We start from the raw sequence: 144,179 nt of genomic DNA on the forward strand, positions 1-144,179 counted from the left end.
GCTGTTATCGTCCACATATACAGAATGGAAAGCATATATACACATATAGAAACAATACATATAAGAACGGAAATCAGAGTACACACATTGAAATAGAGGAATAAACAGAGCAATACTATGATTACTGTGAATACATAGCTATCCACGTCGAAACAACTCAACAAAATAGAACGCGTCCATGAGACCATGACCAGTAGCCCTTGCCTATGGTAGCTCTTGGCTCTGCCTGAACTCATGTAGGCGTTCATCCAAGCGGTCGACACACTCGCGGTACATCTGGAGCGTGATCTCGAGCTCCAAGTTGGCTATTTCATCGGAGATGACCAGCTCGAGGATGTGATGGCCATGTTCCTCTACTGTGCCCAAGTGGACACCTAGGCCAAGGAGGCAGTCGAGCCTACGGACCAGCGCATTGGCATCCAGCGGGCCACGAACAAGGCGAACGGCGCCACCCATGCGAATGGCGTGGCGGGCGCCCGGTGCAAGTACGGCGCGGCCGGCCTCTAGTGCAAGTACGACGCTGAGGGCCTCTGCCCACTCCTGGCGAGGAATGGGGGTATTGACGGGACGTGTACCCAGCTATGACGTCGTGTCGACAGCAGGCAAGCGCCGATGGATCCGCTCTTGCTGTGCGGCGCACCACGCCTCTCGCTCTACAGCACTCAATGTCTCACCGTGCGGCGAGCCACAGCCTATCAGCGCGGACGCGCCTAGCTTGCTCTGTGGCGTGCCATCGATCATGTTGTGCGGCGAGCTGCAGCGGCACTGACATGCCTATCTTGATCCGCGTCGCTCAAGCGCCATGCGCTAAGGGTCTGCTCAACCCTGGCGATGGCGTGCATCACGCGTCATCCATCGCGTTGCCGGGGAGCGCCTCGGCCTCGATGGGCCGTGGCACCTGCTCGTTTGCCTCGTCGAAGAGGTTGATGGCAGAGGCGGCACTTTGGTCGGTTGGCATGCTTGGAAAAGTTGGATGTGCTACAGGCTACTCTTGTCACCTCTGTGTGTCGAGCGCCGCCTAGGTTTATGCGCAATATCGCTGGGTGCTGGGAAACAGGTGAGGAAATGGCGGGAAACGGTGGCGTGTTCATAAAGCGCCATCAATAAATGGAAACTTGGCATAGAAGGAACATCGAGCTAGCACAAGAAGTAGATGATGATCAGATGAACACGGACCACACTAGGGAACCCGTCGGTGATGAATTCATCAATCGCAAACGGTTGAATACTAGTAAGCATTTGCCCACAACACACACGACTTATTCCATCACAAACAGGTCGGATGGATCAACTGTATGCCATGTATCGCATATTGTCAAAAAGTAATGCGGTAGACCTTCTTTAACATGTGTTAAAAACAAAACAAAAAACAAGGACCTGGAGGTTAAATTAACTCATGGGATGGGTCATATCAGTCATTTAATTTGACAGATATGACCCATCCTACCAGTTAATTTAACATCAACACAACTTCCCATCCAGTCACCCATCTGATGGCTGCTCCATCCTGAGCACACTTAACTTGAGAGTTCTCTTACATGAGCTAATGGTGGAACAACTAGTCCTTGCTGATATAGGATGCCTCTTCGCATCCTTATGGCGTATCCGGATGACCACCTGTCCCCCAATGGCCAATAGATGTTGTGTATATAGAGCATATCGCATATGTCTTATTAGAAGCAATCGTCTATGTTACTATCGGTCTACGCACACATTTCTGATTATAGACCTATTTGCCGCGTATCACACACATCTTGATATATTGAACCATTTATGTTCTCTTGTCTCAACGCAAACAGTTCATCCGAGTGAACCGCATGCCGTATATCGCACACACCTTGATCTGGCTGGCCGTTTCTTTTGTGTTGCCTAATTACAAACAGTTCATCCGAGTGAATCGTATGCTCTATATCACACACACCTTCATCTAGCTGCCCGTTTCTTTTGTTCCTCCTCATCGCAAACAGTTAATTGAACTGAACCGTGTGTCCTGCATCGCACACGCAACTAAAATCTAAAGCGTGTTTGATGCATCCTCCATCGCAAACATTTTGCACCTTTTTGATAGTTTTTTAACCACCATTTGCGATTATTGCATCGCACACAGTTTCGTCGAAGGGTCTCTAATCGTAGTGTCGCGTTAGTAGCATCCTACAGTAGTGATATACCAAGACTTGGTGAGAGAGTATGGCATACAAGCGAAACGACATCACACTATTTTTGGCAATAGCAATGTGCCGTCTGATCCCACTAATGATTCCCAAATCCTAAAAATAGCAGTCACCCATAACCAGCAAGTCAACCTAGCACCTAAGATTCCAGTATCTGGACTAGCAGCACAATCTACAAGAGCCAACTATATCAAGAGACATACTACCGAGTACTAACATACCACCAACTTGCTACGAAAGAAAGAATACATCTAAAAAGTCCTACCAAAAGAGAACCACCAAAATCTAGTTCTAGTCAGATTACGCAAGTATTGACATTTCACAAACGGCATCGCTTTGGTGCTTCGCGACTCTAGACAACGCAGGGGAGCTAAGTCCAGGGAACGAACGTGAACATGCGCAATTACGAAGGGAATAGATCCACGGGTTATACCCTGGGTGCCATCGCGGAAGGCCTTGGCGACGCGCTTGGGCGTCCTGCGTAGCCCCTCTCGGTGATCGTCCACGCCGAGCCCCGCCAGCAGTGCGCGCACCATCTTGGCGTGGTAGGGCCCGTAGAGGTACTTGGCGTGGAAGTCATAGAGGAAGAGCGCAGCGCTGCGCCTGATCAAGGAGACGACGTCTAGCTTCCCCTGCGGCAGGCCCAACACCCTGTACCTGAAGCACTCGGGCCTGGTCACGCCTCTCCACATGAACATGTACCTCGCCGACAGTGGCGGGGCGTCATCTTCAGGGGGGTCCGCCGCCGGCTCAGGCCCCGGGCTCTTGCGCGTCGGAGGGGGGAGGCATCCGTTGCCATGGACACGAAGGCGGAGCGGGGAGAGCAGCCTAGGGCTTTGGATCTCCATCTGGATCGGGGAGACAAGGTGGATGGCGGCGCGATGCAGGAGGGAGAGGGGAGGAAAGGATTCGAGGTGGGTGGGAGACGATGGCAGGGTATGTATAGATGGTGGGAAGGGAATGGATGGATGTCCGCCATGTCATCGACCCCGGTCAGAGCTAGTCCCACTAATGCAAATAAAGCATAACCAATTGTTTTTTCATTTTTGTTTTTCATCTACTTTTTTCACATTAGTAGGCACTAAAGTCAAATGCCCAACGTTATGGCAGCATTCATGGCATAATTCGTTCAAATGACATCATATTTTGCACAAGCATATTGGAGTGACAAATAATGTTGCCTAAGGAAATTTTTATTTTCTTTGCACGGAAATTTCATTTTCCATTTTTCGAGTGCCCAAAGTGAGTTTTTTAAGGACCTGCCATATATTTGTTGCAAAATTGGACCAAATAAATTTTCTAAAATATTAGGCCATATTTAATGCGCAATTGACAGAATGGATGGGTGCCAAAAGTTCTAATCCACCTCTCGTGAAAAAGACAACTTTCCGTCAATTTAGGAGGAAGCGGGTCAAGTTTGAACTGCGGATGCCTGATAGTTTGCTCTTTATTTTTTCCAAAAATCATTTTATGTACATAAGTGTATATTTAATCATAGAAATACCAAAAGTTTTGCAAGATTTAACCAGTAGCTAGGAACGGTCCTGCCCGCCGTTTTGACCGCATTTTGAAACGGGTATGAAAAATTCAAGAAAAAAATCAAAAAATCGAAAACATTCGCATTATGTCATTATATGTGACCAAGTTACCAGGAAAAATAATAAACTTGTAATAAGTAATTATTTAAAAAAAGTGTTCTCAGAAATGAGCTATCATGTGTGAAGATTCATGGCTTTCAAGCCAAATGATTAATCTTATGGCCACATTCATGGCATAGTTTGTTCAAATGATCTCATATTGTGCACAAGGGGTGATAGAGGCGAGGGTGTCCCGATCTTTTAATGAGATAATAACTATCGATTTGGTGGAGACGACTTTGATGATCCGACTACAAACGTGCACGACGTTGCGCCTTAGCAATCGCTAAACCAATCTCCTGAGGTTACTGACGATGCCGGAAGCACGGTCAGCCTGACCACGAAGGTCTATTCCTGCAAGCAATCGAAGAACGAGCAAGAATATGATAAAGCAATCTGAATATTGCAAATATATATGAAGTATTGGTAATGGTGGGGATCCGTAAGCGGTCTTGGTCTGGTCGTTGGACACAAACGAAGTACACGAAGTTGCAATGGCTAACTTTTAACTAAACAAATCCCCAGGAAAAAGCTACTAGATGGATCTAATTATATAGGAGCAAGGGGTGGCGGCCAAGGAGGTGGGAGGACGTCCCAAGGCAGCCTAAAACTAACCCTAGGTCGTACAAGGCTCATGGGCCCAAGTGGAGGTGATGCAACACCTTTGGGCTTGTAGTTTGACTCGGATTCTGCTGCAACGTCAGATTGTTTCGTCCGTAACTCAACGCTCCGGACGAATTTGAAGGTGAATTCAATTGGGTTGGAAAGAGCACGAAATCTAGTTTCCAACAAAAAAAGAATCACCCAATTCGGAATCCGTATGAAAAAGTTGTTGGCGTTTTGAGTCAGGTATGTCTATGCAGTCCGAATCTGAATCCAGAACGTGAGAGACTTGGACTCTATCTTCTCTTGGCCCAAAAGTGACGCGAGAGGACTTTTTGAACACAACCTAAACTTCTCCTTTTCCCTTATCTTCATATGTGGATTGTACGAATGTCCCATACACCTGCAATTAGACAAAACACAAAAGTGTGTGAAGTATTTTTGTTCTGGATAACATAAATAGATTATTGGATAGTTTGCATTAGAAATCACCTGACAAATATGCATGTATGCAATATTTTTGGTCCTATCCAAGGTAGTCATGTCCTCATCAAGGGGGCATCTTGGAGTGGCAAACAATGTTGCTTAAGAAAGTTTTCGTTTTCATTGGACGGAAGTTTCATTTTTCGAGTGCCCAAATTGAGTTGTTTTGTAAAGGACCTACCATATATTTGTTGCAAAATTGTACCAAATTAATTTTCCAAAATACTAGGACATATTTAAAGCACAATTGACCAAATGGTTGGGTGTCAAAAGTTTCAATCCACCTCTCATGAAAAAGACAAATTTCCGCCAATTTAGTTAGAAGTGGGTCAAATTTGAACTGCAGCTACCTCATAGTTTTCTCTTTATTTTTTTCAAAAATCATTTCTAGGTACATAAGTATCTATTTAATCATGGAAACATCAAAAGTTTTCCAAGATTCAACCACTAGCAAGGAACGGTCATGCCCGCCGTTTTGACCGCATTTTTAAACAGGCATGAAAAATTCATGGCATAGTTTGTTCAAATGATCTCATATAGTGCACAAGGGTGCATCTTGCAATGACGAACAATGTTTCCTAAGGGAGTTTTTATTTTATTTGGACAAAAAATCAATTTTCCATTTTAGTGCCCAAATTGAGGGGTTTTTTTTTGTGAAGAACCTACGAGAGATTTGTTGTAAAATTGGACCAAATCAAATTTCTAAAATACTAGGCCATATTTAATGTACAATTGACCAAATGGTTGAGTGTAAAAAGTTTTTGATCCACCTCTCGTGAAAAAGACAAATTTCTGCATATTCATTTTCCATTTTTTGAGTTCCCAAAAACGAGTTTTTTTGTGAAGAACCTAAAAAATATTTGTTGTAAAAAAGAATTCTCCATTTTTCAAGAATATTAGATCACATTTTATGAACAAATTTGTGTACACTAGAAACATTTTTTATAGATATTAAACGTTTTTAGTTACATCATTAACATTTTTAATAAATATTTTGATGTCTAATATTTTGAACACATGTTTACATTTTTAAGACACATTGTACATATTGTTTATATATGTTTAACTTTTTTAAAATACATGATTAACATAGTTTCATACATTCCCAACAAAAAGACATCTTTCCATGCATACGTTTTGATGTCTATATTTGTTTTTACACATTGTACATTTTTGTATACATATAAGTCATTGTTGATATTGGTCATAAAAATTTAAATACATGATTAACATTTTTAGAAAATCTTGTTTTGTTATCTACTTTTCCATATATATATATATATATATATATATATTTATATATTGTAAAATTTCCATATACACGTACTAATGACTATTTTTGCATACACATGCATGAAACTTTTTTATACATATCTAATATTATTTATGATTATCATTTTTTATATGCATGAAACTTTTCAAATACACACATTTAGTTTTTTAAAGACATGATTACATTTTTCGAAATGCATATCAACATTAACATTTTTTTGAATTACACGTTTAGTTTTCTAATTGCTAAACCATATAGCAAGATTCACGAAGGAGTTCATTATTTTCCTATTCTTATAATTTTATATTGTTCAATTGGTTTTGAGATTTTTTATAAGGAAAAACCTTTTTAGAGTTATACAATGAAAAACCTATTTTTTGACAATAATGAAAACTTTTTTTCAGATAACTGACCATCCTTACCAAATGGTAATAATGAAAAACTTGTTATTTTCCCATTTTCGTTGGGCTGAATTTTTTTTGAGTAATATGAGGGCATCCCACATTTCTTCCTGGATGGGTCGAGGACTACATGGCACACAGATTGTTTTAAACGAGGTTGCCTCGTTCCACCGAGGCCCAAGCCCACCTTGAGCGACACCTTAAGTACCAATGCATCCACGTTCACAACCTCATGACCATTTATATTGGTCGTAATTAGGTTGAAATAAGGTCGTCGACCATTCTTGTCTGCTTTGTGACCATTTGGTGTAAGGCAATTTCAGGGTTTGAGCCCTTCCAAGCGAAATGGCCATGGATTTGATGTAGGGTAGAACCCTAATCGCCCGATCTTTCACGAAAGGAGCGGATCCCGCGATGAACATGAAGAACACGAGGATGGAAACAAGGGGAAAGACACGAGAGGAACACGAGAAACCAACAAATATGATCACACATGCGCTAGATCCGTGAACACAAAGGAAGATACACGATCCAAAGTCAACAATGGACGATACAAGAGGTAACCAGTCTTCTCCGTGAGGAGGTCGTGATGTTCTTCTCCGCAAGGAGGTCTTGAATCCAAAGGGATCTTCTCCATAGAGGCCGCGGTCTCTCTCGTGGAGTAGATCCGATGTGGATGAGCAATGCTCTATCTCTAAATATGATCTAAACCAATGCTAACCCTCAAATGGAGGAGGTGGAGGAGTATATATAGTCTAGAGCCACGAAGGGGTAAGTGGGAGAGGGATACAAGGCCAAAGGCCCGGCTGCGCACAGGCAGGTACCGGTCGTCCGGTGGCTTAGGAGGGACCGGTCGTCTGCTAGTCGCCGGACGTCCGCTCGGTCTGGTTCGGTTGAGGAGGCACCGGATTTCCGGAGGTGGCCGGTCGTTCGGTCGCCGGTCATCCGGTGGCGTCGGACATCCGCTGGTTTGGCTCGGGTGCGGTGTAGTCGGTCGTCCGGTCATGGCCGGTCGTCCGGTGGGTCTTCAGGCGTCGGATGTCCGGTTCCGACCGTTCGTCCGGTGGCTGGAGCTTCTTCTCTTGGTCCTTGTACTTGGAATCCTCGCTAACTCGTCCGTTGGATGTGGTGGCTCCATGGCTTTCCTCTAAGTACCTGATCATGCATAGCACACACGTTGGAGGTAGTAGCCATGTCTCACATGTGGAAAGTGAAAGTTCGGAGAGGTGCGAGTTCACCTTATGTCCAATGGTATATGTTCGAGGTCTCATCCTATGTACCCTTGGGTCATGGGGAGTGGTCGAAGTGGACATGGGGATGATCGTAGGATGCTCCGCATCATCTCCACCCCCCTTGGGAAAGATCCGACCTCAGATCGTGATCCTCATCACCATGGAAACGGTTGTCGTGGACGGACTTGTAGTTGGACGAAGTGGAAGGCATGGCACAATCCAAGTACTCCACGGTGTCGCCGGAGTGGTATACATGCAAAAAGAGCAAACACAAACGACACTCGGAAATACAATGGTTAGAGCACACAAAATGTCCATCATGTAAGAATGATAGGGCTGGAATTCAAGCTGAGCCGAGCCAGCTCGGCTCGACTCGCTAGAGCTCATTTTGTTAACGAGCTAGCTCGACTCGACTCGTTATTGTAATGAGCTCAAATCCAAGATTGGCTCGACTCGTATAACTCGCGAACTGGCTCGTTTAGCTTGTTAAGCTTGTTAAAGATATGAACATAAAACTCTCAAATATTATAAAAATGATATGTATATATTAAACATATATATCACTAACAATAGTAATTTCCTTGTAACGCATGAGTCTCCTAGGCGGTTGGGCCTTCAACGGCTAGGCCTTGTGTTGTGCGCCTAGGACATAGGGTGCTGAGTGGCTGATCTTTTTCTGTATTGGGAGTGGCTGCTCTTTTGTACCAAGCCTAACGAGTTACACGAGTACTCGTGAGACTGGCTCGTTTAACTTGGTCTATAAACAATCTTAAACTAAAGCTTGGCTCGACTCGTTATTTCTTCGAGTTCGAGTCGATTCGAGCTAAGTCACGAGCTACTCGTTTAGCTCACGAGTTTCGAGCTTTTTTTCCAGCCCTAAAGAATGAGTCCGTGCAGCAAGATTGATCATGACAAGGTGCATGAAGCTTATCCAAAAGAGATGGAATGGTATGCAAAGCATTCATGGGAGCACAATCATGAAAGGGGGATATGAGCAAAATAGCATCAATAGCATGATGCACATGATAAACATGGCAATAGCAACAAGGATCTCCACCAAGCATGCAAATACACATAGGAGTAGCATAATGGTGAATCATGGGTAGATGCAAGCAAGGGTCACAATTGCATGGCAAAGGAATAGCAAGCATATCATGCAAAGTGAACACGTTAAAATGAGCATGAAGCGACAAGCGGTGTATAGCCCATAGCCATGTGAGAGCCAAGTGAGAGCAATGCGCGTAGTCGTTGCGCGAAGAGAGCGGTGGGAAGGATAATTCACAGGATCCCAAGTCATCTTTGCTCTCAAGAGCTCGTTTCGTCAACTCTTGGGATTGAGAGGTTGACGAATATACGTGAGTACCTCCACAAAACAAAGGCAAAAGGAAAATTGTGTGTGTGTGGTAGATGTACACATCATCCATCATGATGCGCACATGCTTGTGTTGGTTAGCAAAAAATATCCAATGCTCAAATAAATGAGATGCATGATATAGAAACATGTCATCCATCATGAGAGGTTTGTTGTTCTGTATAGCATAATGGAGACTCAAATAATGCATCACAAGAAATATGTAGAGCATTGTGAGGAATGGTATGCATATGGTGCACACAAGGGATGTAATCATGCGATACACAATAATTTTCTTGGCATGGCTTACGAGATGAATTGTGTAAATTTTTCAAAGGAAGCATAGAAAAATATCATCGCAAGAGAAACAAAATCCAATGACCATCATCTCGTCATCTATGCCATAAGTGCAAATGGGATTTATGTGAATGGGGCATGCGTAGTCACTATGTTGAGATTGGAATGATGCAATATGGGATATCTCACTCATAGCATATGACAAGGTTAATGGATTGTCAAACATGACATGACCAATAGAATTTTCACATGATATCCTATGTAGCATGGCATCACAACTAGCCAAATCAACATGCTCATCATCATATTCATCATAAATGGGTAAGTCATGACATGAAGAATTCGCACTAGCATGAAGCATGGGAATAGGTGGATCAACATCATTGAAGAAATCATTGGTGAGGTAGTCCACTAGTGGGACAAGAGAAGCACCATCACATATGTTACGTTTGGAGCATCACTCATGTGTGGTAGGTGAGGTGTCGAAGACCAAGTCGTGGTCATATTCATCTTGATGGAACCATGTGGGGGTGCATCATCGTCCATCATGGCCATCGTCGTCTCCATTGGAGGTATGGACTCGTCGAGGATAGGCGTGTCATCATGTAGGAGACCTAGCACCAAAGAAAACACACTCGGAGTAGAGGTTAAGTTGTTACAAAGCATAGTGGCCTCACGTGTCGTGTCAACTACCTCACTCACTAAGTGTTGTGGCTCACTCACTCCCAGTATGATGCTCTCACGCATATGGTTGGTGGAGTCACTCAAATGGCTCTCAACCTCACATAGGATGTGTGGCATGCTCTCAAGTGTGGGGCTAGTGGTGGTCACACTCATCCTCTCATAGGAAATGCACTCAATGTCACATATGGTGGAGTCACTCATATCACTCGTGGTGGGGTGGCTCTCCTCACATGGCAATTGGGGCATCTCGTCACATGTAGGTGTCGGAGAGATGTTGGTGCAAATGTCTCCATGATCCATCATCTCGTGGTTGTAGCCTTGGATGAAGGCCGAAGATGGCACTTCATCACTCTCCTCTAAGACCAAAGATAAGGTCTCATGTGCGGTCTCGTAGCTTGAGTCGGAGTATGAGTCCAATATGGGCGCCGTCGCCATGTTGTTGAAGAGGTTCATTCACGTCGCCGTGGTCGAAGGGGATGGCCCTAGCTTGACCTTCTTGCTTGGGGGGCTTCCTAAGATGGAAGTGTCGCCCTCACTCATAGGTGGTCACCTTGTACTTGATGAAGTCGATGTAGGTGAACTCATGGGAAGTAGGCGAAGATGCCGTACGTCCAAAGGCGAAGATGCCTTGATAGCACTTGGCGAAGATGCTGAAGTGGTTGGTGTAGCCGTAGCTCCGTCTTGGTGGTGCTTGTCTCGCGACCTTCTCTTGTGGTCATGAAGTTTGGACTTGGCGTGAAGTAGGGCTTGTTGGGACTTGTAGGTAGGCGCATCTCGAGCATCTTCATGATGATGTTGTCGTGCTTGAGCTCGATGGCGTTCGTCGTCGTCATGCACATGATGCTTGGAGGTGATTTGCCCTTCATGACGAGGTGGATCACGAATGTGATGGTGGTCGCCATGGAGATGTGGACATGGATGACTTGCGCTTGTGTCACTTGGGCGCTCCGAAGATGATCGATTTGCTCGCCGCCGCCTTGAAGATGACGAAGGGGAAGTAGACTTGATCAAGGCCCGAATCTTCTCCATCCTTGCATCTTGCTCCTCCTTTTGTGCGGAAAGCTCGTTGTCGATGTAGTCCCTTTTCCTCGCTTCGGAGTGGCGAATGTCGATGGAGAGGTTCTCAATGCGCTCTTGCAATCTTGATTGTGTGCCTTGCATTTGTCGTTGTAGATCGAAGATGGACGCTTTGGTGTTGTAGTTGTTCACGCTGTCGTTGTTGTGGAAGACCGGAGATGAAATGCCTTGCCTATCCATCACTCCAAGAGAAAAATGTGAGTGGTAGAAAGAGAAGAACGAATACCAAATGTACCTTGACTGAAGTTGAAAGTGGATCAATTATCACTCCAATGTGGACAAGGAAATAGCGCAATTGGTACCAATTCTTGTCGGTTTCTCACACCTACACAAATAAGGCTTATGGTGGAGCTCGATGAGGATAGTGGCACAAAAATTTGATGCAAAAATGTTAGCAAGAGTCAATAATGTTGAAATAGATTCACAAATTTGCAAGTGAAACAAGTAGACCAATAGTAATGAATGACACATAGATAGATAAATGGGGTCGTGCAACCAAGGATGAGCACAAAATGTGGAATCCACGGAAAACGCTTGTGTTGCACAACTCAAGAGAGATGCTAGCACGATTGCTCATAGGCGGATACGACACTTGTGCACAACCTATAGGAGACAAAAATGCAACGGCTTCTATCCCAAGTATGCTATGTATATGATGTTCCGGTGGTATGATCCAAGATGATCGGATATGAAAATCTTATGCAATGTGGTATGATGCTATGGCACTTGCTTACAAGCTCTTTTGTTTCTCTCTTTTTCTTTCCTTAAAAGCTTATTCTTTTTTTCTATATGGCCACTTTGCGAAATGCGCAAACCAAGATAGCGATTGGGTATATGCGAGAACAAACTTGAGGCACAAGAGATGATATGATGATACCAATATGATATGGTATGTATGCAATGGGAGGTGTAGCTCAATGATCACTAATGTGCACAAGTAACGTTGCCGGCAATAATCAAATGGCTAGTCTCGATAGGCAAGTGATGCAAAATGGGCTAGGGGTTATCAATGCAATGGCAAGTGAATATACAATGGAGAGATACCACGATACCAAGATGATATGGAGGTTACCGTCTGTGTCGATGATGAGTGGCAGTGATCTTGATGGAGATATCAAGATGATGGAGACTCGTCCCTAAGTAGCCGAAACACCTTAGGAAACGGAAAAACCGCGAACTCAAAATCGCCAATGTCAAATGTTAAAATGGTGGTAGCGGGAAAGCGGTGGTGGTATGATGGGTTATGCGAGTAGGCAATGCGGAAGTGGAGGTTATGGTGATGTACTATACATGGTGTCGGAGTTGGAAGCACGGTCCCTAAGTAGCCGAAACACCTTAGGAGACACAACTCACAACACAAACAAAATTGGGTTAATTTGGGGTAGTGGAAGTGTATGGTGGGCAAGGTTATGCGGAAGTGGTGGTGTTGGTTGATATAGAAGCAACCGTCCCTAAGTATCCTAGACACCTTAGGAGACTCGAATCACTCCTCAAGCAACCACTAATGCTACGGGGAACAAAATTGGTTAGATTGCGGAAGTCGGTGGTGGTGTAGCGGATGACGTGGTGTAAGCCCTAGGCAAAGATGCCAAAGTTCCAAAACTTTGATGGAGTCAAATGATTTTGGTGGTATTTTTGTGGGAAGTAGGATGTCAAGAGCTTTTCAACGAGCTAAAGAACGCTAAAATCGGAGTTCGGATGAATTAGTTATGGCCGAAACAAAAATCAGCCGAAGGTGATATCTACAGGTAGCGGACGTCTGGAAAAAACGGTAGTCCGGTCGCCGGACGTCCGGTCGAGTCGGAAATCCGCTGATTCTGCTCGGGTTAGGGGGTTCCGGTCGTCCGGTAAGGTAGGACATCCAGTGGTTCCTGCGGCTCCGGACGTCCGGTAAGGTGACGGTCATCCGGTGTATCGGGGTCAACTCAAGATCCGAGATTCGAGACTCGATTTTGGGCGGAATTTGGGGATTTTTAGGTCAAAATTGATGAGATTTCGTGGATGAAAGATGGGGAAACTTTGGGAGATGCTAGATCCACTTGAAACCAAGCAAATCCATGGATCAAAATCAACAAAACTTTGTCAAACCAACTAATCACAAAAAAATTTGGGGCTATTTTTGGTGGGGATTTTCGAAATTGGGGAAGAACACGACAAAATTAGGCTAGAAAACGAAGAGGGGAGGCTCCAAAATCATGATCAACGTGGCTCATGATACGAATATGATGTAGGGTAGAACCCTAATCGCCCGATCTTTCATGAAAGGAGCAGATCTCGCGATGAATACGAAGAACACGAGGATGGAAACGACGGGAAAGACACGAGAGGAACACGAGAAACCAACAAATATGATCACACATGCACTAGATCTGTGAACACAAAGGAAGATACACGATCTAAATTCAACAATGGACGATACAAGAGGTAACCGGTCTTCTTCGTGAGGAGGTCTTGATGTTCTTGTCTGCAAGGAGGTCTTGAATCCAAAGGGATCTTCTCCGTAGAGGTCGCGGTCTCTCTCATGGAGTAGATCCGATGTGGATGATCAATGCTCTATCTCTAAATATGAGCTAAACCAATGCTAACCCTCAAACGGAGGAGGTGGAGGAGTATATATAGTCTAGAGCCACGAAGGGGTAAGTGGGAGAGGGATACAAGGTCAAAGGAACGGCTGCGCACAGGCAGGTACCGGTCGTCCGGTGGGTACCGGTCGTCCGGTGGCTTAGGAGGGACCGGTCGTCCGCTAGTCGCCGGACGTTCGCTCGATCTGGTTCGGTTGAGGAGGCACCGGATTTCCAGAGGTGGCCGGTCATCCGGCGGCGTCGGACATTCGCTGGTTTGGCTCGGGTGCGGTGTCACAGGTCGACCGATCATGGCTGATCGTCTGGTGGGTCTTCAGGCGTCGGACGCCCGGTCCCGACCGGTCGTCCGGTGGCTGGAGCTTCTTCTCTTGGTCCTTGTACTTGGTGTCCTCGCTAGCTCGTCCGTTGGACGTGGTGCCTCCGTGGCTTTCCTCTAAGTACCTGATCATGCATAGCACACACGTTGGAGGTAGTAGCCATGTCTCACATGTGGAAAGTGAAAGTTCGGATAGGAGCGAGTTCATCTTGTGTCCAATGGTGTATGTTTGATGTCTCATCCTATGTACCCTTGGGTAATGGGGAGTGGTCGAAGTGGACATGGGGATGATCGTAGGATGCTCCGCATCAGGATTTCTGACCAATTCAGTTGGGGTCACTGAGTGAAGGTCACAAGTTGACATATTTCTTGTACTGGCGTGCATGCTATGTGAATCACAAACTTCAACACAAGTATTTCTAAAGTCCACAATTACTCACTAGCATGACTCTAATATCACCATCTTTACATCTCAAAAAAATCATAAGGAATCAAACTTCTCATAATATTCAATGCACTTTATATGAAAGTTTTTATTATATCCCTATTGGATGCCTATCATATTAGGACTAAATTCATAACCAAAGCAAATTTCCACGCTGTTTACAGAGACTCTCAAAATAATATAAGTGAAGCATGAGAGTTCAATAATTTCTACAAAATAAAGCCACCGACGTGCTCTAAAAAGATATAAGTGAAGCACTGCAGCAAAATTGCCTAGCTCAAAAGATATATGTGAAGCTCATAGAGTATTCTAATAAATCATGATTCATGCATGTACCTCTCAAAAGGTGTGTACAGCAAGGATGATTGTGGCAAACTAAAAAGTAAAGACTCGTATCATACAAGATGCTCCAAGCAAAACACATATCATGTGGTGAATAAAAATATAGCCTCAAGTAAATTTACCGATAGACGAACACGAAAGAGGGGATGCCATCCGGGGCATCCCCGAGCTTAGGCTCTTGGTTGTCCTTGAATATCACCTTGGGGTGCCTTGTGCATCCCCAATCTTGGGCTCTTTCCACTCATTATTCCATAGTCCATCAAATCTTTACTCAAAACTTGAAAACTTTACAACACAAAACTCAACTGAAAATCTCATGAGATCCGTTAGTATAAAAAAACAAATCACCACTTTTGGTACTGTTTTGACCTTATTCTTTGTTTATGTTTGTGTAATATCTACTATATTCGAACTTTTTCATGGTTTATACCCCCCGATACTACCCATAGATTCATCAAAATAAGCAAACAACACATAGAAAACAGAATCTGTCAAAAATAGAACAACCTGTAGTAATCTATAAACTTCGAGTACTTCTATAACTCCAAAATTTATGAACAATTAGGACAACTTGGGAAATTTGTAAGACAATCTTGTGCAAAAATAATTAGACCAAAAGTGTGCTTCTGTAAGAAAAATGAATTTTTTTTTCTGGGTGCAAAAGTTTCCATTTTTCAGCAAGATCAAATCAACTATCACCGTAAGCCAGCCCAAAGGTCTTACTTGGCACAAACACTAACTAAAACACAAAAACACAAAAACACTAATGGAAAAGAACCAAAAAAGTAAGAACAAAAATAAAATTGGGTTGCCTCCCAACAAGCGCTATTGTTTAACGCCCTTAGCTAGGCAAAAAAACACATAGATCTAGGTGTTGTCATCTTTGGTATGCAATCCATAAGTAGCCCTCATAATAGATTCATAAGGCAACTTAATTTTTTTTCTAGGAAAGTGTTCCATGCCTTTCCTTAACAGAAATTGAAATCTAATGTTTCCTTCTTTCATATCAATAATTGCACCAGTCTTTCTAAGAAAAGGTCTAGCAAGAATAATAGGACATGAAGGATTACAATCTATTTCAAGAAAAATGAAATCTACGGGCACATAATTCCTATTTGAAATAATAAGAACAACATTAACTCTTCCCGTAGGTTTCTTAATAGTAGAATCCGCAGAGATGCAAATTTAAAGAACAATCATCAAATTCATGAAAACCTAACACATTACATAAAGTTTTTGGAATCATGGAAACGCTAGCACCCAAAACACACAAAGCATGGCACTCATAGTATTTAATCTTAATCTTAATAGTAGGTTCCCACTCATCATAAAGTTTTCTAGGGATAGAAACTTCCAATTCAAGCTTTTCTTCAAAAGATCTCATCATAGCATCAACGATATTATTAGTAAAAGCTTTATTTTGGTTATAAGCATGAGGAGAATTCAACATGGATTGCAACAAGGAAATACAATCTATTAAATAACAATTATCATAATTGAATTCCTTGAAATCCAAAAGAGTGGGTTCATCGCTACTTAAAGTTTTGACCTCTCCAATCCCACTTTTACCAATTTTTGCATCTACATCTATAAACTCCAAATCATTGGGATGCCTTTTAACTAAAGTTGACTCATCTCCAGTCCTATATTTATCAAGATTTATATTAGAAAACAAAGAGTCAATAGGATTCACATCAATCACTTTAAGATCTTCATCATTATTTTCACAAAAACTAGAAGAACACACTTTTACAAACCAATCTCGCTTAGCACGCATCTTAGCGGTTCTTTCTTTGCACTCATCAATGGAAATTCTCATAGATTTTAGAGATTCATTAATATCATGGTTGGGTGCAATAGATCTAATTTTCAAAGAATCAATCTCAAGAGAAATTCTATCAATGTTCCTAGCCAAATCATCAATCTTAAGCAATTTTTCTTCAACCAAAGTATTGAAATTCTTTTGCGAACTCATAATTCTTTAATGCTATTCTCAAGATCAGAGGGAATATTATTATAATTTCCATAAGAATTGTTGTAGGAATTACCATAATTATTAGAGGAATTACTAGGGAACGGCCTAGTATTAAACTTACATCTATATGCGTTATTACCAAAATTGTTCCTACGAACAAAATTCACATCCATAGATTCATTATTATTTTCAATCAAAGTGGACAAAGACATATCATTAGGATTCATAGAAGCACTCTTGATAGCAAACAATTTAATAAGCTCATCCATCTTTCCACTCAAAACATTAATCTCTTCAATCACATGCACTTTTTTACTAGTGGAAGATCTTTCGGTATGCCATTGAGAATAATTAACCATAATATTATATAGGAATTTAGTAGCTTATCCTAAAGTAATTTCCATAAAAGTACCTCCCATGGCGGAATCTAAAAGATTTCCAGAAGCAAAATTCAATCCGGCATAAAAAATTGTATGATCATCCACAAGTTTAAACCATGAGTAGGCCAATTCCGTATCATCACTTTCTTCCTCTCCCAAGATTGTGCAACATGTTCGTGGTCAAGTTGCTTAAAATACATAATATTGTTCCTAAGGGAGATGATCTTAGCGGGAGGAAAATACCTTGAAATAAAAGCATCTTCACACTTATTCCATGAATCAATACTATTCTTAGGCAAAGATGAAAACCAAGTTTTAGCATGATCTCATAGTGAGAATGGAAATAGCTTCAATTTAACAATATCATTATCCACATGTTTCTTCTTTTGCATATCTCACAACTCAACGAAATTATTTAGATGGGATGCGGCATCTTCGCTAGGAAGGCTGGAAAATTGATCTTTCATAACTAGATTCAGCAAAGCAACATTAATTTCATAAGATTTTGCACTAGTGGCAGGAACAATCGGAGTACTAATAAAATCATTATTATTAGTATTGGAAAAGTCACACAATTTGGTATTCTCTTGAGCCATTATGACAAAGTAAGCAATCTAACACACGAGCAAACAAAAAGCAAGCGAAAAGACGCATGGAAGAAGGGCGAATAAAAAGGTAAATCTTTTCGAAAATTGTTTTAGAAGTGTGGGAGAGGAAAACGAGAGGCGAATGGCGAATAATGTAATGCAAGAGATGAGAGTTTATGATGGGTACTTGGTAGGCTTGACGTAGATCTCCCCAGCAACAGCGCCGGAAATTGGCAAGTTGACTGAAGACTATTCTTGACTTAGTGCGAATCTGAAAGTGTGTTATATCGACTAGAGGGGGGGTGAATAGGCGATTTTTATGAAAGTCTTCAAAACGTGGAAGTTATGAAGACAAACGATAGAAATAAACCTAATACCCTGCTGCAGAAGGTAGACTACACTAGGCAAGCCATAGTCAAGTATTCAATAGAGTGAAAGCACAATGACTAATAGCAGCAATGTAGTAAGGATCAGGTAGGAAGATATTGTGAAGCCAGACAGAACACGCAGTCACTCAGTGAAGACAAAAGATAGTGCAAACATACAATGACTTCACAAGGAGTAACAGTAAGTAAAGGGAAGGGAAGATGAAACCAGTGACTCGTTGAAGACAATGATTTGTTGGACCAGTTCCAGTTGCTGTGACAACTGTACGTCTGGTTAGGGCGGTTAGGTATTTAAACCTTAGGACACACAGTCCCGGACACCCAGTCCTGAACATGCAGCTCAGGACACCCACTCCTCACCGTATTCCCCTTGAGCTAAGGTCACACAGACCTCGCCCAATCACTCTGGTAAGTGTTTAAGGTAGACTCCCAAACCTTCACAGACTTCGTTCACCGGCAATCCACAATGTCTCTTGGATGCTCAGAACGCGACGCCTAACCGGCTGGAGGATGCATAGTCCTCAAGTGTAATAAGTCTTCAGATCACACAGACAAGAAGACTTAAGTGATGCCTAATTCTCTTTGGCTCTGGGTGGTTAGGGCTTTATCCTCGCAAGGAATTCTCTCTCAAAGGCTTCGAGGTGGGTTGCTCTCAAACGACAAAAGCCGTACTCTCAATCTGAGCAGCCAACCGTTTATGGTTGTAGGGGGTGTGCTATTTATAGCCACTTGGCAACCCGACCTGATTTGTCCGAAATGGCCCTGGGTCACTAAGGAACTGACAGGTGTTCCAACGGTCAGATTTCAAACTCACACGACAACTGTTCTTGGGCTGCAAGCAAAGCTGACTTGGCCGACTCTGGACAAGATTCACTCTCATAGTCTTCACTCGAAGACATAGGTTTTGGTTAGGCATCACTTCAGTCATTCTGACTGGTTCTCTTGGACCCCACTTAACAGTACGGTGGTTCCTATGACTCAACACAAGAGAAAAAGAACTACGAAAGATCTAAGTCTTCGAGCTCCTTATGCTTCATGTGGTGTCTTCTCTTGTCATAGTCTTCAATGTGAATATCTTCATATGCCACCTTTGACTTCAATGTCTTCATACATTTTTAGGGGTCATCTCTGGTAGGAAAACCGAATCAATGAGGGACTTCTACCTGTGTTATCCTATAATTCTCACAAACACATTAGTCCCTCAACTAGGTTTGTCGTCAATACTCCAAAACCAACTAGGGGTGGCACTAGATGCACTTACAATCTCCCCCTTTTTGGTGATTGATGACAAACTAGTTGAAGTTTTCAACAGGGAATATAATCTGTGAAATTGTAAAGGATAAGGAATTTTCTTTATAAGTTGCAAGGGCTCCCCCTGAAGATGTGCATATAAGTAATTTTCTTTTGGAATGCAAATGCACATGGCAGGTTGTACTTGTGGAGATCCACTTCAACTTATGATGACAATCCACTATGCATGTGAAAGTATATGAAGATAATGACATGCATAATGGAAAATGGACGTCTGCAGAATGATCTAAGTGCGGAATTTATTGTCGCACATGCGGAATTTATCATCGCAAAACAAGGTGGTAGATAAGTAGCAGATGACCATCGAGTTTAAGTGTTACAACTCAAAGAACCAAATGTAGCAAAACAAGAGTTGTAAGCACGAAGCAAAATATAAAGCACCCGCCCATATGGACCCGCTTGAAGACTATCAACCTCATATGCTTTCTCCCCCTTTTGTCAGTGAGGACCAAAAAGGTTTGAAGACATAGAGCATCTACTCATTCCCATGAGGAGTAGGTGAAGCAGCAGGGTCGTTGGTGGTGTTTGGTGGTGCTTAAGAGCTTGGAGTAGAGTCGAAGCGTGCTGAAGAAGGTGGCGGTGAAGTAGCATCGTCTTCATCCTCGATAACTCTGGTAGTCACAGTTGCAGCAGAGGAAGAGAACTCAGAGTCTTCAAGGGATGGAGTTCCTCGCAGCATGGCCCTTCGAGGAGGTGTGGAGTCAAACTTGAATCGCTCGGTGAAGCCATCCTCTTGAAGATCATCTTCAGAACACATCATCGTTAGCCCTTTCCATGTGCGGCGACAGGTTTCATGGGCAACGAAAGCATTCTTGGTGGCAAGATTGCGAATGCGATTAACATCCACCAAGAGGTTTTTCATCTGACGCTTCAGCCAGTCATGATGCCTATCCTGTTTCTGATGAAGAGCCACAAGAAGCTCTTGGTCGTTGAGAACACGAGTGCGCTTCTTGGGTCGTGGAGCAGTTGTACTATCAGTGGCTTCAGTGGAGGCAGGGTGTGGTGCACGTGTAGTGCCAGCTAAAGGATACACCCGCGTGACTGCTTCAACTCCTTCAATGTTCTGAGAGAAACTCTGATGCTCTGCATTCTGAAGACTTAGAGGTTTCTTGGAGGGCTCAGGATAGATGGCTTCAGTAGAGATATCCACATCAGGCAGAAAAATCCGATGATTGCGAGCAGATGGCTGATATGAGATATCGGAGTGAAGTTTGATTAGCCGCATTACCCATGGGGCGTAGAACTTCAAGCCAAACAGATCACAGCCTGATGCAGCAAGTTGGCGAATGAAGAAGTCCTGTGCATTGAAGAATTTTCCATGAAGTATATAGAAGACCAAAGTCTTCATTGCACCCTCAAGCTTGGCATTTGGAGAGTGCCCTTTGATGGGCCAGAGAGTTCGCCTGATGATGTGATAAATGGTTCTTGGTAGATACTCAAGGTCTTCAACAAAGAACTCCGTGGGATAAGCAGCATCTTGGGGCAATGTCTTCATCATGCTGAGCATCTGACTCATATCAGGTTCAGGCTTCTGAAAGGTGCTCTCAATAGCTTCACTATGCAGCTGACAGCCATGCTCGTAGAGATCGCCAGGAGTGGGCAAGCCAGTGAGCTCAATGATGTCAAAGGCTTTGGCTTCGTGATGAACGTTTCCAGTCATCCACTCCAGGACCCAAGTCTTCGGATCTCTGCTATACCCGTGGATGTGAAGTGTGGCATAGAATTGGAGCAGCATCTCTTCATTCCAATGCTCTTGGTCAGTAACGAACGACAGCAGTCCAACTTCCTTGAAGCAATCCAGAGCTTCTTCCAGACAGGGCAGACCAGCTATAGCTTCAATGTCAAGGCGCTTGTGTGGGAAGATGCGACCTTGGTTGTAAAGAATGCATGAGTAATAGCTTCGCTGCGGATAGCTCCAGAACCGGTCAGATGATATCCTTTCCCTTGAGTAGGGGTTCCTGGAGCTATCAAAGAATGTGTTGTTTGCCCTGAAGTCATTGATATTGAAGGAGCCAGGTGCTGATGCAGGACATGGGAACCTTGGCAATCTTGGGATTGGCTTTTGTACCTGAGGCCTGTGCTCAACATGATAGTCGAACTGGGGACCGGCAGCAGACTCAGGAACAGAAGTGGCGGGATCAGTGGCTTCGCTGTTTTTTGATGCTTTTGTTGGGGAGGGCTCCACATTAGCTTCATTGGTGGTTGTGGCAATTTGTGGGACTTCTTCTTCCGCGGTTGATGCAGCCGGATTGTCTTCAGCAGAGACCTGAGGCCTTGGACCTTTGCGAAGCCTGCGCAACGCAGGCGACGCCTGTGGAGTTGGAGTTGGGTGGGCCTCATAGTCTTCTTCCTCTTGTGGGTGATCCGCCCATGAAGCATTCTGTGCAATTGGCGTCATTGGACGACCAATGCTGATGAATTTGTTGTTCTCAAGCTGAGGAAGGACTGCACCATCTTCTACATGGTCATGTTGATCAATGTCTTCAGCAGCAATGGGGTCAGCTGCTGGAAAGTCTTCAGCTTCATGAGCCTCTGTGGAAGCAGGCTCATGGATAGTCAGTTGGCGTTCAGCTTCAGGATAGACCATAGAAATGGGTTCAACTATCAAGGGCTCTGTGGGAGCAGCCCGATCTTTCTTGGTCTTCCTCTTCTTCTTGGAGGGGGAAGTAGGAGAGGCTTCAGGATGTTTCCTCTTCCTGGCTTCAGCCTCAACAGTCCTCGTCTTCTTGAGCTCTGAAGCGGTTGACCGGCTTTTTGGCTTCGAGCCAGTCATTCTTGTTGGGAAGACAATAGGAACTGCTTCCTGCCTTGGTGCGTCGGGTTCAGCCATAGCAGGCTTCTTCTTCTTCTTTGCGGCCATCCTGGGGTCGATGCCAGGACGCCCAAGGGCCTTGCGCTTCTCAGCCTCATTGTAGGCTTGCACACATCTGTCAGCCAGAGACTTCATGCGCTCACGCGAGCCCTGAGCTTCTACACGTTTCTTCAGAAAGGCTTCCTTGAGCTCGTGCATCATGATCTTGAAGTTCTTCACTTCTTGCACACTGAGCTTCGCCATATGCTTCTTGAACTGAGCCTTTTCATAGTCAATCTTTTGCTTCAGTTCAACGATGCGTTGGGCAACACCTAGCTCTGAAGCAATGGCGCCTTGGAAGGCGACACTGAGGCCAATGGGTAGCTGCAGATCTTCAAAGCTGATGTTTCGCGTGTCAAACCACTCGTCAATGAAGTTGTGGATGATGGTTACATCAAAGAGAGGCAGATCATTGAAGATTTCTGCTTCTTCTTTGCTCTTGATGAGTTGCTCAAGAGCGTCATCTGCAAGATCTTCATCACTTGACAGATCGATGGCGTCATTACGCAGAATGGCAGCAGCAGTTAGCTCTTGGCCGGTGTGAGGCAGAGGCATTTTGACCTTCTAGGGCTTGGAGATGCGTGATAAGTCTTCGGACTGCACACTATCTTCAGGAGGTGCAGTTGCCAGTGGCTTCGCCCGTGAGATTTTTGGTGAAGGGGCAGGTTTTGAAGCTTTAGGCTTCTTTAGCTTCTTTGGCTTCGGCACTGCAGGCGCTTCATCTGATTCAGCGTCAGCTGCAGGCTCATTCACTACAGTCCCTTGAACTAAGATGCGGGTGATGAGGCCTTCAAGGTTGTAGAAAGGACCGATGACATTGGGTTCTGCATCTCGTGTGCCATCTGCCCTTGGTGCTGAGGGACCAGGGTTGAAGTCTAACCCCAAAGTCTTCTCGTTCTGCTTCGCTGAGTTCTGGGCAAACTGGAAGTTGCGCTTGAATAGATTGTCGTCACGACACCATAGTAGGGACGATGGGTGTGCATCAGCAGGCTGTGGCCCCCGGACCATGCAGGGATAGAAGCCCTGTTCAATGGCTTCATCTCTGGACCTGGGTAGAAGATTCTTGTATAGGATGTCTCCCCATGGTCTCTTGATGGCGTTTTTCTCAGCATATTCCTGGGTTACAAATCGGTATTTGAACCATTGTTCTGCCCAATATCGTCGAATCCATTGGATTCGGGTCTTGCGTTGATTGTAATCCTCTTCAGGATCTGTCTTGTACAGTTCTGAGAGGTCATCTGGCAAATCTCTAGATGTTTCTCCACGATGCTTTCTGCCACCCTTCCTTGCTGTTTTCTCTAAAGCCATAAACTTTAACTTGAAAGGCTTCAACACATTCAAAGGCTTCAAAGGTTTTCGCTTGCTGGACCAACAGGAACTGGCTTCGGGAGAATTTATGTGATGCTGTAAGAATTTTGCAAATGAATGCAGACTATGAGAACCAAAGGATTCTCCCACGGACATGTACCTGTGACGGCATTAAGGTGCGAGGGAAGGGGAAGAGGTCATATGCATTCTCAGAAGACTTTGAAGATAAATCAGTTTAGAAGACATTGACCTCATCGTGCGAAGACATTCACTCATAGATAAGGAGTTGGTTCCAGATTTGTACGAATCCACAGATCAGTACAAGTGAGGAATCTAACTACTTTGTGAAGTACAAGTGAATATACTAGGCATGTTATGAGATGCAGTATGAGAGAGATCTAACTTGTGTGAATAGAAACTGCTTGTGGTAGAAAGTGACAAAGCCATAGGATCAACGGTGCTGTAAAAAGGAAGTTTTATTTACCACACTAAGAACTGCTAGACGGAGTGGAAGATGAGGCCGAGCAGTTCGATCTTCCGTGCCCTAACTTGGCGACGGAGGACACCTACGGCGACTGCGGAGAGGACGATGTCTGCGGTCGGCGTGAAGACGGCGTCAGAGAGGTTGCGACAGCGAAGCGCTTCGTCGCCGACGTCGTCGAGGGCTAGCGGTAGCGCTAGGGTTCGTGCGAGAGTGGAAGAAGAGATAATGACTGCTGTGAAGTGTGTATTTAGTATAGGGGCGACACTGTGTTATTACACAGGTGCCCCTGGCGATTTGCATCTGAGGAACACCTGGCCATTATGCGGAATTTTGGGGTTTGTTCCACGTCCCACGCACGCCTGGATTGTTGGGTGGTCGTTCCTACTTCTCCGGGTTTCATCTGGAGGAATGAGCATTGAAAACGGACTTAATGGTTGTCTCTGTATCTTCTGCTGACAAGGACGCAAAGAAGACATTCGACAGTTTCAATAGAATGCATATGATTTGGAAAGATAGAATTTGAGATAGAAAGCATAGAGAGGTTAGGGTCCGATCACATTCACTTAGTTCAAAAGATTCAACAAGAAGACATAGCTATAAGTGAATGTTGTAGAGGACAGAACACTAATATATATATATATATATATATATATATATATATATATATATAATCAACATAGGGAAGATAATCATGAAGATATGTTGAGATCGAAGCCAAACCAAATGTGAAGACGTTGCAAAGTAACGCCATGAGTGAAACACTTCAAAATAGAACATTTGGTGGTGGCGTTACCCACCGTATAGGAAGTATTAGACCCAGACACGGCGCACAATTATCGTGGCGCTCTGAAGTCAAATTCCACATTAATGTATTCACACTTAGAATGTATGTCTTCATTGATTGAAGATATACTTTACTTCGTGTGTTGCACATCTAAGTCATCAATATGCATAAGGGTTAGGATGTGTGCCTGATCACAGGACATTTGAGGATTCCAGGATATTTAGCTCACACCGTAACTTGCAAAATCTCTTCTCATCCAAGGGCTTGGTGAAGATATCTGCCAATTGCTCTTCAGTGTTGACGTGTATGATATCAATATCTTCCTTCACAACATGATCTCTGAGAAAGTGATGACGAATTTCAATGTGCTTTGTCTTCGAGTGCTGAACTGGGTTGTTGGCAATCTTGATGGCGCTTTCGTTGTCGCAGTAGAGTGGCACTTTCTTCAGATGAATGCCATAGTCCTTGAGTGTTTGCTTCATCCACAGAAGCTGAGCGCAGCAAGATCCAGCAGCAATGTATTCAGATTCTGCAGTGGAGAGAGATACACAGTTCTGCTTCTTTGAAGACCAACATACAAGTGATCGTCCCAGAAAGTGACATGTGCCTGATGTAGACTTTCGATCAACTTGGTCACCAGCATAATCAGCATCCGAGAATCCAACCAGATCAAACTCTGAGCCCTTTGGATACCATAATCATAGAGTTGGGGTGTGAGCCAAATATCGAAGAATTCGCTTCACAGCTAAGTGATGCGAGTCCTTTGGTGCCGCTTGAAATCGAGCACACATGCAAACACTAAGCATAATATCTGGCCTAGATGCACATAGATAAAGTAAAGAACCAATCATGGAGCGGTATACCTTTTGATCGAACTCTTTACCATTGTCGTCGAAACCCAGATGATGTTTGGCTGGCATTGGTGTTGTGAAGCCTTTGCAGTCTTGCCTACCAAACTTCTTCAGGCAATCTTTGAGATACTTTTCTTGAGATATGAAGATGCCGTTGTGTTATTGTCGTATTTGAAGACCGAGGAAGATCTTCAGCTCTCCCATCATGGACATCTGATATTGCTCTTGCATCATATATCCAAACTCTTCACTGTACTTCTGATTGGTGCAGCCGAAGATAATGTCATCCACATATATTTGGCACACAAACAGTTCACCATCATATGTCTTTGTGAAGAGAGTGGGATCTAGGGAACCAGGTATGAAGCCTTTGCTCTTCAGGAAGTATTTGAGTGTGTCATACCAGGCCCGAGGGGCTTGTTTGAGGCCATACAGTGCCTTGTTGAGATTGTATACCATGTCAGGATGTTTTGGATCTTCAAAGCCAGGCGGTTGTGCAGCATACACTTCTTCTTCAATCTTGCCATTGAGAAAAGCACTCTTCACATCCATTTGATATAGAAGTATGTTATGATGATTTGCATAGGCTAGCAGTATGCGTATGGCTTCAAGTCTAGCCACAGAAGCAAATGTTTCATCGAAGTCAATGCCTTCCACTTGAGTATATCCTTGAGCAACGAGACGAGCTTTGTTTCTGACAACTTGACCATGCTCATCTTGCTTGTTGTGGTATATCCATTTGGTGCCTATTATATTGTGCTTCCGTGGATCAGGACGCTTAACCAGTTCCCACACATTATTCAGCTCAAACTGTTGAAGCTCTTCTTGCATAGCTTGAATCCATTCAGGTTCCATGAAGGCTTCTTCAACTTTCTTGGGTTCTGTTATTGAGACGAATGCGAAGTGCCCACAGAAATTTGCTAGCTGAGTTTCCCTTGAACGAGTGAGTGGACCGGGTGCATTGATGCTATCAATAATTCTTTCAATCTGCACTTCATTGGCAACGCGAGGATGTACAGGGCCAAGATTTTGCTCTTGCCAATCATTGTCGTTGTTAGAAGGAATATCTTTAGGCTGAGCATTGTCTTCATGTTGATCAGGTGCTGAGATGATAAGTTCTTCTTCGGGATGAGCTTCAGAAGGTATAATTTCTCCAGTTCCCATTAGCTTGATTGATTCACTGGATGGAACTTCATCTAGCACATTTGGCAGTTGCTCTCTTTGTGAACCGTTGGTCTCATTGAACCGCACATCCACTGTTTCAACCACTTTGTAATGAAAGAGATTGAAGACTCTGTAGGAGTGCGAATCCTTTCCATATCCAAGCATAAAACCCTCATGTGCTTTTGGTGCAAACTTTGAGGTGTGATGTGGGTCCTTGATCCAGCACCTTGCGCCAAATACTCTGAAGTAACTGACATTTGTCTTCTTGCCAGTAAGGAGCTCATAAGATGTCTTGTTCAGAAGCTTGTGAAGATAAACACGATTGATTGTATGGCATGCAGTATCAATGGCTTCAGGCCAGAATTTTCTTGGGGTCTTGTATTCATTAGCATCGTTCTGGCCATCTCAATGAGTGTTCTGTTCTTGCGTTCGACGACGCCATTCTGCTATGGCATGTACGGGGCTGAGAATTCATGTGTGATGCCCAAGGTATCAAGATATGTATCAAGGCTAGTGTTCTTGAATTCAGTGCCATTGTCACTTCTGATGTGCTTTATCTTGGCGCCATAATTGTTCGTAGCTCGATTGACGAAGCGTCTGAAGACATCCTGCACTTCAGTCTTGTAAAGGATTATGTGCACCCAAGTATATCTAGAATAATCATCAACAATGACAAAGCCATAGAGACAAGCAGTAGTAGTAAGAGTTGAGTAATGAGTGGGACCGAAAAGATCCATGTGAAGCAGTTCGAAGGGTCGAGTAGTGGTCATGATTGTCTTCGAGGGATGTTTGGCCCTCGTCATCTTCCCAGCTTCACAGGCACCGCATAAGTGATCTTTCTTGAACTTGACGCCCTCGATGCCTATGACATGCTTCTTCTTTGCCAGGGTGTGGAGGTTCCTCATGTCAGCATGCCCAAGCCTCCGATGCCAGAGCCAGCATTCTGAAGCTTTTGCTAGAAGACATACGGCAAGCTGTGGTCTTGCTAAGAAATCTACCACGTACGAATCATCTTTTCGATACCCTTCAAATACTAGAGACTTGTCAGATTCCATTAGTACAAGGCAACGATATTTTCCAAATATTACGATCATGTTCAAATCGCAAAGCATTGAGACAGACATTAAGTTGAAGCCAAGGGATTCAACAAGCATGACTTTATCCATGTGTTGATCCCTTGAGATTGCAACTCTACCTAGACCCAATACCTTACTTTTACCAGTGTCAGCAAATGTGATGTGGCTCTTGTCGGATGGACGTAAGGTTGAGTCCATAAGAAGGCTTCTTTTGCCAGTCATGTGATTTGTACATCCACTATCAATAATCCATTCTGAAGACGCTGGTGTCGTACCCTACAGTGCAATTAGGGGGATAGGCTTCACCAAGAGCATTGTGAAGCAAAAACATTTGTCGAAGCAATGGGTTATGAAAGCTTAGATCCAGGTTAGGACTAATAGGGAGAGTAGCAAGCGATTCAGGAATGAAGTACATAGGAAGACAATTCGGGCATTTGATCTTGCGCCCTACAAGATGTTTAAGGTCCCCAGCAATAGCGTCAGACGATTTTGGTTTTCTGCTGGAGACCTTTCCCTGCAAAAGAGAGTTAAGCTTTCTTAGCCACCCACATCTTCAAGGGTGGCTTAGAAGCAATAAGTCTAAGTGCAGCATCTGAGAATTTTGGCCTTGGAGCCCTAGCAAACAGTCTTGCAGGCGGACAATAGTACTCATAAGAATAAGCAGAATAGTTCTTGGTCTTATGAACATGGCGGTTTGATGAACCGCTCTCATATTCATATGCCTGAGTATGGTTTCCCTACAAAGCATTTGCATTAGTGCGACTCAGGTGAGTCCTCTGTCTGTATGAAGCCTTTGGACCGTACGAAGCCTTTGGTCTAAGGTTTGTCTTCTTCACGTGAGGTGTCATGATGACATTCACAGAAAGATTCTCCAGACACCTTTTCGGAACCCAGATCTTCTTCATAGGCGGTCCATTCCTGCAGTTAGTACCAATGTACCTGGCAAACACTTCACCATTCTGATTCTTAAACATTTTATAGTTTGCATCAAAGGATTCATCAATGATAATGGGGTTAGCACAAGTGAAGACAGATAGATTGGATGGATTTGCTGAAGGTTCCTTTGCAGCAACCCACATGGTTTTAGGGTACTGCTCAGGTTTCCAGTAAGAGCCATCAGCATTCATTTTCCTTACGAACCCAACACCTTCTTTCCTCGGGTTTCGGTTCAGAATCTACTTTTTGAGGACATCACATAGTGTCTGATGCTCTTTAAGACTTTTGTACATCCCTGTTTAAAGCAATGTCTTCAACCTAGCATTCTCATCAGCAATAGCGGTGGTATCCTCAGCAGAGGGGTTAGTTACCACATCAACAGTTGAAGATATTGCAACAGTAGTAGCAGTAGAACATTCAGCAACAGAAGTAGCATTATCACACTCAATGCATTTAAGACATGGTGGTTCAAATCCTTCCTGAGCGGAACTGATCTGTTTGGTGCGAAGTGACTCGCTTTCCTTTTGAAGATCTTCATGAGCCGCTCTCAATTTCTCAAGATCTTGCTTCCTTTGAAGATAATCATAGGAAAGCTTTTCATGAGTTGTTGAGAGAGTTTCATGACGACTTTCAAGTTCCTGATACTTAACTTGAAGGTTTTTTATGTCTTCAATTAAGGATTCAGATCGAGTCATTTCAGCACCTAACAGATCATCGCTTCTGTCTAACAGTTTTTGAATATGTTCCATAGCTTTCTGTTGTTCAGTTGCAATTTTAGCAAGTGTTTTGTAGCTGGGTTTTGAACCACAATCAGAGTCATCGTCACTAGATGTTTGATAGTGAGTAGTGCATGTGTTTACCTTGGCACCGCGTGCCATGAAGCAGTAGGTAGAAGCGGAGTAGTCCTTGTCATTTGCATCGGTGTCGGTGATGAAGTCCTTGTCTTCAGTGTTGAAGATGGACTTGGCAATGTATGCTGTAGCCAGACTTGCGACACCTGAATCGGACTCCTCCTCAGACTCCACCTCCGCCTCCTCAGAAGCAGACTCGTCCTCTGAATCCATTTCCTTGCCAACAAATGCACGTGCCTTGCCAGATGAGCTCTTCTTGTGTGATGAAGACTTTGAGGAAGACTTGGAAGAAGACTTTGAGTATTTCTTCTTCTTCTTGTCTTCAGAGTCATATTCCTTGCTCTTCTTCTTCTTTTTGTTCTCATTGTCCCACTGTGGACACTCAGAAATGAAGTGGCCAAGTTTCTTGCACTTGTGACATGTTTTCTTCTTGTAGTCATGAGCAGAAGCTTCATCATTCCTTGAGCTTGATCGGGAAGACTTTCTGAAGCCTTTCTTCTTGGTGAATTTTTGGAACTTCTTGACAAGCATAGCAAGTTCCCTTCCAATGTCTTCAGGATCATCAGAACTACTGTTAGATTCTTCTTCAGATGAGGAGACAACTTTTGCCTTCAAGGCACGAGTTCGCCCATAGTTTGGACCGTAGATATCTCTTTTCTCAGAAAGCTGAAACTCATGTGTGTTGAGCCTCTCAAGTATGTCAGATGGATCGAGTATCTTGAAATCAGGACGTTCTTGAATCATCAGGGCTAGGGTGTCAAATGAACTATCAAGTGATCTCAGTAGTGTCTTGACGACTTCATGTTTGGTGATCTCAGTAGCGCCGAGGGCTTGAAGCTCATTTGTGATGTCAGTGAGTCGGTGAAATGTGAGCTGGACATTCTCATTGTCATTTCGCTTGAAGCGGTTGAAGAGGTTGCGAAGGACACTGATTCTCTGATCTCTCTGGGTTGAGATGCCTTCATTGACCTTGGAGATCCAGTCCCAGACCAGCTTAGATGTCTTCAAAGCACTCACATGGCCATACTGTCCTTTGGTCAGATGACCACAGATGATATTTTTGGCAGTAGAGACCAGTTGAACGAATTTCTTGACATCAGCAGCAGTGACACCTTCTCCAGCCTTGGGAACTCCGTTCTCGACGACATACCATAGGTCGACGTCAATGGCTTCAAGATGCATGTGCATCTTATTCTTCCAGTAGGGATATTCAGTTCCATCGAAGACGGGGCACGCAGCGGAGACTTTAATTATCCCTGTAGTCGACATAGCTAAAACTCCAGGTGGTTAAACCGAATCACACAGAACAAGGGAGCACCTTGCCCTGATACCAATTGAAAGTGCGTTATATCGACTAGAGGGGGGGTGAATAGGCGATTTTTATGAAAGTCTTCAAAATGTGGGAGTTATGAAGACAAACGATAGAAATAAACCTAATACCCTGCAGTGGAAGGTAGACTACACTAGGCAAGCCATAGTCAAGTATTCAATAGAGTGAAAGCACAATGACTAATAGCAGCAATGTAGTAAGGATCAGGTAGGAAGATATTGTGAAGCCAGACAGAACACGCAGTCACTCAGTGAAGACAAAAGATAGTGCAAACATACAATGACTTCACAAGGAGTAACAGTAAGTAAAGGGAAGGGAAGATGAAACCAGTGACTCGTTGAAGACAATGATTTGTTGGACCAGTTTCAGTTGCTGTGACAACTGTACGTCTGGTTAGGGCGGCTAGGTATTTAAACCTTAGGACACACAGTCCCGGACACCCAGTCCTGAACACGCAGCTCAGGACACCCAATCCTCACCATATTCCCCTTGAGCTAAGGTCACACAGACCTCGCCCAATCACTCTGGTAAGTATTCAAGGTAGACTCCCAAACCTTCACAGACTTCGTTCACCGGCAATCCACAATGTCTCTGGGATGCTCAAAACGCGACGCCTAACCGGCTGGAGGATGCATAGTCCTCAAGTGTAATAAGTCTTCAGATCACACAGACAAGAAGACTTAAGTGATGCCTAATTCTCTTTGGCTCTGGGTGGTTAGGGCTTTATCCTCGCAAGGAATTCTCTCTCAAAGGCTTCGAGGTGGGTTGCTCTCAAACGACAAAAGCCATACTCTCAATCTGAGCAGCCAACCGTTTATGGTTGTAGGGGGTGGGCTATTTATAGCCACTTGGCAACCTGACCTGATTTGTCCGAAATGACCCTGGGTCACTAAGGAACTGACACGTGTTCCAACGGTCAGATTTCAAACTCACACAGCAACTTTACTTGGGCTGCAAGCAAAGCTGACTTGTCTGACTCTGGACAAGATTCACTCTCATAGTCTTCACTCGAAGACATAGGTTTTGGTTAGGCATCACTTTAGTCATTCTGACCGGTTCTCTTGGACCCCACTTAACAGTACGGTGGTTCCTATGACTCAACACAAGATAAAAAGAACTACGAAAGATCTAAGTCTTCGAGCTCCTTTGGCTTCATGTGGTGTCTTCTCTTGTCATAGTCTTCAATGTGAATATCTTCATATGCCACCTTTGACTTCAATGTCTTCATACATTTTCAGGGGTCATCTCTGGTAGGAAAACCGAATCAATGAGGGACTTCTACCTGTGTTATCCTGCAATTCTCACAAACACATTAGTCCCTCAACTAGGTTTGTCGTCAATACTCCAAAACCAACTAGGGGTGGCACTAGATGCACTTACAGAATCTCCCTAGTAACAGCGCCAGAAATTCTTCCAGCTACTTCTTGAGCTTGCGTTGGTTTTTCGCTTGAAGAGGAAAGGGTGATGCAACACAGTAGAGATAAGTATTTCCCTCAGTTAAGAACCAAGGTATCAATCCAGTAGGAGAAATGCGCAAGTCCCCAATTGATGCACCTGCACAAACAATTAAACACTTGCACCCAACGCGATAAAGGGGTTGTCAATTCCTTCACGGTCACTTGCAAAGGTTAGATCTGATCGAGATAGATACAACTAAACAAAAGATAATGGGTTTTTTGGTTTATAGATCTGAAAATAAAAGATTGCAAAATAGTAGATCAGAAACTAATATGATGGAAAATAGACCCGGGGGCCATAGGTTTCACTAGAGGCTTCTCTCATGAAGGCAAATAATATGGTGGGTGAACAAATTACTGTCGAGAAATTGATAGAAAAGTGCAAAGTTATGACGATATCCAAGGCAATGATTATTAATATAGGCATCACGTCCGTTTCAAGTAGACCGACTCCTGCCTGCATCTACTACTATTACTCCACACATCGACCACTATCCAGCATGCATCTAGAGTATTAAGTTCATAAAGAATGGAGTAACACCTTATGTAAGATGACATGATGTAGAGGAATAAACACAAGCAATATGATGAAAACCCCATCTTTTTATCCTCGACGGCAACAATCCAATACGTGTCTCGTTACCCCTACTTTGTCATTGGGTGAAATCACGCAAGATTGAACCCAAAGCTAAGAACCTCTCCCATTGCAAGAAAAACCAATCTAGTTGGCCAAACCAAACAGATAATTTGAAGAGAAATACAAAGATATCAAATCATGCATATAAGAATGCAGAGAAGATTCAAATAATATTCATAGATAAGCTGATCATAAATCCACAATTCATCGGATCTCAACAAACACATCCCAAAAGAAGATTACATCGGATAGATCTCCAAGAACATCGAGGAGAACATGGTATTGAGAATTAAAGAGAGAGAAGAAGCCATCTAGCTACTAGCTATGGACCCATAGGTCTATGGTAAACTAATCACGCTTCATCGGAAGGGCAATAGAGTTGATGTAGATGCCCTCTGTGATCGAATCCCCCTCCGGCAGGATGCCGGAAAAGGCCCCAAGATGGGATCTCATGGGAATAGAAGGTTGTGGCGGCGGAAAAGTGTTTTTGTGGATGCTTATGAGGGTTTTGGAATATATGTGAATATATAGGAGGACGATCTAGGTCAGTGAGTCACCGAGGGGCCCACAAGGTAGGGGTGCACCCACCCTAGGTGCGCCGTCCAACCTTGCCACTGCCTCGTGTCTCTTCTGACTTGCACTCCAAGTCCCCTGGGTGTCTTCTGGTCCAAGAAAAACCATTGTGAAGTTTAATTCTGTTTGGACTCCATTTAGTACTCCTTTTCTGCAAACCTTAAAAACAATGAAAAAACTGGCACTAGGCTCTAGTTTAATACGTTAGTCCCAAAACTAATATAAAATAGCATATTAATGCATATAAAACATCCAAAACAGATAATATAATATAATGGAACAATAAAAAATATAGATACGTTGGAGACTGAAAGCACAAGCGCTCCCTGGGTGGTTTTGGTAATTAATGTCAACATATCTCTTGTTGGACTAACACTTTTACCTAGTATGTTTCAGATAAGTTCAACAATGGAGTGGCATGGACTAGAGGATGTGGAACCCCTTCAAGATGCTAAGGACAAAGGATTGGCTCAAGCTTCAAGATCAAGACTCTACATTTTCTATTTTGGTGATCCAAGATCACATTGAGTCTATAGGAAAAGCCAATACTATCAAGAGGGGATGAGGTGTTGCTTAATGGCTTGCTTGCTCAAAGTTCTTAGTGATATGCTCCAAAACCCTCAACTACCTTCCCACATCCACATATGACCTAAACCAAAAGTCAAACTCGGCCCCACCGATTCTATCTATCCGGCGCCACCGAGTTTCAGATGTCATAGCCACTGCCACAAACCCTAGCAAAACGGTTTCACCGATAGGGATCTCGGTCTCACCGAGATGGGATTGTAATCTCTCTGTGTATGTCCATTACCAAAATCGGTCTCACTGAGTTTGAGCAATCGCTATTACCGAGATTACAATGCAAACCCTCTGGTTAGCTTATTACCAAAATCAGTCCCACCGAGTTTGTGTAATCGGTCCCACCGAGTTTGCCTGACCAACTCTCTGGTTAGCTTATTACCAAAATCAGTCCCACCGAGTTTGTGTAATCGGTCACACCGAGATTACGTTATGCCCTAATCCTAACCATATCGGTCCTACCGAGTTGCATCCCAGTCCCACCGAAAATCCTAACGGTCACTAGGTTTGCTGAATCGGTCCGACCGAGTTTAACCATTCGGTACCACCGAGTTTGGCAAATTGTGTGTAATGGTTAGATTTTGTGTGGAGGCTATATATACCCCTCCACCCACTCTTCATTCGTGGAGAGAGGCATCAGAACATACCTACACTTCCAATACACATTTTCTGAGAGAGAACCACCTACACTTGTGTTGAGGTCAAGATATTCCATTCCAACCGTATGAATCTTGATCTCTAGCCTTTCCCAAGTTGCTTTCCACTCAAATCTTCTTTCCACCAAATCCAAATCCTGTGAGAGAGAGTTGAGTGTTGGGGAGACTATCATTTGAAGCACAAGAGCAAGGAGTTCATCATCAACACACCATTTGTTACTTCTTGGAGAGTGGTGTCTCCTAGATTGGCTAGGTGTCACTTGGGAGCCTCCAACAAGATTGTGGAGTTGAACCAAGGAGTTTGTAAGGGCAAGGAGATCGCCTACTTCGTGAAGATCTACCGCTAGTGAGGCAAGTCCTTCGTGGGCGACGGCCGTGATGGAATAGACAAGGTTGCTTCTTCATGGACCCTTCGTGGGTGGAGCCCTCCGTGGACTCGCGCAACCGTTACCCTCCATGGGTTGAAGTCTCCATCAACGTGGATGTACGATAGCACCACCTATCGTAACCACGACAAAAACATCCGTGTCTCCAATTGCGTTTGAATACTCCAAACCCTTCTCTTTACATTCTTGCAAGTTGTATGCTTTACTTTCCGCTGCTCATATACTCATTGCATGCTTGCTTGATATGTATTGTGTTTGTTAAACTTGTGCTTAGACTCCACTTAAACTTAAGAATATTAAAAACTGCAACTTTTGGCACTTAGTGTCTAATCACCCCCCTCTAGACACCTCTTCTCGATCCTTTCAATTGGTATCAGAGATTTGGTCTCCATTGCCTTTGTTTAAACACCATTGGAGGAAGATGGATGTGTCTACTTTGGGGAGTCTTAGACATAGAGTGCCTATTCTTGATGGAGAGTATTTTCATGAGTGGAAAAATGAAATGCTTGAGATTTTCAATGAATATCATTTGAACAAGTACATTACTAGCCCTTGTGCACCTCATGTTGATCCTTTGCACCCTACCCTAGATGAAGATATTGACATGATTCGCAATCTTAGAACTGTTAAGCTCATCATTAGAGGCTTGCCTAGAAACTTGATTAGATGTTTGCCTACTCTCAAGTGTGCCTACACCATATGGAGATTTCTTGAGGAACGACTTCCAGATTATTCCTTGAAAAATTTAGACGAAATTCTCCATAAGTCTATTGCCTTGAGTAAGATGAACTCTAGTGATCCTAGCTTTGGTGATTGTCTATTTGAGCTTACCAATCTCATGCGTGCTAAAGGAAATGTTGGAATCATTAGCGATATCATATCCGAAGCTATTAGAATTCATGAAGGTAACCATTGTGATGATCACTTATCTAATGAATTACCCTCTCTAGGAATTGATCAATCACAAGATGATGTTGAACATGGATACTATGATGAAGATGATGATAGTGACTATGATCTTGATGATGCAATGAGGCATTTTGGTCTTATGGCAAATCTTCGCGGCTACATGGCTGGAGGAAAGGAATGGGTCCTTGATAGTGGATGTACTGATCATATGACCGGAGATAAAGATATGTTCCGTGAGCTTGCTGAAAACGACGGCCCTCGAAAATATGTCACTTTTGGTGATAATTCAAAGGGTAAGGTGGTTGGCCTTGGTAAGGTGGCCATCTCACATGATAGCTTCATACAAAATGTCATGCTCGTTGAATCCCTTGGATACAATTTACTTTCAGTTTCTAGACTTGCGGATTTCGGTTTCAATGTCTTATTCACTGAAGTAGATTGCCAAGTGTTTCATAGAGACAATCATAAAATGGTCTTTACCGGTATACGTAGAGGAGATCTTTACATTGTTGATTTCACTAAAAAGGCTCAACCTAGAACTTGCTTAATTACCAAATCTTCTAAAGACTGGTTGTGGCATAGAAGACTAGGTCATGTTGGTATGCAAAATCTTGATAAGCTTATTAAAGGTGATCATATCCTTGGAATAAAAGATGTCATATTTGACAAGGATAGACTTTGTAGTGCTTGTCAAGCAGGGAAACAAGTTGGAGGAAGTCACCGCGCGAAGAACATCATGACCACAAGAAGACCACTCGAGCTACTTCACATGGATCTCTTTCGTCCAAATGCCTACAAGAGTCTCGGTGGTAACTCATTTGGTCTAGTCATAGTTGATGATTTTTCAAGATTTACGTGGGTGTTCTTTCTTGATGACAAATCGCAGGTCCAAAAGATCTTCAAAAACTTCGCTAGGAAGGTCCGAAATCAGTTTGAAGTGAAGATCAAGAAGGTTCGGAGCGACAACGGAACGGATTTCAAGAACGCAAATGTGGACACCTTTCTTGACGAAGAAGGGATTTCACAAGAGTTCTCGGCTACGTACACACCTCAACAAAATGGAGTTGTTGAAAGGAAGAACCGGACTCTTATTGAGATGGCAAGAACGATGCTTGATGAGTACAAAACGCCAAAGCACTTTTGGGCGGAAGCGGTTGAGACAGCTTGTCATGCAACAAATCGCTTGTATCTTCACAAGCTACTCGGCAAGACGTCATACAAGCTCCTCACCGGTAACAAACCCCAAGTTGGATACTTTCGAGTATTCAGCTCAAAGTGCTACATTCTTGATAAGCATCGTCATTCTAAATTTGCTCCTAAATCTCATGAAGGTTTCCTACTTGGTTATGGCTCAAACTCTCACACTTACCGTGTCTACAACAATTTCACCCGAAAGGTTGAAGAGACGGTAGATGTGAAGTTTGATGAATCTAACGGCTCGCAAGTAGAGCAATTGCCAATTGATGTAGGAGACAAAGACCCTTCGGAAGCAATTCAAGACTTGTCCATTGGCAAGATTCGTCCAACGGAAGTGAAGGAGAGTACCTCGTCCATCCAAGTGGAAGCTTCTACCTCACGACAAGGTGAACCAAGAGTTGATACGGAAGCATCCACAAGTGGGACACGCCAAGATGAAGAAAACGAGGAAGCGCACCAAGATGAACATCAACAACCTCCTTCTCCACCACGACAAGAGAACGACAACGTCAACAATGAAGAAGGCCAATAAGAAGCACAAGATGAAGAGGATGTTCCACCCCGACCCAAGCAAAAGCTTTCGCGAGTTCAAGCAAGAATTGCTAAGGATCATCCCGTCGAGCAAATCTACAATGATATCCAAACCGGGAGAATCACTCGCTCTAAAACTCGTTTAGCTAACTTTTGTGAACATTACTCATTCATATCTAGCATTGAACCTATGAAGGTTGAAGAAGCATTGGAGGATCCGGACTGGATAACCGCTATGCATGAAGAGCTACACAACTTTGAGAGAAATCAAGTGTGGACATTGGTCGAGAAGCCCGACAACAACCACAACATCATTGGTACCAAATGGGTGTTTCGCAACAAGCAAGATGAAGATGGACAAGTGGTTCGCAACAAAGCACGTCTCGTCGCCCAAGGCTACACACAAGTTGAAGGTATGGACTATGGTGAGACATATGCTCCCGTTTCTAGACTTGAGTCCATTCGCATCTTACTTGCTTATGCTAATCACCATGATATCACCCTGTACCAAATGGACATTAAAAGTGCTTTTCTAAATGGCAAAATTGAGGAGGAAGATTATGTTAAGCAACCTCCCGGCTTCGTCAATCCTAAGAAACCTAATCATGTTTACAAACTTCACAAAGCCCTTTATGGTCTTAAACAAGCTCCTAGAGCATGGTATAAATGCTTGACCAAGTTCCTTATTGAAAAAGTCTTTGAAATTGGTAAAATTGATTCTACCCTTTTTACTAAAAGGGTTAATGGAGAACTATTTGTGTGCCAAATTTATGTTGATGATATCATATTTGGTTCAACTAACCCTCATTTTAGTGAGAAGTTTGGAAAGCCAATGTCGGAGAAGTTTGAGATGTCTATGATGAGTGAACTCAAATTCTTTCTCGGTTTGCAAATCAAGAAAACTAAGGAAGGTACCTTTGTCTCTCAAACGAAGTACACCAAGGACTTATTCAAGAAGTTCAATATGCAAGAATGCAAAGGTATGACTACACCCATGCCTACTAGTGGACATCTTGATTTGACCAAAGATGGTGAACCGGTTGATCAAAAGGTTTATCGCTCTATGATTGGTTCATTGTTATATCTATGTGCCTCTCGTGCCGATATTATGCTAAGTGTGTGCATGTGTGCACGATATCAAGCTGCTCCTAAAGAGTGTCATCTTAAGGCTGTGAAAAGGATAGTGAGATACCTAATCCATACACCAAATTTTGGCATTTGGTATCCTAAGAGGTCCTCTTTTGATCTTGTTGGCTACTCCGATTCGGACTATGCTGGAGACAAGATTGATAGAAAATCCACTTCGGGTACTTGTCAATTCCTTGGTAGATCTCTTGTGTCTTGGTCTTCCAAGAAACAAAACTTGGTATCCTTATCCACCGCCGAAGCGGAATACATTGCCGCTGGTTCATGTTGTGCTCAATTACTTTGGATGACCCAAACTCTTAAAGATTATGGGATATATGTGAAACATTTTCCATTGCTATGTGACAATGAAAGTGCTATTAAGATTGCTCACAATCCCGTGCAACATTCTCGAACTAAGCATATTGAAGTTCGTCATCATTTCATTTGAGATCATGTTGCAAAAGGGGACATTAACCTTAAGCATGTTCACACCAATAAGCAATTGGCAGATATATTCACTAAACCACTTGATGAGAAAGTGTTTTGCAGGTTGAGAGGTGAATTGAACATCATTGATGCTTCAAACTTGGAGTAGGAACTCCATTTGATACATGCGGGGCATGAGCCTATGACCGATCCTCGATATTTCTCTTATGATGCTATTCATATGTGTTGGATATATTTGTACCTTGCATGTTATCTAACCCGTGTAGGTACTTGGTTGAATCTAAATCTATGAGATTGCAACTCACTCACATCTTGAGCAATCTCTACATCACCAAGTCTCTACACAATGGTGGTTGAAGGCAAGGAAGCACGAAACCATTCAAACATATCCTTTGACAAATTCTATGTTGAGTCTCATGATTGTCATTTTGGGTACACAAGTACTCTTCCTTGCAAGGCTAACCCATGTAGGTAGATGAACTCAAACTCCAAGTGGTGCTCCCAACTCTTGATGAACTACATCAACCTGGAGCAACCCACACAAGTTCAACTACATGATCAAGATCAACACCACCACCCAAGGTATGTTATTCCATCTTAGAGAAGCTTTACTCCAAGTCATGAGCCAAAGCAACTCGACAAGATGTGAATACATCAAGATGCTTAAACGAAAAATGGTAACCCCATTTTGAGCTTAAACGATGAGTATGACCTATGATCAAGTGCTCTCACTTGACTCCTAAGTCAATATACTCTAACATAGGTGACTTTGTCACCGACCATTTCTACATGAAGTTCTCTAGTGTTTCTCCGTGCTTTTGCATTTGCATATTTGTTTCCCCTTTCAAAAAAACTTCATATAGAACTTTTAGTTTCTTTTCTTTCCTTTTTGTTCTGCATTTTCTACATCCAATTCATTGCATATCTTTTAGTAAATTCCTTGCATATCCTTGTGAGATCTTACTTGTCTAGTGAGCTGAGGTGACAAGTGGTTTCACTCTGATGAACTCGGTCACACCGGTTTGTTCTCTTCGGCCCAACCGAAATCTTTCGGTGCAACCGAAGCACACAACTCGGAGTCACCGATTCCATCGCAGGAAAACCAACTTGCCACTTATTCCTGATTTCTGTTTGCTCCAGCTCCACTCAATGATTCTTGTCCTCTACCAGCATCATATTAGACATGCTACTTTGCTCTGTGACTCAAGGACCAACCCATTTGTATCACATGTCCAGAAGAGCCCTTCTTGGAAATTGATGTCAAAGGGGGAGAGAGAGATCACATCAAAGATTAATCCTTCCTATAGGGGGAGAAAGAGAGAATACTCAGGGGAGAGAGTTTCTCAACTAGGAGAAAGTAAAATCATCAAAGACCCCAGATTCTTGGTGTTCAAGAGGAGAGATGTCACATGTCTTTAAGAGGGGAAAGACATGTTTGGTTGCTTGCTTTAGCTCAAGCTCTGTTGTTTCCTTTTTTGTTGCTCTGATTTTCTGTTCCCTATCTTCTCCCAATATCCCATGCAGATTCAGGGGGAGCAAGACATCTAAGGGAAGGAAATCTCTGATTTTATTGCATATCTTTACCTTTGGGGACATGTCTATATCTAATGTGGTACTTAGTACTCAATCTACATGTCATCCCAGTCTTGGATCTCTTGTGGTTTCCCTTGTTTGCTCTGGTCAGTAGGTGTATCTGTGTTATTTAACATTGTTTGCGCAGGTTCATCCCATCCTAAGCCAACTCAAGACCACAAGGTAAGTATATGCATCACAGTCATGTGAATGAGAAGTTCTTGCTGATGTACATACTGTTTGCAAGAAGGACTCATGAGCATGAAGGTACATTTCTCACATTCACATCATTTGGTCTGATGCATATAGCCAAGATACATGTAACACATTGCTTACTCTGTCATGTTTACACATTCACATGCTCCTATATTCAATATTCACATGATTGCATACATGTAGGGGGAGCCTATGCATGTTACATGACTTTCCAAAGCTTTACTTGCTATTCTCTATATCTTTATCTAAAGCTTTGATGTATGTTGTCATCAATTACCAAAAAGGGGGAGATTGAAAGCACAAGTGCTCCCTGGGTGGTTTTGGTAATTAATGTCAACATATCTCTTGTTGGACTAACACTTTTACCTAGTATGTTTCAGATAAGTTCAACAATGGAGTGGCATGGACTAGAGGATGTGGAACCCCTTCAAGATGCTAAGGACAAAGGATTGGCTCAAGCTTCAAGATCAAGACTCTACATTTTGTATTTTAGTGATCCAAGATCACATTGAGTCTATAGGAAAAGCCAATACTATCAAGAGGGGATGAGGTGTTGCTTAATGGCTTGCTTGCTCAAAGTGCTTAGTGATATGCTCCAAAACCCTCAACTACCTTCCCACATCCACATATGACCTAAACCAAAAGTCAAACTCGGCCCCATCGATTCTATCTATCCGGCGCCACCGAGTTTCAGATGTCATAGCCACTGCCACAAACCCTAGCAAATCAGTTTCACCGATAGGGATCTCGGTCTCACCGAGATGGGATTGTAATCTCTCTATGTATGTCCATTACCAAAATCGGTCTCACCGAGTTTGAGCAATCGGTACTACCGAGATTAGAATGCAAACCCTCTGGTTAGCTTATTACCAAAATCGGTCCCACCGAGTTTGTGTAATTGGTCCCACCGAGTTTGCCTGACCAACTCTCTTGTTAGCTTATTACCAAAATCGGTCCCACCGAGTTTGTGTAATCGGTCACACCGAGATTACGTTATGCCCTAACACTAACCATATCGGTCCTACCGAGTTGCATCTCAGTCCCACCGAAAATCCTAACGGCCACTAGGTTTGCTGAATTGGTCCGACCGAGTTTAACCATTCGGTCCCACCGAGTTTGGCAGATTGTGTGTAACGGTTAGATTTTGTGTGGAGGCTATATATACCCCTCCACCCACTCTTCATTCGTGGAGAGAGGCATCAGAACATACCTACACTTCCAATACACATTTTCTGAGAGAGAACCACCTACACTTGTGTTGAGGTCAAGATATTCCATTCCAACCATATGAATCTTGATCTCTAGCCTTTCCCAAGTTGCTTTCCACTCAAATCTTCTTTCCACCAAATCCAAATCCTGTGAGGGAGAGTTGAGTGTTGGGGAGACTATCATTTGAAGCACAAGAGCAAGGAGTTCATCATCAACACACCATTTGTTACTTCTTGGAGAGTGGTGTCTCCTAGATTGGCTAGGTGTCACTTGGGAGCCTCCAACAAGATTGTGGAGTTGAACCAAGGAGTTTGTAAGGGCAAGGAGATCGCCTACTTCGTGAAGATCTACCGCTAGTGAGGCAAGTCCTTCGTGGGCGACGGCCGTGATGGAATAGACAAGGTTGCTTCTTCATGGACCCTTCATGGGTGGAGCCCTCCGTGGACTCGCGCAACCGTTACCCTCCATGGGTTGAAGTCTCCATCAACGTGGATGTACGATAGCACCACCTATCGTAACCACGACAAAAACATCCGTGTCTCCAATTGCGTTTGAATACTCCAAACCCTTCTCTTTACATTCTTGCAAGTTGTATGCTTTACTTTCCGCTGCTCATATACTCATTGCATGCTTGCTTGATATGTATTGTGTTTGTTAAACTTGTGCTTAGACTCCACTTAAACTTAAGAATATTAAAAACTGCAACTTTTGGCACTTAGTGTCTAATCACCCCCCTCTAGACACCTCTTCTCGATCCTTTCAATTGGTATCAGAGATTTGGTCTCCATTGCCTTTGTTTAAACACCATTGGAGGAAGATGGATGTGTCTACTTTGGGGAGTCTTAGACATAGAGTGCCTATTCTTGATGGAGAGTATTTTCATGAGTGGAAAAATGAAATGCTTGAGATTTTCAATGAATATCATTTGAACAAGTACATTACTAGCCCTTGTGCACCTCATGTTGATCCTTTGCACCCTACCCTAGATGAAGATATTGACATGATTCGCAATCTTAGAACTGTTAAGCTCATCATTAGAGGCTTGCCTAGAAACTTGATTAGATGTTTGCCTACTCTCAAGTGTGCCTACACCATATGGAGATTTCTTGAGGAACGACTTCCAGATTATTCCTTGAAAAATTTAGACGAAATTCTCCATAAGTCTATTGCCTTGAGTAAGATGAACTCTAGTGATCCTAGCTTTGGTGATTGTCTATTTGAGCTTACCAATCTCATGCGTGCTAAAGGAAATGTTGGAATCATTAGCGATATCATATCCGAAGCTATTAGAATTCATGAAGGTAACCATTGTGATGATCACTTATCTAATGAATTACCCTCTCTAGGAATTGATCAATCACAAGATGATGTTGAACATGGATACTATGATGAAGATGATGATAGTGACTATGATCTTGATGATGCAATGAGGCATTTTGGTCTTATGGCAAATCTTCGCGGCTACATGGCTGGAGGAAAGGAATGGGTCCTTGATAGTGGATGTACTGATCATATGACCGGAGATAAAGATATGTTCCGTGAGCTTGCTGAAAACGACGGCCCTCGAAAATATGTCACTTTTGGTGATAATTCAAAGGGTAAGGTGGTTGGCCTTGGTAAGGTGGCCATCTCACATGATAGCTTCATACAAAATGTCATGCTCGTTGAATCCCTTGGATACAATTTACTTTCAGTTTCTAGACTTGCGGATTTCGGTTTCAATGTCTTATTCACTGAAGTAGATTGCCAAGTGTTTCATAGAGACAATCATAAAATGGTCTTTACCGGTATACGTAGAGGAGATCTTTACATTGTTGATTTCACTAAAAAGGCTCAACCTAGAACTTGCTTAATTACCAAATCTTCTAAAGACTGGTTGTGGCATAGAAGACTAGGTCATGTTGGTATGCAAAATCTTGATAAGCTTATTAAAGGTGATCATATCCTTGGAATAAAAGATGTCATATTTGACAAGGATAGACTTTGTAGTGCTTGTCAAGCAGGGAAACAAGTTGGAGGAAGTCACCGCGCGAAGAACATCATGACCACAAGAAGACCACTCGAGCTACTTCACATGGATCTCTTTCGTCCAAATGCCTACAAGAGTCTCGGTGGTAACTCATTTGGTCTAGTCATAGTTGATGATTTTTCAAGATTTACGTGGGTGTTCTTTCTTGATGACAAATCGTAGGTCCAAAAGATCTTCAAAAACTTCGCTAGGAAGGTCCGAAATCAGTTTGAAGTGAAGATCAAGAAGGTTCGGAGCGACAACGGAACGGATTTCAAGAACGCAAATGTGGACACCTTTCTTGACGAAGAAGGGATTTCACAAGAGTTCTCGGCTACGTACACACCTCAACAAAATGGAGTTGTTGAAAGGAAGAACCGGACTCTTATTGAGATGGCAAGAACGATGCTTGATGAGTACAAAACGCCAAAGCACTTTTGGGCGGAAGCGGTTGAGACAGCTTGTCATGCAACAAATCGCTTGTATCTTCACAAGCTACTCGGCAAGACGTCATACAAGCTCCTCACCGGTAACAAACCCCAAGTTGGATACTTTCGAGTATTCAGCTCAAAGTGCTACATTCTTGATAAGCATCGTCATTCTAAATTTGCTCCTAAATCTCATGAAGGTTTCCTACTTGGTTATGGCTCAAACTCTCACACTTACCGTGTCTACAACAATTTCACCCGAAAGGTTGAAGAGACGGTAGATGTGAAGTTTGATGAATCTAACGGCTCGCAAGTAGAGCAATTGCCAATTGATGTAGGAGACAAAGACCCTTCGGAAGCAATTCAAGACTTGTCCATTGGCAAGATTCGTCCAACGGAAGTGAAGGAGAGTACCTCGTCCATCCAAGTGGAAGCTTCTACCTCACGACAAGGTGAACCAAGAGTTGATACGGAAGCATCCACAAGTGGGACACGCCAAGATGAAGAAAACGAGGAAGCGCACCAAGATGAACATCAACAACCTCCTTCTCCACCACGACAAGAGAACGACAACGTCAACAATGAAGAAGGCCAATAAGAAGCACAAGATGAAGAGGATGTTCCACCCCGACCCAAGCAAAAGCTTTCGCGAGTTCAAGCAAGAATTGCTAAGGATCATCCCGTCGAGCAAATCTACAATGATATCCAAACCGGGAGAATCACTCGCTCTAAAACTCGTTTAGCTAACTTTTGTGAACATTACTCATTCATATCTAGCATTGAACCTATGAAGGTTGAAGAAGCATTGGAGGATCCGGACTGGATAACCGCTATGCATGAAGAGCTACACAACTTTGAGAGAAATCAAGTGTGGACATTGGTCGAGAAGCCCGACAACAACCACAACATCATTGGTACCAAATGGGTGTTTCGCAACAAGCAAGATGAAGATGGACAAGTGGTTCGCAACAAAGCACGTCTCGTCGCCCAAGGCTACACACAAGTTGAAGGTATGGACTATGGTGAGACATATGCTCCCGTTGCTAGACTTGAGTCCATTCGCATCTTACTTGCTTATGCTAATCACCATGATATCACCCTGTACCAAATGGACATTAAAAGTGCTTTTCTAAATGGCAAAATTGAGGAGGAAGTTTATGTTAAGCAACCTCCCGGCTTCGTCAATCCTAAGAAACCTAATCATGTTTACAAACTTCACAAAGCCCTTTATGGTCTTAAACAAGCTCCTAGAGCATGGTATAAATGCTTGACCAAGTTCCTTATTGAAAAAGTCTTTGAAATTGGTAAAATTGATTCTACTCTTTTTACTAAAAGGGTTAATGGAGAACTATTTGTGTGCCAAATTTATGTTGATGATATCATATTTGGTTCAACTAACCCTCATTTTAGTGAGAAGTTTGGAAAGCCAATGTCGGAGAAGTTTGAGATGTCTATGATGAGTGAACTCAAATTCTTTCTCGGTTTGCAAATCAAGAAAACTAAGGAAGGTACCTTTGTCTCTCAAACGAAGTACACCAAGGACTTATTCAAGAAGTTCAATATGCAAGAATGCAAAGGTATGACTACACCCATGCCTACTAGTGGACATCTTGATTTGACCAAAGATGGTGAACCGGTTGATCAAAAGGTTTATCGCTCTATGATTGGTTCATTGTTATATCTATGTGCCTATCGTGCCGATATTATGCTAAGTGTGTGCATGTGTGCACGATATCAAGCTGCTCCTAAAGAGTGTCATCTTAAGGCTGTGAAAAGGATAGTGAGATACCTAATCCATACACCAAATTTTGGCATTTGGTATCCTAAGAGGTCCTCTTTTGATCTTGTTGGCTACTCCGATTCGGACTATGCTGGAGACAAGATTGATAGAAAATCCACTTCGGGTACTTGTCAATTCCTTGGTAGATCTCTTGTGTCTTGGTCTTCCAAGAAACAAAACTTGGTATCCTTATCCACCGCCGAAGCGGAATACATTGCCGCTGGTTCATGTTGTGCTCAATTACTTTGGATGACCCAAACTCTTAAAGATTATGGGATATATGTGAAACATTTTCCATTGCTATGTGACAATGAAAGTGCTATTAAGATTGCTCACAATCCCGTGCAACATTCTCGAACTAAGCATATTGAAGTTCGTCATCATTTCATTTGAGATCATGTTGCAAAAGGGGACATTAACCTTAAGCATGTTCGCACCAATAAGCAATTGGCAGATATATTCACTAAACCACTTGATGAGAAAGTGTTTTGCAGGTTGAGAGGTGAATTGAACATCATTGATGCTTCAAACTTGGAGTAGGAACTCCATTTGATACATGCGGGGCATGAGCCTATGACCGATCCTCGATATTTCTCTTATGATGCTATTCATATGTGTTGGATATATTTGTACCTTGCATGTTATCTAACCCGTGTAGGTACTTGGTTGAATCTAAATCTATGAGATTGCAACTCACTCACATCTTGAGCAATCTCTACATCACCAAGTCTCTACACAATGGTGGTTGAAGGCAAGGAAGCACGAAACCATTCAAACATATCCTTTGACAAATTCTATGTTGAGTCTCATGATTGTCATTTTGGGTACACAAGTGCTCTTCCTTGCAAGGCTAACCCATGTAGGTAGATGAACTCAAACTCCAAGTGGTGCTCCCAACTCTTGATGAACTACATCAACCTGGAGCAACCCACACAAGTTCAACTACATGATCAAGATCAACACCACCACCCAAGGTATGTTATTCCATCTTAGAGAAGCTTTACTCCAAGTCATGAGCCAAAGCAACTCGACAAGATGTGAATACATCAAGATGCTTAAACGAAAAATGGTAACCCCATTTTGAGCTTAAACGATGAGTATGACCTATGATCAAGTGCTCTCACTTGACTCCTAAGTCAATATACTCTAACATAGGTGACTTTGTCACCGACCATTTCTACATGAAGTTCTCTAGTGTTTCTCCGTGCTTTTGCATTTGCATATTTGTTTCCCCTTTCAAAAAAACTTCATATAGAACTTTTAGTTTCTTTTCTTTCCTTTTTGTTCTGAATTTTCTACATCCAATTCATTGCATATCTTTTAGTAAATTCCTTGCATATCCTTGTGAGATCTTACTTGTCTAGTGAGCTGAGGTGACAAGTGGTTTCACTCTGATGAACTCGGTCACACCGGTTTGTTCTCTTCGGCCCAACCGAAATCTTTCGGTGCAACCGAAGCACACAACTCGGAGTCACCGATTCCATCGCAGGAAAACCAACTTGCCACTTATTCCTGATTTCTGTTTGCTCCAGCTCCACTCAATGATTCTTGTCCTCTACCAGCATCATATTAGACATGCTACTTTGCTCTGTGACTCAAGGACCAACCCATTTGTATCACATGTCCATAAGAGCCCTTCTTGGAAATTGATGTCAAAGGGGGAGAGAGAGATCACATCAAAGCTTAATCCTTCCTATAGGGGGAGAAAGAGAGAATACTCAGGGGAGCGAGTTTCTCAACTAGGAGAAAGTAAAATCATCAAAGACCCCAGATTCTTGGTGTTCAAGAGGAGAGATGTCACATGTCTTTAAGAGGGGAAAGACATGTTTGGTTGCTTGCTTTAGCTCAAGCTCTGTTGTTTCCTTTTTTGTTGCTCTGATTTTCTGTTCCCTATCTTCTCCCAATATCCCATGCAGATTCAGGGGGAGCAAGACATCTAAGGGAAGGAAATCTCTGATTTTATTGCATATCTTTACCTTTGGGGTCATGTCTATATCCAATGTGGTACTTAGTACTCAATCTACATGTCATCCCAGTCTTGGATCTCTTGTGGTTTCCCTTGTTTGCTCTGGTCAGTAGGTGTATCTGTGTTATTTAACATTGTTTGCGCAGGTTCATCCCATCCTAAGCCAACTCAAGACCATAAGGTAAGTATATGCATCACAGTCATGTGAATGAGAAGTTCTTGCTGATGTACATACTGTTTGCAAGAAGGACTCATGAGCATGAAGGTACATTTCTCACATTCACATCATTTGGTCTGATGCATATAGCCAAGATACATGTAACACATTGCTTACTCTGTCATGTTTACACATTCACATGCTCCTATATTCAATATTCACATGATTGCATACATGTAGGGGGAGCCTATGCATGTTACATGACTTTCCAAAGCTTTACTTGCTATTCTCTATATCTTTATCTAAAGCTTTGATGTATGTTGTCATCAATTACCAAAAAGGGGGAGATTGAAAGCACAAGTGCTCCCTGGGTGGTTTTGGTAATTAATGTCAACATATCTCTTGTTGGACTAACACTTTTACCCAGTATGTTTCAGATAAGTTCAACAATGGAGTGGCATGGACTAGAGGATGTGGAACCCCTTCAAGATGCTAAGGACAAAGGATTGGCTCAAGCTTCAAGATCAAGACTCTACATTTTGTATTTTAGTGATCCAAGATCACATTGAGTCTATAGGAAAAGCCAATACTATCAAGAGGGGATGAGGTGTTGCTTAATGGCTTGCTTGCTCAAAGTGCTTAGTGATATGCTCCAAAACCCTCAACTACCTTCCCACATCCACATATGACCTAAACCAAAAGTCAAACTCGGCCCCATCGATTCTATCTATCCGGCGCCACCGAGTTTCAGATGTCATAGCCACTGCCACAAACCCTAGCAAATCAGTTTCACCGATAGGGATCTCGGTCTCACCGAGATGGGATTGTAATCTCTCTATGTATGTCCATTACCAAAATCGGTCTCACCGAGTTTGAGCAATCGGTACTACCGAGATTAGAATGCAAACCCTCTGGTTAGCTTATTACCAAAATCGGTCCCACCGAGTTTGTGTAATTGGTCCCACCGAGTTTGCCTGACCAACTCTCTGGTTAGCTTATTACCAAAATCGGTCCCACCGAGTTTGTGTAATCGGTCACACCGAGATTACGTTATGCCCTAACCCTAACCATATCGGTCCTACTGAGTTGCATCTCAGTCCCACCGAAAATCCTAACGACCACTAGGTTTGCTGAATTGGTCCGACCGAGTTTAACCATTCGGTCCCACCGAGTTTGGCAGATTGTGTGTAACGGTTAGATTTTGTGTGGAGGCTATATATACCCCTCCACCCACTCTTCATTCGTGGAGAGAGGCATCAGAACATACCTACACTTCCAATACACATTTTCTGAGAGAGAACCACCTACACTTGTGTTGAGGTCAAGATATTCCATTCCAACCATATGAATCTTGATCTCTAGCCTTTCCCAAGTTGCTTTCCACTCAAATCTTCTTTCCACCAAATCCAAATCCTGTGAGGGAGAGTTGAGTGTTGGGGAGACTATCATTTGAAGCACAAGAGCAAGGAGTTCATCATCAACACACCATTTGTTACTTCTTGGAGAGTGGTGTCTCCTAGATTGGCTAGGTGTCACTTGGGAGCCTCCAACAAGATTGTGGAGTTAAACCAAGGAGTTTGTAAGGGCAAGGAGATCGCCTACTTCGTGAAGATCTACCGCTAGTGAGGCAAGTCCTTCGTGGGCGACGGCCGTGATGGAATAGACAAGGTTGCTTCTTCGTGGACCCTTCGTGAGTGGAGCCCTCCGTGGACTCGCACAACCGTTACCCTCCGTGGGTTGAAGTCTCCATCAACATGGATGTACGATAGCACCACCTATCGGAACCACGACAAAAACATCCGTGTCTCCAATTGCGTTTGAATACTCCAAACCCTTCTCTATACATTCTTGCAAGTTGCATGCTTTACTTTCCGCTGCTCATATACTCATTGCATGCTTGCTTGATATGTATTGTGTTTGTTAAACTTGTTCTTAGACTCCACTTAAACTTAAGAATATTAAAAACTACAACTTTTGGCACTTAGTGTCTAACCACCCCCCTCTAGACACCTCTTCTCGATCCTTTGAGAGACGTATCACCGTCTTGTGGACACCGCCCCAGAGATCGGTTCCCATTCCACTATCCCTCCGGTGGACATCGCCCGAGAGATCGATTCCCATGCCGCTGTCCGTGCTATGGACATTGCCCTAGAGATCGATGATAAGAAATAGTTGGTCACACTAATCTTTCAACGTACTTTGCATTGTGTTTAATTACCTGAACGATGCGTGTTATCAACTTAGGGCTAGTGCACTGTCTTGTGTGAGCGGTACTTGCTACTTTTGTTTGATAGTGAATCATGTGAACCCTCTCCAAGTTATGGAAACAGATGTATCCTCAACAGCTTTTGATATAATATATATATGTCATGAGTGCTTAGACGTAAGTTTGAACTGTTTATCATATAAGTAGGACTTGTTTGATGATTCCTGGTGTCAAACCTTGACTGATTCCGTGCTGCATTAGTAGGCTAGCTACTCTACGAGCTATAGTACATGCAAACACTCATCAAAGAGACATGTTGGGGCTGATCAGCTTGTTGTATGCTTATAGGTATGGTCGTCGATCGACCAATAGCTGAAACTCCTAAAATTGTAGGCTTAGCGATCAATCAGACAATAGTCCACAATTATACATTAATTCACATCAAACTCAAAGAGTTGGTTCATGGATACATTCACATTAATAGCCAGCATTCAGAACAAAATTGGGACGTACTACTTGTAACATGCGTGAATGTGTAATTTTTTTGTTGGAAGCATGAATGTGTAGTGATGTCGTACTTTCAGAATGGCTACAAAGATTGTGTACGTGTGCTAGAGAGGGTTTGTGGGGTGGAGAGAGATCTAGAGAGAGAGAGAGAAAGGCCCTCCATTTCTTTTTAGTCTAGCACCCGAACATTGGCATTAGGCGGGCTAGTTTGGCCTAGTGGGTTTGAGTGATATGACGTGGTACAGTGCCGTCCGGTCTTCGGATGTGGTAGCTGTACTGATGGTAGAGTAAGTTTTCTTGAAGAAGCGGATTCAATGAAGTCATGCTGGTTCCTTCATCCGAGCAACTTACAGTGGGAAAGGTTGGGCCTGCGATTTGATGGCTCATTAGACATTATTACTGTGGTGCTACGACCGGGGTGAGCCTCCCATGTATTTCTATGTGATGCACTCTAATTTTGGTGCATGGTAAGTGGACCAGGATGGTCGATGTCCCACATATCGGCGAATGAAAGTATTCTTTCCGATATCGATGACGAGCAAGGAAACTGGGCGGTATAATGTCAGTGCTCTTTTATACTTTCATTATATATTTTTGATGAAAGCTAGTCTCCACTCTTACGATGGAGGAGTGTGAAACATGGCAGCCCAGTGAACTTGGCATGTGCACTACTCCCTTCGTCCATGAAAGACTGTACATATAGAGATGTACACACTGACCAAGAGGAACCGGGACTCCATGGCATAATTAAAAAGTTAAAACCATGCGCACATACGATCGCGTGGAGCTCCACTCCCACGACATGGAAACACAACACTAGGCTATGTTTGTGTGGTCAATCGATAGAAATCTAGGGCAAAATGAGGAGGGCGGGGCTTTCCCGCGTGTTATGCTGGCTAGTTTGGCCTAGTGGGTTAGATTGATATGACTTGCTACGATGTCATCCAGTCTTCGCATGTGGTATCAGTACTACTGGTGCAGTAAGTTTTCTTGAAGAAGCAGATTCAACGAAGTCATGATGGTTCCTTCGTCCCGTGACTTGTAGATTTTGTTAACTTGACTTGATGACTTGAAGAATTTTTTTCTTAACTTGATGAGTTGAAGATTTTCTGAAACAAGGTGATGACTTGAAGATTGGTCACCATGCCTCCTGCGGATTGACGAGGCCATGAACAACATGGTAGAGCATCTCCACTTGTTCCATTTTTAAGTAAGCAAGCGTCTCAAGTCTTACAAGGGGGGGAGTGCGAAACATGGCAGCAATTGTGTCGGATGCGCCCCGAGTCCGATGCACCAAGTGTCTTTCAGTTATTCACCATAATTGCCATTTCATTTGCTCACGTGTTGCACTTTGCCATGTCATAATGTGTGCATTGCATCCTCATGTTTTTGAAACTTGCATCCGGTCACTTTCTATGTTGTCCGTTTCGACATCTGACACTCTCACATGCACCCGTTACACCTTCCAGATCTTGTTTAGTGAGCGGGAGAAAAACGTTCTCGGAACAGGCCGAGATTTGTCGAGTGGCCTTGGTATATCACCGGTAGACCGCCTGTCAAATCCCGTTCCATTTGGAGGTTGTTTGATGCCCCAATGGTTAACATCGTTAACCGCCAAACCCTTTCTCTTCACAGCCCAACACACCTTCATAGCAGCCCAGTAACCCATCTAAACCCCCTCCATGTTCTCCGTATTTGGATCACGATCGTGTGGGCGAAAACTGCACCTCATTTGGACTCTCCTAGCTCCCTCTACCTATAAATAGCCCCTCCCCATCCATTTTCACAAACGAAACCCTAGCCTCCTCTTCCTCCGCGCCGCCGGACGCGTCCGCCCTGCTGCCGGACATGTCCGCCGTCGCCCCGCGTCCAACCGGAGCGTGCCACGTGGCCCCGCCGCCGTCTCCCACCGTGCTCCGCGGCCGTGGCCCTCCGTGGGCCGAACCGGGCCCGCATCCCCGCCACCATTTCTGCCAGGCGCCCGAGGAGCTCCCGCGCTCGGCTGCCTCCTCGCCCCGGTAGCTGCGCTGCCGAGCGCCGCCGCCGCATTCGCCGGCGACCAGCCCTAGGCCAGATCCCGCCTCTTGCTCCTCCTTCCCTGCCTCTCCTTCCTCTCACTTCCTCACCCGCTTCTCTCTCTCTCTCTGCAGCAGCGCCGCCGCTGCCATGGATGCTCGTCGTCGCCGCTGTGCCTCCTCCGGCCAGATCCAGCTCGGAGCAGACTGGATCTGCCGCCCCCGCTCCCATTCCGGCCGGTCCCTGCCCTGGCCACCTCGCTGGAGCCCCTCCCCAAGCCGCTCCGCCGCCATGACCTTCTGCCCGTGAGGAGCACGGGAGGAGGACGACACCCTCCACGTGGGCCCGCTCTTCGGCCACATGGGCCGCACCAGCCACGTCGGCCCGATCCACCATCACCCTCGGCTTTGGCCCCTAGGTGAGTGCCGGCCTGCTATCCCATGCCTTGAGTGAAGTTTACTATATCGCGCTCGTCTATGTTTTTTTCAGAAACTGCTATGTCCCCATATTCCATGTCAGCATGTGTGCATGTTGTGATGCTTGCAACTTTGTGCTCGTTGCTCCATTTTGCGTATGTGATATGTCGAATTGTTCATCTCAGAGCAATCTTCATGCTAGTGTCATTTGCATGCATGTTACTGTTCATCCTGATGCCTTAATAATTGTTGCAAAAGTGCTAAATGATATAACCTGCTGAAGTTTGTCATAACTTGCTGATTTGTCTTTTTCATAGCATTTTGTATGTTTGTCGTTTGAGCATCATGTCTACATGTTTTAGGAGCATCTTCATGCCATCCTTATGGTGGTGCAATCCATGTATTTTTATGTGCCTTGTGGTGACTAGCAAAAGCCTGTGAAGTGTGCTACTTGATGTTGCTGATTTCTGAGACTTAGTGATTTTGCCAAGTCTGTTGCTACTTGGTGTTTCCATGTTAACTTGATGCTACCATCTATTCCATGCATAATCTGGAGATGCCTAGTTGACATGTTTTGATTTCCATGTTATGCTCTATCATGCCATGCCTTTTGATGCCTCATATATGTCTTGTAGCATATGTTTTCATTGCCATGAACATGCCTAAATGATGTTCCAATTTTCTGTTAACTTCATGATGCCATGTTGTGAGCTTGATATTGATTAATCTATACCTCTTTTGGATATGCTCAAATTAGATGATTTGAAGTATGATATGAGTAGTTTTTACACATGCCAAGTGTGTTGATTTTAGACGTTATATGACCTCTGTTCCAAGCTTGCAAACATGCTATGCTGATGTTGCTGTTTTACACTTGCTGAAACTGTTACTACATTCAAATTTGTCTTGTTGGTTCCCACTAGTACTTAAGCCATATGGTTATGATGCCTTGATGTTATTTGCTCCTTGTTATGTGTATTTGGATGCCATGCCCTTAGTTTCCATATAACTTGATGTAGTTTGTCTCTTTCTTACTCTCAAGTTGCCATCATGCTAAATCTGTCATCCTGTTCACAGCATGTTCCTTTTTGCAAGTATCATGGTTAATACTCCATCCGTCATATGAACTTGTGCCCATGGACTGAGTTGAAGTATATCATCTCTACTACATGTCCATGTCTTTTGCATAATTATTAAAGTTGCTATGCTTGCTGTTATGTGCCTCCAAAATCAGCACCATGATGTTATTGTTTTGCATTCCTAAATTTCCTCTAAGTCTGAGAATCAGCTTAGTAATCATGTTTTGCCATGTTTAACCTATATTTGAATGCCATGCTTTTGTTTGCCATGTTCTTGCACTATATCATCATTGTTTCATGCCTCCAACATGTCAACATGTTATTTCTCCTCACATATATGCTCTGTTTTTCACCAAGTCATAATCTGTGTTATCAAGTTGCTTTTTGCATTGATCATCTTGGATTGATCTTGATGCCTATGAACCTGAACCTTAATGATATGTGAAGCATGTAATCTATACTTTAAGTGCATGTCAAGTTTGTGTCCATATGTTTCCTGTAGCATGTTGTTTCCTTGATTGCAAAGTGCTTAGTTGTTGTTTTGGGCAGATTGTGTTTGAAACTTGTAGTGAGTGTATGTGTTGAACCGTTGCTCTGTTTTGAGCATGCTCTATATGAAACTTGATTGGTTTTGCATGTAGTTTCATGTTACCTTGTTGCATCCATGTTTTGAGTGTGTTTGCTTGATGTTTGTATGCATTATGCATTAATGCCATGTTTAACTTGTTTTGCTCATATCTTCTAGGCTATAGCTCCGATTAAACGAACTTCATATGTAACTTGAGTAGAAAACCGTGTAGATCATCTTGGTGCACTTTAACTTGATGTTTAACAACTTTAAAATAATGTTTGTTCAGATCTGGACCAATTTCGAAATTTGCATATGAGGACTTACTGCAATTGTTATATGTTGTTTCCGGCCTCATTTAAATTTGCTTTGATGTGTTGCTCTTGTATGGACCATCTCTTGGCATGAGTAGCATCATGTAGCTTTGTCATGCATCATACTTGGTTGAGTATCATGTCTTGCTCATGCTTGTGTGTTTACCATGTTGTTTGCTTCTTTCCGGTTGTGCTCCTTCTCGATAGTTCCTATTTCGTTGCGATTGTGAGGATTCTGATGCGGAGCATCCTACGATCATCCCCATGTCCATTTAGACCACTACCCATGACCCAAGGATACATAAGATGAGACCTCGACTATTCGCCATTGGACGCAAGGTGAACTCGCTCCTCTTCGAACCATCACTTTCCATACGTGAGACATGGCTACTACCTCAAACATGTGTGCTATGCATGACCAGGAACCGAGAGGAAGCCCATGAACAAGAAGGCGAGGACACCAAGCGCGAGGAACAAGAAGAAGAGCTGCGGAAGAAGCTCCAGCCACCGGACGACCGGTCGGGACCGGACGACCGACACAGTCCAGCGTCCGGACGTCCGACCGTCCCCAGAAATTCGGCGCCACCTCAACCAAGACAAAACGCCAGACGTCCGACAAGTACCGGACGACCAGACCCTCGCGAGCCACTGGATGTCCGGTACCTGTCGGACGACCGGCGCCTGTGCGCTACCATATGTTGGGCCACAGCCCATGTACCCCTTCACTTCATCCCCCATTTGCACTAAGACTATAAATAGACCTCTCCCTCCTCCTTCCTAGGGTCAGCATTGGTTTACCTCATATTTAGAGATGGAGCATTGCTCATCCACATTGGATCTACTCCACGAGAGAGACCGCGGCCCCTCTTCGGAGAAGATCCCTTTGGATTCAAGACCTACTTGTCGAGAAGATCATCAAGACCCGCTCTTGGGCGGCCCCATCAAGACCTCCTCACGGAGAAGACCATTACCTCTTGTATCGTCTGTTGTTGACTTTGGATCTTGTATCTCCCTTTGTGTTCGTGGATCTAGCGCATGTGTGATCATACTTGTTGGTTTGAGTGTCCTCTTGTGTCCCCCTTGTGATTTTCCCCTCGTTTCCCTCCTCGTGTTGATAGAGGCGAAGGTGTCTGATACGTCTCCAATGTATCTATAATTTTTGATTGCTCCATGATATATTATCTACTATTTTGGACAATATTGGGCTTTATTTTTCACTTTTATATTATTTTTGGGACTAACCTATTAACCGGAGGCCCAGCCCAGAATTGCTGTTTTTTGCCTATTTCAGTGTTTCGAAGAAACAGAATATCAAACGGAGTCCAAACGGAATGAAACCTTTGGGAACGTGATTTTCTCACCGAACGTGATCCAGGAGACTTGAACCCTACGCCAAGGCATCAGAGAGGCGGTCATGAGGGTGGGCCCCCCCTAGGGCGCGCCCCTCTGCCTCGTGGGCCCCTCGGAGATCCACCGACGTACTTCTTCCTCCTATATATACCTACGTACCCCCAAACGAACAGAACAGGAGCCAAAAACCTAATTCCACCGCCGCAACTTTCTGTATCCACGAGATCCCATCTTGGGGCCTGTTACAGAGCTCTGCCGGAGAGGGCCGTCATCACGGAGGGCTTCTACATCATCATAGCCTCTTTGATGAAGTGTGAGTAGTTTACCTCAGACCTTCGGGTCCATAGTTAGTAGCTAGATGGCTTCTTCTCTCTCTTTGGATCTCAATACAAAGTTCTCCCCCTCTCTTGTGGAGATCTATTCAATGTAATCTTCTTTTAGCGGTGTGTTTGTTGAGACCGATGAATTGTGGGTTTATGATCAAGTCTATCTATGAATAATATTTGAATATTCTCTGAATTCTTTTATGTATGATTGGTTATCTTTGCAAGTCTCTTCGAATTATCCGTTTGGTTTGGCCAACTAGATTGGTAGTTCTTGCCATGGGAGAAGTGCTTAGCTTTGGGTTCGATCTTGCGGTGTCCTTTCCCAGTGACAGAAGGGGCAGCAAGGCATGTATTGTATCATTGCCATCGAGGATAACAAGATGGGGTTTATTTCATATTGCATGAATTTATCTCTCTACATCATGTCATCCTGCTTAAACCGTTACTCTGTTTTTAACTTAATACTCTAGATGCATGCTGGATAGCGGTCGATGAGTGGAGTAATAGTAGTAGATGCAGAATCATTTCGGTCTACTTGTCACGGACGTGAGGCCTATATACATGATCATGCCTAGATATTCTCATAACTATGCTCAATTCTGTCAATTGCTCAACAGTAATTTGTTCACCCACCGTAGAATACTTATGCTCTTGAGAGAAGCCACTAGTGAAACCTATGGCCCCCGGGTCTATTCTCATCATATCAATCTCCATCACTTTAATCTTGCTTTGCTTTTTTACTTTGCCTTTACTTTTTACTTTGCATCTCTATACCAAAAATACCAAAAATATTCTATCTATCAGATCTCACTCTCGTAAGTGACCGTGAAGTGATTGACAACCCCTAATCGTGTTGGTTGCGAGTAGCTATCATTTTGTGCAGGTACGAGGGACTTGAGCGTGGCCTCCTACTGGATTGATACCTTGGTTCTCAAAAACTGAGGGAAATACTTACGCTACTCTGCTGCATCATCCTTTCCTCTTCGGGGAAATCCAACGCAAGCTCAAGAGGTAGCAAGAAGAATTTCTGGCGCCGTTGTCGGGGAGTCTACGCAAAAAGTCAACATACCAAGTACCCATCACAATCCCTATCTCTCGCATTACAATATTTGCTATTTGCCTCTCGTTTTCCTCTCCCCCACTTCACCCTTGCCGTTTTATTCGCCCTCTCTCTGTATCCTCCCTCTCTATTTGCCTCTTTTTGCCCGCTTGCCTTTTTTTTGCGCGTGTGTTGGATTGCTTGCTTGTCGTTATGTCTGAAATTGGGGAAGTTATCGCCGATATGGGCGATAACAATATCATGGAAAATTCTGATGCGCCTGCTGAAGAACCCCCTACCTACCATACAAAAAGACTTCGAATCGGTAGTGGTAATATTATTGGAAAAGGAGTTATTCAAGATTTCTTTACTTGTGCCGGTGCTTTGCCCTCTATGGGCGGTTCTATTCTCCATAGAGCTAGTAGTCTTGCGGACGCTATTGCCATGCTTATCGTTGAACTTGAAAGACAATTTATGCATATGCACCCATCTATACAAAGAGTTTTCCTAGAATTTTCTAATATCGAGCATTCTTCTGTTAAGCGTGCCGCTACTATCTTTTTGGCTCATGAATTCAGATTTATAATAAAAGAAGCCAAAGAAATCTTTGCGCACTATAGGGTGGATGTTGGTCGTCCTCCCATAGAATCTATCCTCTTCGATCAAGAAGAAATTATGCGCTTTCAATCTCTTGACTATGTTGCTTTTAATGAAAACCTTAGAAAAAAGGTGCCAATCAATACTTCAATTGATAGAATCTCTGAACTTAATGATGATCTGGCTATTCGAAATAATGAGCTAGGATGCTCTCTTGAGTTTAGGCTCACAAGGTTCTGTCAAAAGAATGCTTATAATGATGAATTAATTGTAAAATACGAACGGCCGAAAGAGGAACCTATACCTCCTAAAATTGATCTTGGGGACTTCTGTCCTATTAAATTTATCCCTTTTGATTACTTTTGCTTGCCTCAAAGAAAACTTGCTGCCGAACGTAGAGAATATGAAATGAGTTTCACCGATCTATCTTATTACTACGGCACAACCTAGATCTATCCTCGCTTTTATGCCTAGCTAGGGGCGTTAAACGATAGCGCTTGTTGGGAGGCAACCCAATTTTATTTTTATTCCTTGCTTTTTTCTCCTGTTTAGTAATAAATAAATTATTTAGCCTCTGTTTTGTTTGTGTTTTTTTTGTTTAATTAGTGTTTGTGCCAAGTAGAACCGTTGGGAAGACTTGGGGAAAGTCTTGTTGAACTTGCTGTAAAAAACAGAAACTTTAGCGCTCACGAGAACTGCTGTCATTTTTATTTGAAGAGTGATATTCAGTTAATTCTTCTTGCAGATGATTAATAGATAAATACCTCACGTCCAGCTATTTATTTTAGAATTTTTGGGGTTCCATATCTTGCGTTAGCTACAGATTACTACAGACTGTTCTGTTTTTGACAGATTCTGTTTTTCGTATATTGTTTGCTTATTTTGATGTATCTATGGTTAGTAAAAGAGTTTATAATCCATAGAGAAGTTGGAATACAGTAGGTTTAACACCAATATAAATAAATAATGATTTCATTACAGTACCTTGAAGTGGTATTTTGTTTTCTTTCGCTAACGGAGCTCACGAGTTTTCTACTTTAAGTTTTGTGTTGTGAAGTTTTCAAGTTTTGGGTGAATTCTTGTGATGGATTATGGAACAAGGAGTGTCAAGAGACTAAGCTTGGGGATGCCCATGGCACCCCAAGATAATCCAAGGACACCAAAAATTCAAAGCTTGGGGTTGCCCCGGAAGGCATCCCCTCTTTCGTCCACTTCCATCAGTAATTTACTTGGAGCTATATTTTTATTCACCAACATGATATGTGTTTTGCTTGGAGCGTCTTGTATTATTTGTGTCTTTGTGTTTTAGTATGCCACAATCATCCTTGATGTACACACCTTTTGAGAGAGCCATACATGAATTAGAATTTGATAGAATACTCTATGTGCTTCACTTATATCTTTTGAGCTATGTAGTTTTGCTCTATGTGCTTCACTTATATCTTTTGAGCGTTATAATTTTGCTCTATGTGCTTCACTTAGATCTTTTAGAGCACGGTGGTGGATTTGTTTTAAAAAACTATTTATCTCTCATGCTTCACTTAAATTATTTTGAGAGTCTCTTAATAGCATGGTAATTTGCTTAATAATAATATGCTTGGTATTCAAGATTTGTGAAACTTTCTTTTGAGTGTGTTGAATACTAAGAAAAGATTGAAGCATGATAATTATTTTGAGATATGGAGGTGATAATATTAAAGTCATGCTAATTGAGTAGTTGTGAATTTAAAGAATACTTGTGTTAAAGTTTGTGATTCCCGTAGCATGCATGTATGGTGAACCGTTATGTGATGAAGTCGGAGCATGATTTATTTATTGATTGTCTTCCTTATGAGTGGCGGTCGGGGACGAGCGATGGTCTTTTCCTACCAATCTATCCCCCCAGGAGCATGCGCGTAATATTTTGCTTTGATAACTTCTAGATTTTTGCAATAAGTATATGAGTTCTTTATGAGTAATGTTGAGTCCATGGATTATACGCACTCTCACCCTTCCACCTTTGCTAGCCTCTCTAATACCACGCACCCTTCGCCGGTATCATACACCTACCATATACCTTCCTCAAAATAGCCACCATACCTACCTATTATGGCATTTCCATAGCCATTCCGAGATATATTGCCATGCAACTTTTTACTGTTCCGTTTATTATGACACACTCCATCATTGTCATATTGCATATCCCGGTACACCGCCGGAGGCATTCATATAGAGTCATATTTTGTTCTAAGTATCGAGTTGTAATTGTTGAGTTGTAAGAAAAATAGAAGTGTGATGATCATCATTATTAGAGCATTGTTCCAGTGAGGAAAGGATGATGGAGACTATGATTCCCCCACAAGTCGGGATGAGACTCCGGACAAAAAATAAATAAAAGAGGCCAAAGAAGCCCAAATAAAAAGAGAAAGAAAAGAGGCCATAAAAAAGAGAAAAGGCCCAAATAAAAAAATGAGAGAAAAAGAGAGAAGGGACAATGTTACTATCCTTTTACCACACTTGTGCTTCAAAGTAGCACCATGATCTTCATAGTAGAGAGTCTCTCATGTTATCACTTTCATATACTAGTGGGAATCTTTCATTATAGAACTTGGCTTGTATATTCCAATGATGGACTTCCTCAAATTGCCCTAGGTCTTCATGAGCAAGCAAGTTGGATGCACACCCACTTAGATTCTTTTGATGATCTCTAGTGCATCCGTTGGCAATCCCTACTCACTCACATTGATATCTATTGATGGGCATCTCCATAGCCCGTTGATACGCCTAGTTGATGTGAGACTATCTTCCCCTCTTTTTTTCTTCTCCACAACCACCATTCTATTCCAGCTATAGTGCTATATCCATGGCTCATGCTCATGTATTGCGTGAAGATTGAAAAAGTTTTGAAAAAGTTAGAGTATGAAATAATTGCTTGGCTTGTCATCGGGGCTGTGCATGATTTAAATACTTTGTGTGGTGAAGATAGAGCATAGCCAGACTATATGATTTTGTAGGGATAACTTTCTTTGGCCATGTTATTTTGAGAAGACATAATTGCTTTGTTAGTATGCTTGAAGTATTATTATTTTTATGTCAATATAAACTTTTGTCTTGAATCTTTCGAATCTGAATATTCATATCACAATTAAGAAGAATTGCATTGAAATTATGGTAAGTAGCACTCCGCATCAAAAATTCTCTTTTTACCATTTACCTACTCGAGGACGAGCAGGAATTAAGCTTGGGGATGCCTGATACGTCTCCAACGTATCTATAATTTTTGTTTGCTCCATGCTATATTATCTACTATTTTGGACTATATTGGGCTTTATTTTTCACTTTTATATTATTTTTGGGACTAACCTATTAACCGGAGGCCCAGCCCAGAATTGCTGTTTTTTTGCCTATTTCAGTGTTTCGAAGAAACGGAATATCAAACGGAGTCCAAACGGAATGAAACCTTCGGGAACGTGATTTTCTCACCGAACGTGATCCAGGAGACTTGCACCCTATGCCAAGGCATCAGAGAGGCGGTCACGAGGGTGGGGGGCGCCCCCCTAGGGCGCACCCTCCTGCCTCGTGGGCCCCTCGGAGCTCCACCAACGTACTTCTTCCTCCTATATATACCTACGTACCCCCAAACGAACAGAACAGGAGCCAAAAACCTAATTCCACCGCCGCAACTTTCTGTATCCATGAGATCCCATCTTGGGGCCTGTTCCAGAGCTCCGCCGGAGAGGGCCGTCATCACGGAGGGCTTCTACATCATCATAGCCTCTCCGATGAAGTGTGAGTAGTTTACCTCAGACCTTCGGATCCATAGTTAGTAGCTAGATGGCTTCTTCTCTCTCTTTGGATCTCAATACAAAGTTCTCCCCCTCTCTTGTGGAGATCTATTCGATGTAATCTTCTTTTTGCTGTGTGTTTGTTGAGACCGATGAATTGTGGGTTTATGATCAAGTCTATCTATGAATAATATTTGAATCTTCTCTGAATTATTTTATGTATGATTGGTTATCTTTGCAAGTCTCTTTGAATTATCCGTTTGGTTTGGCCAACTAGATTGGTAGTTCTTGCCATGGGAGAAGTGCTTAGCTTTGGGTTCGATCTTGCGCTGTCCTTTCCCAGTGATAGAAGGGGCAGCAAGGCACGTATTGTATCGTTGCCATGGAGGATAACAAGATGGGGATTATTTCATATTGCATGAATTTATCTCTCTACATCATGTCATCTTGCTTAAAGCATTACTCTATTTTTAACTTAATACTCTAGATGCATGCTGGATAGCGGTCGATGAGTGGAGTAATAGTAGTAGATGGAGAATCGTTTCAGTCTACTTGTCACGGACGTGATGCCTATATACATGATCATGCCTAGATATTCTCATAACTATGCTCAATTCTGTCAATTGCTCAATTGTAATTTGTTCACCCACCGTAGAATACTTATGCTCTTGAGAGAAGCCACTAGTGAAACCTATGGCCCCGGGTCTATTCTCATCATATCAATATCCATCACTTTAATCTTGCTTTTCTTTTTACTTTGCCTTTACTTTTTACTTTGCATCTCTATACCAAAAATACCAAAAATATTCTATCTATCAGATCTCACTCTCGTAAGTGACCGTGAAGGGATTGACAACCCCTAATCGTGTTGGTTGCGAGTAGCTATCGTTTTGTGCAGGTGCGAGGGACTTGAGCGTGGCCTCCTACTGGATTGATACCTTGGTTCTCAAAAACTGAGGGAAATACTTACGCTACTCTGCTGCATCATCCTTTCCTCTTCGGGGAAATCCAACGCAAGGTCAAGAGGTAGCAGTGTCCCGATGTTTCGATGAGATAGATATCGTTTTCTGTGGGAGTCGACTTTGATGATCCGACTACGGACGTGCGAAGACGTCGTGCCTTAGCAATCGCTAAACCAACTTCCAAGGGTTATTGACCATGCCGGAGCATGATCAACCTGCCCACGAGGGTCTATTTCCTGCGAGCAAACAAAGAACAAGCAAGAAACTGAGATTGCAATCTGTATATCGCAAATAAAAGAGGAAAGCTTTATTAATGAAGGTGGGGTTCTGTGACGTCTTGGTCTGGTCGTTGGACACAAACGAAGTACGTGAAGTTGCAGCTATGGCGAACTTTTAATCTAAACAAAACCCAAAGTCTAAATGATGCCCAAAGGGCTGCATATATGGAGAAGAGGGGAGAGGTAATTTTGTGGCCCTTGGAGGAGGGGTCCGAAACCAACCCTAACTCTTGTTTCCCCACACATACGGACTCTAAAAACTGCCTATAATCAAGTATTTCGAAATTACATGGGCCTGGCCCAAAAATAAGGTGACGCAACACCTAGAATAGCCTCTGGACGAAATTTATGAAGTGGCATCTTGTATATTTCGTCCAATGCTTCATGCACTCATTATGGTGGCTTCAAAGTCCTGGAATCATCACTTGTAACTCCGTTATTGTTCCCCTTGCGCATGGCATCATCTCCATGCTTGAACTTGCTCCAAGGTTCATCTTTCTTGTCCAAGCTAGGCCCTTCATTTGTAAGCAAAATAAATGTATGCAATTTAGCCAGCATCATATTCTCATGAACATTAGAATCGTTACCAAGAAACGAAAGTACCTGAAAATTCAATTGGCGTGCGCGAGCTCTTAATTGTTCCAGTATGTATAGCAGCAGGGGTTGTGGGTGTAACAATGGTATTGATGTCCTCATCACGTGTTCTTCGTGTTCATCGCGGGATCCGCTCCTTTCGTGAAAGATCGGCCACATAGGGTTCCACCCTACATCATCTTGGTATCTAGAGCCACGTTGATCATGATTTCGGAGCCTCCCCCTTGTTTTCTAGCCTAATTTTGTTGTGTTCCTCCCCAATTTCGAAAATCCCCACAAAAAATAGCCCCAATTTTTTTGTGATTTGTTGGTTTGATGATGTTTTGTTGGATTTGATCCATGGATTTGCTTGGTTTCGAGTGGATCTAGCATCTCCCCAATTTTCCCCACTTCCCATCCACGAAATCTCATCAATTTTGACCCCAAAATCCCCATTTTCCGCCCAAAATCGCGTCCCGAAACTCGCATCTCGCGTTGACCCCGACCCACCGGACGACCAGCCTTTCACGGACGTCCGGAGCCCCTGGACCGACCGGACGTCCGACCTTTTTCGAACAACCGGAATCCCTAACCCAAGCCGAATTTACGGACTTCCGAGCCCGCCCGGACGTCCGGCCCCCGGACATCCGACCTTGTCCGGACGTCCGTAACCTGTAGATATCACTTTTGGCTGATTTTTGTTTCGGCCATAACTAATTCATACGGAGTCCGATTTTGACGTTCTTTAGCTCGTTTTGAAGCTCTTGACACCCCCCTTCCCAAAAAAATACGATAAAAATCTTTTGACACCATAAAATTTTTCAAACTTTGGCATCTTTGCCTAGGGCTTCCACCACATCATCCGCTACACCACCACCGACTTCCGCAACCTAACCAATTTTGTTCCCCGTCGCATTAGTGGTTGCTTGAGGAGTGATTCGAGCCTCCTAAGGTGTCTAGGATACTTAGGGACGGTTGCTTCTTCATCAACCACCACCACCATAACTTCTGCATAGTTTTGCTCACCTTACACTCCCGCCACCCAACATAACCAAATTTTGTTTGAGTTGTGAGTTGTGTCTCCTAAGGTGTTTCGACTACTTAGGGACCGTGCTTCCAACTCCAACACCGTGTATAGTCCATCACCTTAACCTTCACTTCCGCATTGCCTACTCGCATAATCCATCATCGCATTTCCGCAATCCCATTGAGCCTCCGCAACCACCACCGCTTTCCCGCTACCACCATTTTGACATTTGACATTTGAGATTTTGAGTTCATGGTTTTTCCGTTTCCTAAGATTTTTCGACTACTTAGGGACGAGTCTCCATCATCTTGGTATCTACATCAAGAACACCGCCACTCATCATCGCCAAAGACGGTAACCTACATATCATCTTGGTATCGTGGTATCCCTCCATTGTATATTCCCTTGCCATTGCATTGTTAACCCCTAGCCCATTTTGCGTCACTTGCCTATCGAGACTAGCCATTTGAGTATTGCCGGCAACGTTACTTGTGCACATTAGCGATCTACACCATCCATTGCATACATATCGGTATCATATCATCTCTTGTGCCTTAAGTTTGTTTCCGCATATATACAATTGCTATCTTGGTTTGTGCATTGTGCCAAAGTGGCCATACAAAAAAACAAGAATAAGCTTTTAAGCAAAAGAGTGAACAAAGGCTCTTAAGCAATAGCCATAGCATCATACCACATTGCATATAAGTTCATCTTGGATCACCTTGTGAGAAACACCGGGAACCATACCTACATAGCATACTTGGGATAGAAAGTTATCCATTTTGCATCTTATAGGTTGTGCACAAGTGTCGTATCCACCTATTGAGCAATCGTGCTAGCGTCTCTCTTGAGTTGTGCAACACGAGCGTTTTCCGAGGATTCCACATTTTGTGCTCATCCTTGGTTGCACGACCCCATTTATCTATCCGTGTGTGTGTTTCTGTGTGCCACATATTGCTATTGGTCTACTTGTTTCACTTGCGAATTTGTGAATCTCTTTCAACATTATTGACTCTTGCTAACATTTTGCATCAAATTTTTTTGTGCCACTATCCTCACCGAGCTCCACCATAAGCCTTACTTGTGTAGGTGTGAGAAACTGACAAGAATTGGTACCAATTGTGCTATTTCCTTGTCCACATTGGAGTGATCATTGATCCACTTTCAACTTCGGTCAAGGTACATTTGGTATTTGTTCTTCTCTTTCTACCACTCACATTTTTATTTTGGGGTGATGGATAGGCAAGGCATTTCATCTCCGGTCTTCCACAACAACGACGGTGTGAACAACTACATCACCAAAGCGTCAATCTTCGATCTACAATGACAAATGCAAGGCGCACAATCAAGATTGCGAGAGCGCATCAAGAACCTCTCCATCGACATTCGTCACTCCGAAGCAAGGAAAAGGGCCTACATCGACAACAAGCTTTCCGCACAAAAGGAGGAGCAAGATGCAAGGATGGAGGAGATTCGGGCCTTGATCAAGTCTTCTTCCCCTTCATCATCCTCAAGGAGGCGACGAGCAAGTTACAAGTCTTCGGAGCACAAAAATGATGCAAGCGCAAGTCGTCCACATCCCACTTCTCCATGGCGACCACCATCACCTTCGTGATACACATCGTTATGAAGGGCAAGTCACCTCCAAGCATCTTGTGCACGACGACGATGAACGACATCTACTACGAGCTCAAGTGCGACAACGCCAACATCATCATGACGATGCTCACCAAGCGCAAAACTACAAGTCCCAACAATCCCTACTTCAAGCCAAGGCCAAGCTTCGAGAGCAAAAGAGAAGACCGCGAGACGAGCACCACCAGGACGGAGCTACGGCTACACCAACCACTTCGGCATCTTCACCAAGTGCTATCAAGGCATCTTCGCCTTTGGACGTACGGCATCTTCGCCTACTTCCCGTGAGTTCGCCTACATCGACATCTTCAAGTACAAGGTGACCACCTACGAGCAAGGGCGACACTTCCATCTTCGGAAGCTCCTCAAGGAAGATGGCCGAGCACGGGAAATTCCCTTCGGTCATGGAGGCGAGCTACGAGGTGCCACATCATATGGGCCTCCTACAACAAGACGGTGACAAGAAGGCCGAGCAAGGGCCATCCCCATTGACCATGACGACGCGCACGGACCTCTTCAACAACATGAAGACGACGCCCATATTGGACTCATACTCCGAGTCAAGTTACGAGACCGCACATGAGACCTTACATTTGGTCTTAGAGGAGAGTGATGATGTGCCATCTTCGGCCTTCATCCACAGCTATGACTACGACATGATTGAGCATGGAGACATTTGCACCTACATCTCGACGACATCCACATATGCCGAGATGCCCCAGTTGCCATGTGAGGAGAGCCACCACCACATGAGAGACATGAGTGACTCCACCACACGTGACATTGAGAGCATTTCCTATGAGAGGATGAGTGTGACCACCACTAGCCCCACACTTGAGAGCATGCCACACATCCTATGTGAGGTGGAGAGCCATTTGAGTGACTCCACCAACCATATGAGTGAGAGCATCCGAGAGGGAGTGAGTGAGCCACAACACTTAGTGAGTGAGGTAGTTGACACGGCACATGAGGCCACTATGATTTCTAACGACTTAACCTCTACTCCAAATGTGTTTTCTTCTTTGGTGTTAGGTCTCCTACATGACGACACGCCTATCCTCGACGAGTCCATGCCTCCAATGGAGACAATGATGGCCATGGTGGACGATGATGCACCCCCCCACATGGTTCCATCAAGATGAAGATGATCACGACTTCGTCTTCGACACCTCACCAACAACACATGAGCGATGCTCCAAAGGTAACATAGGTGATGGTGCTTCTCTTGTCCCACTAGTGGAGTATTTTGCGAATGATTTCTTGCATGATGTTGACACACCTATTTCCATGCTTCAAGCTAGTGCGACCCCCTCATGTCATGACTTACGTATTTATGATGAATATGATGACGAGCATGTCGAGTTGCCTAGTTGTGATATTATGCTACATAGGATATCATGTGAAAACTCTATTTGTCACGTCATGTTTGATAATCCTTTGAACTTGTCATATGCTATGAGTGAGATCTCCCATATTGCATAATTTCAATCTCGACATAGTAACTATGCTTGCCCCATTAAAATAAATCCCATTTGCACTTATGGCATAGATGACGAGATGATGGTCATTGGCTTTTGTTTTTCATGTGATGATATTGCCATGCTTCCTTTACATGATTTGCGCAATTCATCTACTATGCCATGCCATGATCACATAGAACCAAATATGCTTTGTTTTGGATGTTGTCAATATTCTCCATGTGATGTTCCCATTAATTCTCATGAGGATACCCCCATAGTTTCCTCATACATATTAGGAGATTTTGATGCATTCCAAACTTTGCATGTTTTCCATGATTGCTTTCACCGTATGCATTCCATGAATAACAATGCTCTACATATTTCTTGTGATGCATTACACAAGTTGAGTCTCCGTTATGCTATACATAACAACAAACCTATCGTGATGGATGACATGTTTCTATATCACGCATCTCATTTATTTGAGCATTGGATATTTTGTGCTAACCAACAAAAGCACATGCGCATCATGATGGATGATGTGTACATCTACCATGCACACACAATTTTCCCTTTGTCTTTGTTTTGTGTAGGTACTCACGTATACTTGTCAGCCTCTCAATCCCAGGAGTTGACGAAACAAGCTCTTGAGAGCAAAGATGACTTGGGATCCGGTGAACTATCCCTCTCACCGCCCTCTTCGCGCAATGACTATGCGCATCTCTCTCACTTGGCTCTCACACGGCTATGGGCTATATACCGCTTGTCGCTTCATGCTCATTTTACCGTGTTCACTTTGCATGCTATGCTTACTTCTATGCCTTTGTCATGCAATTGTGACCCTTGCTTGCATCTACCCATGATTCACCATTATGCTACTCCTATGTGTATTTGCATGCTTGGTGGAGATTCTTGTTGCTATTGCCATGTTTATCATGTGCCTCATGTTATTGATGCTATTTTGCTCATATCCTCCTTTCATGCTTGTGATATGTCATGTGAATTATTCATGCACACTATTTGCACCCATGACCTGCTTGCTATGATTCCTTCTAGTATGTTGCATCTTCGCATGACTAGCTTGCTTGACTTGATCACCATGATTTCTTGATTTATCACATCACCCATGTTCAATTCTTACTCACTTTCTTGGGTTGATGACATATATGTTCATCCCTCTCACATGATATATCTTGTTCATTGTTGCTTACCTCCAATTGTTGCATCTCTTGGAGACTCAGACATATTACTCGTGATGCATGCTTGTTTGATTGAGCCTATTGTATTTGGTTGTTCTCGCATCATATGCCTCCATACTATGAAATGCTCCCTTGTCCTTTCTTATGATGAGCATGATGCATACACTTGTTGGGTATTTTACCACATGAATGATAGGTTTTGCACTTCCGCTAACCTCATTTGTTTTTCGAGTTTTTGTCATCTTCTTCCATTTTGGAGGATTCACAAGGCGGTGCCGTTATACGACAACTTGGTCATGCCAAGGCATACACGATGTGCAACACCAACATTTGCGACAATCTCCTAAAGGTGAACTCCTTCCCTTTGAGCCATCCTCAAATACGCACACTGGATGGGTCATTCTTTCATTGTTGTTTCCTTCTTCTTGTCTACATGTTGCACCTATTGGATGGAGGACCGACATTGAAGATTGGCTCTATGGACCTTCACATTGAGGGGCGCTCGGACTTCTTGGATGCACCTTCGAACATCCACTCATGCCACGACATCGAGCATTGGTACACCAACACCTCCATATTTGTTGATTGTGCTCTCACATGTCATGCTCGATGGAGATATCATACACATGACAAATTTGCATCTTATGCATGGATTGACTCATATTATGATTGCCTTGTTGCATCTTGTCTTTCTATGTCATCCATGATATATGAGCTTGTGCATTTCCTTAGCACATTTGTTGCGATCTTTCTTGATGGCATATTCATACATCATGATCTTATTGCCTACCATCAATTGCATGATCACATCACATTGACCATCCATTACCATATTCATGCTACTGATAAACTGTCTCACTATGACATAATTTTGCACCGTGGTTGCATTGATCATATTCTTGCTTTTGCTCCCATGAATGTTGTGCATACATTTCCATATCTTTTGGATAAGCTTCATGCACCTTGTCATGACCAATATTGTCGCACGGACACATGTCTACTTGATGGACACTTTGTGTGCTCTAACCATTGTATTTCCGAGTGTCGTTTGTGTTTTCTCTTTTTGCATGTATACCACTCCGCGACACCTTGGAGTACTTGGATTGCGCCATGATTTCAACTCCGTCCAACTACAAGTTCGTCCACAACAACCATTTCCATGGTGATGAGGATCACGATCCGAGGTCAGATCTTTCCCAAGGGGGGAGAGATGATGCGGAGCATCCTACGATCATCCCCATGTCCATTTCGACCACTCCCCATGACCCAAGGATATATAAGATGAGACCTCGACTGTTCGCCATTGGACGCAAGGTGAACTTGCTCCTCTTCAAACCATCACTTTCCATACGTGAGACATGGCTACTACCTCAAACATGTGTTCTATGCCTGACCAGGAACCGAGAGGAAGCCGATGAACAAGAAGGCGAGGACACCGAGCGCGAGGAACGAGAAGAAGAGCTGCGAAAGAAGCTCCAGCCACCGGACGATTGGTCGGGACTGGATGACCGACACACTCCAGCGTCCGGACGTCCGACCTTCCCCGGAAATCCTATGCCACCTCAACCAAGACAAAACGCCGGACGTCCGACAAGTACCGGACGACCGGACCCTCGCGAGCCACCGGATGTCCGGTACTTGTCAGACGACCGGCGCCTGTGCGCTGCCATGTGTTGGGCCGCAGCCCATGTACCCCTTCAGTTCATCCCCCATTTGCACTTAGACTATAAATAGACCTCTCCCTCCTCCGTTCTAGGGGCGGCATTGGTTCAACTCATATTTAGAGATAGAGCATCGCTCATCCACATCGGATCTACTCCACGAGAGAGACCGCGGCCCCTCTTCGGAGAAGATCCCTTTGGATTCAAGACCTCCTTGCAGAGAAGATCATCAAGACCCCCTCTTGGGTGGCCCCGTCAAGACCTCCTCACGGAGAAGACCGTTACTTCTGTTGGGGATCGTAGCAGAAATTTAAAATTTTCTACGCATCACCAAGATCAATCTATGGAGTAATCTAGCAACGAGGGGAAGGGGAGTGCATCTACATACCCTAGTAGATCGCTAAGTGGAAGCTTTGCAAGAACGCGGATGAAAGGAGTCGTACTCGTAGCGATTCAGATCGTGGTTGATTCCGATCTAAGCGTCGAACAACGGCGCCTCCGCGTTCAACACACGTGCAGCCCGGTGACGTCTCCCACGCCTTGATCCAGCAAGGGGAGAAGGAGAGGTTGGGGAAGACTCTGTCCAGCAGCAGCATGACGGCGTGGTGGTGGTGGAGGAGTGTGGAACTCCAGCAGGGCTTCGCTAAGCACTACGAGAGACGAGGAGGGAGAGAGGTGGGGCTGCGCCAAGAGGGAGATGATCTCGTATGTCTTGCAGCCCCCAATACCTCAAGTATATTTAGGGGAAGGGGAGGGGCTGCGCCCCCATCTAGGGTTCCCTCCTTAGGGGTGGCGGCAGCCCCAAAACCCATCTAGGGTAGCGCCCAAGGGAGGGAGAGGGGGGCGCACCTAGGGTGGGCCTTAAGGCCCATCTGGACCTAAGGTATGCCCCTCCCCCTCCCACTCTCCCTTGCGCCTTGGGCCTTGGTGGGGGGGGGGGCGCACCAACCCACCTGGGGCTGGTCCCCTCCCACACTTGGCCCACACAGCCTTTTAGGGCTTGTGGCCCCACCTGGTGGACCCCCGGGACCCTCCCGATGGTCCCGGTACGTTACCGATAGCACCCGAAACTTTTCCGGTGACCAAAACGGGACTTCCCATATATAAATATTTACCTCCGGACCATTCCGGAACTCCTCGTGACGTCCGGGATCTCATCCGGGACTCCGAACAACATTCGGTAACCGCGTACATACTTTCCCTATAACCCTAGCGTCATCGAACCTTAAGTGTGTAGACCCTACAGGCTCGGGAGTCATGCAGACATGGCCGAGACAACACTCCGGTCAATAACCAACAGCGGGATCTGGATACCCATGTTGGTTCCCACATGCTCCATGATGATCTCATCGGATGAACCACGATGTCAAGGATTCAATCAATCCCGTATACAATTCCCTTTGTCTATCGGTACAATACTTGCCCGAGATTCGATTGTCGGTATCCCGATACCTTGTTCAATCTTGTTACCGGCAAGTCTCTTTACTCGTTCCGTAACACATCATCCCGTGATCAACTCCTTGTTCACATTGTGCACATTATGATGATGTCCTACCGAGTGGGCCCAGAGATACCTCTCCATTACACGGAGTGACAAATCCTAGTCTCGATTCATGCCAACCCAACAGACACTTTTGGAGATACCCGTAGTGCACCTTTATAGCCACCCAGTTACGTTGTGACGTTTGGCACACCCAAAGAACTCCTACGGTATCCGGGAGTTGCGCAATCTCATGGTCTAAGGAAATGATACTTGACATTATAAAAGCTTTAGCATACGAACTACACGATCTTGTGCTAGGCTTAGGATTGGGTCTTGTCCATCACATCATTCTCCTAATGATGTGATCCCGTTAACAACAACATCCAATGTCCATGGTCAGGAAACCATAACCATCTATTGATCAACGAGCTAGTCAACTAGAGGCTTACTAGGGACATGGTGTTGTCTATGTATCCACACATGTATCTGGGTTTCCTATCAATACAATTCTAGCATGGATAATAAACGATTATCATGAACAAGGAAATATAATAATAACCAATTTATTACTGACTCTAGGGCATATTTCCAACAGTCTCCCACTTGCACTAGAGTCAATAATCTAGTTCACATCGCCATGTGATTAACACTCACAGGTCACATCGCCATGTGACCAACATCCAAAGAGTTTACTAGACTCAATAATCTAGTTCACATCACTATGTGATTAACACTCAACGAGTTCTGGGTTTGATCATGTTATGCTTGTGAGAGAGGTTCTTGTCAACGGGTCTGCAATATTCAGATCCCTATGTATTTCGCAAAACTTTATGTCATATCGTAGATGCTGCTACCACGTTCCACTTGGAGCTATTCCAAATTGTTGCTCCATTATACATATCCGGTATCTCTACTCAGAGCTATCCGGATAGGTGTTAAGCTTGCATCGACGTAACTCTTTATGTCGAACTCTTTATCACCTCCATAACCGAGAAACATTTCCTTATTCCTCTAAGGATAATTTTGACCGCTATCTGGTGATCCACTCCTAGATCACCTTTGTACCCTCTTGCCAGACATGTGGCAAGGCCCACATCTGGTGTGGTACTCAGCATGGCATACCGTATAGAGCCTATGACAAAAGCATAGGGGACGACCTTCGTCCTTCCTCTTTCTTCTGCCGTGGTCAAGCTTTGAGTCTTACTCAACTTCACACCTTACAACTCAGGTAAGAATCCCTTCTTTGACTGATCTATTTTGAACTCCTTCAAAAACATGTCAAGGTGTGCGTTCTTTGAAAGTATCATCAGGCGTCTTGATCTATCTCTATAGATCTTGATGCCCAATATGTAAGCAGCTTTATCCAGGTCTTCCTTTGAAAATCACTCTTCAAACAACCGTTTATGCTTTCCAGAAATTCTACATTATTTCGGATCAACAATATGTCATCCACATATACTTATCAGAAATGTTGTAGTGCTCCCACTCACTTTCTTGTAAATACAAGTTTCTAGCAAACATTTTATAAACCTAAAAGCTTTGATCACTCCATCAAAGCATATATTCTGACTCCGAGATGCTTGCTCTAGTCCATAGAAGGACCGCTAGAGCCAGCATACCTTTTAGCATCCTTAGGATCGACAAAACTTTGATTGTATCACATACAACTCTTTCTTACGAAAACTGGTAAGAAAACTTGTTTTGACATCCATCTGTCAGATTTCATAATCCAAAAATAATGCTAACATGATTCCGACGGACTTAAGCATCGCTACGGGTGAGAAATTCTCATCGTAGTCAACTCCTTGAACTTGTGAAAAGACTCTTTCCCACAAGTCGAGCTTCATAGACGGTAACATTACCGCCCACGTCCGTCTTATCTCAATGGCTTGCCGATCATCGGGCAAGTCCACCAAAGTCCATACTTTGTTCTGATACATGGATCCTATCTCGGATTTCATGGCTTCTAACCATTTGTAGGAATATGGGCCCACCATCGCTTCTCCATAGCTCGTAGGTTCATTGTTGTCTAACAACATGATATCTAAGACAAGATTACCGTACCACTCAGGAGTAGTACATATCCTTGTCGACCTAAGAGGTTCGATAGCAACTTGATCCGAAGCTTCATGATCACTATCATTAACTTCCTATTCAACAGACGTAGGCGCCACAGAAAACATCTTTCTGTGTTGCATCACTCTCTGGTTGAAGTAAAGGTTCGACAACCTCATCAAGTTCTATCTTCCTCCCACTCAATTCTTTCGAGAGAAACTCCTTATCGAGAAAGGACCCGTTCTTAGCAACAAACAATTTGCCCTCGGATCTGAGATAGAAGGTATACCCAACTGTCATCTTTGGGTATCCTACGAAGATGTGTTTGTCCGCTTTTGGGTTCGAGCTTCTCCGGCTGAAGCCTTAAGCATCGCAGCCCCAAACATTAAGAAACGACAACTTTGGTTTCTTGCCAAACCATATTCATACGACATCGTCTCAACGGACTTAGATGGTGTCCTATCTAAAGTGAATGCAGTTGTCTCTAACGCATATCCTCAAAATGAAAACGGTAGATCGGTAAGAGACATCATAGATCACACCATATCTCATAAGGTTCGATTACGATGTCCGGACACACCATTACCCTGTGGTGTTCCAGGTGGCTTCAACTGTGAAACAATTCCACGATGTCTTAAGTGATTGCCAAACTCATAACTCAGAAATTCTCATCGATCACATCATAGGGATTTGATCTTCTTGTTATGATGGTTCTTAACTTCACTCTGAAATCGCTTGAACTTTTCAAATGTTTCAGACTTGTGCTTCATTAAGTAAATATACCTATATCTACTCAAATCGTCAGTGAAGGTGAGAAAATAGCGATATCCACCGCACACTTCAATTCTCATTGGATCACACGGATCAGCATGTATGATTTCCAACAAGTCACTTGCCCGTTTCATTGTACCTGAAAACGGGGTCTTAGTCATCCTGCCCATGAGGCATGGCTCGCATGTGTCAAGCGATTCAAAATCAAGTGACTCCAAACATTCATCGACATGGAGTTTCTTCATGCATCTTACGCCAATATGACCTAAGCGGCAGTGCCAAAAGAAAGTGGTACTATCATTATTAACTCTACATCTTTTGACATGAACATGTGTATTACCACGACCGAGATTCAATGAACCATTCACATAGGGTGCATGACCATGAAAGGTATCATTCATGTAAACAGAATAACCATTATTCTCTAACTTAAATGAATGACCGTATTGCAATGAACATGATCTAATCATATTCATGCTCAACGTAGACACCTGATAACATTTATCTAGGTTCAATACTAATCCCGAAGGCAGATGGAGCGTGCGATGGTGATCTCATCAACATTGGAAACACTTCCAACACACATCGTCACCTCACCCTTAGCCAGTCTCCGTTTAGTCCGTAGCTTTTGCTTCAAGTCACCAATAATAGTAACTGAACCGGTATCCAATACCCAGGTGCTACCAGGAGTACTAGTGAGGTACACATTAATAACATGTATATACTTTGTTGAAGTTGCCAGCCTTCTTATCTACCATGCATTTGGGGTAATTCTGCTACCAGTGACCGTTCCCCTTACAATAGAAGCACTTAGTCTCGGGTTTGGGTTCAACCTTGGGTTCCTTCACTGGAGCGGCAACTGGTTTGCCATGAAGTTTCCCTTCCAGCCCTTGCCCTTCTTGAAACCAGTGGTCTTGTTAAACCATCAACACTTTATGCTCCTTCTTGATTTCTACCTTTTGCGGTCTTAAGCACCGCGAACAGCTCCGGGATCAACTCCATCCCTCGCATGTCATAGTTCATCATGAAGATCTAGTAGCTTAGTGATAGTGGCTAGAGAACTCTATCAATCACTATCTTATCTGGAAGTTTAACTCCCACTTGATTTAAGTGATTGTAGCACCCAGACATTCTGAGCACATGCTCACTAGCTGAGCTATTCTCCTCCATCTTGTTGGCAAAAGAATTTGTTAGAGGTCTCATACCTCTCAACACGGGCATGAGCCTGAAATCCCAATTTCAGCTCTTGGAACATCTCATATGTCTTATGGCATTCAAAACGTCATTGGAATCCCGATTCTAAGCCGTAAATTATGGTGCACTAAACTATCAAGTAGTCATCAGGATGTGTCTATCAGGTGTTCAAAACATCCACAGACGACGTTGTAGGGGTTTGCACATTGAGTGGTGCATCAAAGACGTAAGCCTTATGTGTAGCAGTGAGGACACTCCTCGGACTACGGACCCAGTCCGCATCATTGCTTACAATATCTTTCAACTTAGTCTTTCTCTAGGAACGTATTGAAACAGGGAGCTACAACGTGAGCTATTTATCTATAACATATTTGCAAGACAATTTAGACTATGTTCATGATAATTAAGTTCATCTAATCAAATTATTTAATGAACTCCCACTCAGATAGACATCCCTCTAGTCATCTAAGTGATACATGATCCGAGTCAACTAGGCCGTGTCCGATCATCACGTGAGACGGACTAGTCATCATCGGTGAACATCTTCATGTTGATCGTATCTTCTATATGAGTCATGTTCGACCTTTTGGTCTTCCATGTTCCGAGGCCACGTCTGTACATGCTAGGCTCGTCAAGTCAACCTAAGTGTATTGCGTGTGTAAATCTAGCTTACACCCGTTGTATTCGAACATTAGAATCTATCACACCCGATCATCACGTGGTGCTTCGAAACAACGAACCTTCGCAACGGTGCACAGTTAGGGGGAACACTTTCTTGAAATTATTGTGAGGGATCATCTTATTTAAGCTACCGTCGTTCTAAGCAAATAAGATGTAAAACATGATAAACATCACATGCAATCAAATAGTGACATGATATGGCCAATATCATTTGCTCCTTTTGATCTCCATCTTCGGGGCGCCATGATCATCGTCGTCACCGGCATGACACCATGATCTCCATCATCATGATCTCCATCATCGTGTCTTCTTGAAGTTGTCTCGTCATATATTACTTCTACTACTATGGCTAACGCTTTAGCAATAAAGTAAAGTAATTACATGATGTTTATGTTGACACGCAGGTCATAAATAAATTAAGACAACTCCTATGGCTCCTGTCGGTTGTCATACTCATCGACATGCAAGTCGTGATTCCTATTACAAGAACATGATCAATCTCATACATCACATATATCATTCATCACATGCTTTTGGACATATCACATCACATGGCACATGCTGCAAAAACAAGTTAGACATCCTCTAATTGTTGTTGCAAGTTTTTACATGGCTACTATAGATTTCTAGCAAGAATGTTTCTTACCTATGCTAAAACCACAATGTGATATGCCAATTTCTATTTACCCTTCATAAGGACCTTTTCATCGAATCCGATCCGACTAAAGTGGGAGAGACAGACACCCGCTAGCCACCTTATGCAACTAGTGCATGTCAGTTGGTGGAACCTGTCTCACGTAAGAGTACGTGTAAGGTCGGTCCGGGCCGCTTCATCCCACGATGCCGCCGAATCAAGATAAGACTAGTAACGACAAGTAAATTGACAAAATCGATGCCCACAACAACTTGTGTTCTACTCGTGCATAGAAACACGCATAGACCTAGCTCATGATGCCACTGTTGGGGATCGTAGCAGAAATTTAAAATTTTCTATGCATCACCAAGATCAATCTATGGAGTAATCTAGCAATGAGGGGAAGGGGAGTGCATCTACATACCCTAGTAGATCGCTAAGCGGAAGCGTTGCAAGAACGCGAATGAAAGGAGTCGTACTCGCAGTGATTCAAATCGCGGTTGATTCCGATCTAAGCGCCGAACAACGGCGCCTCCGCATTCAACACACGTGCAGCCCGGTGACGTCTCCCATGCCTTGATGCAGCAAGGGGAGAAGGAGAGGTTGCGGGAGACTCCATCTAGCAGCAGCACGACGGCGTGGTGGTGGTGGAGGAGCGCGGAACTCCAGCAGGGCTTCGCCAAGCACTACGAGAGACGAGGAGGGAGAGAGGTAGGGCTGCGCCAAGAGAGAGATGATCTCGTGTGTCTTGCAGCCCCCAATACCTCAAGTATATATAGGGGAAGGGGAGGGGCTGCACCCCCATCTAGGGTTCCCTACCTAGGGGCGGCGGCAGCCCCAAAACCCATCTGGGGTGGCGGCCAAGGGGGGAGAGAGGGGGGCGCACCTAGGGTGGGCCTTAAGGCCCATCTGGACCTAGGGTTTGCCCCCTCCCACTCTCCCTTGCGCCTTGGGCCTTGGTGGGGGGGCGCACTAGCCCACCTGGGGCTCGTCCCCTCCCACACTTGGCCCATGCAGCCTTCTAGGGCTGGTGGCCCCACCTGGTGGACCACCGGGACCCTCCCGGTGGTCCCGGTACGTTACCGATAGCACCCGAAACTTTTTCAGTGACCAAAACGGGACTTCCCATATATAAATCTTTACCTCCTGACCATTCCAGAACTCCTCGTGACGTCCGGGATCTCATCCGGGACTCCGAACAACATTCGGTAACCGCGTACATACTTTCCCTATAACCCTAGGTCATCGAACCTTAAGTGTGTAGACCCTACGGGCTCGGGAGTCATGCAGACATGGCCGAGACAACTCTCCGGTCAATAACCAACATCGGGATCTGGATACCAATGTTGGTTCCCACATGCTCCATGATGATCTCATCGGATGAACCATGATGTCAAGGATTCAATCAATCCCGTATACAATTCCCTTTGTCTATCGGTACGATACTTGCCCGAGATTCGATCGTCGGTATCCCGATACCTTGTTCAATATTGTTACCGGAAAGTCTCTTTACTAGTTCTGTAACACATCATCCCGTGATCAACTCCTTGGTCACATTGTGAACATTATGATGATGTCCTACCGAGTGGGCCCAGAGATACCTCTCCGTTACACGGAGTGACAAATCCCAGTCTCGATTCGTGCCAACCCAACAGACACTTTCGGAGATACCCGTAGTGCACCTTTATAGCCACCTAGTTACGTTGTGACGTTTCGCACACCCAAAGCACTCCAACGGTATCCGTGAGTTGCACAATCTCATGGTCTAAGGAAATGATACTTGACATTATAAAAGCTTTAGCATACGAACTACACGATCTTGTGCTAGGCTTAGGATTGGGTCTTGTCCATCACATCATTCTCCTAATGATGTGATCCCATTATCAACGACATCCAATGTCCATGGTCAGGAAACCATAACCATCTATTGATCAATGAGATAGTCAACTAGAGGTTTACTAGGGACATGGTGTTGTCTATGTATCCACACATGTATCTGAGTTTCCTATCAAGACAATTCTAGCATGGATAATAACCAATTATCATGAACTAGGAAATATAATAATAACCAATTTATTATTGCCTCTAGGGCATATTTCCAACAACCTCTTGTATCGTCCGTTGTTGACTTTGGATCTTGTATCTCCCTTTGTGTTCGTGGATCTAGCGCATGTGTGATCATACTTGTTGGTTTGAGTGTTCTCTTGTGTCCCCCTTGTGATTTTCCCCTCATTTCCCTCCTCGTGTTCTTCCCGTTCATCGCGGGATCTACTCCTTTCGTGAAAGATCGGCCACATAGGGTTCCATCCTACTTCAGATTCGTTCGACTACGTGGCTTCGTCTTCTTCATGGACTCGTTCTTATTCCTAGCGGGATTTCAGGCAAGATGACCGTCACCTTGGATATCACTACTATGTTTGCTATGCTAGATTGTCTCGATGCTATCGCTATGTCGCGCTACCTACCACTTGTTTATCAAGCCTCCCAAATTGCCATGTAAGCGTCTAACCTTTTCACCCTTCCTAGCAAACCATTGTTTGGCTATGTTGCCGCTTGCTCCACCCCTCTTATAGCGTTGCTAGTTGCAGGTGCAGTTGCAGGTTGTTCCATGTTGGGACATGGATATCATGGATATCATGGGATATCACAATATCTCTTATTTAATTAATACACATATATACTTGGTAAAGGGTGGAAGGCTCGGCCTTATGCATGGTGTTATGTTCCACTCTTGCCGCCCTAGTTTCCGGCGTTATGTTCCTTGATTTTGCGTCCCTAACACGATGAGGGTTTATGGGCCCCTCTTGACAGTTTGGTTTGAATAAAACTCTTCCAGCAAGACCCAACATTAGTTTTAACATTTGCCATAATAATACTTGAACCTAATAATTAATTGGCATAGGGCATCATGAACCTGAGGATTTTCTAGATAGCAGGGGGCCAGTGCTGATGGTGTTGGTCCCAAATTAGAGCACCGTGCGGGACCACCCCTAGGCAACTTGGGGTATTTGGATCCTGTACGCTTCGCTCATCCATCGTGGCCTGAGATTAGATACGAACGGCTACTATCAGGGTGTCGGCACGTCGGGAGGTCTTGCTGGACTTGTTTTACCATTGTCGAAATGTCTTGTGCGCCGGGATTCCGAGTCTGATCGGAGGGTCTCGCGATGGAGTATTGTCTCCATGGATCATGAGCTTTTCATGGGCTAAGTTGGGACACCCCTGCAGGGTTTAAACTTTTGAGAGCCGTGCCCACGGTTATGTGGTAGATGGGAAATTTGCTAATATCCGGTTGTAGAAGACTTGAACTAAACTCAATTAAAATACACCAACCACGTTGCGTAACCGTAACTGTCTCTTTTCGGGGAAGTTCGAGAGGAGAACACGGTTTGGTTATGTTTGAATGTAAGTAGTTCAGGATCACTTATTGATCATTACTAGTTTGTGACCATTTGCGTAGTTTCTCATCTTCCTCTTGTAATCGTAAGTTAGCACCATACTTTGCTTAGTCGCTACTGAAACCTCACCACCTTACCCCTTACTTACCCATTAAGCTTTGCTAGTCTTGATACCCATGGTAATGGGATTGCTGAGTCCTCGTGGCTCACAGATTACTTCAACAATAGTTGCAGGTACAGGTAGTGTGATGATCCGACGTGAGCACGATGTCTGCTTGTTTTGGAGTTCTTCTTCTTCGTCGATCTTGGGTTAGGGTCCTGGTCGGCAGCCTAGGCTAGCAGGGTGGATGTCGTTTTAGTTTCCGTTTGTGTTTCATCCATAGTCAGATGTTGTTCTCGTGTATGATGTATTGTTGTATTCTTGTGGCATTGTATGCCTTTTGTTTGCATCCCGACTATTATGTAATGGTATGATGTAATAATATCCACCTTGCAAAAGTGTGTCAATATGTGGTTCTATCCTTGGTGTGACCTTTGAGTTCCTTTAGGATAGAGTCGCATATTAGGGGTGACAAGTTGGTATCGGAGCCTCGAACGACCATAGGAGCCCCCTTGTTTGATCGTATAGTTTGGCCTTGTCGAGTCTAGAAGAAAACTTTTTCGGAGTCTAGTTATATCGGAGAGTAGGAATTATTTTTACTCCTCAGTCCCTTTGTCACTCTGGTGAGAAATCTTGACGTAGGTGTTTTGAATTACTCCTCTTCCCCTTCACATTTTTTAGGATCACGTAGTGAGTTTTCGTTGGTTGCAATGTCAGCTCTTTTCATCCGGCGCACTTCTCTCGGGATGATTTGATCCTCTTTGTCTTTTGCAAGATTGGTCCTTGGTTCTCAACGATGTTGTTCCCCTGTATGAAGTGGTATTTCTTTTTCCCACTCGCCCACCCTTTTTTCTTCTCGGAGTCGGAGTCCATAATCGAGTATCCATCCTACTCGTGCGAAGCCTTTGCATTCTTTCCTCACTTATTTCAACTGGTGTTTTCTCTTATTCCTCGGTTCCCCGTTCCAAGTTGCCTTTGTTTTCCCGCCCTCCCACCCTTTTTATTCCCGGAGTCTGAGCCTCTATTCGAGCATCAATTACATTCATGCGGAGCCTCTTTAGTCTTTCCTCAGTTGTCTCAACTGGTGAATTCTCGTCTAGTTAATCATTGTTCATCTCGTTTTCTTTCCGGTGGATCCAATTCAAGATTTTTGGTGTTGTTCATATTCCTTGCCTTCGCTCAAATGTTTCTCTTTTGCTCGTTCGTCTCTCGCCAGTTTATGCTTCCAGAGTACTCAAGACATCTCAGAAGATTCATGTATGCATTCAATTAATTCAAGGTTGTCACCTCATTCAAGTCCTTCAATCATTTCAGTGCATCATCTCTATCTCTAACAATCCTTTCCAGCGGTGTTTCTTTTTACTGGGCCCTAACCCACAGGCCTTTTCCCAGGATCTTACCTGACTCTTATAATTTTCCTGGAGTTATTCTCAAATTATTTTCGAAGTATGACGTTAGTATGGATTCCATCAGTCATACGCCTTCTCCAAGATCGCTTTCAAATTCTTTCATTGTTGGTTCAACCTCTTTGCTTTTCATTCTCCCGTAATATCTCAACAATTTTGGTGGTGTTCCTTGTCGTCATTCTTAGCTTTGAAGACCGAACAAGAGTTTTCCTCTAAATCTTGTCCGTTCCCCCGAAGATTCGTGATGCTAGCTCATTGTTATCCTCTCAAATTGTTTTCAATCGTGTGATTCTTTTCTTACCCATCCAGAGTATCTCAGGAGTAGTCTTCCGTTTCGATTATCCGGAGGTCTTCATTTCAGAATATTTCTTCGTTCCAAGTTTTTAGCTTCGTTCTTTCCCATATTTGTACCGGTGCTTCATTCGATCATTCTTTAATCAGTTCGCGATCTCTTCATTCTCTTGTCTCTAAATTCCTTCAAGTACATTCGTGCGTCTGTAGTGCTTTCTGGAGAGTCATTCGTTTCAATTCTTACGGTGGTTCGTTCAAGATTCCTCCTCCTTTGATATCGTATCAATTCATTCGTTCTTTCCAATCCTACAGGTGGTTCTTGAAGATTTTCTCTACTCTTGCGTTATATCTCCCCTAATCTTTTCCATCGCAAATAAGTTGTATGCAATCCATTGCTTCTCATCAATTTAATTGGTGAAGGATAAGCATAACATAATTCATATTCTTCTTTCATCAAGTTCAGTAATTCTTTTTCTTCGGAGATTGTTCATGATGAATAATTTCTCGGTTCTAAGTTCTTCATCTTTCCTTTTCCGGAGTTCCAAGTTTTTCTAGCTTGTCTCGTCACGAAGATCCATGTAAATCATCACAAGGCTTTAATTTTATTCTTTTCATCCTTCAATTCTATCTTATCATCCTTTTATTATGGGAGTTCTTCATGGTGGTTTAAGATTCTTGTTGGAGGAGCGCAAGTTTCTTTTTTTCTTGCATCTCGGAGTGCAATTAATTCTCCGTATTCTTTGGAAGTGGAGTTTTGCATTTCTTCGTTCTTCTCAACTATTCTATCATTTGGTAGTGGCAGAAATTCACCTCAAGTTTTGAGATGCTTACATAAGCCCACGCAAATAAATTCTTTTCTTGTTGGTTTTCAAACAACTCCGTTCAACCCGTCTTCATAAGGATGCTTTTCAAACTCAATTGTGGTAGAAGATGTCATTTTTCTCCTTCGTTCTTTTCATTCCACTCTTTTAATTCTTCTGAAGGCATTGTGTTGTCCCTCTCGTCAAGTATCGTTCCATCTTGTCAAGTTCATGTTTTATTTTTTCCATGCTCAACGAGGATGCTATCCCTATTCTGTCGTTCTTATTCCTTTTCTGTCTTGTCCTAACTGGAGTAGTTACAGAGTCTATCTTGTTCCTTGAGCCTTTGCTTTTCGTCATATTCGTCATTCTCTTTTCTACCCGAGTGCTCTCGGTCTTGTTCACCTTTGCTTTTGCGCTCTTATTCCTCCTTATCCTCTTTCTCTACCGTCTTGTTCCTTAGATATCGGGACGAGATCTCTTGTTAGTGGAGGAGAGTTGTAACACCCCGAGTCCGATGCGCCAGGTGTCTTTCAGTTATTCGCCATCATTGCCATGTCATTTGCTTGTGTGTTGCACTTTGCCTTGTCATCATGTGCGCATTGCATCCTCATGTTTTTAAAACTTGCATTCGGTGACTTTCTCCGTTGTCCGTTTCGACATCTGACACTCTCACATGCACCCGTTGCACCTTCCAGATCTTGTTTGGTGAGCGGGAGAAAAACATTCTCGGAACGTGCTGAGATTTGTCGACTGGCCTTGGAATATCACCGGTAGACCGCCTGTCCAATTTCATTCCATTTGGAGGTTGTTTGATGCCCTAATGGTTAACCGCATTAACTGCCGAACCCTTTTGAGGGAGTCCTGGATTAGGGGGTGTTCGGGTAGCCGGACTATACCTTCAGCCGGACTCCAGGACTATGAAGATACAAGATTGAAGACTTCGTCCCATGTCCGGATGGGACTTTCCTTGGCGTGGAAGGCAAGCTTGGTGATGCGGATATTCAAGATCTCCTACCATTGTAACCGACTCTGTGTAACCCTAACCCTATCTGGTGTCTATATAAACCGGAGGGTTCTAGTCCGTAGGACGACTTCATTATACAACAATCATACCATAGGCTAGCTTCTAGGGTTTAGCCTCCTTGATCTCGTGGTAGATCTACTCTTGTACTACCCATATCATCAATATTAATCAAGCAGGAGTAGGGTTTTACCTCCATCGAGAGGGCCCAAACCTGGGTAAAAACATCGTGTCCCTTGTCTCCTGTTACCATCCGCCTAGACGCACAGTTCGGGACCCCCTACCCGAGATCCTCCGGTTTTGACACCGACATTGGTGCTTTCATTGAGAGTTCCTCTGTGTCGTCACTTTTAGGCCCGATGGCTCCTTCGATCATCAACGACGATGCGGTCCAGGGTGAGACTTTTCTCCCCAGACAGATCTTCGTCTTCGGCGGCTTCGCATTGCGGGCCAATTCGCTTGGCCACCTGGAGCAGATCGAAAGCTACGCCCCTGGCCATCAGGTCAGGTTTGGAAGCTTAAACTACATGGCAGACATCCGCGGGGATTTGATCTTCGACGGATTCGAGCCACAGCCGAGCGCGCCGCACTGTTTTGAGAGGCATGATCTTGCTCTGCCGCCGAACAGTGCCCTGGAGGCCGCACGCGGACCGGTTCCTACCCTTAATCCGGAGCCTATTGCGCCAATTGAGGATGAGCGGCTGGACGTCACCTCAGGGGCTACGATCTCAAAGGCGATCGAGCCGAACGTCAGCCCCGCGTTCTGCGTGACTCGTGACTCCGAGGATCCGGATTCCTCTCTGGACTCCGAACCCCCCGCGCCCCTACCGATCGAATCCGATTGGGCGCCGATAATGGAGTTCACCGCAGCGGACATCTTTCAGCACTCGCCCTTCGGCGACATCCTGAACTCACTAAAGTCTCTCTCTTTATCAGGAGAGGCATGGCCGGACTACGGTCAGCAAGGATGGGATGCGGACGACGAAGAAATTCGAAGCCCACCCACCACCCACTTTGTAGCCACTGTCGACGATTTAACCGACATGCTTGACTTCGACTCCGAAGACATCGACGGTATGGACGACGATGCAGGAGATGAACAGGAACCAGCACCTGTAGGGCGCTGGAAGGCCACCTCGTCATATGATATATACATGGTGGATACTCCAAAAGATGGAGGTGGCGATGGAACAGCGGAGGATGACACCTCCAAGAAACAGCCAAAGTGCCGGCGTCAGCGGCGCCGCTCTAAATCCCGCCAAAGCAAAAACGGTGATTCCGGCATGGGAGATAATACTACTCCGAATAGCACCGAAGAACACCCGCTACAACAAGATTCGGCATAGGAAGATGGAGAAGCCAGCCCTCATGAGAGAGCGGCAGACCGAGAGGTTGAGGATGATAACTATATGCCTCCCTCCGAAGACGAGGCAAGCCTCGACGACGACGAATTCGTCGTACCATCAGACCCCGCCGAACAAGAGCGTTTCAATCGCAGGCTTTCAGCCACGGCAAGCAGCCTCAAGAAAAAGCAGCAACAACTTAGAGCTGATCAAGATTTGCTAGCTGACAGATGGACCGAAGTCCTTGAAGCCAAAGAGTATGAACTCGAACGCCCCTCCAAGAGTTACCCAAAGCACAAGCCGCTACCCCGGAGGAAGCACCTACATCACCAGCGCACGACATGGCCGACTGGCCACCTCGCGGCCGCAACAGAGAGGCCTCTCGGCCCTCCACCCAAGCCATGCCCCGGCGCCGTTCAACCAAGGCACGGGAAAATGCGCCAAACCTACGAGACGTACTGGAGGACAAGGCAAGACAAACAAGATCGATCTACAGATTGAGCAGGCGCCCCACGGCACGTGACAGTGATCTTCATTCCGGATACAACAAATTCGGCCGGGCCGAACACAACAGACATAGCCCCTTCGAGCTGCGTCGTGATATAGCCCAGTATAGAGGTGCCGCACATCCATTATGCTTCACAGACGAAGTAATGGATCATAAAATCCTAGAGGGTTTCAAACCCGTAAACATCGAATCATATGATGGAACAACAGATCCTGCGGTATGGATTGAGGATTATCTCCTCCATATCCACATGGCCCGCGGCGATGATCTACACGCCATCAAATACCTCCCGCTCAAACTTAAGGGACCGGCCCGGCATTGGCTTAACATCTTGCCAGCAGACTCAATCGGTTCTTGGGAGGACCTGGAAGCCGCATTCCTCGACAACTTCCAGGGCACTTATGTGCGACCACCGGATGCCGATGACTTAAGCCACATAATTCAGCAGCCAGAGGAATCGGCCAGGCAATTCTGGACACGGTTCCTAACAAAGAAAAACTAGATAGTCGACTGTCCGGACGCAGAGGCCCTAGCAGCCTTCAAGCATAATATCCGCAACGAGTGGCTCGCCCGGCACCTGGGACAGGAAAAGCCGAAGTCCATGGCAGCCCTCACGACACTCATGACCCGCTTTTGCATGGGAGAAGACAGCTGGCTAGCTCGCAGTAACAACTTAGCAAAGAACCCTGGTAATTCGGATACCAAGGACAAAAGTGGCAGTACACGTCGGAATAAGCAAAAGCGCCGCGTTAGCAGCGACAGCAATGAAGAAACGACAGTTGATGCCGGATTCAGAGGCTATAAATCCGGTCAGCGGAAAAAGCCATTCAAAAAGAATACTCAGGGCCCATCCATTTTGGACCGAATACTCGACCGCTTGTGCCAGATACATGGCACCCCCGAAAAGCCAGCCAATCACACAAACAGGGATTGTTGGGTGTTCAAGCAGGCAGGGAAGCTAAGAGCTGAAAATAAAGACAAGGGGCTGCATAGCGATGACGAGGAGGAGCCCAGGCCGCCGAACAACAGTGGACAGAAGGGTTTTCCCCCATAAGTGTGGACGGTGAACATGATATACGCAACCCACATTCCCAAGAGGGAGCGGAAGCGTGCGCTACGGGACGTATACGCGATGGAGCCAGTCGCCCCAAAGTTCAACCCATGGTCCTCCTTCCCGATCACTTTTGATCGAAGGGACCACCCCACTAGCATCCGTCATGGCGGCTTCGCCGCATTGGTTCTCGACCCAATTATCGACGGATTTCATCTCACAAGAGTCCTCATGGATGGCGGAAGTGGCCTGAACCTGCTTTACCAGGATACAGTGCGGAAAATGGGCATAGATCCCTCGAGGATTAAGCCCACAAAAACGACTTTAAAGGCGTTATACCAGGTGTAGAGGCCAACTATACGGGCTCAGTAACACTTGAAGTGGTCTTCGGGTCCCCAGACAATTTCCGAAGCGAAGAGTTAATCCTCGATATAGTCCCGTTTCGCAGTGGCTATCACGCCCTGCTCGGGCGAACCGCATTTGCAAAGTTCAATGTGGTACCTCACTACGCATATCTCGAGCTCAAGATGCCAGGCCCTCGAGGAGTAATCACGGTCAACGGAAACACCGAACGCTCCCTCCGTACGGAGAAGCACACGGCGGCCCTCGCAGCGGAAGTACAAAGCAGCCTTCTTAGGCAATTCTCCAGTCCGGCCGTTAAAAAGCCAGACACTGCCAAGCGTGCCCGGAGTAACCTTCAACAAGACCGCCTGGCACGTTCTGAGCAGGCGTAGTAATCCGGCCCCAACCCCAGCCCTCGCGACATAGCAAAACCAGTGCCTCGCGTACATAACTATGCTCTTGAAATACCATGGGCGCAGGGGAAGGGGCACAATAACGGCAAACCCAAAATACGGCTTAAAACGTACTAGGGGCTGCCGAATTCTTTTTTTAATTTTCTCTTACTTTCAAGACTCCATACTTCGGACGACCTGTTCGGCAATTCAACTGCCGCACAAACGATGCAAGATCCAGGGAAGTAGACAAGCCATGCCGCATTATGGAACTCCCAGGTGGTCTCTGTTACGAGCAGTATACCTGTTTTGGCATACAATTCCGCGGCCTGCTCCTGGCCAGGACATGTTAAATAGCCCAATATCTTTTGCTTATCGCACTACTTGTATCGTTCTGCTTTGATAGCAGCCTTTCTATTAACAATGCATAGCTTTTTCTATTTTTGCATTATCCTCCTTTCATATATATGTTTATTAAATGACATGTTGCACCCGTACACCATGGTACGGCAAACACGCCAGGGGCTTCAGTACCCCTCAATATGGTGTGAGAAGCCCGTACACTTTCACAAGTGCGGCACCCCGAACTTATAGCACTATATGCATCGGCTCCGAATCATGATTTGGGTCAATAGTTGGGTTTGTCCGGCTCCTATGTTTTGGTGCCTTACATTCCGCTATATCAGCTAAGGTAGCACTAGGAGAACCACTGCGATTGTGCCCCAGTTGAGCTAGGTTAAGCACCTCAGTGGAGAAAGGTAAAACTGACTGTCATGATGAGGCGAGAGACCAGTCGCTATTCGAGAGGTTTTTCGAGTCCCTAAAGACTTATGCCGCTTCGAGCGAGGAGCCGGCTTTGTCCGGCCAAGGCGTGGATAGCGCCCCGAACTCGGTCTTCCGAACTAGGGGCTTCACCGAAATTTAAAATTATAGAGTTCTATGGCTATGTGAGAGTGTTCAAGCATTATAGTCCGATTGCCTGGTTCGTTGTGCTGAGCGCCTCCCTCGAAGGACCCAACTATGGGAAAAAGAGCGCTCAGGTTTATCCCGAACACCCCAGCACTAGTGGCATGGGGGTAGAAGCCGATGACTGGCCATCTCACAATTCTTTGATAAACGGCCGCATAGAAAGTAATATTTTAAATTCAACAAGCATTGCTTAGCGCATATGAACAAGTTTTCAGCGCACAGGATAAACACGAGCGAGTTCATTCAAAAATTACATCCTTGGTACACTCATCCGCCACAAGGCGGGCACCCGCAAGAACATCCTTATAGTAGTTCTCGGGCTTGCGATGCTCCTTCCCCGGCGGCGGCCCGTCCCTAACAAGCTTCTCACCGTCCAGCTTACCCCAGTGCACCTTTGCACGGGCAAGGGTCCTACGGGCACCTTCGATGCAGACGGAGCGCTTGATGACCTCGAGCCTTGGACAGGCCTCCACCAGCCGCCGCACCAGCCCGAAGTAGCTCCCGGCAGGGCCTCTCCGGGCCACAGCCGAACTATGAAGCCCTTCATGGCCTGTTCGGCCACCTTGTGGAGCTCGACCAGCTGTTTCAGCTGGTCGCTCAAGGGCACAGGGTGTCCGGCCTCAGCATATTGAGACCAAAACACCTTCTCTGTCGAGCTGCCCTCTTCAGCTCGGTAGAATGCGGCGGCATCGGATACACTGCGGGGAAGATCTGCGAATGCCCCTGGAGAGCTCCGGATTCGGGTAAGTAACAAGTAGTTTACTTTTATATTTCTGCTTTGCATAAAGAATGCCTTACCCGCTGCTATCTTTTTCATCTCCTCCAACTCTTGGAGGGCCTTTTGGACTTCGGCCTTGGCAGACTTGGCAGTCTCAAGGGCCGCCACGAGCTCGGACGCTTGCGTCTTTGACTCAAGCTCCAGACTCTCATGTTTTTTCATGAGAGCCTGAAGCTCTTGCTGCACCTCGCCAACCCGGGCCTCAAGTTTCTCTCGCTTGGTGCGCTCCGCGGCCGCTTCCTTTTCGGCCTCGGACAGCGCCTGCTTGAGGGTCGCCACCTCAGTCGTGGCCCCTACAATAAGCAGTACAATCCTGTTATTTTTTGCAATCACGTCTTTTTATAGGCACTTTTTGCTGTAAGGTATTTCTTACCTTCTTTCTCCTCGAGCTGCCGCTTGGCAAGGCCGAGCTCTTGCTCGGTCCGCTCGAGTCCCTGTTTTAGGGCACCCACCTCCGCAGTTAGTGCGGCGGGGGCTAGCAGCGAAGCCTGCATACGCATATTGACTCTTTGTTGTTAGACTCCTGCGAAATTTAATAGATCCTCTATTCGGCTTTTCTTTTCGAACGCCAAACAGAGCATCAGGGGCTACTGTCTATGCGGTTATATTCTTACATATTTTTTACTTACCTCGAAGCCTGTTAGAAGGCTAGCGCAAGCTTCACTCAGTCCGCTCTTGGCGGACTGAACCTTCTGGATCACCGTACTCATAATAGTACGGTGCTCCTTGTCGATGGAGGCGCCGTCAAGCACCTCCAGCAGATTGTCCAGCACCTCCGGTTGGACGGAGGCCGCCGGCTCAGAAGGCTTGCTCCTCTTGGAAGGAGTTCGCCTACCATGGTCCGGAACTGTTGAAGATTCTGGCGCGGTGTCCGGCACAAAGCCGGACTTGGAGCCCTGGGGGGTCTTGTCCCCTTTACTCCTAGAGTCCGGGAGGTCGCCTTGCGGCTCCTCTAGGACCACCTCCTCCTGCCCCTGAGCTCATTGCGATGTCACTTCAGCGTCATCCGCAGTGTGGGGGGAGACAGCGGGCAGAACTGAGTTCACGTCTGATGAATCCAGGGAGCCGCTCGACGACTCGTTGAGTTCGGCCCGGGGCGGGCTGCATAATTATGTTCGACATTAGGGAAGGCTGTGCAACAAAGGAACGTCATGAGTTACTCTGATATCCGAATACTTACGATTTCGCCGGACGCTTGGCCCTATCTGGCCACTCCTCTTCGTCCTCTTCGGCATCGGGGGAGTAGTTCGCCGGAGGGGTCTTCCTCTTCCTGGACCCTTCGGCCTCCCCCGTTGGGGCGGCCTTCCTTTTCTTTCCTCCCCCCGCTAGAGGGGGAGAGTGTTCTTCTTCCTCCTCCTTGTTCTCACAGGAGGAGAGCGTCTCGGACTCGTCGGATGACGAGTCCGACACCACCACATTACGGGTACTCTTTCGAGTCCCCGTGGCCTTCTTCTTCTTGGCCTTCTTCTCCGGCACCACATAAGGCGCCGGAACCAGCAGCTTCACTAGGAGAGCAGGGGCTGGGTCTTCGGGCAAGGGAGCCGGACAGTTAATCGATCCGGACTGCGCCTGCCAAGCCTGTCAAAGGTGAGGGAGTTTAGATCCCACATAGAGTCAAACTATGAAGAAACTTAACATCATGTAAAAGGTGAAAATAGCTTACCTCGCTAGCGTGACGCTGTGAGCTGTATCCGCGGTCCTCGGAAGCGGATGTGGGAGCCTCGGCGACTTTGGTTAGCACCTTCCAGACGGCTTCATACATCGTGTCGAAGAGCCGGTTAAGGGTTTGGTGCTGCGCCGGGTCGAACTCCCATAGATTAAAGCCCCGTTGTTGACACGGGAGGACCCGGCGGACGAGCATAACCTGGACTACATTGACAAGCTTGATTTGCTTGCTCACCAGGGACTGGATGCATGTCTGCAATCCGGTCACCTCTTTTTCGTCGCCCCATGACAGGCCCGTCTCTTTCCAGGACATAAGCCGCGTGGGGGGTCCGGATCGGAACTCGGGGGCTGCGATCCATTTCGGATCGCGCGGCTCGGTGATGTAAAACCACCATGATTGCCACCCCTTCAGGGTCTCCACGAAGGAGCCCTCGAGCCATAGGACGTTGGCCATCTTGCCCGCCATGGTGCCTCCACACTCCGCCTGGCTGCCGCGCACCACCTTGGGCTTGACGTTGAAGGTCTTGAGCCAGAAGCCGAAATGGGGGCGGATGCGGAGGAAAGCCTCGCACACGACGATAAACGCCGAGATGTTGAGGACGAAGTTCGGGGCCAGATCGTGGAAATCCAGGCCATAGTAGAACATGAGCCCCCGGACAAATGGGTGGAGTGAGAAACCCAGTCCGCGGAGGAAGTGGGGAAGGAATACTACCCTCTCATGGGGCCTTGGGGTGGGGAGAAGCTGCCCTTCCTCGGGAAGCCGGTGCGCGATGTCCTTGGACAAGTATCCGGCCTTCCTTAGCTTTTTGACATGGCCCTCCGTGACGGAGGAGACCATCCACTTGCCTCCCGCTCCGGACATTGCTGGAGGAGGTTGAGGTAGGAAGCGCGGGCTTGGGCGCTGGAGCTCGAGTGCGCAGGAGATGGATAGGCAAAGGAGGAAGAAGGCGTAGGTAAAAAGGTGGATCCTTATCCCCTTATATGGGCGGATGCGGTTGTGCGTCCTCACCAGCCTAGCAAAACTCGCTTGCCTCCCAAGCGCCGTGATAAATGGTGCAGTTGGGTTACCCACGTCCGTATTGATGAGAATCCCGTAAAAGGGGGCACACGATCTCTGCTTTGACAAGACGTGCCAAGGAAACCGCCTCGCTAAACGTGCTGAGGTGCAAAAGTAAAAACGATTCGAGTAAAGGACTTGGCCGTAGGATGATGTCGCGCTGCGAAATGCGTCAGCAGATTAGATTTGTGTTGATATTATTCTCTTTATGGCAATATGGGGAAACTTATTTTGCAGAGCCGGACACTATCATTGGTGTTTAAAATCTTCTTGAAGGACTTGGAGGAGGAACCCGCCTTGCAATGCCGAAGACAATCTGCGCGCCGGACTCGTCGTCATAGAAGCCTGGTTCAGGGGCTACTGAGGGAGTCCTGGATTAGGGGGTGTTCGGGTAGCCGGACTATACCTTCAGCCGGACTCCAGGACTATGAAGATACAAGATTGAAGACTTCGTCCCGTGTCCGGATGGGACTTTCCTTGGCGTGGAAGGAAAGCTTGGCGATGCGGATATTCAAGATCTCCTACCATTGTAACCGACTCTGTGTAACCCTAACCCTATCCGGTGTCTATATAAACCGGAGGGTTCTAGTCCGTAGGACGACTTCATTATACAACAATCATACCATAGGCTAGCTTCTAGGGTTTAGCCTCCTTGATCTCGTGGTAGATCTACTCTTGTACTACCCATATCATCAATATTAATCAAGCAGGAGTAGGGTTTTACCTCCATCGAGAGGGCCCAAACCTGGGTAAAAACATCGTGTCCCTTGTCTCCTGTTACCATCCGCCTAGACGCACAGTTCGGGACCCCCTACCCGAGATCCGCCGGTTTTGACACTGACACCTTTCTCTTTGTAGCCCAGTACCCCTTCATAGCAGCCTACTAACCCATCTAAACCCCCTCCATGCTATCCATCGTTGGATCACGATCGCGTGGGCGAAAAACGCACCTCATTTGGACTCTCGGAGCTCACTGTACCTATAAATAGGTCCTTCCCCTCCATTTTCGCGAACGAAACCCTAGCCTCCTCTTCCTCCGCGCCGCCGGACGCGTCCGCCCCGCCGCTGGACATGTCTGCTGTCGCCTCGCGTCCAACCGGAGCATGCCACATGGCCCCGCCGCCATCTCCCACCGCGCCCCATGGACGCGGCCCGCCGAAGCCCGCGACCGGCTCACTGTGGGCCGAACCAGGCCCACATCCCCGCCGCCGCTTCTACCAGGCAGCCGAGGAGCTCCTGCGCCCGGATGCCTCCCCGCTCCTGTGGCCGCGCCGCAGGCGACCGGCCCCAGGCCGGATCTCGCCTCCTGCTCCTCCCTCCTTCCGACGCCTCTCCTTTCTCTCACTCCCTCACCCGCTTCTCTCTCTCTACAGCAGAGCCACTGCCATGGATGCTCGCCGTCGCCGCCGTGCCTCCTCCGGCCAGATCCAGCCCGAAGCCGACTGGATCTGCCGCCCCCGCTCCCATTCCGGTCGGTCCCTGCCCTGGCCGCCGCGCCACCGCCATGACCTCCTGCCCGTGAGGAGCATGGGAGGAGGACAACACCCTCCATGTGGGCCCCCTCTTCGGCCATGTGGGCTGCATCAGCCACGTCGGCCTGATCCACCATCACCCTGGGCTTTGGCCCCTAGGTGAGCGCCGGCCTACTATCCCCTGCCCCGAGTGAAGTTTACTATATCACGCCCGTCTGTTTTTTTCAAAAACTGCCAAGTCCCCAGATTCCATGTCAGCATGTGTGCATGCTGTGATGCTTGCAACTTTGTGCTTGCTGCTCCGTTTTGCGTGTGTGATATGTTGAATTGTTAATCTCAAAGTGCTCTTAATGCTAGTGTCATTTGCATGCATTTTACTGTTCATCCTGATGCCTTAATAATTGTTGCAAAAGTGCTAAATGATATTACCTGCTGAAGTTTGTCATAACTTGCTGATTTGTCTTTTTCATAGCATTTTGTATGTTTGTCATTTGAGCATCATGTCTACATGTTTTAGGAGGATCTTCATGCCATACTTATAGTGGTGCAATCCATGTATTTGTTTGTGCCTTGTGGTGACTAGCAAAAGCTTGTGAAGTGTGCTACTTGATGTTGCTGATTTCTGAGACTTAGTGATTTTGCTAAGTCTGTAAGTGCTACTTGGTGTTGCCATGTTAACTTGATGCTACAATCTATTCCATGGATAATCTGAAGATGCCTAGTTGACATGTTTTGATGTGCATGTTATGATCTATCATGCCATGCCTTTTGATGCCTCATATATGTCCTGTAGCTGATGAGGACATGGCTACCACAGTTACACCCATATCCCCTGCTGTTTTACCTCTTGGAATAGTTGCTAGAGCTTAGATAGGCCAATTAAATATCAGGTACTTACGTTTCTTGGTAATGTTTCTAGTGTTCATGAGAATATGATGCTACCTAACTTAGATACATTTGTGTTGCTTGCACTTGAAGGGCCTAGCAAGGACAAGAAGGTTGAACATTGGAGCATAGTCAAGCACAGAGATGAAGGTGCGTGCGAAGAGAACAAGAACAGAGGTTCAAGTGGAGATTTTTGGACTTTGAAGCCACCATGATGACATACAAGAAGATGGACGAAATATACAATATGGCCTTTCATAAATTTCGTCCATAGCTTGTTGTTGGTGTTGCGCCACCTTATTTTGGGCCAGGCCCATGTAATCTATTTTAGAGTCCATATTGTAGGGGAAACGACTTAGGAGGTGTTTTAGTCCCACCTTGCCAAGGGTGGACAGAAATCCCCTCTCTTTTCCCTATAAAAATAGCCCTTAAGGCATCATGTAGACTTGGGATTTGTTTAGTTAAAAGTTAGCCATTGCAACTTCGTGTACTTCGTTTGTGTCCAACGACCAGACCAAGACCGCTTTCGAATCCCCACCTTTATTAATACTTCATCTATATTCGCAATATTCAGATTACATTATCATATTCTTGCTTGTTCTTCGATTGCGTGCAGTAATAGACCTTCGTGGTCAGGCTGATCGTGCTTCCAGCATCGTCAGTAACCTCGGGAGATTGGTTTAGCGATTGCTAAGGCGCAACGTCGTGCACGTTTGTAATTGGATCGTCAAAGTCGTCTCCACCAAATCGATAGTTATCATCTGATCAAAAGATCGGGACACCCTCGCCTCTATCAGTAGCATATGTTTTCATTCCCATGAACATGCCTAAATTACATTCCAGTTTTCTATTAACTTCATGATGCCATGTTGTGAGCTTGGTATTGATTAATCTATGCCTCTTTTGGAGATGCTCCAGTTACATGATTTGAAGTATGCTATGAGTACTTTGTCCACATGACAAGTTTGTTAATTTTGGATTTCATATGACTTGGTTCCAAGCTTGCTAACATGCTATGTTGATGTTGCTGTTTTACACTTGCTGAAACTGTTACTACATTCAAACTCGTCTTGTTGGTTCCCACTAGTCCTTAAGCCATATGGTTATGATGCCTCGATGTTATTTTCTCCTTGGTATGTGTATTTTGATGCCATGCCCTTGGTTGCCATATAACTTGCTGTAGTTTGTATCTTTCTTGCTCTCAAGTTGCCATCATGCTAAATCTATCATCCTATTCACAGCATGTTCCTTTTTGCAAGTATCATAGTTAATAGTCCATGCATCATATGAACTTGTGCCCATGGACTAAGTTGAAGTATATCATCTCTACAACATGCCCATGTCGTTTGCATAATTATTAAAGTTGCTATGCTTACTGTTATGTGCCTCCAAAGTCAGCACCATAATGTTATTGTTTTGCATTCCTAGATTTCCTCGAAGTCTGAGAATCAGCCTTTATCATGTTGCATCTTGTCTTGTTGATTTCCATTGATCTAGGGGTTATATGGAGATGCTCAGTAATCATGTTTTGCCATGTTTAACCTATAATTTGATGCCATGATTTTGTTTGCCATGATCTTGCACTATATCATCATTGTTTCATGCCTCCAACATGTCAACATGTTATTTCTCCTCACATGTATGCTCTATTTTTCACCAAGTCATAATTTGTGTTATCAAGTTGCTTTTTGCATTGATCATCTTGGATTAATCTTGATTCCTATGAACCTGAACCTTAATGATATGTGAAGCATGTAATCTATACTTTAAGTGCATGTCAAGTTTGTGTCCATATGTTTCCTATAGCATGTTGTTTCCTTGATTGCAAAGTGCTTAGTTGCTGTTTTGGGCAGATTGTGTTCGAAACTTGTAGTGAGTGTATGTGTTGAACCGTTGCTCCGTTTTGAGCATGCTCTATATGAAACATGATTGGTTTTGCATATAGTTTCATGTTAACTTGTTGCATCCATGTTTTGAGTGTGCTTGCTTGATGTTTGTATGCATTTTGCATCAATGCCATGTTTAACTTATTTTGCTCATATCTTCTAGGCCGTAGCTCCTAATTAAACAAATTTTATATGTAACTTGACTAGAAAACCCTATAGATCATCTTGGTACACTTTAACTTGATGTTTAACAACTTTAACATAATGTTTTTTCAGATCTAGACCAATTTCGAAATTTGCATATCATGACTTACCGGAAGTGTTGTATGTTGTTTCCGGCCTCATTTAAACTTGCTTTGATGTGTTGCTCTTGTATGCATCATATCTTGCCATGAATAGCATCATGTAGCCTTTTCATGTATCATACTTGGTTGAGCATCATGTCTTTTTCATGCTTGTGTGCTTACCATGTCGTTTGCTTCTTTCCGGTTATGCTCCTTCTCGATAGTTCCTGTTTCATTGTGATGTGAGGATTCGTTCGACTATGTGGCTTCATCTTCTTAATGAACTCGTTCTTCTTCCTAGCGGGATTTCAGGTAAGATGACCGTCACCTTGGATCTCACTACTATGTTTGCTATGCTAGATTGTCTCGATGCTATCGCTATGTCGCGCTACCTACCACTTGTTTATCAAGCTTCCCAAATTACCATGTTAGCCTCTAACCTTTTCACCCTTCCTAGAAAACCATTGTTTGGCTATGTTACCGCTTTCTCAACCCCTCTTATAGCGTTGCTAGTTGCAGATGCAGTTGCAGGTTGTTCCATGTCGGGACATGGATACCATGGATATCATGGGATATCACAATATCTCTTATTTAATTAATGCACATATATACTTGGTAAAGGGTGGAAGGCTCGGCCTTCTGCATGGTGTTTTGTTCCACTCTTGCCGCCCTAGTTTCCGTCATACCAGTGTGTTATGTTCCTTGATTTTGCGTCCCTAACACGATGAGGGTTTATGGGCCCCTCTTGACAGTTCGCTTTGAATAAAACTCTTCCAGCAAGGCCCAATATTGGTTTTAACATTTGCCATAATAATACTTGAACCTAATAATTAATTGGCATAGGGGGTCATGAACCCGAGGATTTTCTACATAGCAGGGGGGCCAGTGCTGATTTTGTTGGTCCCACACTAGAGCACCGTGCGTGACCGCCCCTAGGAAACTTGGGGTATTTGGATCATGTACGCTTCGCTCATCCATCGTGCCCTGAGACTAGATATGTGTGGCTACCATCAGGGTGTCGGCACGTCGGGGGGTCTTGCTGGACTTGTTTTACCATTGTCGAAATGTCTTGTGCACCGGGATTCCGAGTCTAATCGGAGGGTCCCGTGATGGAGGATTGTCTCCGCGGATCATGTGCTTGTCATGGGCTCAGTTGGGACACCCCTGCAGGATTTAAACTTTCGAGAGCCGTGCCCATGGTTATGTGGAAGATGGGAATTTGTTAATATCCGGTTGTAGAAGAATTGAATTAAACTCAATTAAATACACCAACTGCATTGCGTAACCGTGACTATCTCTTTTTGGGGAAGTTCGAGAGGAGAACATGGTTGGGTTATGTTTGAATGTAAGTAGTTCAGGATCACTTATTGATCGTTACTAGTTTGCGACCATTTGCGTAGTTTCTCATCTTACTCTTGTACCCGTAAGTTAGCCACCATACTTTGCTTAGTCGCTGCTGCAACCTCACCACCTTACCCCTTCCTTACCCACTAAGCTTTGCTAGTCTTGATACCCATGGTAATGGGATTGCTGAGTCCTCGTGGCTCACAGATTACTACAACAATAGTTGCGGGTACTGGTAATGCGATGATCCGACGTGAGTGTGATGTCTGCTTGTTTTGGAGTTCTTCTTATTCATCGATCTTGGGTTAGGTTCCTAGTCAGCAGCCTGGGCTAGCAGGGTGGATGTTGTTTGAGTTTTCATTTGTGTTTCATCCATTGTCGGATGTTGTTCTCATGTATGATGTATTGTTGTATTCTTGTGGCATTGTATGCCTTTTGTATGTATCCCGACTATTATGTAATGGTACGATGTAATGATATCCACCTTGCAAAAGTGTGGCAATATGCGGTTATATCCTTGGTGGGACCTTCGAGTTCATTTAGGATAGAGTCGCCTATTGGGCGTGACAGGTAGCTATCCCCAATGATAACCGATTACTCTCCAAATGTATTCATGCGCACCTAGGTAGCATCACGGGGGTCGAACATGCCGCCGTCCATATGGTATATGTGGCATCTCAAACCTGGATACATGATCTAGGTCTGATCATGATAGATCCTGGCACAATGTTGCTCTTCAATGGTAGCATGCGTAATGACTACTAAGATAGTAGTCCACATGAGACCGAATGCCCCATGCACATCCACGATTGACGATCTAATTTTGAACAAGGGATAACTGTTCCCTGCAAAATAATGGAGCACTACTAGGGATTATAGCATGATGATTTGGGCATCTGCAATGCTGATCCACAAATTTACACCAGCATCTGTCTACAGACACTGATGGCGGAGGATGACATCCAATGCTGCCCACATACCTTTCGATAACTATATGAACTAACCGGACGAATATTGCATGGTAGGTTAACGTTGTTCAGATGATCTCCTCAGTTGGATTTCTCGTACTACATGGTGTTTGAGAAACAGATGACCGAGACACAGTCTTTCAGAAATATTAACTCTTTACTCCGGGTAGACAGTACCAACCTACATCCCCTACATCTACTAGTCTATCACTGAAAGAGGTCATGCAACATACTCAACTATGCTAGATCCCATAATAGCTTGTGGCTGCACACGGAAGTTTCTAGCATGAATAATCTTATGATCCCTTTGAGCCTGGGTGGCAAACCATAGGATGATCACACGGGTACTCCGGGATATCCTAGGACAACACTGGATTCTCCAGGTGCCCGCAACCAATCCACCCAGATGTGTATTTAAGTAGCCACCTTAAGTTAATTGTTAATTAACAATATCACATCTGTCATGGAAACACTCAACCCAATCCACGTCTACAAGCATAGCATGGCAATATAAGCATAGCATAGAAGTAACTCCCAAGGTTTGACAATAAAAGGGCAATAGCTTCTACCTCATCATCTACTTAGCAATACCCACATGTTATCAATCCCAATCCTGCAATGTTTGAGGGTTGAGACTAATGCATAAAAACTGGGTAACAAAGGGATATGATCAAAGTGTTACTTGCCTTGCCGATGATCCGCAAAACCTAGACACTCGTAGTAGCACGCTGCGCACTCCGAGAATTATATCGCAAACAAACGATAGCATACATAAGCACTCAAGAAATGATGCAAGGATAAAACCCAAATAAGAAGATCCAATCTGAAAATTCAACTGAAGAGATTCGACTTGCAAGAGATACTAAAATGATGGTTCTCTTCATATGTAGAGATACTAAAATGCACATGAACAGTACGTGTTACCTTAATCTTGCCACTGTTGTTGAACCATTGGATGTAGTAAGGATGTGGATGTGGTCTTGTGGTGAGAGATAGCTTCTCCACCATCTCCATGCTAGCCAAGTTATTGCAGCTCCCTCCATCTATGATGACGTGAACAGAACGTTCCTTCACAACTCCCTTTGTATGGAACAAATTATGCCCCTGATTTTGCTCAGCTTGTGTGACCTGCACACTCAAAACACGTTGAGCAACTAAACATTCATACCTATCAGCATCTTCAGGAGCCATGTATTGTGTCGCATGATCAGAATCATCTCCACCGTGTTCTTCACGTGTAATAAGAGCCAAAGTCTCCTCATCATAGTCACTAGCGGACTCATACCGACCATCCTTAGTAGCAATCATCACACGCTGAGATTTGCATTCTCTCGCCAAATGTCCTCTTCCCTTTCAATGATGACAAATAATATCACGTGTGTGCCCTGTTGATGCCATGGAAGAAGAAGGACTCTGTGCAGGCCCGATAGGTGTGCTCTTGGCATATAATGGTGGTTATGCCTGCTTCCTTGTATCACGGCTGGAGGTAACAGCTGGTGGAGGTGTCGGTGCAGTAGAATGTGTGGAAGTAGAGCATGCGCGCGGTGTCCATGATGAAGGTCAACCTATAGAAAAGTTAGTCCGCGCTAATGGCAGTCGGTCCTGCACTTCACGTTCAGCTTTACAAGCAAGATGGAATAAACGAGTGATATTATTATATTCCTTATACTCTAGAATGGTCTGAATCTCTCTATTTAATCCACCCATAAAACATGCAAGCATAGCTTCATTCTCCTCAACAATACCACATCTAATCATGCTAGTTTGTAATTCCTGATAATATTCTTCTACAAAAAATTTTCCTTGTCTTAAGCGCTGCAATTTTTGAAGTAATTCACGTTGATAATATGGTGGAACCCAATGAGTACGCATAGAAGTTTTCAAAGCAGCCCAAGTAGCTGGAATGGGATATGATCTACAATGTTCAAACCACCAAACATATGCAAAACTAGTGAAAGCACAAACAGCAGTAGGAACACGTCTCTCCTCGGGATATTGTAAACATGTAAAACGTTGTTCAGTTTCTAACTCCCAAGTAAGATATATATCAGGAATATATCTACCCTCAGATGGTGGAATATTCAATTTCAGTTTAGGAAAAAGGTCATGATCTCGTACCTTAGGTGGTGGTGCAGCCCTACCATTGCGATGATATACCTAAGGACGACCTGGTGGTGGTGGTGGTGGTTGCACGTAGTTCTGATTTTGATCAACCTCATCCTCGTAATGGTCCTCCACCTCTGCAGTAGCAGTAGGAGCTACAGAAGCATCAACAGCGGCACCAGAATTTTGCCCAGGATCAATGGGAACGCGCTATGCTCATCCCACTTGATATGGAAGGCGACTTTTTTGTTGTTGTTGTTGTAGAGGTGCGACAGGTACAGCTGGCGGTGCTGGTGGAAAACGAGGAAGCAATTCAATAAACTTGTTATCGAGCTTTGTTTCGAACATCTTCTCCATGCAATCTATCTTCTTCATGGCCTCTTCAAATATGTTTAGCACATCTTGCACCTGTCCACTCATCATTTGCTGAAACTTATCATGAAGCTCCTTGTTCATCAAGTTCTCCCAGTTAATCTCGTCGGCTTGTGATCCTGCCATGGTTAGCTGCAATAGAAACACACAATAATATGATCCTATAGACTACTAACAAGTGGTGGTGGTGGGTGTCACAAATCCGTCAAGCAAATCTCAAATTCTTACCAGTTCTTACCAGCAGCAGGTGGTGATCGGCAACTGATGTAGTCAAAACTCTCAAAGCTTGGGTAGAGCGATTACCAGGGAGAGTCAAACGCACGACATACATTTATGTGGAGCTAGGAAGGCTTATAATATGGTAGCAAAAAGATTAGCGATAATCAATTCAGAGATGCAAAGTTGAATAAACGCTCAATGATGGTATTGTGCTGGTCCTAGGCTAGACCGTGCTAGAGATGCGAGCCTAGAACACTAACAAAATTAGGGCCTTGCACGTTAAACAAGGGAAAAGCACACTCTGGAAAAAAATTGTTCTGTTTTTTTGGCGCTCCTCTTTTTTTGCGCTCTTTTTTTGTGAAAAATCACTATAATGGCGAGTGTCTCAAAACTCTTGAACTTCATTGCGAAGTGCTTCTTGTTGCTCACGAGCTTGCCGGTTGTGCGTGGCTACGACTTGGCTTGAATCTCGGAGGGCACGTTGCGCCTCAAGTTCTTGATCTTCTCGTCGTTGTTGTTGTTGACGTTGTGCCTCGACATCTTGTGCATCTTGGTGTTGTCGTGCTCGCTCTTCCTCTACTTGTTGGCGTAGGCGTTGTTGTTCTTGTCCTTGCACAAAAGTAGCTTGGTTTTGACGGTGTTGATGTTCTTGCGCGCGAACTTGATCTTGAGAGTCGTAGTCGTGTAGAGGATTGCGGTTTGCTTGACGGTCTCGGCGTGCGGTGATAACCCACAAGTATAGGGAATCACAACAGTTTTCGAGGGTAGAGTATTCAACCCAAATTTATTGATTCGATACAAGGGGAGCAAAATAATATTCTCAAATATTAGAAGTTGAGTTGTCAATTCAACCACACTTGGAAAACTTAAAATCTGCAGGAAAGTATTTAGTAGCAAAGTAATATGGAAGTAAAGGTAACGATGGCTGAAAGAGGCGAAGGTGTCCCGATGTTTCGATTAGATAGATATCGTTTTCTGTGGGATTCGACTTTGACGATCCGACTACGAACGTGCGAAGACGTCGCGCCTTAGTAATCGCTAAACCAACTTCCGAGGGATATTGACCATGCCGGAGCACGATCAACCTGACCACGAGGGTCTAGTTCCTGCGAGCAAACAAAGAACAAGCAAGAAACTGAGATTGCAATCTGGATATTGCGAATTAAAGAGGAAAGTTTTATTAATGAAGGTGCGGTTCTATGATGTCTTGGTCTGGTCGTTGGACACAAACGAAGTACGCGAAGTTGCATCTATGGCGAACTTTTAATCTAAACAAAACTCAAAGTCTAAATGACGCCCTAAGGGCTGTATATATGGAGGAAGAGGAGGGAATTTTGTGGCCCTCGGAGGAGGGGTCCGAAACCAACCCTAACTCTTGTTTCCCCACACATACTGACTCTAAAAACAACCTATACTTAAGTATTTCGAAAATACATGGGCTTGGCCCAATAATAAGGTGACGCAGCACCTAGAATAGCCTCTGGACGAAATTTATGAAGTGGCGTCTTGTATATTTCGTCTAAGGCTTCATGCACTCCTTATGGTGGCTTCAAGGTCCTGAAATCATCACTTGTAACTCCGTTCTTGATCCCCTTGCGCATGCCATCATCTCCATGCTTGAACTTGCTCCAAGGTTCATCTTTCTTGTCCAAGCTTGGCCCTTTATTTGTAAGCAAAACAAATGTATCGAATTTAGGCAGCATCATATTCTCATGAACATTAGAATCGTTACCAAGAAACGAAAGTACCTGATAATTCAATTGGCATGCGCGAGCTCTAGTAATTGGCCCAGCATGTATAGCAACAGGGGCTATAGGTGTAACAATGGTTTGATGTCCTCATCATCCTCCCCTTCTTGAAATGAAGTCGTCCTCGATGAAAGTTCATCTTCCTCACCCAAATAAGGCTTCAAATCTGCAATGTTAAAAGTTGGAGTAACCCCCAAATCTACAGGCAGCTCAAGTTTATATGCATTATCATTTATTTTCTCTAACACCTTAAAAGGACCATCAGCACGTGGCATTAGCTTTGATTTGCGCAAATTAGGAAATCTATCCTTACGCAAATGTAACCAAACAAGATCTCCAGGTGCAAACACAACATGTTTTCTACACTTATCTCCAGCAAGTTTATATTTAGCATTCATACGCTCAATGTTTTCCTTAGTTAACTCGTGCATTTTTAAAATCAATTCAGCACGTTCTTTAGCATCAAAATTAACCTTCTCCGAAGATGGAAGAGGCAACAAATCAATAGGTGCACGAGGTAGGAAACCATACACAATTTCAAAAGGGCACATCTTAGTAGTAGAATACAATGAACGATTATAAGCAAATTCAATTCGAGGCAAGCATTCTTCCCACATTTTCTTATTATTCTTGAAAACAGCCCTAAGTATAGTAGACAATGTTCTATTGACTACTTCAGTTTGTCCATCAGTTTGGGGTGACAGGTAGTACTAAAAAGTAGTTTAATCCCCAACTTAGCCCATAAACATCTCCAAAAGTGGCTAAGAAATTTAGTATCATGACCTAAAACAATAGTATTTGGCACACCATGCAAGCGAATAATTTCACGAAAGAACAAACAAGCAACATTAACAACACCATCACTTTTATGACATGGTATAAAGTGTGCCATTTTCAAGAACCTATCCACAACAACAAATATGCTATCCCTCCCCTTCTTTGTTCGAGGTAAACATAAAACAAAGTCCATATATATATCCTCCCAAGGAACACTAAGTACAGGCAAATGCATATATAAACCATGAGGATTGAGTCGTGACTTAGCTTTTTGACATGTAGTGCAGCGAGCTACAAAACCCTCAACATCCCATCTCATCTTTGGCAAAAAGAAATGTGTAGCAAGTATATCCTCCATCTTCTTGATGCCAAAGTGTCCCATTAATCCTCCTCCATGCGCCTCTTGCAACAACAAAAGACGAACAGAGCTAGCTGGAATGCATAGCTTGTTAGCATGAAACACAAATCCATCGTTAAGAACGAACTTGTTCCAAGTTCTCCCTTCCTTACAATTCTGCAATACATCTTTAAATTCAACATCATGCACATACTGATCTTTGATGGTCTCCAAACCAAATATTTTAAATTCAAGTTGTGAAAGCATAGTATCACGACGAGACAATGCATCAGCAATAACATTTTCTTTACCCTTCTTGTGTTTAATGACATATGGGAAAGTCTCAATGAATTCAACCCATTTAGCATGTCTACGGTTCAGTTTTGCTTGACTTTTAATGTGTTTCAAAGATTCATGATCAGAATGTATAACAAATTCCTTGGGCCATAAATAGTGTTGCCATGTTTCTAAGGTCCGAACAAGAGCATATAATTCTTTATCATCAGTAGAATAGTTTAGACTAGGCCCACTCAATTTTTCAGAAAAGTATGCAACATGTTTGCCATCTTGTAATAACACACCTCCTAATCCAATTCCACTAGCATCACATTCAAGCTCAAAAGTCTTATTAAAATCAGGAAGTTGGTGTAAAGGAGCATGTGTCAACTTATCTTTCAATACTGTGAAGGCTTCTTCCTGTGGGGTACCCCAAACAAAAGGCCCATCCTTCTTTGTAAGCTCGTAGAGAGGTGCAGTAATGCTGCTGAAATCTCTCACAAAACGCTTATAGAAACCAGCGAGGCCAAGCAAATTCCTCACTTGTGTGACTGTTTTGGGTTGCGGCCAACTCTCAATAGCTTCAATCTTGGCTTTATCAACTTCAATTCCCTGTGGAGTAACAACACAACCAAGAAAAGATACTCGGTCGGTGCAAAAGGTGCAATTTCCTAGGTTACCAAACAAACATGCATCACGTAGATCAATAAAAACAACACGTAAATGTTCCAAATGTTCTCCAAAGATTTACTATAAATCAGTATATCATCAAAATAAACTACCAAAAATCATCGAATGAAAGCACGTAAAACCTGGTTCATTAGTCTCATGAAAGTACTAGGTGCATTAGTTAACCCAAAAGGCATGACTAACCACTCATATAAACCAAACTTAGTTTTAAATGCTGTTTTCCATTCAGCTCCCAATTTCATATGAATTTGATGGTATCCACTATGCAAATCAACTTTGGAGAAAATTGTAGAGCCACTCAATTCATCAAGCATATCATCTATCCTAGGAATAGAATGACGATAATGAATAGTAATATTATTAATGCCTCTACAATCAACACACATACGTGACGTGCCATCCTTTTTAGGCACTAGTATAATAGGAATGGCACAAGGACTAAGAGATTCGCGTACGTAACCTTTGTCAAGCAGCCCCTGTACTTGATGCATAATCTCCTTCGTCTCCTCTGGATTGGTACGGTATGGTGCACGGTTGGGTAGCGATGCACCAGGAATTAAGTCAATTTGATGCTCAATCCCTCGAATAGGTGGTAATCCCGGTGGCACGTCTTGTGGGAAGACGTCAGTGAACTCCTGCAAAAAGTTAGTGACAGCAGGGGGCAAAGAGGAAGGCACGTCCTCGAATGAAAAAAATACCTCTTTGCACACAAAAGCATAGCAAACAGATTTGCTGAAATCTAGCTCATCAATATCAGATTTTTTGGCAAGTAAACATGCACTTTTCAATTTAATTTCAGAAGCAACACTAGATGGTTGATTATTAGGTTTCATTTGTTGCTCAAATTCTTTTGCTGCAATCTGATTTTCACTCTTATTTTTCTCCTGTTTTGCTTTATTAGCTCTATAAATATCATCTTTCAAAATGGATTCAGGAGTCATAGGAAGCAAAGTAATATGGCTATCCTTATGAACAAGAGTATACTGATTATTTCTACCATGGTGTACAGAATTTTTATCAAATTGCCATGGTCTACCAAGTAATAAGGAACATGCTTGGATGGGTACCACATCACAATCAACATAATCAGCATATGTAGAGATACTAAAATGCACACGAACAGTACGTGTTACCTTAACCTTGCCGCTGTTGTTGAACCATTTGATGTAGTAAGGATGTGGATGTGGTCTTGTGGTGAGAGATAGCTTCTCCACCATCTCCATGCTAGCCAAGTTGTTGCAGCTCCCTCCATCTATGATGACGCAAACATAACGTTCCTTCACAACTCCCTTTGTATGGAACACATTATTCCTCTGATTTTGCTCAGCTTGTGTGACCTGCACACTCAAAACATGTTGAGCAACTAAACATTCATACCTGTCAGCATCTTCAGGAGCCATGTATTGCGTCTCATGATCAGAATCATCTCCACTGTGTTATTCACGTGTAATAAGAGCCAAAGTCTCCTCATCATAGTCACTAGCGACTCATACCCACCATCCTTAGTAGAAATCATCACACGCTGAGATTTGCATTCTCTCACAAAATGTCCTCTTCCCTTTCAACGATGACAAACAATATCACTTATGTGCCCTGTTGACGCCATGGAAGAAGAAGAGCTCTGCGCAGGCCCGACAGTTGTGCTCTTGGCAGATAGTGGTGGTTGTGCCTGCTTTCTTGTATCACGGCTGGAGGTGGCACCTGATGGAGGTGCTGGTGCAGTGGAAGTAGAGAATGCACGTGGTGTTCGTGATGAAGGTCGACCTACAGAAAAGTTAGTTCGGGCCAATGCATGTCGATCCTACACTTCACGGTCAGCTTTACAAGCAAGATGGAATAAACGAGTGATATTAGTATACTCCTTATACTCTAGAATGGTCTGAATCTCTCTATTTAATCACCCATAAAACGTGCAAGCATAGCTTCATTCTCCTCAACAATACCACATCTAATCATGCTAGTTTGTAATTCCTGATAATATTCTTCTACAGAATTTTTTCCTTATCTTAAACGCTGTAATTTTTGAAGTAATTCACGTTGATAATATGGTGGAACCCAACGAGTACGCATAGCAGTTTTCAAAGCAGCCCAAGTAGCTGGAATAGGATATAATCTACAATGTTTAGACCACCAAACACATGCAAAGCTAGTGAAAGCACAAACAGCAGCAGGAACACGTCTCTCCTTAGGATATTTTAAACATGTAAATCGTTGTTCAGTTTCTAACTCCCAAGTAAGATATATATCGGGAACATATCTACCCTCAAATGGTGGAATATTCAAATTTCAGTTTAGGGAGATGGTCATGATCTCGTACCTGAGGGGGAGCCCTACCATTGCCATTATTTGCCTATGGACGACCTGGTGGTTGTGGTACTGGTGGTTGCACGTAGTTCTGATTTTGATCAACCTCATCCTCGTAATCTCCCACATAATCATTCTCGTCCGCATCAACAGCAGGAGCCACAGAAGAATCAACAGCAGCACCAACAGTTTGGCCAGGCGCAAGAGGGACACGGCTCGCTCGGCGGAGGGCTATTTCGCGATGTGGAGGTAGTAGTAGTAGTAGTAGTAGTTGTTGTTGTTGTTATTGTTGTTGTTGTTGTTGTTGTTGTTGTTGTTGTTGTTGTTGTTGTTGTTGTTGTTGTTGTTGTTGTTGTTGTTGTTGTTGTTGTTGTTGTTGTTGTTGTTGTTGTTGTTGTTGTTGTAGAGGTGCGTTAGGTGCAGCTGGTGGTGGTGGTGGTGGAAGACGCGCAAGTAATTCATTAAACTTGTTATCGAGCTTTGTTTCGAACGTCTTCTCCATGCCATCTATCTTCTCCATGGCCTCTTCAAATCTGTTTAACACATCTTGCACCTGTGCACTCATCATTTGCTGAAATTTATCATGCAACTCCTTATTCGTCATGTTCTACCAGTCAGTCTCGTCGGCTTGTGATCCTGCCATGGTTAGCAGCAATAGAAACACACAAGAATATGATCCTACATACTACTAACAAGAGGTGGTGGTGGGTCTCACAAATCCGTCAAGCAAATCTCAAATTCTTACCAGTTCTTACCCAGCAGCAGGCGGTGATCGGCAACCGTCGTAGTCAAAACTCTCAAAGCTTGGATAGAGCGATTACCAGGGAGAGTCAAATGCACGACGTAGATGTATGTGGAGCTGGGAAGGCTTATAATATGGTAGCAAAAAGGGTCAGCAATAATCAATTCAGAGATGCAAAGTTGAATAAACACTCAACGACGGTACTGTGCTGGCCCTAGGCTAGACCGTGCTAGAGACGCGAGCCTAGAACACTAACAAAATCACGGCGCTGCGCATAAACAAAGGAGGAGCACGCTCTGATTTTTTCTCTTCTTTTTTTCACTTTTTTGCACTTTTTTCCTCTTTTTTTTGCTCCGCAACAATTTTTTTCAATAAAGTCTACAAATGGTCTAAAAACTACCTAGCCAGAATTTTCCAGACTTCGTTTTTTTAAACTGGAACTATTTTTCTACTACGGGTAGCACGGAAGTTGGGGAGTCCGACTCTGTCACGACTCGGAGTATGGCGTGATCTGGATGTCCAAAACAAAGCAACAAATACTGGACTCGGACTAGGACTGGTGGCGGAGATGAATCTGGTGGAAACTCAGACTGGTGGCGGATATATGTAGGGCGGTGGAACTCGGACTGGTGGCGAATCGGTGATGGAGGTGGACTCGGATTATCGTGATGGCGGGGGATATGTGGTAAAGGTAGCGGTGAAGACGATGGTGGTATATCGCAGCGGTGATGACGATGGTGGTATATGACAGTGGTGATGACGATGGTGGTATATGGCAGCGGTGATGACGATGGTGGTATATGGCAGCAGTGATGACGATGGTGGTATATGGTAGCGGTGATGACAATGGTGCGGCGGCGGCGTGACAACTTGTGAACGGAACTCGAAACTCTAAAGGACTAGACACTAAGACCAGCAACTAGACACGATGATGCAACCGAAAATTCAATAATGCAAAACCTTAAAAATATTATGCAAAGGCTCAGATTGGTTCGAATATGATGAACTAGCCCTAATTTTTTTGGCTTTCTTCGTGGACTGTAGGTATGAAGAACAGACTTGATCTAAACTATGAAAACCTGTAAAGTCTCACCGAGCAACCTGAAAATCTGATACCACTTGATAGAGGCGAAGGTATCCCGATGTTTCGATGAGATAGATATCGTTTTCTATGGGAGTCGACTTTGACGATCCGACTACGAACGTGCGAAGACGCCGCGCCTTAGCAATCGCTAAACCAACTTCTGAGGGATATTGACCACGCCGGAGCACGATCAACCTGACCACGAGGGTCTAGTTCCTACGAGGAAACGAAGAACAAGCAAGAAACTGAGATTGCAATCTGGATATTGCGAATTAAAGAGGAAAGTTTATTAAAGAAGGTGGGGTTCTGTGACGTCTTGGTCTGGTCGTTGGACACAAACGAAGTACGCGAAGTTGCAGGTATGGCGAACTTTTAATCTAAACAAAACCCAAAGTCTAAACGACGCCCTAAGGGCTGTATATATGGAGGAAGAGGTGGGAATTTCGTGGCCCTTGGAGGAGGGTCCAAAACCAACCTTAACTCTTGTTTCCCCACACATACGGACTCTAAAAACAACATGTACTTAAGTATTTCGAAAATACATGGGCCTGGCCCAATAATAAGGTGCCGCAGCACCTAGAATAGCCTCTGGACAAAATTTATGAAGTGGCGTCTTGTATATTTCTTCCAAGGCTTCATGCACTCCTTATGGTGGCTTCAAGGTCCTGAAATCATCACTTGTAACTCCGTTCTTGATCCCCTTGCGCATGCCATCATCTCCATGCTTGAACTTGCTCCAAGGTTCATCTTTCTTGTCTAAGCTAGGCCCTTCATTTGTAAGCAAAACAAATGTATCCAATTTAGGCAGCATCATATTCTCATGAACATTAGAATCGTTACCAAGAAACGAAAGTACCTGATAATTCAATTGGCGTGCGCGAGCTCTAGTAATTGGTCTAGTATGTATAGCAGCAGGGGCTGTGGGTGTAACCATGGTATTGATGTCCTCATCAGTGGCAAAGGTAATAGTAATAGTTTTTGTAGTGATTGTAACAGTAGCAACGGAAAAGTAACTAAGCAAAGATCAATATGTGAAAAGCTCGGAGGCAATGGATCAGTGATGGATAATTATGTCGGATGCGATTCCTCATGCAACAGTTATAACATAGGATGACACATTACTAGCTCCGGTTCATCAATGTAATGTGGGCATGTATTCCGAATATAGTCATACATGCTTATGGAAAAGAACTTGCATGGCATCTTTTGTCCTACCCTCCCGTGGCAGCGGGGTCCTATTGGAAACTAAGGGATATTAAGGCCTCCTTTTAATATAGTACCAGACCAAAGCATTAACACTTAGTGAATACATGAACTCCTCAAACTACGGTCATCATCGGTAAGTATCCCAATTATTGTCACTTCGTGGTTAACGGATCATAACACATAATATGTGACTATTGACTTGCAAGATAGGATCAAGAACTCACATATATTCATGAAAACATAATAGGTTCAGATCTGAAATCATGGCACTCGGGCCCTAGTGACAAGCATTAAGCATAGCAAAGTCATAGCAACATCAATCTCAGAACATAATGGATACTAGGGATCAAACCCTAACAAAACTAACTCGATTACATGATAAATCTCATCCAACCCATCACCGTCCAGCAAACCTACGATGGACTTACTCACGCATGGCGGTGAGCATCATGAAATTGGTGGTGGAGGAAGGTTGATGATGACGATGTCGACGGATTCCCCTCTCCAGACCCCTGAACGGACTCCAAATCAGCCCTCCCGAGAGAGATTGGAGCTTGGCGGTGGCTCCGTATCGTAAAACACGATGAATCCTTCTTTATGATTTTTTTCTCCCCGAACGTGAATATATAGAGTTGGAGTTGAGGTCGGTGGAGCACCAGGGGGCCCACGAGGCAGGGGGCGCGCCCAGGGGGGGTAGGAGCACCCCCACCCTCGTGGACAGGGTGTGGGCCCCTGGCCTTGATTCTTTCGCTAGTATTTTTTATATATTCCAAAAATAATCTCCGTTAATTTTCAGGTCATTCTGATAACTTCTATTTCTGCACAAAAATAACACCATGGCAATTCTGCTGAAAACAGCGCCAGTCCGGGTTAGTTCCATTCAAATCATGCAAGTTAGAGTCCAAAACAAGGGGAAAAGTGTTTGGAAAAGTAGATACATTGGAGACGTATCAACTCCCCCAAGCTTAAACCTTTTCTTGTCCTCAAGCAATTCAGTTGACAAACTGAAAGTGATAAAGAAAATTTTTACAAACTCTGTTTGCCCTTGTTGTTGTAAATATGTAAAGCCAACATTCAAGTTTTCAGCAAAGATTATGAACTAACCATATTCACAACAACAGTTAGGTCTCATGTTTACTCATATCAATGCCATAATCAACTAGCGAGCAATAATAATAAATCTCGGATGACAACAATTTCTCAAAACAATCATAATATGATATAACAAGATGGTATCTCGCTAGCCCTTTCTGAGACCGCAAAACATAAATGCAGAGCACCTTTGAAGATCAAGGACTGACTAAACATTGTAGTTCATAGTAAAAAGAGATCCAGTCACAGTCATACTCAATGTAAACTAATAGTAATGCATGCAAATGACAGCAGTGCTCTCCAACTGGTGCTTTTTAATAAGATGATGATGACTCAACATAAAAGTAAATAGATAGGCCCTTCGTAGAGGGAAGCGGGGATTTGTAGAGGTGCCAGAGCTCGATTTTGAAATAGAGATGAATAATATTTTGAGTGGTATACTTTCATTGTCAACATAACAACAGAGAGATCTCAATATCTTCCATGCTACACCCATTATAGGCGGTTCCCAAGAAGAATGGTAAAGTTTATGCTCCCCCTACCACCAACAAACAACAATCCATGGCTTGTCCAAAACAACGGGTGCCTCCAACTAACAACAATCCTGGGGGAGTTTTGTTTGCAATTATTTTGATTTGATTTGAGCATGGGACTGGGCATCCCGGTTATCAGCCATTTTCTCGTGAGTGAGGAGCGGAGTCCACTCCTCTTGAGAATAACCCACCTAGCATGGAAGATATAGACAACCCTAGTTGATACATGAGCTATTCGAGCATACAAAGCAGAATTTCATTTGAAGGTTTAGAGTTTGGCACATACAAATTTACATGGAATGGCAGGTAGATACCGCATATAGGAAGGTATGGTGGACTCATATGGAATAATGTTTGGGGTTTATGGAGTTGGATGCACAAGCAGTATTCGCTCTTAGTACAAGTGAAGGCTAGAAGAAGACTGGGAAGCGACCAGCTAGAGAGCGACAACAGTCATGAACATGCATTAAAATTAATCAACACTGAATGCAAGCATGAGTAGGATATAATTCACCATGAACATAAATATCATGGAGGCTATGTTGATTTTGTTTCAACTACATGCGTGAACATGTGCCAAGTCAAGCCACTCGAATCGTTCAAAGGAGGATACCACCCTATCATACCACATCACAACCATTTTAGTAGCATGTTGGCACACAAGGTAAACCATTATAAACTCATAGCAAATTAAGCATGGCATGAGCAACTATAATCTCTAATTGTCATTGCAAACATGTTTCATTCATAATAGGCTGAATCAGGAACGATGAACGAATCATATTTGCAAAAACAAGAGAGGTCGAGTTCATACCAGCTTTTCTCATCTCAATCAGTTCATCATATATCGTCATTATTGCATTTCACTTGCACAACCGAACGGTGTGAATAATAATAATAGTGAACATGCATTCGACTAAGCGGGAATCTGCAAGCATTTAATACACAGGAGAAGACAAGGTAATATGGGCTCTTTGTTAAATCAACAATAATGCATATGAGAGCCACTCGACATTTTCATTATGGTATTCTCCTTTCGACCCCCAAAGAAAAGAAAAGAAACAAAACTATCTACACAGGAAAGCTCCCAACAAGCAAAAGAAGAACGAGAAATCTTTTTGGGTTTTCTTTTAATTATTACTACTACAGGCATGGAAAGTAAACTAGCTAAAAGCTACAAGTAATTTTTTTGTTTTTCTTAAGGTTTTTCAAACACACGAGAAGAAAGCTTAAAATAGAAAATAAACTAGCATGGATGATACAATGAAAAAGTATGAGCACCGGCAACTGGAATGAGTGTGTGAACATGAATGTAATGTCAGTGAGAAATACGTACTCCCCCAAGCTTAGGCTTTTGACCTAAGTTGGTCTATGGCCATGGCTCAAAATGGTCCTCTCTAGTGTACTGAGGAGGATCCTCAGGGTGCCACTGGTTGGCGATCTCCTCCGGATCCCACTGATAAACAGACCGACGGTGAGGATCAAGTGGTGGCTCTGGCTTAGGCTCTGGAGCTGATGTTAGGCTCCGGTATGCATGAACGGCCTCCGGCAAAACAAGGTATGATGCGGAGCATCCCAAGGTCATCCCCATGGACCTACCATCGTCTCACCAAGTGCCTAGCGGACCCATGACGCGAGCATGTGCAAGAGATCTTGAAACCGAGGTGACATCTCTCCTCTCACATTTCCACTTTGATGCACATGAGACATGGCTACTACCTCATACAGACACATTGTGCATACTCAGGTATCATGGAGAAGCTAAGGAGCAAGGAGAAGGAGAAGAGGAAGATGGACGAGAACACAGAGAAGAAGGAGGGCTGCAAGAAAACTCCCAGCCACTGGACGACCAATCGGGACCGGACGTCCGGCGCCTGATGCTCCAGCCGAACCCCAGCGAGCAGACGTCCGGCCCAGACCGGACGACTGGTGACCCTGCACCCGAGCCAAACGAGCATACGTTCGACGCCACCGAACGACCGGCGACCGGACGACCGGCTCGGACCGGAAATCTGCTACACAAGCATCCGAGTCAGAACGAGCGGACGACCGGCGCTTACCGGACGTCCGGCCGCCCATGAACCACCGGACGACCGGTCCCCAGTGGACGTCCGGTACCTGTCTATGCACAGGATTCGGGCCCGAGGCCCATGTACCCCACTTTGCCCCCTTTTGCACTAAGACTATAAATAGACCTCCCATTCATCCTAGCTAGGGTAAGCATTGGTTTAGCTCATTTTAGAGATAGAGCATTGCTCATCCACATCGGATTTACTCCACGAGAGAGACCGCGGCCTCTACGGAGAAGATCCCTTTGGATTCAAGACCTCCTTGCGGAGAAGAACATCAAGACCTCCTTACGATAAGACCGATTACCTTTGTATCGTCTGTTGTTGACTTTGGATCTTGTATCTTCCTTTGTGTTCATGGATCTAGCGCATGTGTGATCGTTCTTGTTGGTTTGAGTGTTCTCTTGTGTTCCCTTTGTGATTTTCCCCTCATTTCCCTCCTCATGTTCCTCGTGTTCATAGCCGGATCCGCTCCTTTCATGAAAGATCAGACGATTAGGGTTCCTACCCTACATCATCTTGGTATCAAGAGCCTCATTGATCATGATTTTGGAGCTTCCCCGTTGTGTTGCTAGCCTAGTTTTTGTTGATTTTGTCCCTAATTCGAAAATTTCCCACAAAATAGCCCCCCAAAATTTTCCTGATTTGTTGGTGTGTTGAAATTCTGTTGGATTTGATCCGTGGATTTGCTTTGTTTTGAGTGGATCTAGCTTTTTCCCACTTTCCACACCCCTTTCCATCCACAAAATCACCCGGATTCGACGATTTTCACCTCATCCACCTCGTACACGTGCAGTTCATCCCGTGCCCGAACAGTGCCCAGGCACCAGACGTCCGCTCACCACCGGACATCTGACAACCGGACGACCGCTCACCATCGGACATCCGGAGTTACCTGACGAAACTGAATTTTCTTCAGTTTTGCTCACCACCACCGCCCCACACTTCCGCATATGCACTCCTACCACCTATACACCATCACCACTACCGCATAACACCACCATTGCTTACCCGTCTCATACTTCGACACGTGTTGCCACTTCAAGCTTTGAGATTTTGAGTTGCGGTTCCATATCCTTTTGTGTTTCAGCTATCTAGGTACGGTTCGACATCAACATCACCTCCGCTCATCTTCGCCATGAACGCGTCATCAACAACGACCACCTCGACTACATCTTGGTATTTGTTCCACCATTTTGACACCATACCGCAAGCAAGAACGATAACCTTACCTTGGTATTGGACATATCACTCTTGCCATTACATTGATAGCCATCATAGCCGTACTCCTTTGCGTTGCTTACCCATCGAGACCAGCCATTGAGTATTGCCGGCAACGAGACTTGTGCACATTAGTGATCATACTTCCCATAGCATACATACATCATTGTTGCATATCTTGGTATCATCTCTTGTGTCACAAGGTTGTCATCGCATACACACTTGCTATCTTGGTTTGTCAAGCATTGCATGAGAAAAGAGCTCAAACATCAAAGAGCCAAACAAGCTTTTAAGCAAAAGGGAAAGATAAGCAAAGAGCTTTTAAGCAAGAACCATAGCATCATACAACATTACGATTGTCATATTAGATCATCTTGGATCATATCATAGAAACATCTTGCATAGAACATACTTGGGATAGAAGTCGTTGCATTTTTGCTAAGTAGGTTGTGCACAAGTATTTGTATCTGCCTATTGTGCAATCGTGCTAGCGTCTCTCTAGTGTTGTGCAACAAGAGCATTTTTGTGGATTCCACATTTTGGCTCACCCTTGGTTGCACGACCCCACTTATCTTTTTGCGTGTGTGTTTCCGTGTACATTATATTGCTTGGTCTACTTGTTGCATTGCAATCTTGCGAATCTTTTCCAACATTATTGAAGCTCACTTACAATTGCATTAAATTTTGTGCCACCATCCTAATCAAGCTCCACCATAAGCATTTACTTCTGTAGATGTGAGAAACCAACAAGAATTGGTACCAATTGTGCTATTTCCTTGTTGTCGGTGTCAAAACCGGTGGATCTCGGGTAGGGGGTCCCGAACTGTGCGTCTAGGCGGATGGTAACACGAGACAAGGGACACGATGTTTTTACCCAGGTTCGGGCCCTCTCGATGGAGGTAAAACCCTACTCCTGCTTGATTGATATTGATGATATGGGTAGTACAAGAGTAGATCTACCACGAGATCAAGGAGGCTAAACCCTAGAAGCTAGCCTATGGTATGATTGTTGTATGATGAAGTTGTCCTACGGACTAGAACCCTCCGGTTTATATAGACACCGGATAGGGTTAGGGTTACACAGAGTCGGTTACAATGGTAGGAGATCTTGAATATCCGCATCGCCAAGCTTGCCTTCCACGCCAAGGAAAGTCCCATCCAGACACGAGACGAAATCTTCAATCTTGTATCTTCATAGTCCTGGAGTCCGGCTAAAGGTATAGTCCGGCTACCCGAACACCCCCTAATCCAGGACTCCCTCAGTAGCCCCTGAACCAGGCTTCAATGACGACGAGTCCGGCGCGCAGATTGTCTTCGGCATTGCAAGGCGGGTTCCTCCTCCAAGTCCTTCAAGAAGATTTTAAACACCAAGGATAGTGTCCGGCTCTGCAAAATAAGTTTCCCCATATTGCCATAGAGAGAATAATATCAACACAAATCTAATCTGCTGACGCATTTCGCAGCGCGACATCATACTACGGCCAAGTCCTTTACTCGAATCGTTTTTACTTTTGCACCTCAGCACGTTTAGCGAGGCGGTTTCCTTGGCACGTCTTGTCAAAGCAGAGATCGTGTGCCCCCTTTTACGGGATTCTCATCAATACAGACGTGGGTAACCCAACTGCGCCATTTATCATGGCGCTTGGGAGGCAAGCGAGTTTTACTAGGCTGGTGGGGACGCACAACCGCATCCGCCCATATAAGGGGATAAGGATCCACCTTTTTACCTACGCCTTCTTCCTCCTTTGCCTATCCATCTCCTGTGCACTCGAGCTCCAGCCCCCAAGACCGCGCTTCCTACCTCAACCTCCTCCAGCAATGTCCGGAGCGGGAGGCAAGTGGATGGTCTCCTCCATCACGGAGGGCCATGTCAAAAAGCTAAGGAAGGCCGGATACTTGTCCAAGGACATCGCGCACCGGCTTCCCGAGGAAGGGCAGCTTCTCCCCACCCCAAGGCCCCATGAGAGGGTAGTATTCCTTCCCCACTTCCTCCGCGGACTGGGTTTCCCACTCCACCCATTTGTCCAGGGGCTCATGTTCTACTATGGCCTGGATTTCCATGATCTGGCCCTGAACTTCGTCCTTAACATCTCGGCGTTTATCGTCGTGTGCGTGGCTTTCCTCCGCATCCGCCCCCATTTCGGCCTCTGGCTCAAGACCTTCAACGTCAAGCCCAAGGTGGTGCACGACAGCCAGGCGGAGTGCGGAGGCGCCATGGCGGGAAAGATTGCCAACGTCTTATGGCTCGAGGGCTCCTTCGTGGAGACCCTGAAGGGGTGGCAATCATGGTGGTTTTACATCACCGAGCCGCGCGATCCGAAATGGATCGTAGCCCTCGAGTTCCGATCCAGACCCCCCATGCGGCTTATGTCCTGGAAAGAGATGGGCCTGTCGTGGGGCGACGAAAAAGAGGTGACCGGATTGCAGACATGCATCCAGTCCCTGGTGAGCAAGCCAATCAAGCTTGTCAATGTAGTCCAGGTTATGCTCGTCCGCCGGATCCTCCCGTGTCAACAACGGGGCTTTAATCTGTGGGAGTTCGACCCGGCGCAGCACCAAACCCTTAACCGGCTCTTCGACACGATGTATGAAGACGTCTGGAAGGTGCTAACCAAAGGCGTCGAGGCTCCCATGTCCGCTTCCGAGGACCGCGGATACAGCTCGCAGCATCACGCTAGCGAGGTAAGGTATTTTCACCTTTTACAGGATGTTAAGTTTCTTCATAGTTTGACTCTATGTGGTTTCTAAACTCCCTCACCTTTGACAGGCTTGGCAGGCACAGTCCGGATCAATTAACTGTCCGGCTCCCTTGCCCGAAGACCCAGCCCCTGCTCTCCTAGTGAAGCTGCTGGTTCCGGCGCCTTATGTGGTGCCGGAGAAGAAGGCCAAGAAGAAGAAGGCCACGGGGACTCGAAAGAGTACCTATAATGTGGTGGTGTCGGACTCGTCATCCGACGAGTCCGAGACGCTCTCCTCCCGTGAGAACGAGGAGGAGGAAGAAGAACACTCTCCCCCTCCAGCGGGGGAGGAAAGAAAAGGAAGGCCGCCCCAACGGGGGAGGCCGAAGGGTCCAGGAAGAGGAAGACCCCTCCGCAAAACTACTCCCCCGACGCCGAAGAGGACGAAGAGGAGTGGCCAGATAGGGCCAAGCGTCTGGCGAAATCGTAAGTATTCGGATATCAGAGTAACTCATGACGTTCCTTTGTTGCACAACCTTCCCTAATGTCGAACATAATTATGCAGTCCGCCCCGGGCCGAACTCAACGAGTCGTCGAGCGGCTCCCTGGATTCATCGGACGTGAACCCAATTCCGCCCGCTGTCTCCCCCCGCACTGCGGATGACGCTGAAGTGGCGTCGCAACAAGCTCCAGGGCAGGAGGAGGTGGTCCTGGAGGAGCCGCAAGGCGACCTCCCAGACTCCAGGAGTAAAGGGGACAAGACCCCCCAGGGCTCCAAGTCCTGCTTTATGCCGGACACCGCGCTGGAATCTCCAACAGTTCCGGACCGCGGTAGGCGAACTCCTTCCAAGAGGAGCAAGCCTTCTGAGCTGGCAGCCTCCATCCAACCGGAGGTGCCGGACAATCTGCTGGAGGTGCTTGACGGCGCCTCCATTGACGAGGAGCACCGTACTATTATGAGTACGGTGATCCAGAAGGTTCAGTCCGCCAAGAGCGGACTGAGTGAAGCTTGCGCTAGCCTTCTAACAGGCTTCGAGGTAAGTAAAAAATATGTAAGAATATAACCGCATAGACAGTAGCCCCTGATGCTCTGTTTGGCATTCGAAAAGAAAAGCCGAATAGAGGATCTATTAAATTTGCAGGAGTCTAACAACAAAGAGTCAATATGCGTATGCAGGCTTCGCTGCTAGCCACCGCCGCACTGACTGCGGAGGTGGGTGCCCTGAAACAGGGACTCGAGCGGACCGAGCAAGAGCTCGGCATTGCCAAGCCGCAGCTCAAGGAGAAAGAAGGTAAGAAATACCTTACAGAAAAAGTGCCTATAAAAGACGTGATTGCAAAAAATAACAGGATTGTACTGCTTATTGTAGGGGCCACGACTGAGGTGGCGACCCTCAAGCAAGCGCTGTCCGAGGCCGAAAAGAAAGCGGCCGCGGAGCGCACCGAGCGAGAGAAACTTGAGGCCCGGGTCGACAAGGTGCAGGAAGAGCTTCAGGCTCTCATGAAAAACATGAGATTTTGGAGCTTGAGTCAAAGACGCAAGCGTCCGAGCTCGCGGCGGCCCTTGAGACTGCCAAGTCTGCCAAGGCCGAAGCCCAAAAGACCCTCCAAGACTTGGAGGAGATAAAAAAGATAGCAGTGGGTAAGCATTCTTTATGCAAAGCGGAAATATAAAAGTAAACTAGTTGTTACTTACCCGAATCCGGAGTTCTCCAGGGGCATTCGCAGATCTTCCCCGCAGCATATCCGACGCCGCTGCATTCTATCAAGCTGAAGAGGGCACCTCGACGGAGAAGGTGTTCTGGTCTCAGTATGCTGAGGCCGGACACCCTGTGCCCTTGAGCGACCAGCTGAAACAGCTGGTTGAGCTCCACAAGGTGTCCGAACAGGCCATGAAGGGCTTCATAGTTCAGCTGTGGCCCGGAGAGGCCCTGCCTGGGAGCTACTTCGGGCTGGTGCGGCGGCTGGTGGAGGCCTGTCCAAGGCTCGAGGTCATCAAGCGGTCCGTCTGCATCGAAGGTGCCCGTAGGGCCCTTGCCCGTGCAAAGGTGCACTGGGGTAAGCTAGACGGTGAGAAGCTTGTTAGGGACGGGCCGCTGCCGGGGAAGGAGCATCGTAAGCCCGAGAACTACTATAAGGATGTTCTTGCGGGTGCCCGCCTTGTGGCGGATGAGTGTACCAAGGATGTAATTTTTGAATGAACTCGCTCGTGTTTATCCTGTGCGCTGAAAACTTGTTCATATGCGCTAAGCAATGCTTGTTGAATTTAAAATATTACTTTCTGTGTGGCCGTTTATCAAAGAATTGAGAGATGGCCAGTCGTCGGCTTCTGCCCCCATGCCACTAGTGCTGGGGTGTTCGGGATAAACCTGAGCGCTCTTTTTCCCATAGTTGGGTCCTTCGAGGGAGGCGCTCAGCACAACGAACCAGGCAATCGGACTATAATGCTTGAACACTCTCACTTAGCCATAGAACTCTATAATTTTAAATTTCAGCGAAGCCCCTAGTTCGGAAGACCGAGTTCGGGGCGCTATCCATGCCTTGGCCGGACAAAGCCGGCTCCTCGCTCGAAGCGGCATAAGTCTTTAGGGACTCGAAAAACCTCTCGAACAGCGACATGTCTCTCGCCTCATCATGACAGTCAGTTTTAGCTTTCTCCACTAAGGTGCTTAACCCAGCTCAACTGGGGCACAATCGCAGTGGTCCTCCTAGTGCTACCTTAGCCGATATAGTGGAACGTAAGGCACCAAAACATAGGAGCCGGGCAAACCAACTATTGACCCAAATCATGATTCGGAGCTGATGCATATAGTGCTATAAGTTCGAGGTGCCGCACTTGTGAAAGTGTACGGGCTTCTCACACCATATTGAGGGGTACTGAAGCCCCTGGCGTGTTTGCCGTACCATGGTGTACGGGTGTAACATGTCATTTAATAAACATATATATGAAGGGAGGATAATGCAAAAAATAGACAAAAAGCTATGCATTGTTAATAGAAAGGCTGCTGTCAAAGCAGAACGATACAAGTAGTGCGATAAGCAAAAGAGATTGGGCTATTTAACATGTCCTGGCCAGGAGCATGCCACAGAATTGTATGACAAAACAGGTATACTGCTCGTAACAGAGACCACCTGGGAGTTCCATAATGCGGCATGGCTTGTCTGCTTCCCTGGATCTTGCATCGTTTGTGCGGTAGTTGAATTGCCGAACAGGTCGTCCGAAGTATGGAGTCCTGAAAGTAAGAGAAAATTAAAAAAAGAATTCGGCAGCCCCTAGTACGTTTTAAGCCGTATTTTGGGTTTGCCGTTATTGTGCCCCTTCCCCTGCGCCCATGGTATTTCAAGAGCGTAGTTATGTACGCGAGCCACTAGTTTCGCTATGTCGCGAGGGCTGGGGTTGGGGCCGCATTGCTACTCCTGCTCAGAACGTGCCAGGCGGTCTTGTTGTAGGTTACTCCGGGCGCGCTTGGCAGTGTCTAGCTTTTTAATGGCCGGACTGGAGAATTGCCTAAGAAGGCTGCTTTGTACTTTCGCTGCGAGGGCCGCCGTGTGCTCCTCCGTACGGAGGGAGCGTTCGGTGTTTCCGTTGACCGTGATTACTCCTCGAGGGCCTAGCATCTTGAGCTTGAGATATGCGTAGTGCGGTACCGCATTGAACTTTGCAAATGCGGTTCGCCTGAGCAGGGCGTGATAGCCACTGCGAAACGGGACTATATCGAAGATTAACTCTTTGCTTCGGAAATTGTCCGGGGACCCGAAGACCACTTCAAGTGTTACTGAGCCTGTATAGTTGGCCTCTACACCTAGTATAACGCCTTTAAAGGTTGTTTTTGTGGGCTTAATCCTCGAGGGATCTATGCCCATTTTCCGCACTGTATCCTGGTGAAGCAGGTTTAGGCTACTTCCGCCGTCCATGAGGACGCTTGTGAGATGAAATCCGTCGATAATTGGGTCGAGAACCAATGCGGCGAAGCCACCGTGACGGATGCTAGTGGGGTGGTCCCTTTGATCAAAAGTGATCGGGCAGGAGGACCATGGGTTGAACTTTGGGGCGACTGGCTCCATCACGTATACGTCCCGTAGCGCACGCTTCCGCTCCCTCTTGGGAATGTGGGTTGCGTATATCATGTTCACCGTCCGCACTTGTGGGGGAAAACCCTTCTGTCCATTGTTGTTCGGTGGCCTGGGCTCCTCCTCGTCATCGCTATGCAACCCCTTGTCTTTATTTTTGGCTCTTAGCTTGCCTGCCTGCTTGAACACCCAACAGTCCCTGTTGGTGTGATTGGCTGGCCTTTCGGGGGTGCCATGTATCTGACACAAGCGGTCGAGTATTCGGTCCAAACTGGACGGGCCCTGAGTATTCTTTTTGAATGGCTTTTTCCACAGACCGGATTTATAGCCTCTGAATCCGGCATTAACTGCCGTGTCTTCATTGTTGTCGCTGCTAACGCGACGCTTTTGCTTATTCTGACGTGTACTGCCACCTTTGTCCTTGGTATCCGAATTACCAGGGTTCTTTGCTAAGTTGTTACTGCGAGCTAGCCAGCTGTCTTCTCCCGCGCAAAAGCGGGTCATGAGTGTCGTGAGGGCTGCCATGGACTTCGGCTTGCCGGGCAAGCCACTCGTCGCGGATATTATGCTTGAAGGCTGCTAGGGCCTCTGCGTCCGGACAGTCGACTATCTGGTTTTTCTTTGTTAGGAACCGTGTCCAGAATTGCCTGGCCGATTCCTCTGGCTGCTGAATTATGTGGCTTAAGTCATCGGCATCCGGTGGTCGCACATAAGTGCCCTGGAAGTTGTCGAGGAATGCGGCTTCCAGGTCCTCCCAAGAACCGATTGAGTCTGCTGGCAAGCTGTTAAGACAATGCCGGGCCGGTCCCTTAAGTTTGAGCGGGAGGTATTTGATGGCGTGTAGATCATCGCCGCGGGCCATGTGGATATGGAGGAGATAATCCTCAATCCATACCGCAGGATCTGTTGTTCGATCATATGATTCGAGTTTACGGGTTTGAAACCCTCTGGGATTTTATGATCCATTACTTCGTCTGTGAAGCATAATGGGTGTGCGGCGCCTCTATACTGGGCTATATCACGACGCAGCTCGAAGGGGCTATGTCTGTTGTGTTCGGCCTGGCTGGATTTGTTGTATCCGGAATGAAGATCACCGTCACGTGGGTGGTGGGTGGGCTTCGAATTTCTTCATCGTCCGCATCCCATCCTTGCTGACCGTAGTCCAGCCATGCCTCTCCTGATAAAGAGAGAGACTTTAGTGAGTTCAGGATGTCCCCGAAGGGCGAGTGCTGAAAGATGTCTGCTGCAGTGAACTCCATTATCGGCGCCCAATCGGATTCGATCGGTAGGGGCGTGGGGGGTTCGGAGTCCGGAGAGGAATCCGGATCCTCGGAGTCACAGGTCACGCAGAACGCGGGGCTGACATTCGGCTCGATCGCCTTTGAGATCATAGCCCCTGAGGTGACGTCCAGCCGCTCATCCTCAATTGGCGCAATATGCTCCAGATTAAGGGTAGGAACCGGTGCGCGTGCGGCCTCAAGGGCACTGTTCGGCGGCAGAGCAAGATCATGCCTCTCAAAACAGTGTGGCGCGCTTGGCTGTGGCTCGAATCTGTCGAAGATCAAATCCCCGCGGATGTATGTCGTGTAGTTTAAGCTTCCAAACCTGACTTGATGGCCAGGGGCGTAGCTTTCGATCTGCTCCAGGTGGCCAAGCGAATTGGCCCACAGTGCGAAGCCGCCGAAGACGAAGATCTGTCCGGGGAGAAAAGTCTCACCCTAGACCGCATCGTCGTCGATGATCGAAGGAGCCATCGGGCCTAAAAGTGACGACACAGAGGAACTCTCAATGAAAGCACCAATGTCGGTGTCAAAACCGGCAGATCTCGAGTAGGGGGTCCCGAACTGTGCGTCTAGGCGGATGGTAACACGAGACAAGGGACACGATGTTTTTACCAGGTTCGGGCCCTCTCGATGGAGGTAAAACCCTACTCCTGCTTGATTGATATTGATGATATGGGTAGTACAAGAGTAGATCTACCACGATATCAAGGAAGCTAAACCCTAGAAGGTAGCCTATGGTATGATTGTTGTATGATGAAGTTGTCCTACGGACTAGAACCCTCCGGTTTATATAGACACCGGATAGGGTTAGGGTTACATAGAGTCGGTTACAATGGTAGGAGATCTTGAATATCCGCATCGCCAAGCTTGCCTTCCACGCCAAGGAAAGTCCCATCCGGACACGGGACAAAGTCTTCAATCTTGTATCTTCATAGTCCTGGAGTCCGGCTGAAGGTATAGTCCGGCTACCCGAACACCCCCTAATCCAGGACTCCCTCACTTGTCCATATTGGAGTGATCACTGATCCCCTTTCAACTTTGGTCAAGGTACATTTGGTATTCGTTCTTCTCTTTCTACCACTCACTTATCTTGGAATGATGGATAGGCCAAGTACTTCTACCAACCCAGTCTTCATTGAGCACGATGACGACATGAACTCCTACATCACCAAGAGTCACCTCTTTGGTGCACAACGTGCTTTGCATCAAGAGCAACAAGCAATGAGTGAACGCATCGACAACCTCGCCACCGACTTGCGAATCTCCGAGCAACGTACAAGGGACTACTTCGACCACAAGCTCGACGATCACAAGCAAGAGAACGACGCAAGAATGGACGAGATTCGCGCTTTTTTGCTCAACCGCTCTTCTTCCACTTCATATTCATCAAGAAGGAGCCGCTCAAGTCGACACTACGACTTCACCCTCTCCGGCTCAAGTACACCGACATCGAATACTCTACGTCGTGTCGCGCGCAATGATCATCAAGCAAGCCTCAATCCTCTAGGTGACACCAACTCTCAAGAGCACCGGCAATGTCAAACCCAAGCGGCTTTTGCGCTAGCACGAGAATGGCAACGACATCGACAACATGAAGAGGAAGAGCGAGCGCGTCTACACCAAGAAGCACAAGATACCGAGGCACAACGTCAAGAACAACAACTCCGTGAAACTCAAGCACTTGTGGCGCAACGTGCCCTTCAAGATGCAAGTAACGCCGTCACAACACGCAACCACCATCGGCATGAACAAGAGGAAGCACTTCGCGAAGAAGTTCAAGAACGAAGATTTCAAGCTCGCGTGCATCGTCAAGTTCCTCAATTTCCTCCTCATGCTCGACAAGATCCTCCACAAGCTCGCCAAGAACATCAAGTTCATCAAGAGCATGACGACAATGGAAATCCTCCATGACAAGAGCAACATGAGGTTGACAACCCTCCTCACCAAGAGCAACACGAGTTTGACAATCATTGACAACATGGGCGTCATCATCCTCGACCCCAACACAATGAAGAGCAACGCTACGGCAAGCTCAAGTTCACCATGCCCAAGTTCAACGGAAGCAATGATCCCGAAGAGTACCTTTCATGGGAATTGAAGGTCGACAAAATCTTTCATTTGCACAACTATGAAGAAGAGAAGAAGATCACTATGGCATCCCTTGAGTTCCAAGACTATGTCCTCATTTGGTGGGAACAAGTTATCGAGCGACGAGAGGCAAGAGGAGAACCACCCATCACTACTTGGGCGCAAATGAAGGATGTCATGAGAGCACGCTTTGTACCTACCTACTACAACCGCGACCTCTTCAAGAAACTCCAACTACTCAAGCAAGGAACCAAGAGCGTTGAAGAATACTACAAGGAGATGGAGATTGCCATGATAAGAGCCAATGTCACGGAAGATGATGAGCAAGCAATGGCACGTTTATTGAATGGACTCAACCATCCTATCAAGAAGATCGCCGACTTCCAACCATACTCGAAAATCATTAAGCTAGTGCATCAAGCTAAAAAAATGGAATGTCAAGTGCAAGACGATTTCAAGTATGCCAAGTTCTCATCCAAGTCATCTGGCTTCTCCAACACCCAAGCTTCAACGACTCCAACACCGTCTACCAAGCCTTCTACAAGCAACGTCGACAAGTCGAGTTACAGAAAGCTTCATCAACTACAAGTCATCCTCCTACTACAAGCAACTTCAAGGCAAGAGCTTCATCATCATCCACTCCAACCGATGAGACCGTCAAGACGAGTTACTTCAAATGCTTCACATGCGGAGGCCGAGGCCACAAGTCCTATGAGTGCACCAACAAGTGGACCATGATCCTCAACGACAACAACACTTACGACTCAATGAGTGAAGGAGAAATGGATGCCATCGAGCAAGTCGCCATGCACCGGCAAGTGAAGGATGACAAGGAACAAGTCTTTTGCGATGAAGATTCAAGTCCCGCTCTTGTTGTCTCCAAGGTTTTAACTCTCCAACATCACCAAGAAGAAGACCAAAGATGCCATATCTTTCACACCAAGGCCAGCATCAATGGAAGATCCGTCAAGGTCATCATCGATGGAGGGAGTTGTCATAATCTCGCAAGTGAAGAACTTTGCTCTAAGTTCCAATTGCCCAAGACGAAGCACCCACATCCATACAAAATGCAATGGCTTAGCGACTCCGACACTATCCAAGTCGAACATCGAGTACAAGTCTCCTTCAAAATTGGCGCCTACGAAGATACCTTAGAGTGTGACTTCATTCCAATGACCGTTTGCCACCTTCTCCTTGGACGCCCATGGCAATTTGATAGAGGAGTCATCCACAACAGCCGAACGAACCACTACATCTTCAAGATGAAGGGCAAGGAGTACGTACTTCGTCCCATGTCCCCAAGCCAAGTTGTCACCGACAAGCAAGCCACCCATCGTGGAGATAATAGTGAGAGAGCGAGCCACCAAAAAGAGAGTGAGCGCCACAAGCCCAAATCGAGCACCTCCACGATGAGCGAAAAGAAGAACTTAGTCCTATTTGCCACCGAAAGTGAGATAAGAGGAGTGTGTGAGAACCCATCTAGTGTCATACACTACGTCCTTTTATGTAAGGAAAATGAACCACAAACTAACACATCTCACACTCTTCCTCTAGTGTTGTCTTCTCTTTTGCAGGAATTTCACGATGTTTTCCCCGATGAGCTACCTCCGGGACTACCTCCACTACGAGGCATTGAGCACCGCATCGAACTCATCCCCGGAGCACCGCTTCCGAACAAAGTTCCCTACCGCATCAACCCGAAAGGAACCAAAGAAATACAAAGGCAAGTAAAGCATCTCATAGACCATGGACATGTGCGTGAAAGTTTGAGCCCTTGTGCCGTCCCGTTGTCAGGACCAGTTTTCCAATAAAATGTTTATTGAAAAATCGACCATTTTATCAGACCAATATAGAAAAAAATCCTGCTTACTGGTAGAGAAATCCTTGATACAGAAATCCAGAAGTACTAAATATTATACAGGGTTGAGCTGAGGCCGCTCAACAATTTCTTACAAGAACGCCGATATTACACATAAAGGCGGATATGACACAAAGGGTATGGTGGCATAACTACTGACTCGTAATAAAAGTGGTGGTGGATATGTCACGGTGAAGTGGGTGACATGACTCCAAAATCTTACAGCTCATCAAGCGCCAGAGTGAGGCTCGATGATTTTATTAGGGTAGCGGAAGCATATATAATACAAGTGACCAACTCCAGGATCGCACGGGACTGACTGGGACTCCTCTAGGCGTCATACTCGCTATCGTACTCTTCATCCATAAGATCGCCTTTGTCAACATCTGGCCAAATCAACAAGCCAAGTGAGTACTTTGAATGTACTCGCAAGACAATTTGGACATAAGATATAACAAATGCAAACATGATGCACATGAGCAGACTAGTAATGCGCACTCAGATAATAAATTTGCACTGCATGTTAAATAAAAAGGAAGTCAGGCGTAGTCCTCCCGAATTCCCAACAAAATAGTTGAAGGCCGATCGGGTGTCTGAAGCAACGCCTTGAAAGGTAAAATAACTTAACATGCCGCAGTCGGGCGTTAGGGCGACACCACATAAAGGGCTTATATTGAAATGTAAATGACAGTACGTGCCACAGTCGGACGTCTAAGCGACATCTCGAAAAGGCTTATAATGAAAGTAAATAACAAGGATGCCGCAGTCGGACGCCTGAGTGACATAACATAAAGGGCTTATATCAAAAGTAAATAACAAGAATGCCACAGTCGGACGTCTGCGCGACATCACATAAAGGGCTTATATCAAAAGTAAATAACAAGAATGCCACAATCGGACGTCTGAGCGACATCACATAAAGGGCTTATACCAAAAGTAAATCACAAGAATGCCACAGTCAGACGTCTGAGCGACATCACATAAAGGGCTTATATCTCATCATTCGAATTCAAGTAGCTCATGAAGGTAACATCATTCCACGGAATACTCGGTACATGATAATAAACTGGTTAGTCCATCCACAGGAATAACATTCAGCTGGGTTTACCATTCTCAGTTTCATGCTTATCCTTCTAAGACTGACACTGAGACTGATACTGAGATTGACACTAATATGTTGATCAAAGTCCTTGACCATGGACATGGTTTTGACTCTGCAGAGTTTGTACTTTTTAACCACAGCCAACGGATTTCGGTAGTCACAAAGGACTAGTTCCGTTTAAGGTATTTTAGGAGAAACACATCTAACCAGTACACACCCATTCCACATCCCACTGCCAGGAATGACCCTAGGCAACGTTCAAGAAAAACTCTAAGACGGGGAGGCTACAACCTCGAATAACATGGGATCAAATTTATATCGCGCGCTCTAAGGGGTGCCCCTCTCTCGGTCCCAACCGGAAACACCCATGCCCCCTGACCAGATGACGGGCTTTAATCCAGGGCCATGGAACCCTCATTAAGGCCCCTCTATTTGTGTGTACAAGGAAAGAGGTTTGCAACTGACTAAACCGTATTCTTTGTAGAAGACATGTGGCGGCACAAAAAGGGGACGAACGGGGACAAGACTTGGTCCATGTTAATACTGGAGTTAAACGGTTGACATAAAACTGGCATGCTTCAACAATACCATCTTGCAACCTATCATGCCACCACATGATCAGGTTATCTCACCATCATATGAACACATCAAATTTTGAAGCTCACTTGCAGCTTGCTTTGCATGAAATATAACATTCACAAATGCTTATATAAACATGTCATGAGAAAACCACTCAAGCAATCATGAAAAACACTCATCATATCAAAGGTTCAAACATGCTTGCCTGGTTCGGAGTAGTCGGAGTTTAGCTCGTCGAAGTTTGCAGCTCCGTCACTTCCTTCGGTATCTACGTTGTAAAAGAAATCGGATACTAACGTAAATATCGTGCGTGTATAAAAATTGTTCCAAATATTTTTCAAATCAATACGATAAAAAAGTAGATAGAAAGATCAAGATGGCAGAAAAAGAATCAGCTCAAAATCATTTTTTGTTCAAAAGTTATAAGGTTTTAGTCCAGGGACTAATCTGTGATGAAACAGAAACTTTCTACGGGCTAGTTTAAAAAAGAGAAAACGCTTCGGATGCAATACGTTAAATCGAAAGGGAAATGTATTCTGCCCGAAGGTGCCTTCAGGAAATGGTTTGAACAAGAGAGGAGAGGCTGACGAGGGGGTCCCGCATGTCAGGTTTAAAAATCCCACCGTCGACCGAAGCGAACGATGATCGCCGTCGATGATCGACGGCGATCCAGAGGAGGGCAAGGGTAAGGTTGTACTCACGGGACAGTTCCGCGTCGGTGGGTGGTGGAGTTGGTCGTCGGCGAGCACCACGTCGATGGCAGCCTCCACTCCGATGGACGGTGGTTCGATCGAGGATGATTCTCTCCGAAGGGAGTTGCAAACTCCAAATTGAAGCGCGGGCCAGGCAAGTGGGTGCACTAGGATGCTACTGGCACATTTTGGGGAGCGGGGGTTCACTCACTAGGGAGAATCTTGCTGGAGCCCGAAGCGGATCAGGGCAGCCGGAGTCGGGGAGAAGGCCTCCTCGAGGTCCTCCTAGCGGCTAGGCGCGGTTCTATGAAGTGGAGGAGTGGTGCTGGGTCGAAGGCGAGCTCAGGGCCTCCATTTATAGTCGGCCCGAGGCGGTTGCCGAGAACGGGATCACTCCGGCGAGCGATTACGGCGAGGCGGTGGTCGGGCTGGAGGTTTAGGTGACTGGGCAGCTTCGTATTGGTCCACTGGCACCATTCAACAGCCAACCTGGTCGGATTTGGCCTACTCCTGTGGTTTCGATGGAACGGAGCTCATGGGCTCGTCGGCGGCAGAGAGCATGCTTGGCGCCTCTTAGGCCACGATGACGGTTCTGCAGCACGCACAGGGAAGAGGACGGCCACGCGGAGGCTCCTGGTGGTGTGGGCGGTGCTGGACGGCGCCGTACTGCAGGGCTGGCCCCTGCTGGCCTCCACGAGCGGTTCTGCCACCGCGGGAGGCGCCGGAGTTGAGCGACACGTCGCCACCGATGCTCGCGACCGGCCAAACAACCATGCGGCGCATTGGATAAGAAGGGGGAGCAGCGAGCAAGGCGCCAACGCGTGCACTGGCGAGATCGACGCCGAGGTTCTGAAGAAAACGACACTGCCACCGAAACTGAAACACTGAATTTCTGAAACTTAACAGGAACAGTGCCGGCCACCTGTTCGACGAAATGATTTAGGCACGTGGAAATTTTTTTCTAGAGCTAAAACTTGGTGGGATGGCCTCTTGATGCATCCATAGACTGCCTGAATTTTCTCAGAATTTTTGGAAAAGGAAAAGAATGAATTTCACCAAAAATGGCAAATCTGGTCCAAACTTGTAGCAACTAAATTTTGAAAAATTTAAACTATGGACCAGCCGATCTTGATGGATCTAGGTTGAGGATACTAGGGACTGGCCAGAGGAATTTATTTGGAACCAAAACTCAAAGGAAATCTAGTAGTTCCTTTGTAAATGACTAAGGTCCAAATAAATGGCAGAAGAAGATTTTGAGTTTAAAATAAATAGAAATAAAATCTAAAAGAGGTTGAAACTTGCTGGAATTGGATGCTTGGCTTGACCCAAAGTAGGGAGGTGGGTTTTGGAAGAAAGTTTTCTACATAGGCCATGGCAAGAGAGTACTTTTGAATAGGGAAGGATAAAATCCAAAATTATAGAAATTCTTTTATAAAAATTATAAAACCACCCAAAGTATTTGTGTTGAGCCAACACAAGATGAAAACCCTCAAGACCAAAATCAAGGTTGGGAAGAACACATAAAATATTTGTCTTAAAAGAAAAATTTTGAGCGGGAGAGTCTTTTAGAAAAAAATAACCTCCTTCCAATTAATTAAAGAATTTGATAAAAAAACCAAATCAAAAATTTTGGAGTGTTACAACACCTACCCCCTTAGGAAAAATCTCGTCCCCGAGATTTCAGCTGATCCTCAAATAGGTGTGGGTACTCTGCCCAAAGGAAATCCTCCCTTTCCCATGTTGCTTCATCCTCAGTGTGATTACTCCACTGGACCTTGAAAAACTTAATTGTTTTCTGATGGGTCCTTCTTTCAGACTCCTCCAATATTTTTATTGGACGTTCCGTGTAGGTGAGGTCTGGTTGCATGTCAATGTCCTTGTGAGATACATGCTTTTCTGCATTGCTTACACATTTCTTTAACTATGAGACGTGGAACACGTCATGGACGTCTGACAGTTCTTCGGGTAGGTCTAGCTGGTAGGCCACTGTGCCTCTTCGTGCAATCACACAAAAGGGTACAATAAATCGTGGTGCTAGCTTTCCTTTAACTTTGAATCGTTGCAGGCCCCTCATAGGAGATACTCGTAGATACACATATTCACCGGGTTCAAAGCTGACTTCACGACGTTTTTGATCGTAATAACTCTTTTGTTGGCTCTGGGCTGTCTTAAGTCGATCCCTGATTAGTCTAACTTTCTCCTCAGCTTCCTTGAGCATGTCTAGGCAGAAGATACGACTATCTCCTGTTTCTGACCAATTTAATGGGGTACGGCATCTTCGCCCGTACAAGGCTTCAAAAGTTGCCATTTGTAGACTGGCTTGGTAACTGTTGGTGTATGCGAACTCGTCATACGACAAGCTTTCTTCCCAACTGGGTGCATAGGTGAGAACACATGCTCTCAGCATGTCCTCTAGAATTTGGTTCACACGTTCAGTTTGTCCTCCAGTCTGGGGGTGGTATGCTGTGCTGAATACTAGTTGAGTTCCCAGTGCTTGTTGTAAATGATCCCAAAATCTAGAGACGAATTGAGTGCCTCTGTCGGATATTATAGTCTTTGGAATTCCATGCAGACAAACTATACGGGAGAGATAAAGTTTGGCAAGCTTCTGAGTGGTGTGGGTTGTCTTTACTAGGATGAAACGTGCCACCTTAGCTAATCTATCTGTGATGACCCATATGGCATCATTTCCGTGTCGTGACCGAGGTAGCCTGACAATAAAATCCATTCCAATTTCGTCCCACTTCCACTCAGGTATCCTGTTTGGCTGTAATAGTCCTGCTGGTTTTTGGTTTTCGGCTTTAATGCGCTGACATGAATCACAACATGCAATGAATGTGGCTATATCCCTCTTCATACTGTGCCACCAAAATCTTTCCTGAATGTCCTTGTACATTTTGGTTCCTCTAGGGTGGATTGAATATGGAGCGGTGTGGCCTTCGGCTAGAATTTGCTGTTTGAGGTCCTCTATATTTGGTACGCAAAGTCTGTCTCCGTACCATAATATTCCCTTATCTTCTATGATGAATTCTGAAGCCTTGCCCAGACTCACTTTTCTTTTTATGCCTTCAATGCTGGGGTGTCCATGCTGAGCCTTCTTAATCTGTTCCATTAGGGTGGGCTGTATTTCCATATTTGACATACTGCCTTCAGTGACCATTGCCAAGTTGAGTTTGGCGAACTCCTGCTGAAATTCAGGTCTCAAGTTCTATAGACTATCGTTGCCTAAGCTGGGGTTTCGACTAAGAGCATCTGCCACTACATTCGCCTTTCCTGGATGGTAGTGAATGCCAACATCATAATCTTTCACTAATTCCAACCAGCGCCGTTGTCGTAAATTGAGTTCTGGTTGTGTGAAAATATATTTGAGGCTTTTATGGTCCGTATATATTTCACAACAATTTCCAAGCAAAAAGTGCCTCCACTCTTTGAGTGCATGAATGACTGCTGCCAATTCCAAGTCATGAGTAGGATAATTTTCTTCATGCTTTCGTAGTTTCCTGGAAGCGTATGCGACTACTTTGCCTTCTTGCATTAGTACGCATCCGAGGCCCTTCCGGGATGTGTCATAATATACTTCAAAACTTTTGTGTATGTCTGGTACAACCAATACTGGTGTTGTTGTTAATTTCCTTTTGAGTTCTTGGAAACTTTTCTCACAAGCTTCAGTCCATAGAAATTTCTTATCCATCTTGAGTAACTGTGTCATTGGTTTTGCTATGGTGGACAACCCCTCAATAAACCTTCGGTAATATCCAGCAATTCCCAGGAAACTTCGTACATCTGTTATGTTGGCTGGTGGTTTCCAACCAAGTATGGCCTTGACTTTTTCTGGGTCCACGGCAACACCTTCTTGGGTCAATACGTGGCCTAGAAAACCAACCTGTCTTAACCAAAATTCACATTTGCTGAATTTGGCGTATAATTGATGTTTCCTTAACTCTCCCAGTACAATTCTGAGATGTTCAACATGTTCTTCTGGTGTCTTAGAGTATACCAAAATATCGTCAATGAACACCACAACAAATTTGTCCATAAATTTCATAAACACTATGTTCATGAGGTGGACAAAATATGCGGGGGCGTTTGTCAGTCCAAACGGCATTACTGTAAATTCATATAATTCGTATCTGGAGGTGAACGCTATCTTAGGGATATCTTCTGTCCGTACTTTTAATTGATGATACCCCAACCTTAAATCAATTTTTGAGAAAACCTTGGCTTGTGCGAGATGGTCAAATAAATCATTTATCCGTGGCATCGGATATTTGTTCTTGATGGTGACCATGTTGAGTGCTCGATAGTCTATACATAATCTCAGTGTCCCATCCTTTTTCTTGGCAAATAATACTGGTGAACCCCAAGGTGAGGAGTTGGCCCGTATAAATCCTTTGTCCAGTAATTCTTTTATTTGCTTCTTTAATTCTACCAACTCGGAGGGTTCCATTCTATAGGGTTTCTTGTAAAATGGGGTGGTTCTAGGTGCTAGTTCAATGATGATCTCTATTTCCCGGTCTGGTGGCATGCCTGGTAGTTCTTCGGGAAACACGTCAGGGAAATCACACACCACTGGAACTTTTCTTAACACTGAAATGTCCTCCTTGTTCAACCTTGGTTGCCGTGATATTGGTCTTTCTTGAGCTGCAACTTTTATCGTCTTCCCGTGATGATGAGTAAGAATTACAGTCCGATTGAAGCAGTCGATAAATCCCTTGTTGGTGGTTAACCAGTCCATTCCTAGGATAACATCCAGTCCCTTATTTTCCAATACAATGAGGTTTGCCTGAAACTTTAGTCCCTCAATCTCAATAACCACACCTTGGCAGTAACTCTGAGTGATTTGCTTAATCCCGGGGGACTTGATGGTCAAGGATTTTTCCAAGGGAAGCATTGCAAAATCATGTTGCAAAGCAAATTTCTTTGAAATGAACGAGTGAGAAGCTCCAGAATCAAACAAAACTGTGGCAGGTATTGTGTTGACAGGGAACGTACCGAGTACGATATCCGGGGCATTATGTGCTTCCTCCTTGGTCACATGGTTCAAGTGACCCTTCTTGTGATTGTTATTGCGGTTGAAGTTGTTAGGCTTGGGTGTTGAATTATTTCCACTGTTGTTCGGCTTGGGGGCCGAGTTTCTTGGCTTTGGGCACTGTTTGGCATAGTGTCCTTCCTCTCCACAAGCGTAGCAAGTAACACCCGGGTTATATGTAAAATCCTTGTCTCTTGCATGAATTTTTTTGTTTTGGCATGGAACAATGGTTGTGGATTTGTTCGCTCCAATTTTCTGAAAATCAGTCTTGTTCCGATTGTTGCAAGCATCAGTAGTCTTGTCCCTTTTGCGCTTGCGAAAATCCTCCAATCTACGGTGCTCATTTTCCAATGTAATAGCTTTGTTCACAAGTGTTTTGAAATCCGGAAAGGTGTGTACGACCAGCTGTCATTTAAGTGCTGGTGCCAGACCGTCCAGAAATTTTTCCATCTTTCTATTTTCAGCCATATGCTTTTTGTTGGCATAACGAGATAATTGAGTAAACTAACTATTGTACTCAGTCACTGTCATGCTTCTCTGCTTGAGGTCATCAAACTCCCTTTTCTTGATCCTCATAATTCTTCTAGGAATGTGCGCCCCATGAAAACCTTCTTTAAATTCTTCCCAAGTGATGTTATTTTCATTGGGGTGCATGTGTAGGAAATTTTCCCACCGTGATGTAGCTGCTCCAGTGAGGTGGTGAGGTGCATAAAGTACCTTCTCACGGTCCGAACATTGTGCAATAATTAACTTCCTTTCAATGTCTCGAAGCCATTCATCAGCCTCAAGAGGTCTATCAGTGTGAGAGAACGTTAGGGGACGTGTCTTTTGTAGTTCAGACAATTTGAAATGCTGCTGATATGGTTCACGGTGATTTCCCATATTGATAACATGGTTCATCATTTCTTGATGCTGCTGCTGGCTTTGCTCATAAAGGCGGCATACTTGAGAAAATGCTGCTTCACTGCCTTGCTGACTTGACTGCCCCTGTGTGAAATTGTTACTTGTCTGGGTACCATAATTTTCTTCCGGTGGACTTGGTACGGAACGAGTCCAGGGACGAGGCATTTTCAACTCTAGGGTATTTTTGCAGAACTCATGAGAAAAACTGAGTGGCAAAAATAAATAATTTTACAAAGGCGGAATTTTTATAAAACTCCAAGATTTTTCAAGAAAATATTTGATTGTGCATGGAGAAGGACCGCTCAGTACATATCTTACACGCAAGCCGTAATTATACAATACATCACTCAGGATGTGCGTACACAATCCTGACATGTTATTTAGGCTAGTGCACTTCTCTGAGTCCCTACATGATGCGCACACAAACTACTTCTCACCAAACCTATATACATATAAACATATCATACAAGCTGGTACATCGCACGGCTGCTTTGTGCACTCAGTCGGAGATGGTAAAAACTTCCCTCGGCCTGCCGAGGGTAAGACCCAGTGATGCTGGAGACTCAACCCCCTCCTCACTAATAGGCTCTAGGCGCGAAGTACTGGGTTGAGGAGCTGGTACCAAGGTTGTCAGGACCGGTTATCCAATAAAATATTTATTGAAAAATCAACCATTTTATCATACCAGTATAGAAAAAAAATCCTCCTTACTGGTAGACAAATCCTTGATACAGAAATACAGAAGTGCTAAATATTATACAGGGTTGAGCTGAGGCCTCTCAACAATTTATTATAAGCATGCCGATATTACACATAAAGGCGAATATGACACAAAGGGTATGGTGGCATAACTACTGACTCGTAATAAAAGTGGTGGTGGATATGTCACAGTGAAGTGGGTGACATGACTCCAAAATCTTACAGCTCATCAAGCGCCGGAGTGAGGCTCGATGATTTTATTAGGGTAGCGGAAGCGTATATAATACAAGTGACCAACTCCAGGATCATACGGGACTGACTGGGACTCCTCCAGGCGCCGGACTTGCTATCGTACTCTTCATCCATAAGATCGCCTTCGTCAACATCTAGCCAAATCAACAAGCCAGGTGAGTACTTTGAATGTACTCGCAAGACAGTTTGGACATAAGATATAACAAATGCAAACATGATGCACATGAGCAGACTAGTAATGCGCACTCAGATAATAAATTTGCACTACATGTTAAATAAAAAGGAAGTCAGGCGGTAGTCCTCCCGAAATCCCAACAAAATAGTTGAAGGCCGATCGGGTGTCTGAAGCGATGCCTTAGAAGGTAAAATAACTTAACATGCCGTAGTCGGGCGTCAGGGCGACACCACATAAAGGACTTATATTCAAATGTAAATGACAGTACGTGCCACAGTCGGACGTCTAAGTGACATCTCGAAAAGGGCTTATAATGAAAGTCAATAACAAGGATGCCGCAGTCGGACGTCTGAGCGACATCACATAAAGGGCTTATATCAAAAGTAAATAACAAGAATGCCATAGTCGGACGTCTGCGCGACATCACATAAAGGGCTTATATCAAAAGTAAATAACAAGAATGCCACAGTCGGACGTCTGAGCGACATCACAAAAAAGGCTTATACCAAAAGTAAATCACAAGAATGCCATAGTCGGACGTCTGAGCGACATCACATAAAGGGCTTATATCTCATCATTCGAATTCAAGTAGCTCATGAAGGTAATATCATTCCACGGAATACTCGGTACATGATAATAAAATGGTTAGTCCATCCACAGGAATAACATTCAGCCGGGTTTACCATTCTCAATTTCATGCTTATCCTTCGGAGACTGTCACTGAGACTGATACTGAGATTGACACTAATATGTTGATCAAAGTCCTTGACCATGGACATGGTTACTTGAATGGTTTTGACTCTGTAGAGTTTGTACCCTTTAACCACAGCCAACGGATTTTGGTAGTCACAAAGGACTAGTTCCATTTACCATATTTTAGGAGAAACACATCTAACCAGTACACACCCATTCCACATCCCGCTGCCAGGAATCACCCTAGGCAACGTTCAAGAAAAACTCTAAGACGGGGAGGCTACAACCTTGAATGACATGGGATCAAATTTATATCACGCGCTCTAAGGGGTGCCCCCCCTCTTAGACCCAACCGAAAACACCCATGCCCCCTGACCGGATAACAGGCTTTAATCCAGGGTCATGGAACCCTCATCACGACCCCTCTATTTGGTGTGTACAAGGAAAGAGGCTTGCAACTGACTAAACCGTATTCTTTGCAGAAGACATGTGGCGGCACAAAAAAGGGGACGAAGGGGGACAAGACTTGGTCCACGTTAATACTGGAGTTAAACGGTTGACATAAAACTGGCATGCTTCAACAATACCAGCTTGCAACCTATCATGCCACCACATGATCAGGTTATCTCACCATCATATGAACACATCAAATTTCGAAGCTCACTTCCAGCTTGCTTTGCATGAAATATAACATTCACAAATGCTTATATAAACATGTCATGAGAAAACCACTCAAGAAATCATGAAAAACACTCACCATATCAAAGGTTCAAACATGCTTGCGTGGTTCGGAGTAGTCGGAGTTTAGCTCGACGAAGTTTGCGGCTCCGTCACTTCCTTCGGTATCTACATTATAAAAGAAATCGGATACTAACGTAAATATCGTGCGTGTATAAAAATTGTTCCAAATATTTTTCAAATAAATATGATTAAAAACTAGATAGAAATATAAAGATGACAAAAAAGGAATCAGGTCAAAATCATTTTTTGTTTAAAAGTTATAAAGGTTTTAGTCCAGGGACTAATCTGTGATGAAACAAAAACTTTCCAGGGGCTAGTTTAAAAAAGAGAAAACGCTTCAGATGCGATACGTTAAACCGAAAGGAAAACGTATTCTGCCCGAAGGCGCCTTCAGAAAACGGTTCGAACAAGAGAGGAGAGGCTGACGAGGGGATCCCGCATGTCAGGTTTAAAAATCCCACCGTCGACCGAAGCGAACGATGATCGGCGGCGACAATCGACGGCGATCTAGAGGAGGGCAAGGGTAAGGTTGTACTCACGGGACAGTTCCGCGCCGGTGGGTGGTTGAGTTGGTCATCGGTGAGCACCACGTCGACGGCGGCCTCCACTCCGGCGGATGGTGGTTCGGTCGAGGATGATTCTCTCCGAAGGGAGCTGCAAACTCCAAATTGAAGCGTGGGCCAGGCAAGTGGGTGCACTAGGATGCTACTGGCACAATTTTGGGGAGCGGGGGTGCACTCACTAGGGAGAATCTTGCCGGAGCCCGAAGCGGATCAGGGCGGCCGGAGTCGGGGAAGAAGGCCTCCTCGAGGTCCTCCTAGCGGCTAGGCACGGTTCTATGAAGTGGAGGAGTGGTGCTGGGTCGAAGGCGAGCTCAGGGCCTCCATTCATAGCCGGCCCGATGCGGTTTCCGAGAACGGGATCACTCCGGCGAGCGATTACGGCGAGGCAGTGGTCGAGCTGGAGGTTTAGGTGACTGGGCAGCTTCGTATTGGTCCACTGGCACCATTCAATAGCTAACCTGGTCGGATTTGGCCTGCTCCCGTGGTTTCGATGGAAAGGAGCTCACGGGCTCGTCAGCGGCAGAGAGCGCGCTCTGCGCCTCTCAGGCAACGGCGACGGTTCTGCAGCATGCACAGGGAAGAGGACGGCCACGCGGAGGCTCCTGGTGGTGTGGGCGGCGCTGGACACTGCAGGGCTGGCCCCTGCTGGCCTCCACGGGCGGTTCTGCCACCGCGGGAGGCGCTGGAGTTGACGCGACACGTCGCCACTGACGCTCGCCACCGGCCAAACAACCGTGCGGCGCATTGGATAATGGGGGAGCAGTGAGCAAGGCGCCAACGCGTGCACTAGCGAGATCAACGCCGAGGTTCTGAAGAAAACCACACTGCCACTGAAACTGAAATACTGAATTTCTGAAACTTGACAGGAACAGTGTCGGTCACCTGTTCGACGAAATGATTTAGGCACGTGGAAAAAAATTCTAGAGCTGAAACTTGGTGGGATGGCCTCTTGATGCATCCAGAGACTGCCTGAATTTTCTCAGAATTTTTGGAAAAGGAAAAGAATGAATTTCACCAAAAATGGCAAATCTGGTCCAAACATGCAGCAAGTAAATTTTGAAAAATTTGAACTGTGGACCAGCAGATCTTGATGGATCTAGGTTGAGGATACTAGGGACTAGCCAGAGGAATTTATTTGGAACCAAAACTCAGAGGAAATCTAGTAGTTCCTTTGTAAATGACTAAGGTCCAAATAAATGGCAGAAAAAGAATTTGAGTTTAAAATAAATAGAAATAAAATCTAAAAGAGGTTGAAACTTGCTGGAATTGGATGCTTGGCTTGACCCAAAGTAGGGAGGTGGGTTTTGGAAGAAAGTTTTCTACATAGGCCATGGAAAGAGAGTACTTTTGACTAGGGAAGGGTAAAATCCAAAATTATAGAAATTCTTTTTAAAAAGAAAATTTGTAAAACCACCCAAAGTATTTGTGTTGAGCCAACACAAGATGAAAACCCTCAAGACCAAAATCAAGGTTGGGAATAACACATAAAATATTTGTCTTAAAAGAAATTTTTTGAGCGGGAGAGTCTTTTAGAAAAAAATATATTAAATAACCTCCTTCCAATTAATTAAAGAATTTGATAAAAACCAAATCAAAATTTTTGGAGTGTTACACCCGGTCGTTCTTGTGGCAAAACGAGACGGTAGCTTTCGCATGTGCTCCGACTGTAGACCTATCAATGCTATCACTGTTCATTATAGGTATCCCATTCCACGCCTTGACGATATGCTTGATGAACTAATGGTGCCACTATCTTTTCAAAAATTGATCTTAAGAGTGGTTACTATCAAATCTGCATACAAGAGGGTGATGAATGGAAAACCGCTTTCAAAACCAAGTTTGGGTTGCATGAGTGGTTGGTCATGCCTATGGGTCTATCGGAAGCACCGGGTACTTTTATGTGTCTTATGAATCATGTCTTTCAGCCTTACATTGGTGTGTTTGTTGTGGTCTACTTCGATGATATCCTTGTTTTTAGCAAGTCTCTCAAAGAGCATGTCACCCATGTCCGAACCGTTTTACAAACTCTTCGAAAAGAGCATCTCTATGCTAATATGGAGAAATGCCTTTTTGGCGTTGACAAGCTCATTTTCTTGGGTTTTGTTGTCTCTTCCAAGGGTGTTCATGTAGATGAGTCCAAGATCAATACTATAAAGACTTGGCCCCAACCAACCAGCTTGCAACAAGTGCGTAGCTTTCTTGGCCTTACGGGTTTCTATCGTCGCTTTGTGAAAGATTTTAGCACCATTGCTTCGCCTTTGCATGCTTTGAGTAAGAAGAATGCGCCTTTTGTTTGGGGACCATCCCAAGATACCGCTTTCAATGAGCTTAAGAATTTGCTTACTCATGCTCCCGTTCTTGCATTACCCAACTTTGACAAACCCTTTGAGATTCATTACGATGCTAGTGGTAATGGCATAGGAGGTGTGTTAACGCAAGAGAAGTGCCCCATATCTTACTTTAGTGAGAAACTCTCCGGAGCACAACTCAATTACCCCATATACGACAAAGAGCTATATGCTTTAGTCCGCCTTTTGCATGAATGGGAATACTATCTTCGCCCTCATGAATTCATCATTCATACCGATCATGAAATGCTCAAGTATCTTAAGGGCCAAACCAAGTTGAACAAGCGTCATGCTAAATGGAGTGAATTTATTGAGTCTTTTCCTTATGTCATCAAGTACATTAAAGGTAAGGAAAACATTGTGGCGGATGCCCTTTCCCGCATATGCATGCTTGTTACTCAACTTGAATTGGATGTCATTGGCTTTGAGCATATAAAAGACTTGTATGAGCATGCTCCTACTTTTGCTACTCCTTATGCCGAGTGTTTGACGCACACCTCTTGGGAATGCTATTACATAAAAGATGGATATCTTATGAGAGCTAACAAACTTTGCATCCCCGAGTCTTCTCTTCGTTTGTTGCTTTTGCAGGAATCTCATGGAGGAGGCTTAATGGTACATTTTGGGCGCGACAAGACTTTCGCATGCTCTCCAAGAACTATTTTTGGCCCAAGATGTTTCGCGGTGTCAACCGCTTCACCAACCGATGCTCTACATGTCGCAAAGCTAAGTCCAAAGCTCAATCCCATGGCCTTTACATGCCTCTCCCAATTCCATATCAACCATGGGAAGACATTAGCATGGATTTTGTACTTGGATTGCCTAGGACTAGAAATGGAAAGGATTTGATATTTGTCATTGTGGATTGTTTCTCTAGGATGGCACATTTC

The sequence above is a fragment of the Triticum aestivum genome, chromosome 2A (assembly GCF_018294505.1).
Source record: "Triticum aestivum cultivar Chinese Spring chromosome 2A, IWGSC CS RefSeq v2.1, whole genome shotgun sequence".
Classification (NCBI taxonomy): domain Eukaryota; kingdom Viridiplantae; phylum Streptophyta; class Magnoliopsida; order Poales; family Poaceae; genus Triticum; species Triticum aestivum.